The sequence below is a fragment of the Lontra canadensis genome, unplaced genomic scaffold (assembly GCF_010015895.1).
Source record: "Lontra canadensis isolate GAN:19392208 unplaced genomic scaffold, GSC_riverotter_1.0 scaffold102, whole genome shotgun sequence".
Taxonomy (NCBI): Eukaryota; Metazoa; Chordata; class Mammalia; order Carnivora; family Mustelidae; genus Lontra; species Lontra canadensis.
The window spans coordinates 2,284,591-2,428,769 of record NW_022631096.1 but is presented as its reverse complement, the minus strand read 5'-3'; the positions used below and the strand labels follow the sequence as shown (position 1 = coordinate 2,428,769).

The 144,179-nt window shown below is 36.9% G+C and overlaps 2 protein-coding genes and 1 pseudogene across 2 annotated transcripts; all 3 read left to right on the top strand.

The window, feature by feature from the left end:
• The first annotated feature begins 34,255 nt into the window (after nt 1-34,255).
• Nucleotides 34,256-92,290, top strand: TEX15 (testis expressed 15, meiosis and synapsis associated). Its single transcript, XM_032838148.1, has 10 exons — nt 34,256-34,301; nt 35,011-35,161; nt 45,468-45,633; nt 60,897-61,134; nt 65,937-66,083; nt 67,587-67,749; nt 75,630-83,005; nt 84,982-85,040; nt 87,857-89,100; nt 91,790-92,290. The coding sequence occupies exons 1-10, from the start codon at nt 34,299-34,301 to the stop codon at nt 91,825-91,827; spliced, it is 9,585 nt and encodes a 3,194-aa protein (XP_032694039.1). The 5' UTR covers nt 34,256-34,298; the 3' UTR covers nt 91,828-92,290.
• A 15,787-nt stretch (nt 92,291-108,077) lies between these two features.
• On the top strand, nt 108,078-143,931 carry PPP2CB (protein phosphatase 2 catalytic subunit beta). The gene is made up of 7 exons (XM_032838115.1): nt 108,078-108,411; nt 131,813-132,022; nt 133,801-133,974; nt 136,521-136,610; nt 136,725-136,886; nt 138,671-138,789; nt 143,228-143,931. The coding sequence occupies exons 1-7, from the start codon at nt 108,310-108,312 to the stop codon at nt 143,298-143,300; spliced, it is 930 nt and encodes a 309-aa protein (XP_032694006.1). The 5' UTR covers nt 108,078-108,309; the 3' UTR covers nt 143,301-143,931.
• Nucleotides 120,569-120,723, top strand: LOC116855432 (annotated as a pseudogene).
• Nucleotides 143,932-144,179: the final 248 nt, after the last annotated feature.

Sequence of the window (144,179 nt, the reverse complement as noted above, 5' to 3'; positions counted from 1 at the left end):
CCAACATCAGGTATGTTACATTCTTGCTAAAACTAAATACCTTATTCTAATTACAGCAAACCCAAATTAGGACACACTGCACAACAACTGGCCACTATGCTCCTCAAAAATGTCAGTCGTGAAATACAAACGAAAGCTGAGAAAGCATTCTACATTTAGGGAAACTAAAGAGCCATGATAACTAAATGGAATGTGTGGTCTTAGATTGGCTCCTGTATTAGAAAAAAATTTAAGCATTACTGGAATGAATGATGAACTTTGAATACAGACTATATTGTCAGATAATAGTACTATAACAATGTTAAATGGGTTATGTAAGAAAATTTCCTTGCTTTGAGTTGATAGAAGCTAAAGAGTCATAACATATGTAACTTCTCTCATGTGTTTCAGCAGTTATACCTGGAAAGGGTTTGCACCTCATTTTAAAAAAGAAATAAAAAAGCAGGGGTGCTTGTCATTCTTAGTTGGTAGAGCATCGGACTCTGGATCTCGGGGTTGTGAGTTCAAGTCTCACATTGGGTGTATGTAGAGATTACTTAAAAAAATAAAATGAAATAAAATCTAAAGAAGGAATAAAATCTAATTACACATTGTTTATTAAAATGCAGGTAAACCAAGTGGCACAGAATAGTAAAAGGTTGGGCCAAGAAATAGGAAGCAAATTCAAACAGATTTTAAAATAAAATCATATTTAAAGTGAAGAACAGGGGTGCCTGGGCGGCTCAGTGGGTTAAAGCCTCTGCCTTCGGCTCAGGTCATGATCTCAGGGTCCTGGAATCGAGCCCCGCATCGGGCTCTCTGCTCGGCGGGGAACCTGCTTCCCCCTCTCTCTCTGCCTGCCTCTCTGCCTACTTGTGATCTCTATCTCTGTCAAATAAATAAATAAAATCTATTAAAAAAGAAAAGAAAAGAAAAGAAAAGAAAAGAAAAGAAAAGAAAAGAAAAGAAAAGAAAGAAGGAGTAGCAATAATAGTACCAGTTAAAGGAGAATTCGAAGGAGGGGAAAAAAAAAAACATTAAATCTGATAAAGAGGGTCAGGGGATGGGTGAAATAGGTGATGAGGATTAAGGAGTGCAGTTGTGATGAGCACCAGGTGCTGTATGGGTGCTGTATGGAGTGTTCAATCACTCCATACACTGTATGCTAATTAATGAATTAAAATAAAAACTTTAAAAAATGGGACACCTGGGTGGCTCAGTAGGTTTAGCATCTGCCTTTGGCTCAGGTCATGATCCCAGGGTCCTGGGATCCAGCCCCGGGACTCCCTGCTCAGTGGGGAGTCTGCTTCTCCCCCTGCCCCTCTGCTCATGCTTTCTCTCGCTCACTCTCTCTCTCAAGTAAATAAAATCTGAAAAAAAACCTTAAAAAATTATAGATTCATCCTACATTGATAAAAGGTCTAATATACATAAAAATATAATCTTTATAAAGCTTTCTGTACTAAATAATATAGCTCTACATATATAAGGAAAAAGCCGTAAATCTGAGGAGAAATTAATAGAAACACATTTCTCTGAGTGCACGTTTCTCTAATTTCTTGGAAAGGTCAGAAGGCAAAACATTAAAAGTAGGGAAAAAATAAAGATTTGAATAGTCTGAAGAATGTGAGGAGTAAGACAGATATAATGTGTGTATGTTCAATTTTATGCATCACAGAAAACAGCAATGGGAATTTTATAAATATCAACACATTTCAGGCTACATAAAAACCCCAATAAAGCAAAATTGCACAGATCACATTTTCTGATTATGTTGTAATTAAACTGGGAAATAAGAACAGAAAATACAACATCTAAATTCCTTGAAAATTAAAAGACTTTTTCCAAATAACTCTTGATAGAAAGAGGAAACTAAAAATGTAAATACAAATTCTTTAGAAAATAACAATAATGAAAACACTAAATATGAAAACTCACCCGATGATGCCAATGTATGACCTCAAAGGAAGACTCATAGTCTTACAAACGATTTCTTAATATGAAAAAGATGAAAATAAAGTAACCAAACCAAAAAGTTAATAAAAAATGAAGTATATCTAAGAAAATAATAAAGAATAAAACAAAAATTAATTTTTTAGATAATGGAAAATAAATGGTAGATTTTTTTTCAGAATTTCAAAAGGAAACAAAAATGAGAATAGAGGAAATAGATACTGTTGTCATAGGTTTGGTGTAATTATATAGTGCTGTTCACAAGATAATTCTTTTGCACAGTTTTTTTTTTAATATTTCATTTATTTATTTACCCACAGAAGAAAGAGCAAGAGAAAGCACAAGCAGGGGGAACAGTAGAGGGAGAGGAAGAAGCTGGTTCCCCACTGAGCAGGGAACCCTGGGATCATGACCTGAGTGGAAGAAAGACAATCAGCTGAGCCACCCAGGGACCGCTCTTTTGCTCAGTTTTATCATGACATTTTACCTTTGACTTTTCTATACAGAAGGCAAACTAGTGGTTGCCAGAGGGGAGGGGAGAGGGTGATAGGTGAAATAGTTGAAGTTGATTAAGACATATAAAATTCTGCTTATAAAATAAATCACAATGATGAGAAGTACAGCACAGAAAATATAATCAATAGTATTGTAGTAGGGGTGCCTGGGTGGCAGTAGGTTAAAGCCTCTGCCTTCAGCTCAGGTCATGATCCCAGGGCTCTGGGATGGAGCCCCACATCAGGCTCTCTGCTCAGCAGGGAGCCTGCTTCTTTCTCTCTCTCTGCCTGCTTCTCTGCCTACTTGTGATCTCCGTCTGTCAAATAAATAAATAAAATCTTAAAAAATAATAATAATAATATTGTAATAACTTTGTATGGGAACAGATGATGACTACTTTTACCATGGCAAGCATTTCACAATACATATAATTGTCAAATCAGTATGTTGTACATCTGAAACTAATATAGGTCAACATACATCAATTTTTAAAAAATCTATTTTTTCCTACTGATGACATATGTCCATTGTAAGAAATTTTAAAGTTACAGAAAAACACAAAGATGAAAATAAAAATCACCTATAAGCCTGCAACACACTGACTTTCTTGGAAATCACTTTTTGCTTTTCTGTACATTTTAACCATGCAGTATGCATCCCTAAATATGCACTTAGTTTTGCCTATTTTTGAACAGTATATAAATGGCAACTCAGGATATGTATTCTTTTCTGCCTGATCTCTTTCCCTCACCTTTGTGTATTTCTTCCATATCATTGCATGTAAGTAGTTTGTTGTTTTCATTGTTGTTAAAAATGGCAGCAGATGAATGTGCCACCATTTTTTTTTTACTTTGAGAAAAAAAAATTATATACAGAGAAAATAGTCCAGAAGAATATATGGTATAATTATGGGCTATGTTAATTTTCTTCCTTCTTTTTTAAAAAATTAATATATAATGAGCGCCTGGGTGTCTCAGTGGGTTGGAGCCTCTGCCTTTGGCTTGGGTTGTGATCCCAGGGTCCTGGGATGGAGCCCCGCATTGGGTTCCCCGCTCGGCAGGGAGCCTGCTTCCTCCTTTCTCTGTGTGCTTGCTTCTCTGCCTGCTTGTGATCTCCATCTGTCAAATAGATAAATAAAATCTTTAAAAAAATTAACATATAATGTATTATTTGCCCTAAGGGTACAGGTCAGTGATTCATCAGTCTTATACAATTCACAGCACTCCCCATAGCACATACCCTCCTCAGTGTCCATCACCCAGCTAGCTACTCCATCCCTCCTCCCCGCTCCACCAACCCTCAGTTTGTTTTCTGAGATTAAGAGTCTCTTATGATTTGTCTCCTTCTCTGGTTTCATCTTGTTTCATTTTTCCCTCCTGTCCCCTATGATTGTCTTCTTTCTCAAATTCCTCACATCAGTGAGATCATATGATAATTGTCTTTCTCTGATTGACTTATTTCATTTAGCACAGTACCCTCTAGTTCTACCCACGTCATTGCAAATGGCAAGATTTTGGGGGGTTTTGATGGCTGCATAGTATTCCACTGTGTGTGTGTGTGTGTGTGTGTGTGTATGTGTGTGTGTGTGAGACACCTTCTTTAACCATTCTTCTGTTGATGGACATCTAGGCTCTTTCCATAGTTTGACTATTTTAACATTGCTGCTACAAACTTTCGGGTGCACATGCCCCTTCAGATCATTACATTTGTTTCTTTGGGGTAAATACCCAATAGTGCAATTGCTGGGTCATAGGATAGCTCTATTTTCAACTTTTTGAGGAACTTCCTTATTGTTTTCCAGAGTGGCTGCCCCAGCTTGCATTCCCACCCACAGTGTAGGAGGGCTCCCCTTTCTCTGCATCCTCGCCAACATCTGTCATTTCCTGACATTAATTTTAGCCATTCTGACTGTTGTGAAGTGGTATCTCTTTGTGGTTTTGATTTGTATTTCTCTGATCCCAAGTGAGGTTGAACACTTTTTCATGTGTCTGTTGTATACCACCATTTTTGTTGATAGGTATTTGGGTTGCTTCCAGTATTTGGCTATTATGAATGGTGTTGGTATGAAATTCTTATACATGTTCCTTGGGTGCAAATTCCTAGGAGTATAATTGCTATGTACCCTAATTTTTTTTCTTTTCTTTTTATTTTTAAGTAGGCTCCATGCCCAGCACAGAGCCCAGTGCAGGGCTAGAACTCACAACCCTGAAATTAAGACCTGAGCTGAGCTCAAGAGTCCAACTGAGCCACCCAGGGGCTCCTGGCACCCTAATACTTAAGTGTAAAAGGAAGGATAAAAGGGGCACCTGGTTGGCTCAGTTGGTAGAGCTTGCCACTCTTGATCTCAGGGTCCTGAGTTCAAGTATCTTGCTGTGTGTAGAGATTACTTTAAAAAATTAAAAAGAAAGGAAAAGGAAGGATAAGGATCAATGGAGGAGAAAATGAGAAATAGATCAATTTTGAACTTTGCTTAATATCAAAATGAGTTTTTAAAAAAATATTGTATTTATTTTTTTCATTATTTATTTACTTGATAGAGTTCATGAGTTAGGGGGGAGTAGCAGAGCGGGAGGGAAAAGGATAGAGAATCTCTAGCAGACTTTGAGGGCAAGTGCAGGGAGGGGGCTGACCCTCCATTTCATGACCCTGAAATCATGACCTGAGCCAAAACCAAGAGTCTATTGTTTAACAAACTGAGCTACCCAGGTGCCCCTCAAAAGAAATGATGAAGAGTAACAATAATATTTTGTTAAATAATTTTTTTAAATACGTTTTATAGGGGCACCTAGGTGGCTCAGTCATTAAGTGTCTGCCTCAGACACTGACCTGTCAGGTCATGATCTGACCTGCTCAGGTCATGATCCTGGTGTCCTGGGATCAAGCCCTGCATCAGGCTCCCTGCTCAGCAGAGAGACTGCTTCTCCCTCTGCCTTTCCACTGCTTTGTGTTCCCTTTCTCGCTGTCTCTCTCTCTCTGTCAAATAAATAAATAAAATCTTTTAAAAAAATACATTTCATAGGCACATAATCAAAGAGCAGTTCTCACCACTTTGGGTAGAGTCACATATCTGAGAGTCTGATAAAAATTACAGAACCTTTTCCCACTAAATTGAATTTAAACATTTTCATATTGCTTTAGTGTATTCACAGATTCCTGAAGCTCCCTTTTCATCCAAATTAAAACGAAGGAACAAAAACTTTGCTGTGTACCGATTTTTAAAAAATATCTGTCTCATGATATGCTACAATCAGGTTTTAAAGTACATTTAAAATTTGCCTTATAATAAGCGACTATTGGAAAATGAGATGTTGTATCATTCGGATTCGTTGCCCCAACATCTTTACCCATAAATACTGCAGGATGCTTCAGGTGTTCAACTGTGGAATTAAATCCAAGTTACTGTACTGGAGTACCTGGGTTCTATGGTCTACGGAATACTTGAAAAGGGCTGTAAGACCCACGTTACAAAAGAATTTTCTGGATGAAAGGAGTCTTAAAAATCTCGCTATTTTAGATCCCCCAAACTTGTGATAAGTTTAGCTAGCTTTGATAAGTTTAGTAAGCCTTAGCTAAGACAGTTGGCTATGACCCGTGTAACATAAAAAGTCTTTCCAAATTTTTTAAAATTATAAAGTCAACTAAACATGTATCAGAATAGCCCCTTCATAAGAACTGAAGAGGACAGGAGGCTTCCTTAAGCAAGGCCCATTCTGTTCAATTTAGGGAAGAGAACCCAGGCTTCCATCTGAATCTAAAGAATGCCAGTAATAGGCATATTCCATTCACGTAGTCATTCAACAAATGTTTGTTGAGAGCCTACTATGTGCAGATTGAGTACGCACTGAACACACATTTCGCGGTAGGACACTGAACTGGTCTATGAAGTCCATCCCTACCCAGCAGCCCTCAGTCCCCAGCTCTTGAGAACTCCCCAGAAAAGACCTCGTGCTCCGCCCACTGCGCAGGCGCAGAAGCTACCTACTCCTCCCCTGCCCAGAAGCCTCTACACCTGCGCATGTGCGCACGTGCCTGCGGACTTTGTTCCTGAAGTTTCCTAGGCAGGAGGTGCGAGCAGTTTTGTTTCACGGTGAAGATTTAGGTTTTGAGTAACTGACTGGACGAACAAGGATGCCTAAGGTTTGTGGGAATGTGGTGGCGAGGCGGTTTAGAAGCTGGCAAGGTTCTTGGTGAATTAGGGAAAGTATGTTAATGATCACGAAGCTCAGGGATTTTTCTTCTAAATTTTTTTTTTTTTTTTAAGTAATATCTACACTCAGCGTAGTGGCGGGGAGGAACTCTATAGCTTGGACGTGGCCAGGATTCCGGTCCCCTTGATTCTCGGTCTCCAGAAGACCGAGGGGAGCAGTGCGAATCCTGCGTGCCTCAGCTCGGAGCCGGACGCGTCAAGTGTTCGCTTAGCCATCTTTCAGGGCTTTGGTACAGGCGCTCCCGGGGGCGCTTTCGCTGGGGGCGGGGCGGGGCTGCTCTCGGAGGCGGGCTTCGTCGGGGCCGCCGCCCACCCCGGCCGCAACTTCGGACGCGCGCTGGATCCAGTCACTCACTGGCGTGTCGGCGGGCGTAGCCGAACGCCGCCCGGTGACTGCTGCTCTCGCGGCGTCGCGAGGCGCTGAGCGACCCGGGCCACCCGGGCTCTCCGCGCGCCGCGCCGCGCCGCGCCGCGGCGGAGCAGAGCCCGCGCTCGGACGATGCCCGCCGGCGCCGGCCGCCCGCTGTCTCGCTGCAGGAGCCGGTGGACGTCGGGGCGCTCGGGTAGGCGAAGGCGGCTCGGGAGGCGGGCGTGCAGGGTGAGCCCGAGGTGAGCATCCCCCGACGGCCGACCGGGCTGGCGGGCGGGCGGACCTACGCGCCTGCCTCGTGTCCGTGGCGCTTTGGCCGTTGTAAGGGCTGAGTGGAAGTTTTGCGAGGCTGCTTCGCCTTGATAGTTCTTGACTTCTTGGTTCACCTCTTTGAACAGATTGAAACTTTTCGGGTCCCACAGTGGTGTGGGTGCAGAAAAAGTCCCCTGACCGTCAGGTAGTTGAGTATGAGCCACTACCTAAGCCCATACCTACTCAGATCTCTTAAGGCAGTTTCCATCATTTCCACTGATGACTGAATTTATTTGGAATGCTCAGCTTGAGGTAGGTACAGGGCCGCTCTGGTGGCCGGGAAAACTACTGCTTAGTAACGTTACAGAAAGCGGAAAGGTCGAAGGTTATATGTAACTCCAGGGCTTTAAAAGAGGGCGCAGTTCCCCTCAAGTTTTAAAAATTGTGGGGTCCAAGTGCAATGTAAAGCACCCCAACACCGTAAGTGCATTGTTTGCCTTTTGGGGTGACAGCTGGATGTGGGACTATTTCGAAGTAGAAAGTGGAAGTAACACAAAATTGTAATCCGCTTATTTACGTTTTTGAATTTGCTTTTTGACAATTATGTGTTAAGTGTGTAGAGGGAATAGAAATGGTACAAGCTTTAAGAAAAGGGTGAATTCACGTTTTAAAAGTAGTGAATTGTATTTATTAGATAGTCTAAAAAGGTTTTAGGCTTCATTCAAAATTCGTTGTTTATTGGAAAGGAGGTTACATTTTAACATTAGAGGCCAAGGGGACTGAAGGAGTGAAATCATTATTTATAGATATTTTCAATGTTCTGTCATTGCTCATTTTCTTAAAAGCTTCTAATTTAAGCAGACACCAAAACTGTCCTTAATCTTATTGTCCAGATATTTCAAAATCTGAACCTAATATAAAAGATGTCAAAATTTTGGGGACAATGCCTAAGCGTCTTTAATAGCCATGCGCATTTTCTTAAAATTTTATTGAAAAATTCGGGCTCCCTGACTGGCTCAGTCACATAAGCACCCAAGTACTGATCTCAGGATCATGCATTTGAACCCCACGTTGGATGCAGAGATTACTTAAAACTTTAAAAAATTAAAGAAATCATATGACAAGGGGAAAATTGGAATTCTCTGTAGAGGTTAGTTGTTAATCAGCAGGAAAAACTGCATGATAACTTTTATTTACATTTTCTGAAATTTTAATTCTGGTGGCTAGTGATAATTTTAATTTTAGTATGCATTTCAGTCATATTTTTATAGTTAAATACATTAAAAATGTTATGTCATTTTGAAGTATGTACATATGAAATCATTATGTTGTATACCTGAAACTAGTAAAATGTGAAATGTCATTTATCTTTGAATTTTGTAAATGTTTTATACAACCAGCAAAATATAATTATAGTATTTTTATTAATAAAATATATCATTATGGTTCTTTACTCAATTGCAAGTAACTTGAGGATCACTTTTTCTCTCAGTACATCACCTACTAGGGCACTTTTATAAAATTATTTTCTATTATTCTGAAGGATGATATACTGTACCTGGATTGCAAAATTTTTAAATTAGAGAAAAAAATCATTTTCACAATACCTGCAGATTAATTTTAGAAAATCGGCAATTATGTTTTTTGATAGATGTGTTACTTTGGTCTGCTTTTACTGTGTTCCTGTTTTTTCTCCCATTTATTTCTAAATATTTTTACTTTCACGAAGGATTTAGGGATTTGAAGCGCCTGCGTGTTATGCTGTTAGATGTGTTGGAATCTGATTAACTGCAAACAGTGAATGTGTTGCACAGTTGGGATTAGTTTTCCTTTAACTCTTACCTTTTTTAAAATTAACATTTGTTACTTGTTTTTATTATCAGAAAGGAACTATTTTTTGTTTAACAAATATTTTCAGAATACCAGTGTTTTATTCATTGATTTGTTGTTGTTGTTTATAAGTGATATTCTTAGGCTGATTTGTTTTTACTTTGTAATACTTTCAGTTTTATGAAATTAGTCCAGGTGTAGACTTAGATTGTCAGAAATTGACTTTTTAGGAATAGCTCTATTTTACAAGGTGAAGTGAAGTTGCATAGTAAGCTGAGCAAACTTCAAAAAATTTTAAACTCATATATAGAATAAATTTGATGTTTGCTTTAATGAGAACTTTTGCCTATTAAGATGGTCCCTGAAGTCTGGTAGCAACTCTATATCCTTGGAATGTATAATCCATCTAATGCAAAGCCTTTCTAATTACGCTCTTTGAAATTAATGATAGGTGCTTCTGAGAGTCTGTGTCTAATTACAGCAGCTGAGACTTTGGCAAAGCTGCAGCTACTGCTTTCATTAGTGTGGCGGTGGATATATGTGAACAATTAAATCCTTAACAGAACATAATTTTCATATTGGATGGTTCAGGTAGTGCTTATTAGACCCTAGATATATAAAAATATTAATTTTTTCTGACAAGTTTTTTAACCTACTATAACTCAAATTGAGGATTTGGAGGACATTATTGTGATAGAGAAAAATCACTGTTGTATCTAGCTTGTCAGGATACCAAAAAAAAAAAAAAAAAAAGCCAATTCTTTGCTGCTTTCATTAGTCCACAGTTACTACACCTTGTTGTGACCTCTTTTTTGATAGGCCAGTGTTCTGTACTGTGTGACTTACAAGTAAAAGCTTTTAGAGAGACATTTCAAGTTCATGTAAGCATTTTAATGACATGTGGGTTGTCATTTTAACGACAGGTTGTGAAACCTGCACCCACAACTCAAGGGGGGAAATACTTTTTTCCAGTGAAGGTAAAAGTTTCTTTTTCACTTTTATAAGCATAAGCTTGTTAGCACTGGTATGTTTATAGGTAGAGCAGCAAAACTGTGAAGGGTGTGTGTGTGAGAGAGAGAGAGAGAGAAAGGAGGGGAATGAGTAATTGGCATTTTTTATATTAAATCAGCAGGAACCATTGTAATCTTCTTGTCTAGCGGTTCTTAACTGAGGATACATGGACTTCAATGGTTACTTGAAGCCTCTGAGTGTTTGCAAAAAATTTGTGGATTGTGTTGTTTTGCTGAGGTAAACACATATGGCTTCATCAGATTCTGAAAGATGTGAGTCCCTCTCCCCCAAAACAGATATAGTAGTAATAAACTTGAGGTTGTTTTACAGGAACACATTACCAATTTTATAAACTGAAATAGCTAGATATTAGCAGAACTAGGACTCAAACTTACGTTTTTGACTGCCTATCCTTTGCTGCTTTCATTAGTCCACCTTGTTATATTATAATATATTATTATTAATATATTATAATATAATTATATATATTATATAATTATATATATTATATTATATTATGTTATGTTATATAATTTATATAATAATATATATTATGTAACATATTATATATATTACACCTTGTTAGAACCTCTTTTTTGATAGGCCAGTGTTCTGTACTTTGTGGCTTACAAGTAAAAGCTTTTAGAGACATTTCAAGTTCATGTAAGCATTTTAATGACAGGTCTTAACAGGAACTATGAGCAAAAAGTGAATTATCATACATAAAGATAGGAACAAATATTTCATAATATAAATAGATGAGAGCATTGCCGCAGTTCTGTGCCATTAATATAAAAGAACAAATCCAAAAGGGACAGAGGTTATATAAAATCAACAAATTCTTTGTTAAAATTACATTCTGTAATAGTGGTCAAGAAAGTCTGTAAGCCCTTTGACCTTGGATTAATACTTTTTTAAAGTTTCTATTCAAATTCCAGTTAACTAACACACAGTGCAACACCAGTTTCAGGTGTATAACATAGTATTAACAACTCCACACAACACCCAGTGCCCCCCACAGCAATCCCCACCACCCATTCCCCCCTCCACACCAAATTCTTCTACACACCCAAGAGTGTCTCTTGGTCTGCCACTCTCTCCCCTGACCCATTTGCTTGTCTGTTCTGTCTCCTAATTTTCACATGTGTATGAAACCACACAGCACTGGCCCTCTCCAGCTGACCCACCCTGCCCAGCAGAACTCCCTCCAGGTTTATATATCTTGTATATTCTGTGGGGTATATTGCATATGATGACATCTTAAGGCAAGGAATAGGAAGCAACTTCAACAAATAGCAAAAGGACAAATTTTAAAGATAAGTTCCACAAATCCATCTTCCTCTCTCAAAAACCTAACCTTTTATTTTTGCATGTCTTTCAAGCCCATTTCAATCAACTAAACTTAGTATTGTAGTTTTTCCAGATTTATTATGTGCCTGCTCATCTGAGGCATTTAGTACATACAAATACATGCACTTTATATATTTTTGTTCTCTCTTAAAGCTAAAGAGAGAATAGGGTTTCACAGGTCAATAAAATAACTATTTGAAAAAAAGAAGATGAATGTTAGATGATTAACATTAAACTATAAGAATTTAACCCACTGAGCCACCCAGTTGCCCCAAACTATAAGAATTTAAAAATTATCTCTCTCTATGTAATTAAACATACACGAATAATAGTGGCCAACACTTAGTAGCACTGTGTTCTGTAAGTTAGTGTTGTATGTATTGTACATATTAATTTAGTTCATCATACAGCAGGAGAGTTAATTAACTGAATTAACTTGAATAGATACTTGTTAATTTTCCAAAGTTTAATATACGAAGAAACCAAAGCATAGAGAGATTAGGTAACTAACTGGTCTAGAGTTGCCCATTAAAAAAGGGGGCAGAACAGGATTTGGAACTAGGTGATTTGGCTTTACCAAACTGCCATTAAAAATATTTATCTCTGGGGGCGCCTGGGTGGCTCAGTGGGTTAAGCCTCTGCCTTCGGCTCAGGTCATGATCCCAGGGTCCTGGGATCGAGCCCCGCATCGGGCTCCCTGCTCGGCGGGGAGCCTGCTTCCCCCTTCTCTCTCTGCCTGCCTCTTTGCCTACTTGTGATCTCTCTCTCTCTCTCCGTCAAATAAATAAATAAAATCTTTAAAAAAAATTATCTCTGATCTATGGCATGAACGAGTCAAATAATTTTCTTTTAAAAACAGTTTATTTGAACCACTTATGCTTAATAGTTTTTTGAAAATTAATAACTGAAAATTTTTTGAGTCTGAAAATAAAGCTAATGGCAAATTGTTCTGTTTTGTTCACCTTATATTTATGGACTACTGAAAAGTGGTACTAAAATTTTTAGTCTAACAGAAGACTAGCATAAGAAAAGCCAAGAAAAATGATCTAAGTTCATTTCTCTGCTTAGGGTGCTATAATCAATGATATTCTAGTTAGTTTTTGCTTCTAGAGACTCGATAATACTTGCCTACAAGTTTCTTTGAAGTCTCCAGTCTGTCTACTTGGTATAATCCCCACCAGGTTTATTTCAGTATCTTTTTTTAAGAGGGAGGCCGAATGAGAAAGAGAGGGGGTTGGGGGGGGGTGGTGTGCAGAGGGACCCAGTATCCTAAGCAGGCTCTGTGCCCAGTGTGTAGTGTAGGCAGAGCTCCTGAAGCAGGGCTCAATCTCAAGACCCTGAGATCATGACCTGAGCAGATTTCAAGAGTCAGATGCTTAACCCACTGAACCACCCAGGTGCCCATTAGACATTGCATTATTAAACTGCTTCTGTGGAATTTTTGAGAAGTCTGCTTGTCAGGTAGAATCTTAAAATGAATATGATGTTAGAAATAGACAAATTATATTAAAGTCCATTCTTGATATTATTGTTGTTATCTTCTCAAATTTAACGTAAATATGAAAAAAGTAATTTTTAAAGGAACACCCTCATTCTTTTATTAGAAGGATATACAATTAGATAAATTTATTTAGGATTATAACTGCATATTAGTGCTGGGTATGACTCCATTACAGATATAAATGATCCAATATTAAATAGTTACCTTTAAAAAATTATTTTACTTTAACTTTCTGGCCTCAGCCATGCCTTTTTTTAGGTTCAGCAGACCCGGAATAGGTGAGTAATGATTGGTGGCTACATTTTCTATACAAGTTGTGTAGAAAGGAAATTGCTGTTGAATTCTTTGGACCAACAAAGAGAGATAATTTAATATTTTAAAATGAACACCTTGAATAGCAAGAGTGATTCAGTGCGCCATTCATTGAAGTTAAAGGGCAATCTGAGGAATACTCTTGGTTTTTAATTAGAAAACAATCCAGTGCAAGAGGAAAAGTTGATTCAGTGTTGGTTAGTCCTAGTTAGAAATTTATCAATGTTTCCTGTATTACATGTATACATTAATAAGAATGAATATTGTGGGTTCTTAGATAAGACCAATTTTAGAGATTACTTTGTTGTTGGAGAAAATAAATGATAATCCTTTTTACAAGGATTAAATAAGGAGCTTTATTATTATTCTTTCTCCTTCAAGATTTCATGTGTTTAATTCCCTTGAAAATTGTATGTCATTATCTTTAATCCTCTGATTATTCCTTTGTATTTCCCTAACGTCTTTTTAGAAGTCTCATAGTGGTAATAGATTAGGTACTAATCTTATGCCTTTGCTTTTACAACAATTCCCTAACTCCTTTTATATGTAATTTTCTTCTACACAGAGAATATGCTCAGTTTGGAGTTCAGTTGATTGATTGATCTACTCTTCATCTTTTACAGCCTGGTAGCATAATTAATATCCATATTTTACACCCTTGTGGCAATACATCTCATTTCCAGGCAATTGTCTCTGTTTATATCTGCATAGGGAGGAAAGAAGTGGCTTTAGGCTGGCAAGGTGGTGACTTTCTTGATATCTCATTTGCTTTTCAGTAGTTTTCAGTACATTAACTTGGAGGAAGGCATTCTTTGTATTTAATAATTGGGCTCAATAAGTAGTAAGAATTAACCTTTCATTGTGTTCATCTATAAATTATAGAAGAGGTTGATACATAGGAGAAGGATAGGTAATCCAGGTTTTCTTCCATGTTGTATGATAGGATGCAAATGATCCTTTGATAGTTTACTTTATGGTAGAGTGATTCTGTTTTGCTTAAGCCAGTCAGAATTTGGGCACTTGAGAAGGTTGAAAGAAGAGCTAGGACTGGAGGATTGAGTTAGTAAGACTTAAGATTTTCCACCTTTCCGTGTGGCTAGGATGACCCTGGCCTCTTTGTGGAACCTGATCTATTTTTACCAAAGCTCTTAGACTCCAAAGGGAAAGAAACCAGGGGAGTCCTAACCCTTGGGGGCCCCTTAACTTTAATTATTCCCCTGATGGAAAACAGCTGGACTAGAAGTATTCTTTCCCATAGACTAGACTCTTGGGATAGTCTTTTAAAGCATATAAATTACTTTTAACTTTACTCTCATTTGACCATGTGTAATTAAATAGATAAGGATCCTCCTTGGCCTGAAGGGAGAATCTTCCCCAAATTTTTAGAGCAATCCATTCATATAGTATAGGACATTAAAACAAAATTCAGAAGTTCTTAGTTACAGCAAAATCATGGAAGGGTCTGAGTACTAGTTTTTGCTTCTAGTTTAGGAAACCCCTCCTTGTTAGAGGTTGGCTGAGGCAACAGACAAGTGAACATGGGTTGTGATAAAATAGTTAAACCACGTAGTTTAAAAGATATCTCATCTGTTCCCTATTCTTTTTGCTTTCAAAACAGACAGAATCTCAGCAACAAATGTACATGAAAAGAGCTTGAGAAATGAACTGGTAATTCTTAGATCTTTCTTTCCTGGAGTTCCCAGCCCCAAATTTTATGATGCCTGATTATCTGGATTGGTGGTTATCAGAGTATGGTCCCTTGATCATCAGCATCACCTGGGAATTTATTAGGAAAAAAATTCTTTGGCCTCAGTTCAGACATACTGAATTAGAAATTCTGGAGGTGGGACCCAGTAATCTGTGTTTTAATAAGCTCTCCAGGTGATTCTGATACATGTCAAAGTTTGAGAACCACTAATCCTAGATCAAGAATGGGACCATATTTTTTTGCTTTGCTAGTCCATTGCTTCAGTGTACATACAATTACTACTTATGGCTTATGTGGTATTATTGTTTATATGCACACCAGGAATAGGCAGTTATGTTGTTAATTACATTGGGTTAATTATGTTGAGTGGTACCCAAATTAAAATTATTGGAGTTCTTTTTACTTCCTTATCTTTCCTTTTTGGTGAGTACCTGGAACAGCATAGCTGCTTGATGAAAACTTATTAAATGAATTGGTTGCCTGCCTTCTTTCCGACCCTAAAGGAAAACCACGTTCTTTTTTTCATTTCTCTTGACTTCTTCCTTTGCAGGAGCATTAAGACTGAAAATGGCTACCAGTTAAGAACACTTCTTTCTCCTAATAGTGGCACTGTTTGAAAGAGATTGGTAATACTAAAAATGAAAAAGAAGAGAAAAAAAGAAACAGTTCTTATGTAGCTGATTGCATACTTTCCTCTTATCTACCAGTAGATCTCAAACCTAGCTTGCTTCAGAATTTATCAGATCACAGATTACTGGGCCTAATTCCTACAGTTTCTTTTTCTTTTTTTTTTTTTTTTTTTAGATTTTATTTGAGAGAGAGAGAGAGAATGAGAATGAGCAGGGGAGGGGCATAGGGAGAGGGTCGAGCAGACTCCGCCCTGGGCCGGGAGCCCAATCCCGGGCTCCATCCCAGGACCTTGAGATCATGACCTGAGCTGAAGGCAGACACTTAACCAACTAAGCCACCCAGGTACCCATAGAGTTTCTGATTCGCCAGATTTGCATAGTCAACAAGTTCCCAAGTGATATGGATGCTGCTGTCTAGGGACCACAATTTGAGAAACACTGCCTTTGGTTCACTGAGACAGAAATATAGGTAATTTCCTGAATGTGAATGTTAGTTCCTGGTGCTTGTGCAGACAGTGATCTATAATTGGAAAGTATAATATATAACTGGGTAACAAACTTACTGAATAATATTTTTTAGAGGTATCTGTTAAAATCTTTTTCAACACAAAACTTTTTTCAGACTTCTTTAAAAACTGATTCAAAACTCAGCCACCTAAATAATAGAATTTGAGAGGAATAGATTCTTTACCCAAAGTTTGCTACACTGATCATTTCTCTGCTTCTCTGCTTCTTTTCATCTCAAGCTTTGTTGATTTTAACTAAGCTACTCCATGGTATTGCTGTCTCAGCAATCATTTTGTTTGGCCAGGCAGCTTTTGGTGGCCTTAAACTGACACTGGCCCCCTCATGCAAATGCATGCCGTAGATACTAGCCCTCAGAGTCACAAGCATATGGAAGTTTCTGAAATGACTTCCCCAGCAGCCCTTCTGATCAGTAGCATCTCTCCGGTCTCCCATTGCTTTTCCCTTAAGCACGCTTAATAAGCCTCCAGTGTAGTTTAGCAAAACTCTTTGTTTTTTTGGTTTGAGTTGATGAATCCAGCTTGGGCCAGAAACCACGAAACATTCCACCCACAGACCCTAATAAGGCATGTGCTCAAGTCTTGCCTTTCTGTTTGCACTCTGCCTTGATCTTCCCCTGAGGTCCCTTCAGGCATGTCTGGTGCTGTCTCCAGGTCCTGTCCTCTTGTGGTCTGTTGAACCTTGGCTCACTATTCCAACATCCCATGCTGCTCTTAGTAAGTGTTAATTTGACAAACTCATAGCAAGCATACTTAATTTCCAGTATAATTTTATACCCAAACACTTGTTGCTTGTTTATCCTCTGAAGCTGATCTGTTTCTGTATTTTCTGTACTTTAATACAAGTTCAGAAAGAATGGGGAAAATGATATTTCTTGTGGGTTTTTTCTCACAACTCAACAGCTTTGTAGATTTGACTCCTTGTCACTTTGATTCTTACACATATACCCATTCTTAGCATCTCCTGAAACAGATTAAAATGAAGTGAAACTGAGACTTTCCCCCCAACTCTTTTATAAGTTTTTTTTTCCTGGCTAAATGGGTAGTTCTAAAGAAGAAAATCTGAAAAATTTATCAGTGGATATAAAATTTTCATATTTATTTATTTATTTATTTATTGACAGAGAGGTCACAAGTAGGCAGACAGAGACAGAGCGGGAAGCAGGCTCCCCGCTGAGCAGAGAGCCCCATGCGGGGCTCGATCCCAGGACCCTGAGATCATGACCCGAGCTGAAGGCAGAGGCTTAACCCACTGAGCCACCCAGGTGCACCTAGAATTTTCATATTTAATAGAAACTTTACTTGCATATTTTCAACCATACCCATACAAACACGTACATCCCTCTGCAGATTAAATTCAGAATTACTGTACTCAATAGGTTCTTGTAGAGAAAGGTATAAAAGACAGCTTTTTTTTCTTTTAATGGAATGTCTCACATGAATTTATGGAAAGGCTTACCAAATCCGTACCTTCTTTGTTAAAACTGTAGTTGGTGTTGCTCTATAATTTCAGTGTTCCCATAGCCAGTATTTCCCCCTATATTCAGGGGTTTGCCACTGTTTGTCATTTCAGAAAGTCTGGAACAGCTCTGTGCAAGTGTTTTGTGTTATTATTTTTTCTTGAGCAACTTTAGTGATCGAATTAAGAGTATTTATAACTGTTACTTCCTTATACATATCTTTTATACACTCTGGTTGTGTTAATTTGCAAGTTTGCTTCAGATTATTATTAATATACTGACTTTAAAAATATCTTTTAATTTACTACAATTACAGTAGACATGGATATGCCACTAATCATCAATTTCCAAATGTACATATTATCCATGTAATTATTACTGAATATTTCATGCTATTATTGATATTTTATCTGGATAGACCATCACTATTAATTTCTCAGAATTTTTAGTTTCTAAAGTGCCTGGGTAGCTCAAGGGAATAAGCATCTTCCTTTGGCTTAGGTCGATTCCAGGATCCTGGGATCGAGCCCCAAGTCACATGCTCTGCTCTGGACGCCTGCTTCTCCCTCTCCCTCTGCCTACTGCTCCCCTTGTTTGTGTTCATGCTTTCTGTCAAATAAATAAATAAAATCTTTTTTAAAAAAGAATTTTTAGTTTCCAAATTATTTGGCATTTTATTTTCATGTATCAGTCTCTTTTCTTTATTACTTTGATTATACTTACTCCTGATTGTTTCTTTATATTCTCTGCTTTTATTTCTTTGGGTCTCTTAGGCGTTGACACTTCTTTAAAGCACTTGACTAAAACATAGGCAGAACAGTAAAGGGTAACATGTTCTTTTGTTTTTGCAGAGTTTTAAAATGGGTAGTAGTAACATTTTCTTTTCAAAAGTAAGTCTACTATGTCTATTTTAAATACCTTTTTCAGGGCACCTAGGTGGTTCAATTGGTTAAGTGTCTGCCTTCGGCTCAGGTCATCATCTCAGAGTTGTGGAATCGAGCCCTGCATCGGGCTCCCTACTAAATGGGGAGTCTGCTTCTCCCTCTGCCCTCCCACTTGTGCATTTGCGCTCTCTGTCTCTCTCTTTCTTAAGTAAATAAATAAAATATTTAAAAGATAATATATTTTTTATCTTCTTGAATGCTTAACTTGGAGAAAAGAAAAGCTCTAGAATTTGGAGTCAGTCCAAAGTTTTGTCGGATGTTTCACTAATTAAAAAATACTTTTTCTTAAAGAATGTGTAGCATTTTAAATTATGTTTAAAGATTTTATTTATTTGAGATAGAGAATGAGCAGTGGAGAAAAGAAGAGAGAGGAGAAGGAGAAAAAGTGCAATGGTGTGATAGAGAAGGCACTGAGACTTGTGGCAAACAGACTCCTTCCTCCCCTCAAATGAAACAGGACTAAAAGGAAAGCAGAAATCGGGAGAAAAAAAATGAAGGGGACAATAAAGTGCTTATTCTGGAGGGAGCTTCTGACCATAATTCTCTTCATGTCTTCCTTTTTCTTTTTTTGTAGGTATTCCTTTGTCATTTTTCATGTATAGACTGAATCCTGATCATAACTGTATGATGGTAGATACCATCGAGGAGTGGTAAGTATCAAATAATGATTTTGCTACTGCTGTTACTTACAATACTGTTTTGACTTTTTTTCAACCCACTATCGATAATTTACTTTGTAACTGACTTATAAATAATTGGGCAATAAAAAAGATATGTAAAAAATATGTATTTTTTTTTCACGCATTGGAGGAATACTTTTAAAGTATCTTTTGCAGTATATATTTACTGGGTACTTATTTTATGAGGATCTCTGATTGGTGCTGGAGATCAAAAGATGGGTAAATTATAGTCCAGTGGAGAATATTGACCCATACAAAATTGACCTTAATTTAGCATAAGTATTCAATTTTTGAATAACTAAATTGGAAAGTCAAGCCAATATATAGATATTGCTTAGAACATTTGTGTTATTTGAGGTTTGGAATTACCTTTGAACTAGTACTTAAACAATAAGAAACTTAGTTATTTTAAAGCCAGATTTTTTGCATTGCTCTATTTTTAATCAAAAGTGGTATTGTGTGCATGTCATATTTGTGTTAATAAAACCATAAAACTACCAAAAAAGTGGATTTGTTACATTTGGTCACCCACCTGTTAATCAGATGGGTTTTAAATTATATTTGCTTGATTCTAAAAAAAAAAACATCTCAGAGGATGGAAATTAGATTAACTGTTGACATTTAAAAAATAAAAGTGTCATTATCATAGGCAGAAGTACTCTAAGGAAATAAGTTTTCTAGTAAGGCTCTTTGACTTGTGAAGCTGTCAAACTTTTATGACATCAACTTGCATACAGGGTACTATTTCTTGCTTAGGCCTCTATGTGGAACCACAGAAAGAATGTAAACAAATAGAACCTGAAAGTGGTAGAAAGAGGGATAGATATAGGAGGAAGCAAAACATTTTATAGTTTACAATACAGCTTTAGGTCTTACTGAAACACAGATGAGAAGAGTAACATTAGGAGCACACATTTAGTGAGTGACAGAACCAGGACAAGAAACCGTGTCTGCTGATTTCTTATATAGAGTGCTTTCTTTATTAGATCATAAATACTTCAAAAACATTCTTTTTCAAGCTGATTTCATAAAGACAGTTTGATAGGAAAGTGAGAAGTTTGATTGTTAAGTCGCAGGAGTTTTAACTGTAGCCAGGTGAGCCTCAGCTACTTGTAACTGGGCCTGAGAATTTAAGGTGTTTTTCTGTGAATGTTTTAACTAATTGCTGTGATCAGTTCCCGACTTTTTTGCATTTGGGGAAAAAAGTGCTTGTTCAATCCAGGCACAGTCTTCAAAAGAAATCTGAGAGCTTTTCTTAGTTTTTTTTTTTTTTTCTTTTTTTTAATAAACATATAACGTATTATTAGCCCCAGGGGTACAGGTCTGTGAATCGCCAGGTTTACACACTTCACAGCACTCACCATAGCACATACTCTCCCCAATGTACATAATAACCCCACCACTCTCTCCCTACCCTCCTCCCCCAGTCACCCTCAGTTTGTTTTGTGACAGTAAGAGTCTCTTATGGTTTGTCTCCCTCCCGATCCTATCTTGTTTGATTTATTCTTTTCCTACCCCCCAAACCCCCCACGTTGCATCTCCACTTCCTCATATCAGGGAGATCATATGATAGTTGTCTTTCTCTGATTGATTTATTTCGCTAAGCATAATACCCTCTAGTTCCATCCATGTCGTCGCAAATGGCAAGATTTCATTTCTTTTGATGGCTGCATAGTGTTCCATTGTGTATATATAACACATCTTCTTTATCCATTCATTTGTTGATGGACATCTAGGTTCTTCCCATAGTTTGGCTATTGTGGATATTGCTGCTATAAACATTCAGGTGCACTTGCCCCTTCGGATCACTACGTTTGTATCTATAGGGTAAATACCTAGCAATTGCTAGGTCATAAGGTAGCTCTTATTTTAAACTTTTTGAGGAACCTCCATGCTGTTTTCCAGAGTGTTTGCACCAGCTTGCATTCCCACCAACAGTGTAGGAGGGTTCCCCTTTCTCTGGATCCTCACCAGCATCTGTCATTTCCTGACTTGTTAATTTTAGCCATTCTGACTGGTGTGAGGTGGAATCTCATTGTGGTTTTGATTTGTATTTTCCTGATGCCGAGTGATGTGGAGCACTTTTTCATGTGTCTTGGCTATCTGGATGTCTTCTTTGCAGAAATGTCTGTTTATGTCCTCTGCCTATTTCTTGATTGGATTATTTGTTCTTTGGGTGTTGAGTTTGCTAAGCTCTTTATAGATTTTGGATACTAGCCCTTTATCTGATACGTTGTTTGCAAATGTCTTCTCCCATTCTGTCAATTGTCTTTTGGTTTTGTTGACTGTTTCCTTTGCTATACAAAAACTTTTGATCTTGATGAAGTCCCAGTAGTTCCTTTTTGCTCTTGCTTCCCTTGCCTTTGGTGATGTTCCTAGGAAGAAGTTGCTGCAGCTGAGGTCAAAGAGGTTGCTGCCTGTGTTCTCCTCAAGGATTTTGATGGATTCCTTTCTCGCATTGAGGTCCTTCATCCATTTTGAGTTTATTCTTGTGTGTGGTGTGAGGAAATGGTCTAGAGCTTTTCTTAATTTTATTTTATAAGTCTCAGATTTTTTTTTGTCAACATTTCATAATACATTTATTACATTCACCCCCAGGTAGTAAGATTTTATTCTTCCCTAGTAGTCCAAATTGGTATAATTTTACTATAAATCTCTGGAAGTTTAGCTAAATAGTTCATTCTAATGTATGACATTTTTCTTTTGATACAGCATATCTTTCCAGAGAAGTGTTTGATATGGGCACTGGTTTTCAGAAGCACACGGGTTCTACTTGTCTAAATCTTCTACATCTTAGTAAAACAAGTATCAACAGAGTAGAGCTATTCTCTTGGGAATTATGTTGGCTTTTTTCTTTTCTTTCTTTTTTTAAATCTTCCTCATTATTTGCTGTAGTGAGTCCAGGTAGCTTCTGGAATTACTGTGTAGTTACTATAAACCCTTGTGTCTGATTCATAGTAATGGCCCCGAGGGAAGGTAGGACTCAACAGATGACTCAACTTTTCCAAAAGGATTTGCTGATATTCACATGGTACTCTTTCTGAAAGATTCTGAAATTTGGCTGTGGCAGAATAAACAAGATGACCAGAAAAGAAATAAGATAGTCTTGATGTCCATCTTAAATAAAATTTAAAGTATAATAAAACTACTCCAGCTTCCTTTAAGTTTTCCATTAATCTTGTATGAAGAAGATGGAGATGCTCTAGAAACATCTTTTATTTAATAAATTCTACCTTTTGTGTGTAAGGCTAAGGGGCAGGGGGTCTTTTTTGTTTCTTTGTTTGTTTTACATAAGCAATCTCTACACCCAACACTGGGCTCAAACTCACTACCCTGAGATCAAGAGCTGTGTGTTCTACCCACTAAGGTGCTCCTGAGGGGCAGATTTTTAAAAAAAAGCAACTTGTGATCATCATTTTTCTGTGTTTAGGCATTCCCAACATCCTTCTCTCCTGCTAAGCCAAACCTCAAGAACTTGAAAAACAGTTAAAGATAGAATTTCCTGAGTCACTACAGTGATGAAATTGAACTTTCTTTAAATGTATGTGTTCATGAAGTGTAGGAGCACCTGGGTGGCTCATTCAGTGGGGTATCCAACTCTTGGTTTAGGCTCAGGTCATCATCTTGGAGTTGTGGGATCAAGCCCTACATAAGGCTCCACGATGATTGTGGAGCCTGCTTGGGATTCTCTCTCTCCCTGTCTCCCAACCCCCAACTCCTGCCTGCTCTTTCTCTCAAAACATAAAATAAAATAATAAAAAATAAATTATGTGTTCACGAAGTGTTGACATATAAACTTTTGGATACTTATAAATTTATCTAATGGTATATGTGTTGCAAATAAGGCTGCATAGATGTTGAATCTGAAATCAGAAGAAATCTGATGCTCAGCCAGATGCTGCTACCCAAATTGATAGACAAAGTTAACAACATTCTGTAAGTGAAACAAAAGAATTACTTAATAGATTTTACTGACAGCAATTTGGGGGCATTCTCTGTTCCCTCAAGGGGTTATAAGCTTCTAGTCCATGAAAAACAATGTATTGTTTAACTTTACCTCTTCAGTACCCCCCCACACATTTAACAGACATTTATTGAACTCTGTGTGTAGTTAGGGGTTCATTATGCTGTATGTTTTTTTTTTTTTTGGTATGAGCTTTTTTCTTCCCATGACACAGATCACTATATCTTTGATTATGACCTTGCTCTTTATGTTACTTCAGCCTCATCTATTGGAGAGCTTTGAAAATTCTCCAGTATTCATATTTTCCCTCTGAGTGTTCTATTTGTTTATTATGGCATCAGAAGGAATAACCCCTTCCAGTTTTCTGTCACCACCCCATTCCTTTGCATGGGTCTGGACCTTTCTGCTCTTGGTCTCCTCAGTGTAATGCTTCATTTCCACTTGAAAACTCTTCATTACCAGAAAGCAATGCTGGCCACTGTGTTAGTGTTATGGACACACCCTTTAACCCCCCCTCTTCTTTTTTTTTTTCCCTAAATGCCCAGTGTGGAGCCCAGCGCTGGGCTTAAATTTACAACCCCGAGATCAAGAACTGTGCTGAGATCAGGAGTCAGATGCTCAATTGACTGAGCCACCCAGCTTCCCCTTTTTACCTTTTTGACTGCAGTCTCTTGTTATGCTTCCATTCCATCTTTGCTATTGTGTTTTTTAGCTTCGTTATAATCTGTTTCTCTCTCTTTTTTTTTTAATTTAATTTAATTTTGTGTGTATGTGTTCCAAAATTCATTGTTTATGCACCACACCCAGTGCTCCATGCAATATGTGTCTACTTGCTTTTAGGTGTACATATGCAAGAGCTTCCCTGGGGTAATGGTTCTCAGAGATGTGGGTTTTTAAATTTGCTGTTTCTACCCTAACTGCTGTGTATGCAATCCAGTTCAAACACTAACCACTAGAGCCTGGGTAGCTTAGTTAGTTAAGCATCTGAGTCTTGATTTTGGCTTAGGTCATGATCTCAGGGTAGTGAGATTGTGCCCCATGTCGGGCTCTGCCCAGGGCCTGGAGCCTGCTTGGGATTCTCTCTCTCTCTCCCCCTCTGCTCCTACCTCCCTTCTTTCTCTCATTGTCTCTCTCATTCACTGTCTCTAACTCCTTCTCTAAACACACATATACTCACAAAACCCTAATCACCTGGGCTTAGTGGCAAATGGCACAAATTAAGAGCTTAGTGTTCCACAAAACTGCCCTTACTTCAGATGCCAGTCAGAAGTGGGTTCCCCAAGCCTTTCACACCTGTGACCAAGTTAAAAATTCAAGAGTTCCCCAAACCCTTCAGTTTCAATAATTCACTAGAACAACACACAAAACTTAGGAAAGCACTGTACTTAAAATTACAGTTTAATTACAGGGACATACATAGAATGGGGTCTGGGAGGTTCCTGAACACAGAGCTTCCATGTCCTCTTTCCATGGAGTCTGGAAGCATCACCCTTCCAGCACATCAGTGTGTTCACCAATCAATAAGCATCCTTGAGCTTTAGTGCATAGTGTTTATTGGGGTTCCATTAAGAGGCACAATTAATTAAATCATTGGACATATAACTGAACTCATTCTGCTGCCCTTTTCCCAGGTGGAGCGACTGAAAGTCCCAACCCTCTAATCACATACATGGTCTTTCTGGTGATCAGCCCCCATTCTGAAGCTATGTAGGGGCCCACCATGAGTCCCTTTTTATCATAACAAAATCAGTTCTGTCTTTCAGGAAATTCCAAGGGTTTTTGAAGCTCTTTGCACAGGACAAAACCAAATGTATTCTTTATACAAGGTCCCTTTCATCACCCTTCAAATTTAAGCCCTGAAGAACTTTTGTTAATGAGGATTACGTCTATTAATGTTTACTGTACCACGTTAAAATCAAGACATTTTTCACATATTAATTTTTCATTTAGAAATAACACATTCATCACGTGTTGATATAAATAATATTTCAATGAAGAATAACTATTTCCTGAAGTAGAGTGCTGTTGGTTTCCATTATTACAAATCAGGCTTCATAGAAGTCAGGTGAATTCTCATACCTGCTTCTGCGTTTAGTCTTCTGGAGTTTTTGTTGTTTTGGTTGGCGAATATGAAGAAATATGACCTCACAGTATAGATAGTTGTAAAGAGGACCTTGCTGACACCTTGAAATATTCTTGGGGATCCTCAGAAGTTTTTGGATCAGACTTTGTGAATTGATGCTTGATATTTAGAGAATGGAGTTGCTAGGTCAGAAGGTAATGCACATCTTCAAGCTTACAAGATAATGCCTAAGTGTATTCTAAAGTGACTGTACCAGCTTACACAATCACCAGAAATATATGAGAATTCTAGTTGCTCTGTACCTTTTGCAGCATTTGATATTGTCAGACTTTAATATTTTCTGATCTGCAAGGTATGGAAAAAATATACTTCATTGTAGTTTTAACTTTTGTGTTTTTGTTTTCCATGTGGCTAGGTACTCTTTAAATATAGATTCCCCACTGATTTGAAATACCAATATTAGCATCTTCAAAATCCTGGGGAGTTTTTGGTGTTTTTTCTGCCTGTGATGTTCCATTGTTGTCTTTTTTTTGTCTCAATAACCATAGTTTTAAGTTGCCTATTACTTACTATCCTCTTTCTTAGTAATAAAACCTAAATTTAATTGAGTGATTGTATACCCAGCTAATTAAAATTGCTGAAATTATCAAATAAATTATAATATTTAATAGTGCCAGTTTCCATCCTCTAGTTACTGTCTCAAATTTCCTTGATTGTTTCTTTTTCCATATATCCTTTAGTATTATTTTTGTCAACTTAAGGATTGAATCAACTTTAGGGACTTAACATAGAAAGATTTTGCATATTCACAATAATAAGAACTCCTTCTCAAGAATAAATTATGCGTGTTCCATCCTTAAGCAAATCCTTTATGTCCCTCAGTATTTTAGAAGTCTTCCTATCAGCCAGGCCATTTAAGTTTATTTTTAGATATTTTATACTTTCTGTTACAATAGTGAGCAGATTATTTTCATTTTTAAGAGTATATAAATTTGCAAAGATAAAAATTAAGGTAATAAAGATATAAACTGAAAAATCTCTCTCTTCCCCATTCCTAAATCCCCTAGGGTTCCTTTCTCCATAGACCGCTAATATTATCTTTTAAAGATAATTTATTCACATTTATCAAAACACTCTTATTCTTCTATTTTATTATGGAAAATTCTAACATATATGAAAATAGAATACTATAATGAAGCCCATTTTAAAGGTTCAGCAGTTATAAACTGGGTAATTTTAAAGCAGACAAGTCAGATATTATATCACTCTTTTTTTAATGTGCGTGTAAATATGTGTTAAATCAACTAGTGATTTTAAATCAACTTTATTGAGAATGCAACCTAGGAAAAAGCGATAAAATATATGAATAAGGGGTTAGGAAACATGAATAAAGGTAGAAGTTTGAACGTAGATAACTAGAAGTTCTAAGGAAATAGAACAATGCCACAACAATATTCAAAGATAAATTTGCAGAGAATTTCACATAAATGTTACAGTTACCAAACCTTAAATACAAGAAGTCCCTGATATACTTATACTAGAATGTTATAATGAAAATGAAGAACACCAGGGACAAAGATTTTTAAAAGTTGTCAGAGAAAAAAGCTTCACTTATGAATGACAATTAGATTGGAGGTGATTTCTTAATAGGAGCAGTGGATGGTAGTAAGTAGTGGGATAATATCTTAAGAATGCTGAGAAAAAAGGCAGTCAGTCTAGAATTCTATACCCAGGAAAATTTAACCTGATACAGCAGGTCTTTCAAAACAAAAAATATAGAATTTGTCATTAAGTTGTAAAGATTTAAAACATTCCCTCTAAGTCCAGGGAAAAGACCAAGGCACCTGACATTATCATTTATATTTGACATATGTTAGAACTCGCAGCCTGCCCAGCATGGCAGGCATAAGAAATAAATGGTGTAGTAATTGGAAGAAAAAGAAATAAACAGAAAATCGTTATTATATGCCCTTCATCAATCAGAGAGGTTGTAGTTGTTTATGAAGACAAATTATTAGAATTAATAGGAGCTTAACAAGGTTACTATGTAGTCAATGCATAGAAACAAGTTTCACTGAAGGTCATTTTGCCTAGTAGTTAAGGGCATTCACTCTGATGCCAGACTGCCTTGCTTTGAATTTCAGATTCAACAAACACTTGCTAGGTATGTGTCTTTGAGCACATTATTTAACTTAAACCTTTTCCCATAATTTATAATAAAGGTATCTTATAGGGATATGATGATTAAATGGATCAATATATATCTAAAGCACTTAGATAAGGGTCTGATTCCTAATAAGTGTTACCAGATTGTTAGTCATTACTATCATCCTGAATGCCATTTTAAACATTAGCAGTGAATAAATAAAACTTTTAAAAAAGATAACGTGTAGTAATTCTAAAATTATGAAGAACTTAGAATAAACTCTTTAAAACATGTTAGACCCTCATGGAAAAAATAAGGCTTTACTGAAACATATTAAAGACATGAATAAGTGGGGAGATAGCCTATGTTTAAGACAGGAAGACTAGTAAAATGATGTCCTTGTTCAGTGGTAGATTCAGTGAATTTTCAATTAAAGCCTAAGCAAGATTTCTTATTAGACAAACATTTTAAAATATGTATGTAAAAGCAAAGATGATTCAGAAGAACAAGATTTGTTTTTCCTTTTCTTTTGGTTTTGTCCAAACATATAACAATTACTCTGTGGTATGGTGTTGGTGCAGGAATACAGAAAAACATCAACCAGTAAAACAAATCGGAGAGCCTAGAATTCACGCATATATTGAAAGTTGATTTATGTTAAAGATATCATAGATAAACAGGGAAAAAATTTTCAAGTAAATGCTAGCATGATTTGATACTGATAGGGAAAAATTGAGCCCTTCTTACTTACCTCAGACCAAAATGAATTTCAGGTGGTATAAAGACTTAAAAGTAAAAGGCAAAACTATACAACTTTTCAAAGAGAATAGAGGAGATTATCTAAACCTTGGGGAAAATAATTTCTTAAATTTGATCAAAACCAAAAATAAATCTAAAGGAAAAGTTCATAATTTCAACTACATTAGATATTTTTGTTGAAAAAAGTAAAAAAATAAGTTCAAAAATTGAGGGAAAATTATTTGCGACAAGTATGATTGGTGAAGAGCTAGGATCTGAAAAAAAAAATTTGCAAATCTATAGAATAAATAACCTCATAGAAAAGTGGGTAAAATCTTGAACAGGCATATCACAAGTTTGAGAAAACAAATGACCAATAAATATACTCAGTCTCATCAAAAATCAAACAAATGCAAACTAACCATAGTGAGATAGCATTGACAGATACCAGATTGGCAGAAATTTGTCTGCTAATATCACATGAGGTGAGGATATGGTACAACTAGAACTTTTCACACACTGCTGGTAATAGGATAAAAATCCAGAATAATAATAGAATGGGAAATTAAACTACACAAAAACTAAAATTTTGCTATGGGAAACAAATGCCATAAACGAAATTAAGACAAAAATATTGCAACACTTATTATGACAAAAACTAATTTCTCTGTATACAGAGTCCTTACAAATCATTTAAAAACCTGTAAAAAGAAAAAATGGAGAAAAAGATAGAAACGAGTAATAGGAAAAAAATAACCTCGCTAGTAATGAAAGAAATGCAAATTAAAACCACAAGATTGTGTTTTTGTTGTTGACTAAAATTAGCTTGATAAAATACTAAAAAAAATTTGAAGAGAATATTCTCTTATTTCCCTTATATAAGTAAAAATTAATTAAAACAATAATAAAAGCCAAATAAAGTTGAATTATTAAAAGACTGAGAAAGCACCACCTGAAGTCAGGATTATGAAGTCATAAAAGTCAGGGGAAGAGTATTATTTCAGGAACAGATTAGTCAACAGTATTGAAGGTAGAAAGGCCAAGTAAGTTATGAGCCAGAAGTGTACTTAAATGAGTGAGATACTGATGTGAAAAATCACTGGTGACTGAAGATCACTATTGAGGTGGAGTTGGAAATCGAAATAGATTGAGGAGGGAGTGGGAGTTGATGTAAATAAGGACAAAACGACCTAGCAGATTCTCCTTTGTTTTTATTTTATTTTTATTTTTAAAGATTTTATTTATTTAAGAGAGAGAGAGAGCACAAGTGGGGTGAGAGGCAGAGGGAGAGGGAGAAGCAGACTCCCCACTGAGCAAGGAGCCCAGTGGGGGCTTTATCCCCGGACCCTGGGATCATGACATAGCTGAAGATGGACACTTAAACGACTCAGCCACCCAGATCCCTCTTCTCCTTTATTTTAAAAATGATCAGGTTTGAGCTTGTTTAAATGCTTTTGGGCAGAGAAGCAAATTGAGTCGGGATGAAATTCAGAATTCATTGGAGAGATAATAGGAGAAAAAGCCTTGAAACAGAAATCAGGAAACTTAGTTTTTATTGTCCCAAATCTTTGATATTTAGTTGATATTTTATATTTATTTCATCTCTAATGGGTTGGCATACTTTTCTATAAAGGGTTAGATAGTAAACATTTTAGTCTTTGTAGGCCATAGGGTCTCTTGTCACATTTACTCAGCTGTGCTTTTTAATAGTAAAGCAGCTGTAGACGATAGATAGATTGAGGCCGTGTCCCAGTAAAACTTAGTGTGGGACCCTTACATTTGAATTTCATGTAATTTTTAAGTGACATGAAACACTATTCTTGATTTTTTGTCATTTAGCTTGTAGTGCCTATGAAAACTAAGAGTAGGCTATAATTTGCCAATCCCTGATCTGTAAAGTGAAAAATAGGGCAAAAATATATTTCATCTCTGCACTGTGTAGTTTTAACTGAGGGATTCTTGGCTTAATTCCACTAAGTATATATGTAGTTTATCATATGTATGATCTGATTTAACCTTTTGTTTATCAGAAATAAGTCTGAACCCTTTAGCACTCTACAGAAGAACTCAGAATTTACTTTTGTGACTAAAGTTCTGAGAATGTTGCTTATTCATCATTTATTTATTCATCAGGACCTCTGTCCTGAGATTACTAGAAGAGGAATGAACGATCTTTTCTGATCATCATTACATATCATCATTACAGTAATTACTGTAATATTCTAAAATAGACTTTTTTCAAGTATATTTTGGGATGGAAAATGAATAGAAAATCAATATTTGGCACAAATAAAAGGTAATTGTAAAAATAAGTTAAAATAGGGCAGTATTATTTGCCAGAAAATTCTGAAACTAAGGCGTCTTTTGTTGTTAAAGAGAGATCAACAAACTTTCAGAGATTTTAAAGTTAATAACAAGCTGACTCATATAAAAGTTTGAAGGAGAACTGAGAAAAACTTTCTCAATGCTTTGTGTATCTGGAGTTATTCTCAGTTCATTTATGTTAGGAAAACTTTTCATAAGTGATAGCAGTTGAAACTTACTAAAGAAACTCTAGGGCTCAAAGTTTTTCAGTTGAAATACCTAATTCTCTTATTAAGACTCTGATAGTAATCAGATAAAAGATTTTGGGGTTTATTTAGTAATTTCTAATCTTCCAAGCATTTCAAGTCCTCAGCGTTTGGTGATGGTCTTAGGAAACCCAGTACAAATATTACAGAGAGCACAAGCAGGGGAGCAACAGGCAGAGAGAGAGGAAAAAGCAGGCTCCTCACTGAGCAGGGAACCCGATGCAGAGCTAGATCCCAAGGTCCTGGGATCAAACCCTGAGCTGAAGGCAGACACTTAACTGACTGAGCCACCCAGGCTTCCCCAAATATTCTTTTAAAATAGACCTCTGTGTGAGGTATTGATACTATTGTTAGTCTCAAAGAAGTTAGGCATTTTGCCTGTCATAATATTATTAGTTAGTGGTAGAACCAAAATTAGAAACATGATTTTTGCCTTTCTTGCCATCTGCCCCTGTGAAATAAAAGGTATAAAGGCAAGCTAAAGAGGAAAGGAAAAAGATTTGGGAATTTCTTGGAGTGAAAGAATGTGAGTCTCAGCTTGAAGGAGAAAACTTGGATGACGTTTTAGACAGATGAAGAATGAATTTTACTTAGACAAAAAATCATAACAGCCTACTGTTGAAAGAAAGCAGAAATAAGGGAAACAAAGCCATTCTTGTTTTATTCTTGATTTAAAAGGTAGTGCTTCTGATATTTAGCAATTTGCTATAAATTTTTGGTACATATTCACCAAATTATAAATGTTTCTGTCAATTCCTCTTTACTAAACTTTAAAAAAAAAAAGTGAATTTTGAATTTGATTAGTTGCTTTTCCGCATCTATTGAGATAATCACTTGGTTTTTCTTTTTTAGAAGGTTTATGTAGTAAGTGAAATGTACATATTTCTATTGCTAAATCTCCCTTGTGTTTCTAGGATGTACTCTTATTTATGATACATTAATATCATTTTTATTTTTATAATCCATTTGTAACTACTAATTTAATTTCTTCTTAATAGTATTAGGATGATGAATTCTTTTAATTCCTTCTTGAATCACTTTTAGTAAGTTTTTCTTAGAATTATTTTGTATAATACTTTTTTTTAAAGTTTTTTTATTCATTTAGAAAGAGAGTGAGCACAAGCAGGGGCGAGGACAGAGGGAGAAGAGAATTTCAGGCAGACTTTGTGCTGAGCAATGGAGCTTAACTGAGGCCTGGATCTCACAATCCTGAGATTATGACCTCACAATCCTGAGATTATGACCAGAGCTGAAATCAAGAGTCAGATGCTTAACTGACTAAGCCATCCAGGCGCCCCTTGTATAATCCTTAAATGTATTAGCTTAAATCTGCTCATAATATACAAGTCCTATATGAAAGGTGTTCTAGTTGTTGGGAAAACTTTCCGCTTTTGGTTTGTTTGATCTTCTTTCATTCATTCGTTCAAGTATCTGTTAAGAACCTAATATGTGCTGTGCCCTGTGCATTAACTATTCCTGAATTTTTTAAAATTGATTTTTCTCTTTCTTTTTTTTATTATGCTATATTAGTCACCGTACAGTACATCATTAATTTTTGATGTGTTCCATGATTCATTATTTTCGTATAACACCCTATGCTCATTTCAGCACGTGCCCTCCTTAATACCCATCACCAGGCTAACCCATTCCCCCACTCTCCTCCCCTCTGAAATCCTCAGCTTGGTTCCTGGAATCCATAGTCTCTCATGGTTTGTATCCCCTTCTGATTTCCCCCCATTCAGTTTTCCCTTTCTTCTCCTAATGTCCTCCATGCTATTCCTTATGTTCCACATATGAGTGAAACCATATGATAATTGCCTTTCTCTGCTTGACTTATTTCATTTAGCATAATCCCCTCCAGTTCCACCCATGTTGATGCAAATAGTGGGTATTCATCCTTTCAGATGGCTGAGTAATATTCCATTTGTACATATGAACCACATCTTTATCTGTTCATCTGTTGAAGGGCATCTCTGCTCCTTCCACAGTTTAGCTATTGTGGACATTCCTGCTATGAACATTGGGGTGCATGTCCCCCTTCTTTTCACTATATCTGTATCCTTGGGGTAAATAACCCAGTAGTGCACTTGCTGGGTCATGAGGGTAGCACTATTTTTAACTTTCTGAGGAACCTACATACTGTTTTCCAAAGTGCTGTACCAACTTGCATTCCCACCAACAGTGTAAGAGAGTTCCCCTTTCTCCACATGCTCTCCAACATTTGTTGTTTCCTTGCCTTGTTAATTTTTGCCATTCTAACTGGTGTAAGGTGGTATCTCAGTGTGGTTTTGATTTTGATTTCCCTGATGGCTAATGATTCTTCTCTTTCTACTGCTCACCTAGAATAACCCAGGACCTAATAGGACAGCCTCAGCATGAACACTCAGAATTCAGACTTTCCTGATTTTATTTTTACATATATAAAAATAAGTGATATATGTAAATACATGGACAGTGGTTATAGGACTATTGTATATATTCTGCAGTATGTAATGGAAAAAATTTTTCATATGTATATAAAGATAGTATAAATATAATGGTTATGGAATTGTGATATATGAATGTAAAGATCTGTATGGATTTGTTACTACTTTAACACGGCTGATTTGTTTGGCTGAAGTTTAAAAGTATTATTCCTACTTGAAAATTGCTGGGTGCGACTTATTTAATAAAAAACGTTGAATACCATTGTGCCCTGAATATTCATCTTTCATCATAGTTTTTAACTTAACTACCTTGAGGGGCATCTGTCTAGCTCACTCAGTAGAGTATGTGACTGTTGATCTCAGGGTTATGAGATCAAGTCCCATGGTGGGAATAGGGCTTACTTAAAAAAAAAAAAAAAAACTTTCTAACTTAGCTACTTTGTGGCTAAGTTTTATCCTAAGCCCCCTAAGGAACAAAATCAGTGAATTTCAGAGATCTACTTTATTAATAAATTCTATTAGAGGAATATTTTATAAGAAACCATAGAGCTGAGATAGTATTCATCTTTACTGAAAACAGAATTTAACTGTAGCTAAAGGCAATACTGAGTATTGTTGCAGTACTTGGCTCTTATTCAACTGATGATAGTATACATTTGTGTGCAATAGGTTTAGATCATGATTAACTGAAGAGGTTTGTTTTTTTTTTTTTGTAATTTAAGTTATTAAATAAGCTATCCTTCCCTTCCAACACAGGGCTCAAACTCACAATCCAAAGATCAAGAGTCATGTGCTCTACCAACTGAGCCAGCCAGGTACCTTGGCTCAAGCTAGTGTATCTGAAGGGTATTCTTGTTAGGAGGCAACACTACTAGTGTCTATTATTGACACTGGATGAGAAAAAGTCTGATTTTCTTCTATTTCTAGAGGTCACTGTCCTCTTTTTCCATTTCCTATTCTGATCCATGTTTAATTAGGAGGTTGTAAGATTGTCTTTCATAAATGGTGAAGTGGAGATTGAGGGCAAGATCTTTTGTGAACTTTCTGTAGAATCTTCTCCTTTGTGATCCATCTATAGAATTTTGGCAGCTGTTAATGTAGATTATGATCTACGTTTGAACCAAGCAGTTGATAGCTATCAGGAGGCCTGTGAACCATATTATGAAATGGTATGAAAGATCCATGTCTACATATATTTCTCTGTGTGTAGGCTCCATAACTCTCCTTCTAGTATGAGTTCTACTTGAAAGGTTAAGAATTATTGTGTTGGGTGGTGGGGGAGGGAGGGCTGGAGAGAGAAAGAAGGAGGAAAGAAAAATCTGTTACTAGTATGATAATATATGAGGTCTTAATCCATTTAGAGTGATGCTGTGGAACAATAGCCAGTGGGGTGACGGGTGACTGCTTAGGCAATCGTGGGATAGTCATGCAGTAGTTAGTTTATAACTTTAGTAAGTTTCTTCCAGAGGCGGAGATTCTGATTTAGAGAATATCATTCTATTCACAGAAATGTGTCAGCAAAATACTTTAAAAAATAGACTGTTTGCCAAGAGTTTTACCAAATGTGAACAAAAATTGTTTGGAAGTTATTAAGCTTTTTAGGAACACAGACTTTTGGTTTACCCAATTATAGTTACATAAATTACATAGAAAAGAACTATTAGAAACTATAAAATAAATATTCAAAAAATTACAGAAAAGCTAAAGTTGTTAGTTCATTTTTTTATTTTAGGTAACTGGCAAATTGAGATTGGAATCGGTTGTGAATGTGACCAATAATATATATTTAATTCCATGTAAGGATTTTTAAACTTTTTACTGCCATTGCCTCTTGTGTATTTATTGACCTTTTGTTTAATAATTTGGGTTCGATTTTAGGCCACCAACAAAATGGAAATGAAAGAGATTGCTAAACACAAGACACTATGGAAAATGAACTCAACAAGTGAACCTTTAGTAGTTACTGGTGTAGAAGTCAGTCCTCTGAAAAAATTCACTATTCCCAAGATCAGAAGGACAGCTGGGAAAGGTAATATATACTGTCTCTATGGGAAATAGGTTTATTTCATAACTATTACTGCATTTCTCTGATTCTTAGTTTATGTTTGTCTTGTTTTGACTATATAAAATTTGGTTAAGTCATTCCTTTAATTCCTTAAACACACATGTATACACACAAATGTTCATGGAACAGACATAACTCATAAGTACACTTAAAAATTCTGGATATCATGCATAAAACAAATATTAGAAGACTTTGAAAAGTTTAGAGAAGAAAATGGACCAGCTAAGAACCCTGGAAATCAAGAATGTCATTGCAGTAAGTTCTCTAGATTTTATTTTTTTGTTTCCTCCATGTCTTAGATTCAATGCCAACAGTCCAGGAATGCCAGCTGGAACAGACATAGAAAGCCCCAAGAAAAGTCTCTTCTCCCTTGCCAAGAACTGGGAAAGGCACATCCTAGAGAAATAGAAACCTGGTTGACAATAAATACCTTACTTCTACAAAAAACTAGGGGGGTGGAATATAACGTGCACACCTTTGTTAGCACAGGCTTAAGTGGAGGACTTAGACTTCCACTTATGCCTTTCCCCTTCATGGCAGTGACAGGTTCCCCTCCCTGCCATCCCCTGCCCCTGCAGTGCCCATGGTTTTCCACCCCTCCTCTATGATAATAAGCCACCCCTTCTCACTTAGAGTAGAGCCAATAAAGACCAACTAAGGAGCCTGGACTTCTATCACACCTGCCAATTAGAAAGCACCCATCCGTCTCCCACTCTGTCCGTGGAGGCTGAGTCAGGAGCATTGACTTCTACGTAATAAAGCATCCCCCACAGTGTCATTGGAGATCCCTTGGAGAGCCAGGATGTCAGTCCCTCCTGGTACTAAAGAATCGATTACCCTCTGCTTTCCCCTACTGGCAGATTCCCCTGCTGGCTCAGTTTCAGTAGAAGTTTGCTAAAACCCAAGATTAAATATGATTCAGAGTATCTTACTCTTGACATCCAAAATGACCAAGATATAATTTTTTGAAGTCATTCATTTACCATCAACCAGGAAAATCTCAACTTAAATGAGACAAAATAATCCACAAATGCCAACAGGCAGATGAAACAGAAGTTGGAATTATGTGACAAGGCTTTTAAAGCAGCCACTATAATCTTTCAGTAAGCAATTATGAACACTCTTGAAACAAAAGAAGACTAGAAAATCTCAGCAAAGAAATGGAAAATGTAACGAAGAACCAAGTAGAAATTTTGGAACTGAAAAATACAATAATTGAAATAACTCAGTGGATGGGTTCCAGAGATGAATTGAGAAGACATTGGGAAGAGTCAGTGAATTTGAAGATAATAACAATAGACATTACTCAGTCTGAACAACATAGAAAAAAATTGGCAGAGCTTCAGGGACATGTGGAACAATAATAAAAGATTAAACATCTTTGTCCTCAGTGTCCCCAAAGTAAAAGAGAAAGAGTGTGGGAAAGTATTTGAGGAAATATTGGCTAAAAATCTCCCAAATTTGGAAAATGGCATAAAACCTATATAGTCAAAGGGCCGAATAAGCTTTAATAAATAAGATAAACCCAAAAAAGTCCATGCTATTGCACATCATAACCAAATTTCCGAAAACTAAAGAGAGAAAAATCTTGAAAGCAACTAGAGCAACCATATATCTATAGGGAAAAAGAACTTTTTTAAGACTTTTTTTTTTTTTAGAGAGCATGCAGAGGAAGGGGCAGAGGGAGAGGGAGAAAATCCTCAAGCAGACTTCTCTTTGAGTGCAGAACCTGACACAGGGGTCAATCCCAGGACCCTGAGATCATGACCTGAGCCAAAAACCAAGAGTCAGCCATCCAACCGAGACACCCAGGCTCCTTGGTGGCAAGAAAAACTTTTTAAAGTAAGACCTACTTCCAGCAGGGTCTTGAGTTCACGACCCCAAGATCAAGAGTCACACACACTATCGACTGAGCCAGCCAGGTGCCCCAATAGGGGAAGAATTTTTTGAATGACAGAAGAGTTCTCATTAGAAATCATGGAGTCCAAAGGAAGTGACACATATTCAAGTGTAGAAAGAAAAGAACTGTCAACCCAGAGTTCTGTCCCTAGCAGAAATACACTTCGGGAACAGAAGTGAAATAAACATTGTCAGATGAAGTAAACTAAAAATTTTACATCAGCAGATCTAACCTGAAAGAATGGTTAAACAAAGTTCCCTAAAGAGAAAAGGTCAAAATAAAAAAACCGGGAACATTAAGAATGAAGAACAAACAATAGGGAGAGTCAAAATATAGGGAAATTTAATGGGGCCATCCTTCTCTTGAGTTTTCTTTTCTTTTCTTTTCTTTTTTTTTAAGATTTCACTTATTTATTTGAGAGAGAAAGAGAGAACTCCCAAGCAGGAAGAAATGGAAAGGGAGAAGCAGACTCCCTACCAAGCAGGGAGCCCAATACAACAGTCAATCCAGGACCCCAAAATCATGACCTCAGCCAAAGCCTCGCCAACTGAGACACGTGGATTTTGAACCACCTCCACAGCCCAGGAATAAATCCACCCCCTCTTGAGTTTTCTAATTGTATCTGACAACTGGAGAAAAATTATAACATTCTGTGATGTGATTCTCTAGGTATTTGGAGGAAATAATTATAAAGTGAGATACCACCTGGAGGGACCTGGGTGAATGGGTACAGGCTCTCTCTATGTTATGTATTATAACTACATGTGAATCTACAGTTAACCTCAGAATTAAAAGTTTTTATGAATATAGATAAAAATGAATTTTTTAAATGTTCAAGCAGCCCATAGGTGGTCAGGAAAATGAAATAGAGAATTGAACAATGAAGGGAAAAATAAACAGAGATGGCAGGCTTAAGCCCCAATATATCTGTTATATTAAGTGTCAATGATCTAAATATACCAATTAAAAAACAGAAGTTGACACAATATATTAAAAACATGACTCAAATATATACTGTGGATAAATTCACTTCAGATATAATTATACACGTTTTTTGAAAATAAAGATAAGCAGAAAGGCCATGCAAACAATCAAAATAAAGTGAGAGTAGCTTTATTAATATTCAATAAAGTAGACTTCTGAGGAAAGAAAATTACTAGGAACAAAGATAGAGCATAATGATGGAAGGGTCAGTCTACCAAGAAGACATAGCAAACTTCAATGAGTATGCACCAAACAACAAAGCTTCAATATGGATGAAGCAAAATTGTTAAAACTGAAAGAAGAAATGTAGTTGGAGACTTTAGTGCACCTCTCTCAAAAATTGGTAGAACTAAAACCAGACAAAATCCCCAATAAAAAGAATTACAGACCAATATTCCTGACGAACATGGATGAAAAAATTCTCCACAAGATACTAGCTAATTGAATCCAACAGTACATTAAAAGGATTATTCACCATGATTAAGTGGGATTTATTCCTGGGCTGTGGAGGTGGTTCAAAATCCACAAATCAATCAACATGATACACCAAATTAATAAAATATAAGAACATGATCCTCTCAATAGATGCCAAAAGAGCATTTGACAAAATACAGTATCCTTTCTCTATATAAACTCTCAAGAAAGTTGGGATACAAGGACCATACCTCAACATCATAAAGGCCATATATGACAGACCCACAGCTAATATCCTCAGTGGAAAAAAAGTCTGAGAGCTTTTCCTCTAGAGTCAGGAACACAACAGGGATATTTGCTCTCACCACTGTTGTTCAATATAATACTGGAAGTCCTAGCCTTATCAGTCATCAAGATAAAAAGTGTCTGCAGAGTGAAGGAACCAATCAATAAAACTAAAAGATACCTTTGGAATGGGAGAAGATATTTGCAAACAACATATCTGATAAAGGGTTAGTATCCATAATCTATAGCGAACTTACCAAACTCAGCACCCCCCCAAAACCAAACAATCCAGTTAAGAAATGGGCAGAAAACATGAATAGACATTTTTCCAAAGAGGACATCCAGATGGCTAACAGACACATGAAAAGATGCTCAACATCACTCATCATAAGGGAAATACACATCAAAACGACAATGAGATACCACCTGTCAGAATGGCTAAAATGAACAACTCAGGAAACAACAGATGTTGGCAAGGATATAGAGAAAAGGGAAAACTCTTACACTGTTGGTGGAAATGTAAATTGGTATAGCCACTCTGGAAAACAGTATGGAGGTTCCTCAAAAAGTTAAAAATAGAACTTTACTATGACCCAGCACTTGCACTACTAGTTATATAACCAAAGGATACAAAAATGCTGATTTGAAGGGGCACATGCATTCCAATGTTTATAGCAACATTATCAACAATACCCAAATTATGGAAAGAGCCCAAATGTCTATTGACTGATGAATGGGTAAAGATGATGTGATGTGTGTACACACACACACACACACACACGCACACACACACACCAATGGAATATTACTCAGCAGTCAAAAAAATGAAATCTTGTCATTTGTAACAACATGAATGGAACTAGATGGAGTGTATTATGCTAAGCACAATAAATCAGAGAAAGTAAAATATTATATGATTTCACTTATATGTGAAATTTAAGAAATAAGACAAATGAACATAGGGGAAGGGAAGGAAAAATAAAATACAAACAGGGAGGTAGGCAAACCATAAGAGACTTAACTATAGAGAACAAACTAAGGGTTGAAGATGGGTGGGCTGGTGGGAGAATGGGCTAAATGGGTGATGGGCATTAAGGAGGGCACTTGTTGGGGTGAGCACTGGGTGTATTATAAGTAAGTGATGAATCACCAGATTCTACTCTTGAAACCAATACTACTGTATATGTTAAGTAACTTGAATTTAAATTAAAAAAAAATAAAACTATTGAGACAGAAAACCAGCAGTTGGGGCACTTGAGTGGCTCAGTTGATTCAGCATCCAACTCTTGATCTCAGCTCAGGTCTTTATGTCAGGGTTGTGAAGTTCAGGCCCCATGAGTTTAACCCCCACATCAAGGCAAAAAATCAGCAAAAATATGGAAAAACTTAATACTGTCAAGCACAGAATGTAATTGACATTTGTACATAACTTCACCCAACAATAGCAGAGTAGTCATTCTTTTCAAATGCTGATTTGACACCTACCTAGAGAGACATATGTTGGGCCACAAAACACATCTCAACATATTTAAAAGAATTGGAGTCCTGCAGAATGTGTTCTTGGACCATATGCAAAGTAGAAATTAACAGAAAGTAATATGTAAGTCTCGAAACAAATGAAAAATAACACATTTCCAAATACTGATGAGATTTCAAAGGAAATAAAAATATACATCAAATAAAAATGAAAATGTAACATATCAAACTTGAGGGACACAGCTAAAGGATTGCTAACAAATTTATAGCACTAAATACATTAGAAAATAGGAAGGATTTCATATTATCAAGTAATATCACTACTGGGTATTTACCCAAAGAATACAAAAACACTAATGCGAAAGATCTATGCACCTCTATGTTTACTGCAGTATTATTCACAGTAGCCAAATTATGGAAGAAGCCCAAGTGTCCACTATTAGATGAATGGATAAGAAGATGTGGTATATATGCACATGCACACACAATGGAATATTAATCAGACATAAAAAAAAATGAAATCTTGCCATTTACAACAGCATGGAAGGATCTAGAAAGTATAATGCTAAGCAAAATAAGTCAGAGAAGGACAAATACCATATGATTTAAGAAAATTATAATGTTGAATTTAAGAAAACAAGCAAAGATACAAACCAAAACCAGACTCTTACTATACAGAACAAGCTTATGATTAGCAGTGGGGGAGGGGGGTGGGAATGGGTAAAATAGGTGAAAGGGATTAAAAGTACACTTATAAACACTAAATAATGTATAGAATTGTTGGATCACTATATTGTACACCTGAAACTAATATAACACTGTATGTAATCTATACTGGAATTAAATTTACAAAATAGGAAGAATTTCATAAGAGTAATCTCAGCTTCACCTTAAGAAAATAGAAGAAAAATAGCAAATCCAAAACAAGCAGAAGAAGGAAAGTCAATGAAACAAAAAATCTGGTTGATTGGATTAAAAAATTGACAAACCTTTAGCAAGACTGACAGAAGACACAAATGCCACAAATTCCACTATCAGGAATAAAATGAAATAGCATTTCTGACCCATAGCATTTAGAGGTTAAAAAGGAAATATTATGAACAGATTTACTTACATAAACTTGACACCTTAGATGAAATGGACCAGTTTGTCAAAAGTACAAAGTAATAAAACTCACACTAAGTAGATTATTCAAACACCTTTATTTATAACTATTGCAGAAATTGAATTCATAATTGAAAACACTGTTGGAAAGAAATCTCTAGGCCCAGATGGTTTTACTGGAGAATTCTAAAAATTCAGAAAGAGTTGATACGAATTCTACAGAACCTCTTCGAGAACATAGAAAATAATTTTATGAAGCCACTATTACCTTGGTATTAAAACCAGACAAATGTAATACAAACAACAACAACAACAACAACAACAACAACACATACCAATATCCATTATGAACATTGGCACAGAAATCTTATACAAAATAAGAATTCAGCAGTACTATATATAAAATGATTTTACACTACCTCCAAAGGAGTTCTATTTCATGGATGCAAGCCTGGTTTTATATTTGAAAGTGAATCTGTATCTGAGGGATAAAGAATTACATGATCATATTAATTACTGCAAAAAAAAGCACTCAACTAAATTTAGCATTCAACTAGATTCAACACGCAGGATAGAGACCCAGCAAACTAACAACAGGGGAATTTCTTTAACTGGAGGAAAGATACATGTAGCTAACATCACTAAATGATGAACAACTGAAGCTTTCTCTGTAAGACAAGACTGCAAGAACCTTCTCTTTTGCCATTCTTAACAACATAGTACTGGAAATTGTAGCCAGTGCAAAAAGGAATAAATTTAACTTAAAAACAGAGATTGGAAAAGGAGAAATAAAATTGTTTCTGTTTGAAGGTCACATAATGCTCTACATACGAAATCCCAAAGAATCTACAAAAAAAAGAAAAAAAACTCTCTAATAAGTTCACCAAGCTTCCTGGGTGCAAGATCAAAATAGAAGAACTGTAGAACCAACCTGAGTGTTGATGGATGGATGGATGGATGAAGAAGGTGTGGTATGTGTATGTACACTCACACACACACAAAAATTACTCAGCTGTAAAAAAAGAATAAAATATTGAGTGTATATAATTGTTGAATCACTATGTTGTATATCTGAGCTAATGTAATACTGTGTATCAACTGTTTCAATTAAAAAAATTAATTGAATACATATTAGCTAAGAATACATGAAAATCAAAATATTAAACATAATGCCAATTATAATAGCCCAAAACTTGAAATACATTTTTATAAATCTAACAAAACATATATAGTGTTTTTGTGCTTTAAGTGCAAATATTAGAGCACCTAGGTGGCTCAGTTGGTTAAACATCAGACTCCCAAGGGACACCTGGGTGGCTCAGTTAGTTAAGCGACTGCCTTCAGCTCAGGTCATGATCCCAGGGTCCTGAGATGGAGCGCCGTATCTGGCTCCCTGCTCAGCAGGGAAATTGTTTCTCCTCCTCCCTCTGCCCCTCTCCCCTCCGCCACCCCACCCTGTGCATGGAGCCTGCTTAAGATTCTCTTTCTCTCCCTCTCCCTCTGCTCCTCCCCCACCCTTCTTGTATGGCAGTCTCTCAGATACACAAAAAAACAAACTGCAAATGCTGATGAAAGAAATCAAGGAGAATTTGTTATTAGGGACGTGTACTTATAGATTAGAAGACTCAATGTTATGGATTAGAAGACTCAACAAAGATACTGGTTTTCCATGAATTTAGATTTATTGCAGTTTTTCTCAAAATCCTGGCAAGTCTTTTTCTAAATAAACAAATTTATTTTCAAATTTACATGAGAAGGCAAAGAAACTAGAAATAGCTTAAACAATTTAGAAATAGAAAAAGAAAGTGTTTGTAATTACTCTGCTCAGTACTAAGGCTTACTATGTAGCTACAATAATCAAGATAGTGCAGCATTGGCAGAGGGATAGATAAATGGAACAGAACAGAGATTCCAGAAAAAGACCCACATTAACATGCTCATTTGATTTTCTTTCAATTAATTTTTACAAAGTTATATTCAATCAAGAAAAGTAGTCTTTTCATCAGATGTTGCTGGAGCAACTGGACAACATCCATAGGCAAGAAAAGGAACTTCTCCCTAACTCACACAAAAAATAATTCAAAATCAATCATGGGTGAGCCCTTGGCTGGCTCAGTTGGTAAAGCATGCAACTCTTGATCTTGGGGTTGTGAGTTCAAGCTCCATGTTAGGTATAAAGATCACTAAAATAAATAAACTTTAAAAAAGAAAAAAAAAGATAAATTGGCTTCATCTCTCTTAAAAAACTTACTTTCTGAAAGACAGGTAAGTGAAAAGAAAACTTAGAATGGAAGAAAATGGGGCTTTTGGGTTTGGGGGGTATAGTTTATACACAATGTTACATTATTTTCAGATGTACAACATAGTGATTCAGCAACTCTATACATTATGCTGTGCTCACCACTAGGATAGCTCCCATCTCTTACCCTATGACACTGCTACAGTACCATTGACTATGTTCCCTACTCTGTACATTTTCTCCTCCTGATTTATTCATTCCTTAACTAGAAGCCTGTATCTCCCATTTCCCTTTACCCATTTTGCCCATCCTCCCATCCCATTTCCCTCAGGCAACCATCAGTTTTACTATGTATAGGTCTGATTCTACTTTTTGTTTATTCATTTTTTGTTTTTAATTTTTCACATATAGGTGGAATCATATGGTATTTGTCTTTCTCTCTCTGACTTACTTAGCATAATACCCTCTAGGTCCATCCATGTTGTTGCAAATGGCATGACCTCATCTTTTTAATGGCTGAAAAATATTCCATTTTGTGTGTGGATATACGTGTGTGTGTGTGTGTGTGTGTGTCACATCTTCTTTACCCATTCATCTATTCTTGGACACCTGGGCTGCTTCCGTATCTTGGCTACTATAAATAATGCTATAGCAAACATAGGGGTGCTTGTACCTTTTCACATTTGTGTTTTCATTTTCTTTGGGTGAAAACCCAGTAATGAAGTTATTGAATCATATGGTATTTCTATTTTTAATTTTTTGAAGAACTTCATTTCCACCAATAGTGCACAGGGTTCTTTTTTCTTTACATCCTTGCCAACACTTGTAAATCACATATATGAAAAGAACTCATATCCAGAACATATAAAGTACTTCCAAAACTCATTAGTAAGCTAAAAAAGGTGGTAAAACAATCCAGTTAGTGAAGAAAAAGGCATGAACAGACAATTCACCAAAGAGGATGTACAGATGGCAAATGAGAACATAAAAAGATGTTCAACATCATAGCCATTAAGGAAATGGAAACCACAATGAGATATCACTATCCATTTGTTAAAACAGCTGAAATTAAAAGAATAACAATGCCAAATGTTAGCAAAGATATGGAGAAACAAAATAAGTCATCTAACCAGTAGAAACCAGATACCTCAGCCACTCTTTGAAAAACAGTTCAATAGTTTTCTTTAAAAACTAAACATGGAACTACCGAATGACCCAGTAATTACACTTTGGGGGAATTTATCCCAGAGAAATGAAAATGTACATCCACACAAAAAAACTATACACAAATGTTCATAGCAGCTTTATTTGTAATAGCGAAAAATAGACAACCACCTAGGTTTATAACCAGTGAATGGTTAAACTATGATACATCCATACCATAGAGTACTTACTCAGCAATAAAAAGAAAACATCTATTGAAGTAACAACTTAGTTGGTTCTCAAAGGGATTATCCTAAATGAAAAAAGCCAATGTCCACAGGTCACAACTAAAACATTCTACTTATAATCACATTCTTGAAATGACAAAATTTATAGAGATGGAGAATAGTAGTTTTCAAGATTTAGAGGCAGAGAAAGAGAATACAGTTATCAGTATGATTCTATTTCTAAAACACCTCAAGGAAGATCTTTGTGGGAGGAAACATTAGTGTATCTTGATTATGGTGGTTGCCATGAATCTACACAAAGGACAAAATTTCACAGAACTGTACACACACAGGTGCCTGTAAAACTGGTAAAATCTTAAGATATGTGGATTTTACCAACGTCATTTTTCTGGTTTTGATATTATGTATGTCAATATGTAGATGTACAAAGATGTAGTTTTAAAGTCAAATAACCACTTCCCTTTTCTTTATCTTTAGTTTACTTGTCATCTTGTTGCACCAATACTAGAGAGTATAGTTTCATACATGATACTCTTAACCAGTGCCAGCTTGATCTAGGCTGTGATCTACAATCATCATGGCGGTTTGGGGATACAAAACTGGTTCACAATGAGGAGTTGGAAAAAAACTTTACTTCTAAGAGGTAAGTTACTATGACCTAAAGAAGGTTGAGATTTTGGGTTTTTTATTTTTGCTATGAAGTCATAAGAATTAGTAATTTCTACCATTTGAGTAGAAATTTGGTAAGTATTACTAAGAAAATAAGTACAGAGATTATTTATTATTTTGTTGGCTTCTCGTAGCCTTGTGTAATAGTGAAGAGCTAAGTGTAAGATTTTTTTTTTAAATTTATTTAACACAGAGAAAGAGATCACAAGTAGGCAGAGAGAGGGGGGGAAGCAGGGTCCCTGCTGAGCAGTGAACCCGATGTGGGGCTCGATCCCAGGACCCTGAGATCATGACCTGCACTGAAGGCAGAGGCTTAACCCACTGAGCCACCCAGGTGCCCCTAAGTGTAAGATTTTGATTAATAAGTTTTATAGGTTAATGTAGACAGATTTCAGACACTTGTAATTTTTTTAATCTTGATAGTTTTTCAGAAGCTTACATCAACACATTTATTAAGCACCCATTTTGTAGATTTCCTGTGTAATATAAAATAGTTAAAGTATTCAGAAAATAACTTTTTTCCCTTGATTCAACTGTTCAGAGACTTAGCTGTTGTTTTAATTTGGCAGGATTGTATCTGGCTATTTTCAGCTCTTCCACTAGAGCCACTTTTTCTTCTAAAAATTTTTTTATTTGAGTATATAACAGAGTGTTAAATTAGTTTAATTTTAATTTTTTTAAAAGGTACTGCTTATACTTTTTGGGAAGGTATAATCCATTATTTTGTTTTTATAAGAAAGAATAAAAACACGTGCAGAGCTCTCATTGTAAACATTTTATATTTATTAATCTAGATCTTATGTGAACACAATTTTACCTTTTTCATTTTCTGATTTTTTTTCTCCTTCACTAATTGGCATTTAACTTAAAACCTAACTGTAGCTTCATCAAGGACCCACACTTAGAACTTGTTTTAGAATGGTTTTGGTTTCTTTTTTTTTGTTTTAGAATTAATTCCTCTTGACTTAAACATACTTACCCTCTGATATCACTTTGAATTGGTAGAAATGACAGATGTAGTTGACAGCATTTCTGTCATCTAAAAAACAATAATTTTGAGCAGAAGTGGAATGGACTGGATATATCCTGCCACTTCCAGATTGAATTAAGAGTTTAATAAAAAATTAATTCCTGGTATTCTTTGATTTCAGTTCTTTTAGGCATTTTAAAATTTTGTCCTTTTTCATAATGCTCCCCAGCCCAACACTTAATTTACAACTTGTTGATGTTAGAGAGATTAGAAAAATTACCCCAAAATACACGATATGCTAGAACATTGCAAATAAACAACCACCCAGCAAATACTGATTTCTTAGTTATTTGTCCAATTAGACAAACTCATTTTTTCCCATAGTACTTTATACTCATTTAATAGGTCTTTCTACCATATACTGGTTTTGTCTGATTTACCTGCTTCGTGAGTTTCTTCTTCCTTTTTTTCAAGATTTTATTTATTTTTTAGAGAGTGGTGGGAGGGTCAAAGGGAGAGGAAGAGAATCTCAAGCAGACTCCCCACTGAGCATAGAGCATGGCGCCGGGCTCTCTCTCACCACCCTGAGATCATGACCTGAGCCGAAACCAAGAGTTGGACGCTCAACTGAGTAAGCCGCGCAGATGCCCCATGGCTTTTCTTTCTGTCATTCTATTTAGAGGAGTTATTATATCTATGGGCTCAGCAAAACAAGTATCTCCAAAGGATATCAATTTCCATTTCTTATCTGCATTCCATCTACCACTTCTTAAGTCTGAAATCAGCAAAAGCATTAAAAATCTAAACATCTGTGTATTCCATCAGCTGTTAAAACATTTCAGTACCTGCTGTGTCAGACATCGTATTTGATGACCCTTGAAGAACAATGAATGTTTTTTTCTGTCTTAAAGAGTTCACATTCTAGTTTAAAAGACATACAAGCAAATATAAAATAAAATGTTATAATAGAGATATAGGTCGGGGCACCTGGGTGGCTCAGTGGGTTAAAGCCTCTGCCTTTGGCTCAGGTCATGATCCCAGGGTCCTGGGATCGAGCCCCACATTGGGCTCTCTGCTCAGCGGGGAGCCTGCTTCCTCCTCTCTCTCTGCCTGCCTCTCTGACTACTTGTGCTCTCTGTTTATCAAATAAATAAATAAAATCTTTAAAAAAATAATAGAGATATAAGTGCACAGATGAGGGACTGATTATTCTTTTTTTTTTTTTTAAGATTTTATTTATTTATTTGAGAGAAAGAGAATGAGAGAGCATGAGAAGAGGGAGGGACAGAGGGAGAAGGAGACTGCCCGCTGAGCAGGGATCCCGATGCAGGACTCGATCCTGGGACTCCAGGATCATGACCTGAGCCGAAGGAAATATTTACTTTTTTTTTTCTTTAAAGATTTTATTTACTTGAGAGAGAGTGTGTGTGCATGTACAAGTAAGGGGAACAGCAGGCAGAGGGAGAGGGATAAGCAGGCTTCCTGCTGAGCAAGGAGCGGGATACAAGACTCTATTCCAGGATCATGACCTAAACCAAAGGCAGACACTTAACAACCGAGCCACCCAGGTTCCCCTGGGACTGAGTATTCTTAAGAGTTTTGAGAGATGCTTTGAAGAGTTAAGAAAATTGAGCTAGTCTTAATGGGTAAAAGAGAAACTGAATTATTAAGTCCATTGCCTTATTTTATCAGTTTGACCCTTTTTGTTTTAAAAAATTTTCAAATTTACATGAAAGGATATCATTTTAAAGATTTTCAGTACCTGGCTTAATGTTGTGACTGAATTAGTACTTGATATCTGTTTATGTCTCACTCCAGATGTAGTCTGAGCCATCTGTGGTTAATTTCATTTACTTTATCAATGATTGGTTCCAAGGGTGAGCAGAAATAAATCAGTTTGGGTCAATAACACACTCAAGATGGATTGGCTTGAAGCACAGTGGTGGCAGGGCCTAGCTGCTACAAAGAAGACATGTTTTAGACAATACTCATGTGTATGGGCAAAAAAAACTCGAGGACTGTATTTGTGACTAATTGTATAACAGGTTATTTTAGTTTCTGTTCTGTGGAAAGTGTAAAGCATTCCAACAAAGGGTTTTAATGTAGATTTTTTTTTTTTTGCACCCATGCTGTTGATTGCTAAATGTAATAGTCTGATCATGACGCTGAATAAATGTGTCTTTTTAAAAAAAAAAAAAAAAAAAAAAGATGGATTGGCTTGGGAGGTCTCTAGGAAAGAGAAGCCATTTGTGAACCAAGGAAGCGTGTTTAAGTTACTGATAACACCCTTGTGAGGTAATAAAAAGACTAGTGTTAGGATGACCTTAAGGCTGAGGACAGCAGGACAAAGAGATGGAAAAAACCTGGATCCTTGCTGATATCTGGAGCCATGAAATCTATCAACCCTGATAAAGGCTGCCTGATTTCTGAATTTCTTGTAATAATAATAATAAGAAGAAGAAGAAGTAGTCAACTTATATTTAGCCAAATTGAACAAGTTTTTGTGCTTGAAATCAACAGCATTTTAGCTGATAATGAATTGCATACTGGGAAAGGGGTACTGGCAAATTAGAGATTCTACACTATGGATTTAACTTGAAGACTGGGCAGTAAGGGTGCCAACTTGAGAAGTTGGTGATAATCCTTTATACCTTGTGCACAAATATTTGCTTCATGAGACTTTGGTTTTGGGCGATATACAGAAATTCACGATGTTAAGGTGTGTTGGCCCTGTCCTGCTTGGACGCAAAAGGCCTTTAAAATTCAGATTTGATAAGAAAGAGCCTTTCTTCTTATGATCTGGTATCACAGATCAGCTTCATAAGATTAGCTTGGAGTAAAGAATTCATCTTTTCCAAAGTTAGTTTGAATTTGGGTTTAAAAAGATTTAACAGGAAATAAGTGCTGCAAAGCACAATTCTGTTGCCTTCAACTTTCCCATACCTCCTTTTAAGTATTTTCTACCAGGTAAATGGGAAGTACTCAGGTTTATACAATAAAGATATATTTTAAATGCAGTTGTGGGGAAGAAATGGATAGTTGCAAATTGGAGTGCAGTAAAGGCCATTTCAAATTCAGAGCCTTGGAGGGTGCAAAGGTTTCAGAGGTTTGCTGCCACGAGACTGAAAGTTCTAACTGCAACCATTGTCTAAACATGATCTTGCTATGGTTACTAGTCTTTGGAATTTTGAGGGTAGAGAATCCTAGCTTCTTTTCAAAGAGATGTCCTGTTGCTAAGGGCCATTTAACACCATTAATGTGTCATTCTTCACTTTTCTGAATTTAATTGTAGTTATCCTATTATTTTCCCTTCACCAATGTATTTTTGGGTGTAGATAACTTAATCTTGTAGCTATACATTGCCAGAATGGATGATAACTATATAGATCTATATCCAGACCTGTTAGAAATGAAGGCATATTACTCCCAACATAGATCTGAAGTTAGATGCAGTGACTGGATGACACTTCGGGTGGTTCCCTTTCTCCAAGGTGGATTGAAGTTGTTTTGTGTGGCCATGAATACTTTTTAAAGTATATATGTTGGAAGAAGGACGTGTATAAAAGGTAACCAAGTTAGTAGACTGCAGTATCTCTAACAATTCTAAATCATCTTATATAATTTAAACTGTTCTTTGTCTTATTCTTTTTATTGGTTTACTGATGTACAAACCTAGTCTGTATAGCTCATTAGAACCCAGCATGAGACTTGCCTGGACATCCTGAGATGAAGTCAGTGTCTCTATTAAGGACTGCACGCAAGGAAGCTTATAGATCTAGCTGCTGCTTGACAGCCTTTTAAAGACTTAAAGGAGCTAGACAAAGATAAAAACTGTGGACAGCAGTGTGGGGAATCAAGGCAGAGAAACTTAAATTCTTAATATTGTTGGGGAACTGAGTAAGTTCAGAATCTGCCTTCTGTAGGTAGAATAGTGTACCCCCAAAGATGCCCACATCCTGATTCTTAAAATCTGTAAATATGTTACTTTACATAACAAAAAGGATTCCGCAGATCTGGTTGACATCACAAACCGGCAGATGGTGATGATCTTGGGTTACCTGAGTGGGCCCAATATGAATGAGTGGGCTCATGATATGAGCTCTTAGAAATATAAGAGGACAACAGAAGAATGGGTCAGAGAGGAGACAGAAGAAAAATTTCAGAGGGATTCAGTCTGCTTTTTCTGGCTTTAATGATGGAAAAGAGAGGTGTTATGATTCAAGGAAGGCAGGTAACTTCTAGAACTTGGGAGCAGCCTAGAAAGGAAATGGATGTTAGTCCTCCATCTGCAAATGATTAAATTTTGTGAACAAGAGATCCTCCCCCAGACCCTGAGACAGGAATACAATACAGATGACACCTTTATTTTAACCCATTGAGACTTATTGGACTTATGTTCCACTTAACTGAAAGATTAATAAACTTGATTTGTTGGTACATCTGGGTGGCTCAGTTGGTTAAGTGGCCAACTTCTTGGTTTCGGCTCAGGTCATAATCTCAGAGTCATGGGATCAAGCCCCTTGTCAGGCTCCCCTCAGCCACAAGTGTGCTCCAGGATTCTCCCTCTTTCTCTTCCCCTCTCCTAGTTTGCCCTCTTTAAAATAAATAAATGGATCTTTTAAAAAAAGATTTTCTTCAATCCACTAAGTCTGTAAGAATTTGTTACAGCAGCAGTAGAAAAGTACTACACTGCCTTATCCAGACTTCTTGTGTGAATTAGAAAATGTTTTCCTTACAGCTTTATTGAAATATGATACACATATATATTATGAAATGTTTACTATGATAATGTTCGTTAATTCATCTTTTATTTCACATAATTAGCCATTTTGTTTTGTTGTTATGGTGAGAACATTAAAGCTCTATTCTATTTATTTTAAGCTAACTTTTTTTTTTTTTTTAAGATTTTATTGAGAGCACAAGCACAAGTAGGGGGAGCAGCAGGCAGAGGGAGAAGCAGGCTCCCCGCCAAGCAAGAAACCAGCTGCGGGACCTGACCCTGAGATCATGACCTGAGCTGAAGGCAGAGAGAGGCTTAACCAAATGAGCCACCCAGGCATCCCAAAGCTCTATTCTTAGAACAACTTTCAAGTAAATGATAGAGTATTATTAACTGCAGTTAGCATGCTGTCCCATAGATCCTCTGAACTTACTCATCTTAGAATTGGTATAAAGTTCGTACCCTTGACCAGCATCTTACCATTTCCCCCCATCTCTAGGCCTGGTAACCATCTTCTGCTGTTTTTATGAATTTGATGTTCTTAGATTCCACACGTAAGTGAGATTATATGGTATTAGTCTCTCTCTGACTTAACGCAATGCCCTCAAGGTCCACTCTTTTTGTCACAGACTGAAGGATTTCCTTCGTTTTTATTGCTGAATAATATTCCATGGTGTTTGTGTGTATGTGTGTATTTTCTTTTTTTTTTAAGATTTTATTTATTTATTTAATAGGGAGAGAAAGAGTACAAGCAGAGGGAGCAGCAGGCAGAGGGAAAAGCAGGCTCCCCATTGAGCAGGGAGCCCGATGTGGGACTGAATCCCAGGACCCTAGGATCATGACCTGAGCCGAAGGCAGCTGCTTAATCAACTGAGCCACTCAGCATCCCTGTACCACATTTTCTTTATTGATTCACGTGTTGATGGATACTTAGGTTGTTTCTATGTCTTAGCTATTACAAGTAATGCTGGCAATGAACATGGTTGATACAGATATCTCTTTGAGATAGCAGTTTCATCTACTTCAGATACATACCCAGAAGTGGGAGTACTTGATCATAGAGTAGTTCTATTTTTAGTGTTTTCAGAAATTTCCATACTGTTTTCCATAGTGGCATACCAATTTATATTTCTTTTAACAGTGCACCAGTGTTCCCTTTTCCCTACATCCTTACTAGCACTCTTTACCTTGTCTTTTTGAGAATAGCCATTTTGGCGAGTATGAGATGATATCTTATCATGTTTTTTGATCTGCATTTCCCTGATAATTAGTGATGTTGAGCACCTTGTTATGTACTTGGTGGCCATTTGTGCATTTTCTTTGGAAAATGTCAATTAAAGTTCTCTGCCATTTTTAAATGAGATTGTTGGTGTTTTGCTTTTGAATTGTATGTTCCTTAGGTATTCTGGATATTAACCCCTTATCAGATACACAAATTATAAATATTTTTTCCCACTCCATAAGTCAGCTTTTCCTTTTGTTGATTCTTTTTTGCTGTGCAGAAGTATTTCAGTTTGATACAGTCCTACGTGCTTATTTTAGCTTTTGTTGCCTTTGCTTTTAGGGTCAGATCCAAAAAAATCATTGCCAAGACCAATGTACGGGAGCTTACTGCCTGTTTACTTCCAGGAGATCATTGTTTCAGGTCTTACATTTAAGTCTTTTATCCATTTTGAGTTAATTTTTATGCCTGGTGTAAGAAAGTGGTATAGTTTCACTCTTTTGAATGTGACTGTCCAGTTTTCCCAACATCATTTATTGAAGAGACTGTCCTTTTCCCACTGTATATTCTTGGCTTCTTTGTCATAAATTAACTGATTGCATATGCCTGGGTTTATTTCTGGGCTCTTTGTTCTGTTCCATTGATCTGTGTCTGTTTTTATGCTAGTACCATGCTGTTTTGATTTTTACAGATTTATTTTTTTTAGGATTTTATTTATTTATTTGTCAGAGAAAAAGAGACAGGCCATAAGCAGGGGGAGAGGCAGGCAGAGGTAGAAGCAGGCTCCCCACTTGAGCAAGGAGCCGGATGAGGGACTCAATCTCAGGACCCTAGGATTGTGACCTGAGTTGAAGGCAGATGCTTAACTCACTGAGTCACTCAGGCGTCCCAGTTTTTATAGCTTTAAACTGTAATTTGAAATCAGGGAGCATTGTGCTTCCAGCTTTGTTCTCTCTCAAGATTGCTTTGGCTATTCGTGATCTTTGTGGTTCCATACAAGTTTAGGATTATTTATTCCATTTCTATGGAAAATGCCAGTGGAACTTCAGTAGAGATTGCATTGAATTGTAGATTGCCTTGGGTTGTGTGGCCTTTTTAAAAATGTTAATTTTTCCAGCTCATGAGCACAGACATTCTTTATATCTGTGTCTTCTTCAGCAAATGTCAGTTTTCAGTGTACATGTCTTTCCCCTCCTTGGTTAAATTTATTCCTAGGTATTTTATTCTTTTCAATGTAGTTGTAAGTGGGATGGTTTTCTGAATTTCTCTTTCTGATAGTTCTCTTTAGTGTATAAACATGTAAAATTTTTCTGTATGTTGATTTTGTTTGTACAGCTTTTCTAAATTCATTTGTTCTAAGAGTTTTTTGGTGGAGTCTTTAGATTTTTCTGTACGTAATATCGGGGTCATCTGCAAACAGAGATTGCATTTGCTTCTCCCTTTTATCTCTTTTTCTTACAAATTTGTCTAGGATTTCAATACTATGTTGAATGTTTAGAGTAATTTGAATTCTTAGCAGTATAAATCCTATATCTCCATTTCCTTGTGCAAGTTACCGGAAATTCACTCTATGCCTTTGGTGGAGTCATACTTCACTGATTCTTCATAATCTTTAAAGCTTTGCATAGGTGTCTATAAATTTGAAGAAGTGGTCATGTCTTCCAGAATTTATATGTTGAACTTCGGTAAGTATAGACCTTCACCTGCAAGTGAGGACATGGTAGAGTGTGCTCTGGTGCAGGGTGCCAAGTGTAGGACATGTAGTTGCTTCACGTCTAGGGGGTGGATGACAAATCTTGGATCAGTCCTTGGCCTGTGCATTATCAGAAGTTGTGTGGTCTTTGGTGAGTGCTCCTAGGCATTCACATATGCTGCAAGGGCTGTTGGGGTTCTCAGCATCTCCTCCTGGTCCATCAGCTGGGGACCAGAGTAAGCAGTGGTAGTGGCCAGAGTCTGCCATATGGACACACTCATTTGCAGGTGCCTGTGTTGTGGCAGGGTCCAGTTGCTAACATGTGTAGTGGTGAGTGCCAGGGTAGGCAGCAAGGGCCAGCCAAGAACATGTGCACTGGCAGCTGTGGGGATCCTGGCTGTTGTTCATTACTGTGTTGGCAGTATCTTGCCCTGGACACATAGCAGTGTGGAGGTGAATGATGGGGATTGGGCCAGAGGGTATTCAGGTGCATAGCTGGAGTGGCTAGGTAGGTACAGGTGAACCTAGTGATACAGGACAGTGACATATGATAGAGCTTGCTCTGGCCCACATACCGCTATAGGAGTCTCGGGTACGGAAGTGGTCTAATGTGGCTGCAGGATCTTGCCATGGTGTGTACACAGCAGTTTAGGCTGGTGACAGATGTTTAGTCAACAGCATATAAGTACACAGCTGGAGGAGCTAGGCCTGAGCACTTGCATGCTAGTGAGTGTCAGCTACAAGAATCTAAGTTGGTGTGTTGCACTCTTGGAGTCAGAGTCTTTGGCGGGCTTCTGGTGGAAGGCGGGTGGGAAGACATAAGTTGACTGGTGTCAACAAGTATAAACACCTGTGGGTCTGAGGCTAGTGATATCTGCAGGGGTATGCTATAGCCACAGTGGCTGTTGGTTTCTTCAGTAATGAAAGCTAATGATGTTTGCTCAGCAGTCGGTGGGAAGGTGGTTGCTCCTGCTGTATAGCTCCTGTTGGTAGCCTCTGCTTTTTTTCGTTGTTCCTAGCCATCTCTTTATGTCTCAGCTTTGCCATTCCCTGTTTGGAGTAAAACAAAAGCAGATCCTTGATTCTCCATGCAGTGCCCCAAAGGGCTGGGGAAACTGGCTACTTACCTCACTCTCACTTTCCTGGTGAGGAGAACTCTCTATCTAGGGAATTCCTCTTGACAATGAGCAGTGCCTGCTCAGTATGTGGAATGGTACAGGCAAATTAAAGCTGTTCATCCTTCCCTTTTTGCACAGTTATTCTCTATGCCACCATGTGCTGAAGTTTCTTAAGTGACCTTCAAAGCTCTCCCAAAGCTGTTTTTGTTTATAGGTAGCTATCTAATGGTTGATCTTTGTTGTGGGGGCCGGAGTGTGGGGTCTGCTATGCTACCATCTTTGTGACGTCACTACCCTTGAATCAAAAATGTACATTCTGGGGTGCCCTGGTGCCTCACTTGGTTAAACATCCATCTTGATTTCAACTTGGAGTTGTGGGGTCAAGCCCCATGTTGGCCTCTGTTCTGGGCTTGGGATTCTCTCTCTCCCTCTCCCTCTGTCCCTCCCCATACCCATTTTCCCTCTCCCCCACTCCTAAAAAATATTTACGGTACCAGGGTGGCTCAGTTGGTTAAGCATCTGCCTTCAGCTCAGGGCATTATCCCAGGGTTCTGGGATCAAGCTCAAAATCCAGCTCTCTACACAGCAGGGAGTCTGCTTCTCTCTCTCCCTCTGTCTGCCACTCTACCTGCTTGTGCTCTGTCTCTCTGTCAAATAAAGAAATAAAATCTTTTAAAAAGAAAAAAAAAGAAATTTCCTTCTTCTGTGAACTTAGTTAAATCAATTTTTCTTACCTTGTTTATGCTTCTTTTCACACATTGTACTTCCTGCCAGGTAGAGATGGATCACTTACCAGCCATCTTATGGATTTGAAAACAATTAAATTCTTTTTCCAGCTCTCCAAAGCCAATTACTTCATTTTCTTTAACTATTTCCTAAAAGACATACTTAGCTGAATACTTGTATTCTCTCCTCCACACACCCAAGTACCTAAATAGAGTTCTTTTGTTTCCCGTTAAACTTTGAGATATGATACTGAAAGTGTTTCATTCACTCAACAAGAAATTATTTACTACCTATTATATACAAATCTTAGAAATCTATTCTATATAATGTAATTATCATCTGGGCATTCCATCTGAGGCACTTAAACCTTATACTTTATTGTAGTTGGTTTCAGTAGGTAAACTTCACAGTAGCACACAGTCAATTCTTTTTTTTTTTTTCTTAAGGTTTTATTTATTTATCTGAGAGAGCATGAGAGGGGAGAAGGTCAGAGGGAGAAGCAGACTCCCCACAGAGCTGGGAGCCCGATGCGGGACTCCATCCCAGGACTCTGACATCATGACCTGAGCCGAAGGCAGTGGCTTAACCAACTGAGCCACCTAGGCGCTCTGCACACCCAGTCAATTCTAAGGTCATGGTCTTCCAAAATATATCCAGAATTCTATCCACTCATTTGTTGTGTTGTGTTAACTTATACATAACTTCTCTGTCCATATGAATTTTCTTATCTAAGTTTTTTATGTTTATTAACATTTAATAAAATAGTGGTTAAAAAAATGACCAACCCACAACCAAGAGTATATCTACAGGTTAACTCTTGAGTGCTGGGTTGATTTAGAACTTTCCACTCCAGAGCTTAAAGTATGTATAAACATACAGGGCCTGACAGATTGTGACACTTACTCCTTATTAGTATTAGTGCATAAAAACATGAGTAAATATTTCTGGAAAATTATTCTTAACTATTATTTGTTTTTTATATTTAAGATAATATAAATATCCTGTTAGCACAGAATTTGATTGGCATTAATGTTTCTTGGTAATAATGCAGGCAGGCTGGGTCCTCGGACCCAGAGAGGGTTCCCATAAGACCATCCAGCAGGGTCCTTGACTTCACACGGGAGAGAAAATAAATGCAAGCCAGGAAGTGAAAACAGAGTTTATTAAATAGCAAAAGTGGCAGGCAGAGTAGCAGACAGAATATGTGGGAGTTCAGAGAGTAAAGGAGAATGAGTCTCATCACATGGGGTTAGGCAATTATATTGGAAAGAGGTTAAGGGTATGTTTTCTCTCAGGAATCCAGGGTAAGGTCCAGTCAGAGGCAAGTAACAAGTGAATAATAGGTGTATTTTATAAATCACCGAAGGTAGGGGTTATTGATGCCAGCATTGGCCGAGGTTTGTTTGCAGCTAATAGCCTGGAATGTGTTTGGGGTCCAACTCTTAGATGTTACCTCATGTTTGGGGGCCTAGGACAAGAATGATTAACTTTCTTGTTTCCCACTTAGGATGGGAACATAGCTTCTTTGGTTTATTCAGATGTAGAATATCAAACAAAAGTAAATGGGGCCTAGCAGAACAGCAGCAGAGATGGAACCTTTCTAAAAATGGAGTCTCTTCAGCTTCCTCTCTCACTAATAGGTCACTTTGTATGTATTAGGTCTTTATATTCTTATTTGTTTACATGTCACTACAAAAAAGGCTATTCAAATTCATATTACCTGTGATATCTGAAATGGAAGTCTTGAGATTCTGAGCTTCAGTCATTTTAATAAGTTAACATAGATCCTAGTGTCTGGTAACTCTGAAGAGCCAACCTTTTAATAAAGCTTCTAAAGACACCAAAAAATAATCCAATTTAAAAATGGGCAGAAGACATGAATAGACATTTCTCCAAAGACAACAGATGCCCAACAGACAGATGAAAGGATGTTCGGTATCATTCATCATCAGGGAAATGTAAATCAAAACTGCATTGAGATATCACCTCACACCAGTCAGAAGGGCTGAAATCATCAACACAAGAAACAACAGATATTGGTTGAGGATGTGGAAAGAGGGGAACCCTCTTGCACTGTTGGCGGGAATGCAAACTGATGTAGCCACTCTGGAAAGCAGTATGTAGGTTCCTCAGAAAGTTAAAAATAGAACTACCCTATGATCTAGCCATTGCACTATTAGGTATCTACCCAGAGAATACAAAAACACTAATTCAAATGAATCTAAGTACCCCATTTATTGCAGCATTATTTACAACAGCCAAATAATCGAAGCAGCCCAGGTATCCACTGACAGATAAATAGAAAAGAAGATATGGTATATACACAGTAGAATATTATTCAGCCACAAAAAAAGAATGAAATCTTATGATTTGCAATAACATGGATGGATCTAGGTTAAGTGAAATAAGCCAGTCAGAAAAAGATCCAACCTACATGGATCTAGGCTAAGTGAACTAAGCCAGTCAGAGAAAGACCATAGGATTTCACTCATATGTGAAATTTAAGAGACAAAACAAAAGTACAAAGGAGAAAAAAAGACAAAAAACAGACTCTGAACTATAGAGAACAAAGATGGTTACTATAGAGGAGGCGGGGAGGGGTGGGTGAAATAGGCAAAGAGGAATAAGGGTACAGTTACTTGACGAGCACTGAGTAATATATGGAATTTTGCATCATTATATTATATACCAGAAACTAAAATAACACTGTATATTAACTACAGTGGAATTAAAGTTTTTTTTAAACTTCTGAAGAGTAATTTTTTATTGCTCGTTTTTGTCTAAATCATATTTAGTCCTAAATGTTTTTCAGATGTTACTCTGAAAACATAGATTGAAAACAAAATATTCAGTATTACTACTAATTTGAAACTCAAGGAATACTTTCTACTTTAATTTGTAAAGCTTTTTAGAGCTCTGGGTCAAATCTTTATTAAGTTATATTTTTACATTTTACATTTTAGTTAGTCCTTTAAGAGAATATAATGTTAAGCCAGTAAGATATCTAGGTAACACAAAGAATTACTTAGCTCACATGTCAATGATATGTGCCACTGTTGAGAAACCCTGCTCTAGGGTTTACACAGTGTACCTTCACATAATGTTATATTCATGTGTAGTGTAAGAACCTTACAACAGTGAACATTTCCTTCCTTCCTCCCATCCTTTGTGCTATTATTGTTAGTACTCCCACATGGGAATTCCTTCTAGGCACGCTCAGAAAATTAATGCTTTTCCAGAGTCTAGGAAAAAACGAGTTGAGAAATTGGGGAAACAGAAAAAAGTACTCTAATTCTTCTGTGATATTTAAACCCTATCAACATGGAGATCTTGGTGGTTCATAGAATCTACTGATGTCAAGTTGCAAGCAGGAGCAGAAGATGATGATATGTGGAGTTGATAGTTAAGTTTGACATTTCCAGGAACTGGGACAAAGTTGTCATGATCTAATCAGTTATTCTTGCTTGTAACTTTTGCCATGTGGTTTGTGGCCTTGTGTACTGTAAACAGGAAGTTATTCATGCAAATAAAATAAATACTAATATGCTAATGTCCTTAGTATACTTAATACAAACTCTGAGTGGTATTCCAGGAAATAAAAAGTATTGGTAGCAATGTGGCATTCAAGAACAATTTTCCTTTTGTAGTATACACCTTATTTTACTCTAAGTTATGAGGTTCTCCACTGCTGATAATGATTTGGAAGCATACCTCTGTCCTAGCAATTGGACCTCTCTACTGTATCACCTAGTGTGGCAGTTCTTGCTGCTACTACACCTGAGCAAGCCTTCTAGTTTGCTTGTCTGTACTGTTAAGTGGTTCTTTTAAAAAAAAAAAAAGATTAATTTATTTGAGAGCAAGAGAGAACATGAGCTGGGGAAGGAGCAGATGGAAAGGGAGAGGCATATTCCTCACTGAGCAAGGAACCTGATCCAGGGGTTTGATCCCAGGACCCTGGAATGATGACCTGAGCCAAAGGCAGATGCTCAACCAACTGAGCCACTCCAGCGCCCCCAGTTAAATGGTTCTTGTGGCGTATAGTCAAAATTTCAAGAGTGTATGTACTTCAGATTATAATCTTTTTTGAGGATGATTCTTAATTTTCTGACTTCTGTGATAGGAGTGCTCTGTAATCAAATTCTAGTTTGTTTCTTCCAGCTGCAGTCTGGATCCCTGAACAATGGAGAATGTCCCTAATAATTTATCATATTTGTGTCTATATATTTATTTAAGAAATGCACGTTCTTTCATCCATAGACAAGTAAGTGGAACTTGAGCTCTGGAACTTAGCAAACAAAACTTCACATATATAATTCCAACTCTTGTCGCCTTGCTATTTTGGCAAGTTATACTCTCTGAACTTCATATTCCTCATTTTAAAAATGAGTATAACAGAGGCAAGGAGGATGAGGAAAAAAAATGATTATAAAAACAATAATAAAATAATGATAGCAATCAATTCTTGGAAAATTAAGAAAAATTTTACAAAAATGCTTGGAAAGGGTAAGTCTTAGCATGCTGGGTATTTTAGTAGCATTTGAGAAATATTAGCCCTTATTACCACTGCCCTATACAGAAAGTAGTCCATAATTCTGGACGAGTAGTTATCTACGTCTTGAATTCTTTCCTTAGATGATTTTCAGCCTAATTTGTTATAGAATGGTGATGTTTCTGAATGTTACCAGTAATTGTCTTGCTTTCTAACTGTAGCAAACTGAAATATTTATCTTCACCTTGAAAATTCTGTCAGTATTCTCATTTAACTACACACAGTTTGTTTTGCTTTAGGTCAGAGATGCGTGAGAGTGGAAGACATGGCAGAGAACTTGAAGAACATTTCTGCTTTTTAGCACTTCCTCAGAATGATGTGGCTGAAATATATCAAAATGGGATAAGTACCAGAACATCTACATTGAAGATATTAGGAAATCCTCTTCTTGGAATTTATGTATTTAGACATGTTGATGTTGCTTTGAATTATGCTCATAGTAGAAGCATTACTGTAGAAAGTATTATAATTTTTAAGGTAGGTAGCAGAAAACAATTACTAAATATTATACTCAGTTACTTTAAATTGACCTGAACATATTCTCCTTTCAGTATGAATTATTATGTTTTTAAGTTGTATTATATAAAATAAATAGTATATATATATTACTTTCATCATCATCATCATTTGAAATTTTCCCCTATTTCTGTCTTTAGTTGGGTATGTGGCATAAAACAAAACTCCAAGTAAGCAAACACAGCCTGTATCATCTTTGTCTTTCCAATTTACATCTTTTTCTGTCTTAAATAACCCTTCTTTCTCTGTTTTGTTCAGACCATAATTAATAACCAGAGTGTTTTAAGTGTTTTTCTCCAAAACATTGATTATAGTAATTCTGGCTTAAGCAAAAGTTACTAAACTCTTAATCTTTATTTTTGTTAATAGTATTATACAAAGTTAATTTCTTTTTGTTTTAATTTTTTATTGAAGTATAATTGACTTACATTATATATCACATTAGTTTCAGGTTAAAACATAACAGTGTTTCTTAGTTCTCATAATTTTGCCATGCTTATATAAGATGTTAACTTTAGGGAAAACTGGATACAAGTATCTAGGACCTCTGAACTAGTTTCCCAACTTTTCTGAAAGTTTAAAATTACTCAAAATTGAAAAGAAGTAAGTCTTACCAAATCTTAAAGCATCAACTAACTGGTTAAGGTACACTTTTATGGTTAATTGTAGCTTTGCCAGGACTACTGAAATTACATTACGTAGGCAGGATCCTCAGGTTTGTAACATAGGATGGGTACATATAAAACCAGTGTTTCCTTTGGAATAATTCCTTATGTGTTTAGGCTTCAAATATTATCAAATTTGTAAGGCACAATTTTTATATTAAAAAGTAATACAGGGGCGCCTGGGTGGCTCAGTGGGTTAAAGCCTCTGCCTTCAGCTCAGGTCATGATCTCAGAGTCCTGGGATCGTGCCCCACATCAGGCTCTCTGCTCAGCAGGGAGCCTGCTTCCTCCTCTCTCTCTGCCTGCCTCTCTGCCTACTTGTAATCTCTGTCTGTCAAATAAATAAATAAAATCTTAAAAAATAAATAAATAAATAATAAGTAATACAAACTGATTTTAGAAAATGTGGTGCATACCAAGAAGTTCCAAAAAGCTCATTAATAACAACAGTTCGTTTTTTTATATATCTATAGTCTTGCTTGTGTATGCAGATATGCATGTATAATGGTAATTAAAATATATTCTTTGTGTACTATATAACTTTTTTTCATTGATTATAAGACAGATTTTTCATTGCATTAAATAATTATTCTTCACTAGTAGCTTTTTTAAAAAAGATTTATTTATTCATTTATTTGACAGAAAGAGATCACAAGTAGGCACAGAGGCAGGCAAAGAGAGGGGGAAGCAGGCTCCCCGCTGAGCAGAGAGCCTGATGCGAGGCTCAATCCCAGGACCCTGGGATCATGACCCGAGCCGAAGGCAGAGGCTTTAACCCACTGAGCCACCCAGGCACCCCTCTAATAGCTTTGTTTTTAAGGTTTTCTTTTTTTTTAGGTATAATCTTTACACCCGACATGGGGCTCGAACTTACAACACCAAGATCAAGAGTCACATACTTTACCAGCTGAGCCAGCCAGACACCCCTCTAATAGCCTTTTGAATAACTGACTACATAGTATTCTACTATATAGCTCTCATAAATTTGCATAACAAATTTTTTAACTTGGGGATATAAATTATTTGGTTTTTTGTTTTATACTTTTAATATTACTTTGATCATCCTTATAGGTGTATTTTTACACACCTATTTGCTAAGAACTAATTGCTTAATTCCTACCAGGAAATCAGATTAGGAGCCAAAGCTATGTATACTTTCACAGCTTTCAATATGTAACGTCCAGTTGTCCTGAGAAAGGTTAAGTTAATTAACATTTTTTTAAATGTTTTTTAATCTTTTTTAAAAAGATTTTATTTAGTTATTTGAGAGTCAGAGATAGGGACAGAGATAGCGAGAGAGCACAAGCAGGGTGGAGATGGAGAAGCAGTCTTCCCCCAAGCATGGAGGAGCCCAATGCAGATCTTGAAGTGGGGCTCGATGCAGGGTGCTGGGATCATGACTTGAGCAGACGCTTAAGGCAGACACTTAACCAACTGGAGTATCCAGGCGCCCCTTAATTGACATTTCTATCCAGTGTGTAAGAATGTTATCTCACAACCCTCACTTTATATATTATACTTTTAAATCTTTGCCGATCTTGTTCTGTAATAGTTTGTAATCATTGGTTCAGTTTTTTCTTTCATAGTTACTGCTGAGTTTAAACATTCTGCATATATTTATTAACGATATTTAGTGAGGGGTGTTTGGCTGGCTCGGCAGGTGGAGTGTGCGATTCTTGATCTTAGGCTTTTGAGTTCCAAGCCTACATTGGACATGGAGCTTACTTTAAAATAAAAAATCTTTTAAAAATTAAAAAAAAACAATAGTTACTGATTTATATCCTTTTTTCCGAATATACTTTCAATTATATTTTATCACTTAATATTCCTTTTTTTTTAAATAAACTTTTTGTATTGGAATAAATTTAAATTTACAGAAAAGTTAGAAAGATAGTACAGAAAGTTCCTGTATACGTTTCACTTACCGTCCCCCTAATATTAGCATTTCACATTGCTATAATACTTTCATCAAAATTAAGAAAATAGCATTGTATATGTCAGTTCTATTTCAGTAAGAAAACAAAAATAATAAAATGAAAAGGCTAACATTTATTCAGTACCGTTAACTAAGCTACAGACTTTATTTGGATTTTGCCTGTTTTTCTACTATTTTTTTCTCTTCCAGGACCCAAATGCAGGATACCACATTACTTTTAGTATTGTATTTTAGTATTTTAATTTTGAACGAATGTATTATTATATTGAAAAAGCAGTAATAGAATTACTGTGTGTACTTGTCCTATTGTATTTTCTTCCACCTTACTTTTATCAGTTAATTACGTTCATGGTTTTATTTCAAGATTTTATTTATTTATTTATTTATTTGAGAGAGAAAGTGCACAAACGGGGTGATAGGGACAGAAGGAGAAGAACAAGCAGACTCTGTGTTGAGCACAGAGCCAACATGAGGCTGGATTCCAAGACCCTGGGATCATGACCTGAGCCAAAGGGAGATGCTTAACCAACTGAGCCACCCAGGCTCCTCTTGTTTTGTTTTCCATACATAGCTACCTAAGTGTTCCTCAGTATATCCTACTCAGTGCAGTATCTTCACCCTGATCCAAATTAGTATGTTAATATTGTATGTATATGATACGTCTTAGTCTTATTTTATTTCATTTTCAAAATTTTTTATTTTAATTATAGTATAGTTAACATACAGTGTTATTTTAGTTTCAGGTACAATACAGTGATTCATAAGGTCCATATATTACTCAGTGCTCATCAAGATAAGTGTACTCAGGGGCACCTGGGTGGCTCAGTTGGTTAAGCATCTGATTCTTAATTTCAGCTTAGGTCTTGATCATGAGTTGGTCATGAGTTCCAGCCCTGCATTTGGACACCACACCTCTCCCCCTCCGAAAAAAAGATGGGTGCTCTTAATTCCCTTCACCTATTTCACCCACTCCCCTCGATTCCCCTCCAACCTCCAAGGTTGTCTTTTAGTATACTCATTTGTTTTTGATGTACAAATAAATGTTTTGGAATATTTTATAGTTTTATGGTTTTGGCTTATGGGTTCTTGGCATATATGCTTAGAAAAGAATTCTCACTTTGAGGTTAGATAGTGACATTTCTTTCTACAGTGTTTGCATTACCTAAATATTTAACTTGTTTGGCATTTATTTTGGTCTACATATGAGAAGGGAATTTAATTTTTTCTGTTGTCTCATACCATTTATTGCTTTTGCTTCACTTGTTTCAAATGGTAGTTTTAACATTACACTATATTTTTATAGATTATTGTACTTATCTGGGCCTTTTTATTTTGTTCATTTTCTCCCTCTGCCTTTTTTGTGACAGTACCATCCTTTTAAAAAACACTTAGGGGGTCCGGAGTGGCTCAGTTGGCTGAGTGTCCATCTCTTGATTCTGGCTCAGTTAATGATCTTGGTATTCTGAGATATGGAGTCCTTCCTCAGGCTCTGTGCTGGACGTAGAGCCTGCTTGGGATTCTCTCGTCTCTCTCTGCCCCTTCCCTGATAACACTTTCTCTCTCTCCTCTCTAAAGATTAAAAAACAAAAGCATTTAATACCTTGGAAGTTCAAGTCACATCCCCTCTTCTATCATTCTTTTATCTCTGACCCAACATTTTTTTTCTAAAAAAAATTTTTTCGGGTGCCTGGGTTGCTCAGTTGGTTAAGCAACTGCCTTCGGCTCAGATCATGATCCTGGAGTCCTAGGATTGGATCCCACATCAGGCTCCCAGCTCCATGGGGAGCTCCTCTCTCATGCCCTCTCACTCTCTATCTCTCTCTCTCAAAATTTTCAAAAAAAATTTTTTTTTCAAAATTTTCTGGGCTATTCTTATTTGTTCAGTTGTCCAAATAAGTTTTTAGACTAAAATTCATTTCTACAGATAGATTTTCTAAAATTTTAGTTACAATTATTATAATCTTAGAGTTTAATTTAGAAAGGGAATTGGCATGATTAATAATAAGTCATCCTATTCATTTGGGACATGGATTATCTCTCCATTTTTATTTGTGTCTTTAAAAAAAGATTTATTTAGCCTTACTTTATGTTCTAGCATGGGAGTTTAAAATGTTCTGGTGTATTCGTATTTTTATGGACCTTTTTGCTTTTTTTCTTTTTAGGTTCTCTTTGGGAAAGTGAAGAAAATTCAGCCTTTGGTAGATAAAAACAAAGTTTCTTTGGATCCTTCTCCTAACTTTGATTGCCATATGTCCAGAAGCATACCTTCTCTGAAAGATACCATTGAGTTACAAGCCTACAATTCAGCGGTATATTAACTTTTTGGATCATTTGACTATTTGGAAGTGACAGGCTTCACACTGTATGATACCTGACTAAAAACAGCTTCTCAAAATATTAAATGAAAATCTCTTAATTTATTCAAATAATAAGACCTTAAATAAAATAAATAGGGGCTCCTGGGTAGCTCAGTTGGTTAAGCGGGTACCTTAGGCTCAGGTCATGATCCCGGGGTCCTGGCATCAAGCTCTGCATCAGTCTCCCTGCTCAAGGGAGCCTGCTTCTCCCTCTCCCTTTGCCTGCTGTCCCCCTGCTTGTGTTCTCTCTCTGTCAAATAAGTAAATAAAATCTTTATTTTTAAAAAGATCTTAAGTAAATAGTGAAAGCTGCTTTAATATTTGTGATCTAGGAATGTTCATAGTTCCCAAATTTACATTTAACTAGTTAGTGTTCAGAATACAGTGGATGGTTTCTTTTATTTAGTTGTTCCGTAGATTGATTCCTAGCTTGCAAAACATGCCGACTTTTTTATAACAAGCTATTTTGAAATAATGTTGTTGATCTTCTCTACTTTGCAACAGGAGAAAGACTTAACGTGTTCATCATTACATGTGAAACGCTAATTTTCTGTCATAAATTGCTAAGACAGTAGACCATTCATCTTCTTTAGAAGATTAAATTATATGTAATAGACACTGAATATCAGCATATATATGATTAAATGAAGATAAATTTTCTAGAAGTGTATATATGCTCCCAAATGTAAAATGTATTGAGCTATTTTTTTTAAAGACCTTATTTATTTGACAGAGAGAGAGATCACAAGTAGGCAGAGAGGCAGACAGAGAGAGAGGAGGAAGCAGACTCCCCACCAAGCAGAGAGCCCGATGTGGGGCTTGATCCCAGATCCGGAGATCATGACCTGAGCTGAAGGCAGAGGTTTAACCCACTGAGCCACCCAGGCACCCTGAGCTATTATTATTTTTGCAATTAACTTTTTCTTCCAACTAAAACACTATAGGTGTTCATAACATATGCAAAACATTGAACTTTTAGTGGAAAAATACTTGGTTGTTTAAAACAGACGGTTTCTGCTGCTCCCCACATTGATACCCTACCAAGTAAAATGTATGTGGTTGCGGGAAAAATTTATACTTAAAAAAATCTAGAGGGGTACGTGGGTGGCTCAGTTGTTAAGCATCTGCCTTCAGCTCAGGTCATGGTCCCGGGACCCTGGGATTGAGCCTTGCGTCGTCGTCGAGCTCTCTTCTCCACAGGAAACCTCCTTCTCCCTCTCCCTCTCCTCCTGCTTCTTTTGTTCCCTCTCTCACTGTCTCTTTGTCAAATAAATAATCTTTTAAAAAATAATAAATTTCAAAAACTAAGGTTGAAGATGGGGAGAAGAGGTTTGTATATGGAAGCCAGTGAATAAAAAACATCATGCAGTTACATAGCTTTTTAAATGTGAGCTTATTTAATTCTGCTAACACTAATTAGCTCAAAGTGTTTTTATCCCCTTCTTTATCTTCCAGGTATACTTCTATGAATACAATGTTCTTTCAAAGCCAGTAGATAAACCTAGGCAGTGTCTTCCATATGCAATATTAACAGTAAAATTTATTGGCCAAAAAGTAGATAATGGACACCTTATGACATCTTTGAGATTCCTCTCAACTGGATTTCCTAAGAGGGCTGGTAAGATACATATATTACTCTGCTTCAGTAGCATTTGTCCTGGTCTTGGAACTTCCGAGTATTATTTTCTAATACATTATGAATCTGTAAGAATAATAGTTGTGCTTTCACCTATTTTTTATTTTATGTATCTAGAATTATAATGCAAATATTTTTGTGACTCCTTTTGGTCAGTATTAATGTTTGTGTGATTCTTCTATGCTGATAAGTATACCTGTAGTTTTTTTCATTCTTATATATGTATTTACATGTTATTCCATTTGTTGATTACACAGTATTCCTCTGGGGATATTTGGATAGCTGCCACTTTTCTTCTTATTACAAATATTGCTATTTTAAACTTTTATTTGTCTCAATGCATATGTGCAAGAGTTTTTGTATAGAATATTATATATCCACATCAGAAGTGTGCAACTTAATCCAAAGAGGATGTCAATTAGTTTTCAAAAGCAGTTGCATCAGGTTACATAATTACTCTATGTCCTTCCCAGCACATAAATTTTTTTTAAATGTCTGTTTGTGCCAGCTTACTGAGTGTTATTATTATCATCTCAAAAAGAAACCCTTGAAAAGGTATCATATCCCTTTTCTCTCAGGCCCTTGCCCCTAAGCAGTCACTAATCTAGTTCTGTCTCTATATAGCTGAGCCTTGAATATGGAAGTAAAGGTGCCAACCCCCTTGCAGTTAAAAAATCCATGTGTAACTTTTGACTCCCTGGAAACCTAACTGCTGATAGCCTTGTATTGAGTGGAAGCCTTACCCAGAACATAGACCATAGACTAACATCTACTTTGTATCTTATATATATTTGACACATTGTATTCTTAAAATAATACCTAACTTTTTCTTAATCTTTATTGGCATCTCTAGGCTACATGGGTCATCTGTGAGTTTTTTAAAATTGTGGCAAATCTCCAAATAATTTTCCAGTACATTAATTTAAAAAGAATCCATGTGGACTCATACATTTCAAACCCCTATTGTTCAAGGATCAACTGTATTTGCTTATTCTGGGCATTTCATGTAAGGGAAATCATAAATATGTGCAGTGATATGGCCTTTCATGACTCATGACTTCCACCTAACAGTATTTTCAAGGTTCTCTCATGTTGTAACATATTAATCATTCTTTTTCATGGAATAATATTACATTGATTAGATCTACTATATTTATTCATCAGTTGAAGGATGTTTGTGTTGTTTTCACCTTTTGGCAATTATGAATAATTCTGGTATGATTCTTGAACAAATTTTGGTGTACACCTGTGTTCTCATTTCTCTTGGGTAGATAGCTAGGAGTGGAATTGCTGGGTTATATGATGATTCTGTGTTAACTCTTTGAGGAAATGCCAAACTGTTTTCCAGAATGGCTGCACCATTTACATTCACACCAGTAGTATATGATTGTTGGGATTTTCTACTTCCTATATTACTATCTGACTTTTTGTTTATAGCCAACCCAGTGGATATGAAGTAAAGGTTTTCAGGTTAAGTTTTATGCTTTTTTTTTTATAATCATTTTTTTTTAATTTATTTTCAGCATAACAGTATTCATTGTTTTTGTACCACACCCAGTGCTCCATGCAATCCGTGCCCTCTCTAATACCCACCACCTGGTTCCCCCAACCTCCCAACCCCCCCACCTCTTCAAACCCTTCAGATTGTTTTTCAGAGTCCATAGTCTCTCATTGTTCACCCTCCCTTCCAATTTCCCCCAACTCCCTTCTCCTAACTCCCCATGTCCTCCATACTATTTGTTATGCTCCACAAATAAGTGACACCATATGATAATTGACTCTCTCTGCTTGACTTATTTCACTCAGCATAATCTCTTCCAGTCCCATCCATGTTGCTACAAAAGTTGGGTATTCATCCTTTCTGATGGAGGCATAATACTCCATAGTGTATATGGACCACATCTTCCTTATCCATTCGTCCGTTGAGGGGCATCTTGGTTCTTTCCACAGTTTGGCAACCGTGGCCATTGCAGCTATAAACATTGGGGTACAGATGGCCCTTCTTTTCACTACATCTGTATCTTTGGGGTAAATACCCCGTAGTGCAATTGCAGGGTCCTAGGGAAGTTCTATTTTTAATTTCTTGAGGAATCTCCACACTGTTCTCCAAAGAGGCTGCACCAACTTGCATTCCCACCAACAGTGTAAGAGGGTTCCCCTTTCTCCACATCCCCTCCAACACATGTTGTTTCCTGTCTTGCTAATTTTGGCCATTCTAACTGGTGTAAGGTGATATCTCAATGTGGTTTTAATTTGAATCTCCCTGATGGCTAGTGATGATGAACATTTTTTCATGTGTCTGATAGCCATTTGTATGTCTTCATATCAAAAAATGGGCAGAAGATATGAACAGACACTTCTCCAATGAAGACATACAAATGGCTATCAGACACATGCAAAAATGTTCATCATCACTAGTTTTATGCTTTTTTTTAAAAATTTACTCCCAAGTATTATGTTTTTGGATACTTCTTCAAGTAAGTTTTCTCAATCGCATTTCTTTGTTCTTCATTTAAGTATATAGAAATATTGTTGATTTTTGTGTATTGATCTTATATCCTGTTAACCTTACTAATCTCATTATTAGTTCTAGTTGTTTTTTAGTGATTTCCTTAGGATTTCTATATACAAGATCAGGTCACCTACAAATAGAGTTAGTTTTACTTCTTCCTTCCCAAATTGGATGCTTTTTCTTTCTTTTTTCTTGTCTAATTGCCACGGCCAGGACCTCCGGTTGAATGTTTAATAGAAGTGGTAAGAGTGGATAGACATCCTGTCTTGTTCCTGAACTTAGGGGCAAGCATTCATCCTTCACTAGTAAGTATGATGTTAGCTATGCAGTTTTTCGATGTTCTTTGTCATGCTGAAGCAGTTCCCTTCTGTTCCTAGTTTGTTGAGTGTTTTTATCATGACAAGATATTGGATTTTGTCGGATCCTTTTGCTGCATCTATCGGGATGATTGTGTGATTTTTAGTCCTCACTCTGTTTACTGTGCTGTACTACACTAACTGATTTTCAGATGTTAAGTAAGCTGCATTGCTGAGATAAATCCCATTTAGTCATGGTATGTAATTTCTATTACATGTTAGTGGAATTGGTTTATTACTAATTTTTTGGTCTATATTTGTAAGTTACATTGATCTGTAGCTTTCTTGTGATGTCTTTAGTTTTGGTATCAGAGCAATACTGGTCTTATAGAATAAGTTTGAAAAGGTTTCCTCCTTTCTCCTTTTTTTTAGAAAGAGTTTGTGAACAATTAATATTAATACTTTAAACATTTGGGAGACCTCACTGTTAAAGCCATTCAGAAGCACCTGGGTGGCTCAGTCAGTTAAGTGTCTGACTTCAGCTCAGGTGATGATCTTGGGGAACTGGGATTGAGCCCCATGTCAGGCTGCCCACTTAGCAGGGAGCCTGCTTCACCCTCTTCCTCTGTCCATCCCACCGCTCATACTCTAACTCAAATAAAATCTTTTTTAAAAATTTTTAAAAAGTCATTCAGGTTTTTTTGTGTGTGTGAGTAGTTTTTTTTTGTTTTGTTTTGTTTTGTTTTTAACTAATTCGATTTCTTCACTTACTATAGCTCTGTTCAGGTTTTCTGTTTCTTCTTGAATCAGCTTTAGTGGTTTGTGTGTTTGTAGGAATTTGTCCATTTCATCTAACTTATCTAATTTAGTGGTGTAATGTTGTTCATAGTATTTCTTTGTAGTCCATTTTCCTTTCGTAAAGCCAGTAGTAATATCTTCTTTCAGTTGTCATTCTATTTATTTCAGTCTTCCGTCTATTTTCTTGGTCAGACCGGCTGAAGTTTTGTCAGTTTTGTTGATCTTTTCAAGGAGCCAACTTTTGATTTCATTAATTTTTTTAAATTTTTCTGTTCTCTATTTTATTAATTTTTTCTCTGATCTTTATTTACCTCCTTTTTGTTTCAGGCTTAGTTTGCTCTTCTTTTTCTGGTGTCTTAAGGTGGAAGGCTAGGGTATCGATTTGAGATCTTGCTTTTTTACAGCTATAAATTTCCCTGAAAGTACTGTTTGAGCTGTATCCTGTAAGTTTTGGTATGTTTGTCTTCATTTTCATTCATCTCAAAGTATTTTCCAATTTCCCTTTTGAATTCTTATTTGGCACATTGTTTTTTTAGAAATGTGTTACTTAACTTCTTTGTGTATGTGAATTTCCCAATTTTTTTTTCTGTTACTGATTTCAAATTTTATTCCATTGTAGTTGGAGAATATAATTTGTACTATCTTTATCGACCCTATTGTGTGTTCTGTCTTGAAGAATTTTCTGTGTGCACTTGAGAAGAATGGAAATTTTGTTTTTGTTGGGTGGAGTGTTTTATAAATGTCTACTAGGTCTAGTTGATGTATAGTTGGCTCAATTTTCTGTTTTCTTGATGATCTTCTCCCTAGTCATTCTCTCCACATTATCCCTCACCCAGAAGGCTTAAAATGGAAACCATAAAGTAAGGATTTTCCTTATTTCTACTCCTACATATCCACAAACATATAGCTAATTACTTTAATCAAAGAATGATGGATAATAAATAGACTTATTGTGGTGATCAGTTTGCAGTGTATTCAGTGTCGAATCACTATGTTGCACACCTGGAACTAATATAATATTGTATGTCAGTTATACCTCATTTTAAAAAAAGCAATAAACATTGATGCCTTTTGGGGTAATAAATTTTCAGGAATACTTGTGTTATGCCCAAAGTCAAGGCCACATGTGATGGCTATCAGCATATTCATCTCCCTCTAGAGTACTGCAGACCTGTGCTATCCAGTACAGTAGCCATTAGTCACATATGGCTATTTGTACTTAAATTAATTAAAATTAAATTAAAATTTTAATTTCTCATTCACATCATCCCTCATCAAATCAGTAACTACATGTGGCTATTGGGTATTGTATTGGATAGCATAGATAAAAAATATTGCCATCACCACAAGTGGTAGTTTGCTTTAATTGTAATTTCATTTTCTTACAGTTTCTTACATTATTGAGGATGTTGGATTTGTTCTCCATTTTTCATTTGTTATTTGGTGAGACTGCCAAAAATGGGAATAAACTTAAATTGTCCTTATTAAGGTTAAGCAAATAATTTAACCTATTGATTAAGTTTCTACTGTTTATAAACTGTGATCCTGGGCAAATTACTCTTCACATCCTCACCAATAAACTGGGAATGTTGTGAAGATTAAATGAATTAGTGTGCATAAGGCACTCAGAAAAACCATACCTGTCATCCATATTAAGTACTTTATTAGTAAACATTATGTATATATTAATATGCATTTACCATACATTTATGGAATTCAGATCATTAAACAAGTTAGGTTTCTTTTCCCATGTTGCTTTGTATTAATTTATGTTAATATTTGTAATAGCTGCATAACATTGTTCCTAGGACATTTGTTATAGCACATAAATACAGTACTTTTATAATTATTGATATGACAAATTTATTTAACCAGTTTCATTTATTAAATTGTTCTATTTGAGTATAGTTGACATATGTGTTACATTTGCTTCAAGTGTACGACATAGTGATCCAACTTCTCTATAGTATACTATGCTCTTCACAGATATAGCTACCATCTGTCACTATACAGCACTATTACAGTATCATTGCGCTTCATTTGCTATGCCTTTTATTCCCATGACTTACTCATTTCATAACTGGAATCATTTGTCTCTTTATGCAAGTACCATATATTTTAATTACCATATCATTGTAGTATATCTTGAAACCTTATTGTCTCAAATTGATAGTTAGGTTTCTAGCTTTCAGCTGCCCTGGATTATTATTCTAAAAATTCTTGTACATATATTGAGTATTTATGCAAGTAAATTAGAATAATAAATGCATAAAAGTGAACTTACTGGGTATAGATGATTATACATTACATTTTGCTGAAAACTTTAGGGTTACTTTCTAGGAAATTAGTACCAGTTTATACTCCCATGAATAGTATAAGAGTGCTTTACATCTGCAAGATATTAATTATCCTTTCAGGTCTTTCCAATCTAAGCAGTTTTTTAATATGACTCTTGTTACTTATTTTTTTTTCAGATTTTATTTATTTGACAGTAAGAGAGGTAGCACAAGCAAGGGGAGTGGGAGAGGGAGAAGCAGGCTCCTCAGTGAGCAAGGACCCTGATGTGGGCTCGATCCCAGGATTCTGGGATCATGACCTGAGCCAAAGGCAGACACTTAATGACTGAGCCACCCAGGTGCCCCATAACTCTTGTTATTTATTTAGTGGCATTGGACATCTTTTTGTGTTCATAATTTTTGTGATTTTCTTGTTCATATATTTGCCCACTTTTCTATTGTATTGTCTTTATATGTCTATATACTCTTTATGTACTCTATGTGTAATTATGTACTAAGCTTGCTAATTCAGAAAATACTTTTCACCAGTTTGTCCAAGTTTTATTTATCATGAGTTTTGACCTGTTAAAGTATTTAATTTACATGTAATTGTCATCTTTTTTTAATTTCTAGTTTTCTGATATCCAGATATTTATCTTAAAAACTACTTAGTTTCGGGGTGCCTGGGTGGCTCAGTGGGTTAGACCTCTGCCTTTTGCTCGGGTTGTGATCTTGGTGTCCTGGGATCGAGCCCTGCATCAGGCTCTCTGCTCGGCATGGAGCCTCCTTCCCCCTCTCTCTCTGCCTGCCTCTCTGCGTACTTGTGATCTCTCTCTCTGTGTTAAATAAATAAAATCTTTTTTTTTTTTTAAAAAGTACTTAGTTTCTATCTCAGGATGATAAAACTATCTCTCCATCTTTTCTTCTAATACTTTTACGGGTTTTTTTTTTCAATGAATTGTATTTTATTTTGGTATAAGTTGTATAGGGATCCACCAATTTTTGTCTGTTCACTGCATCTTCTACTCTCAAGAACTATATCTCTATTACGGTCGTATTTCCATTATAGCTTACTATAATTAAAAAATATAATTATACTTGGTTGCAAAATTTAGAAGTCTTCAACAAAGCTATCTTTCAGTATGTTGTGATAAAGAATCTCATGGTACATCCCAATAATATGATTATAGTTTCATATATTCATAAATCTCACCATCAATTTCTCATCATTAATATCTGTTTTAATAAAGATAATTTTGGGCATTACCTATGAATGTTTTGTGAACATTTTATTTGGTAACTATGCATTTTTATAGGTTCCTTTGTTGTTATATTTAGTTCTTTATGAAATTGTAGGAATAAATTCCAATAATTATAAAAGAAAATTTGTTTTCATTTTCCAGATTTTTATTTATATACATTATTTGCAGGAATACTTACTTCACTATAGAGCAAGAGTAGTGCTTTGCTTTTGCTCCTGAGGAGGATTTTATGGAATATTTTTGCTCTTTTCTCCTGTTTCCCCCTTCATTTCCCTTTTCTTTCTGTTTCTGTTGTCTCCTGACAGAGAGAGAAGGTGGTTAACAGTAGATAAAAGGGAGACACTTTTGCCTATTAATATGTAGATTCTGTTATTAAGTATCTGAATATAGGAAATTAATATAAGAAATATTTAGTCTTTGAGCAACATATTTCTATTTTTTTTAATTTTCTCTTTATTTGTATTTGTCAGAATTCAAATTTCTGTGGTAAATACTTTTTTTGGTAAGGGTAGTCTAGGACAGAGTTCTTTGTTGTATCATTTCTATTTTATTGGCTTATCACTCTTCTCTCCTTGCTTTTTCTGATGAGACCAACTTTAATCATAATCATAGTGAACTTTCAGTTAAAACAAGTGACATAGCTTACCTATGTTAAGAGTTCAATGTAGAAACCCTTTTCCTTCCTATTTTTTCTTATTTTTTAAAATTATTTCCACAGAAAGAACGTGCTCTCTGAATAACTGTACAGTGGCCAAAAGAATTGGAAAAGGAAAAGATGCTACTGTCATCTTTGAGCATTTCAGGAAACCTGTAGATCCATTTGTTCAGGAAAACTGTTCTTGCAGTGCCGCAAATTCAGAGATAAATCCTTCCAACGCAAATATTTCTAATTCCTACGGAAATGTACAAAATGGAAACATTCCTATACGTGAAACATACAGTGGACAGATGGAGCACAATTTAGCAGAATGTAGAGACACTTCTCAAGTACATATATATGATTCAGGTCTTTCATTTTTTCCCAGTGATACCAGAGAAAGTGTTAATGGGGACTTCATGTTAAATTTGACACAGCTTAAAAATGTTTTAAGTGATCTTTCTGCTGCTTTTCCCCTTCATAACAATATTGGCTCAAGCACAGTTATTACTTCAAAACTCATTAAAGATCCAAGACTGATGAAAAGAGAAGAAAGCATAGGAAAACATAATAATATTACAGGTTTAAATAAGATTTTGCCACTTGAGAAGAGTTTAAATTTTAATTCAGAAGTACACCTATCATCTACACGAAATAATTCTGCCTTCTCATCTGAAGTTGTGCCTGGTGATCGTTCTATTCTTACTAATTGTTTGGACACCCCTTGCTTCAAAGTTTCTTTTGATGATTCACAGTCACAGGCTCACAACTTGGGCTCTAAGAACTATGATTATACAACTCCCAATAAAATTACCATGGCAAGACAGTGTAAGGGCCAAGACAATTTTTCCTTCCCAATGTGTTTGCCAAATGCAGTTTCAGAAGTTGAGAACCAAAAACACGATGAGGAAAAAGTCCTGAGATCCTGGCAGAGAGGCAGCATCCCACTTTTAATTGAAGAAGAAGGTGAACCACATAACTCTCATGAATCAGTGAATACTTGTACAGAAGGGTATAGTAGTCACATCTCTCAGGAATCATGGTCTTCTAATTTAGAAACTGTATATCAGACTGGTCAACAAATGTCTACAGTTTTTCCTCTCCAAAAGAAGGAAAGCATACATGGGTACCTTCAAAATATTGGAAAAATGAGAGACTTCACTAGTCCAGAGGATAATTGTGAACATGGAGAAAAGCAAATTTTGTGGAAAGAAAATGATTTTACTAATGAAGCGAAAATTAGTCCAGTAGATAATTACATTTCTTTGCACCAAGAATACAAAGAGAATGAGAGTCTTTGTTCTTTTGGAAAAAATTGTGATCAAATACCAATTGCTCAAGAATTAGAAATACCAAAATCTTCTGCATTTACCACAAAGGATAAATATGACCTAGATCATCTAGCATTGGAATTAGAAAATAATCTTACTCCAAGAGTGGAGAGCCTTTCACAAAAACATTCTCAACCCTCCTTGGAGTATGAAGATAACATTCATACAAGTTTTGCAATTTCTCAAAAACTAATGGAACTAAAATTGGAAAAACCAAATCAAAACGGTGTTAACATTATGACTAATGCTTTTCAAGAAGCAAAAGACATTCCTCGGGACAAAGAATTGCCAACTGATAGAATTACTTCATCTCACGACATTAAAACAACTCATGACAATTCAGATTGCAGCATAGCTGGTGAACATACATGTGTCCATGAAAATGATCCAGTGTCACTGGAGAACATGCAGAAAGACTGCAGAGAAACTTTTCAAAATGCTGATAAAGGTCAAGGTCATACTCTGTGCTGTAATGCAGAGTTGTACTGTGATATACACCTGAATACTGATTTTAAAGAACAAGGAGACAATGATAAAGAAAATGAAATGGAGGCTAAAGATGAAGACACTGCTTTGTCTACAGAAAACAACAGACTAGATATATATGAAGATGAGAAGCAGGGTTTTCGTACAGACAAAAATTATGCCAATATAGATGAAAGAAGGGAGAATGAAAATTATAATAATGTAGAAATTCTGAGTTCTGAAGAATTTTGTACATTTAATTTGACTTGGGGGAAAAGACATGTATCAACAGAAACTGCATTTTTAGAAAGTGAAGATACTATCACTGCCATAAAACAGAAAGATTCTCAAAATACAGGCAGAAGTGTAGAGCATTTGGCTTCCACAACACTTCCCAAAATTGCAGCATCTTCAGTGCATGTAGCCTCAAATGCTGCAGTACAGATAACTGGTGATATGGTACCTACATTAGGCACGAATCATGAAGATCCCCAAAGATACCAGATTAAAGAAACTTGTTCTTCTGAGAGTCTAGATGTTGGTCTTTTAGTCAAACATAAGGTTTCTGATTGTGAAATGGATATGGATAACAATACATTTCATGACTCATTTAATCAGTCCGTCAGTGACAGCCCCGTTCTTCAGAGTTGTGAATTGGAAAATAAGATTGAATTGGGATCAGAACTGTGTGATGATGTTTTTCTAATTCAACAAGATACTCCTAACCATAGAAATGCTCTGTATGAAGAATTTGGGGCCTCATATGAGGCTCTAAAGTCTCGTATTGATTGGGATGGTCTGTTGGGAAGCAATAATGGGGAGAGGGAAGTTTTGAAAAGCTCCAGAGGAAGGGAGAATAATGATCAACATTACTCTGAGGAAAGTAATTCTTCCTATTCCTCTACACAAAAAGACAAAGAGCTCTTCAATCCAGTTTTACTTCCAGATTTACAAGTGAAAATCACTAATATATTTATGCCAGGATTCACTCCCACTTTTGAATCCCCTGCATTGGAAGATAATTTTTGCAAAAACATAACTAAAACCAAAGAACCAGAAATGGATGAGGAGGAGAAATTGCCAGGATTTGAAATCTATTCCCAGTGTTCTGGTGAAAATTCACATCATCCACGTGAAAATGAATCTGGTAATACAAGCCAAGAATCAGGACTAGTGAGTAAATCTGAAATCTCACTTTCTCTTGATGCAAATCATAATACACAAGGGAATCATGCTTCTGAAAAACAAAACAGTGGACCTTTGCTTACAGAACCCTCTAATGTCACAGCATTAAATAATGAAAGAAGTTGTTCCTTGACAAAGTCAAAAACTGATTGTAATGATACTAGAAGTAAAAAGGACACAGGATCAAGAATTAGTAAAAGAAAGCCAAATACACCTTTCAGGAATGAGAACACAGCACATAAGGATTTAAGACATCATGAAATTTATGGAAAGAAGAGGAAGCTAACCGATCAAGACTCATCTGAATGTTTTTCTTCATTATCCCAAGGGCGAATTAAAACATTTTCAAAGTCAGAAAAACACATTAGGAGTGTCCTAGATATTCTAAATAGTGAAGCATCTTTATGCAAAAGCAAACGTCTTTCCAGAAAACTTGACAGAGCTGTTCTTCACTTAAAAAAAGCTCATAGGAGAGTTCACACATCTTTGCAACTTATAGCTAAAGTAGGAGAAAAAAGAAAAGGCCCATTACCAAAATCATATGCAATAATATGCAATAATTTCTGGGAAAGTTGTGACCTTCAAGGTTATAGCTCTGTGTCTGAAAGAAGATATTATTCTACTAAACATTTTTTGTCAAAAAGAAAATATGACAAGCCAGGAGAGAAAAGAGCTTTGGGATTTGAAGTGGGTAAATCATTAACTCATGTATCAAAGCACAAGTCTTTCAAAACAAGTAGAGAGAGAATCACAGAGTGCATTTCTAAGAAAAATGTAGCTGGCAGTGTCTCCAGAAGTCACACCACTATTCATGTGAGAGAATTTTGTGATCAGGGGTATCCTGAATCACAGTTAGCCCTGTGCTCTACACCCCAAAGTACACGTTATTCAGCTTATAATAAGAGCAGTATGAGAAGTCTGAGATCATCAGAACTTCAGCCATTTTCTGGAAAAACTGGGTTTTTGTATTCCCCATCCTGCCCAGATAAACTAACTAAAAAAGAAAATAAAATTGACACAACATTTTCATCTAACATCAGTAAATATGGAAAGCCTGAGAACCATTCTGCAAATAATAAAATTAAGGATCTAATGAAAGAAAGTAATTCTGAGACTAATAAATTAATAAATAAGAGTAATTCAGTATCTTTAAATTGCATAAAAGAAAATAATGTAAGTTTTAGCAGAGACAAAAATTATGATGCAACTTGTATAACGCACACAAAGGTAAAAACTGACATAGTTATTTCAGTTTTAGAATCAAATGTGAAGCACTTTTTAAATGTTGATATCTATAAACCAGATAACGTTATTTTATCTGGTTATAAAAGAAACTTGGAAGTAACCTTTCCTATCGAAGAGTGGAGCTCAAAACCAGGAGCTCAGAGCTCCAAACCAGGCATAATTGCAGGAGACATGCTTATGGACTCATTAAATCCAACTCTGATAACCCACAAGAAGTATAACAGTGTTCCTCAATTGTTAACAACCACTCCAGTGACAGCTAGTGAAGGAGAATCTTCAGAATCTTATTTGGATAGACAGAGAACTTTTTCTGTAGATTCTTTTGCAACATCCACTAATGTACCACACTGTCAGCCAGGATGTGGTGGAGAGGAGTGTCTAAAAACAGAACAGTGGTCTTCAAGTAATTGCTTCCCTATAGATGAGAATGAATCAGGTGTTCTTGAGAATTCTGAGTTCGGTCTCAAATTAGTAACCGAAGAAAGTAAAAGTTGTAGGAAAAATACAATGAAGAAACTATTTTCCAATGATAGTTCTTCGCTCTTAAAAGGTAATATGAAGTGTTCCTCTTCAAAAAAATGTATGGCAAAGACAGACATTCAGGACAGAAAAATGTGGAAAGTTAAACATGCAGAAAAAGCAAAAGATTCACTTCACATAAAAACCATGACTGAAGGATTCACTGCTACTAAGTACAAAAACCAAAAGAATGAGATCTTAGAAGATTCCTCCTACTTACATAAGAAAAGAATTAAAAATAATGTTATTGATTCTCATCCAATCTTTGAAGATATTACTGAGGTAGTCTCTTTGAATAACACAGTTTCTAATCATCTTAGCAAAAGAGAGAAAGAAGGGGGAGTTAAAGTTAGTAATAACTCTCAGTCTGACTCTGCGTTGCATTCAGAAATAGCTTGTAATTCCAAACCACACATTACAGGAATGAATCATAGGCCTGTTTTACATATGCACTCTCAAACCTCTGAATCCTCTCCTGAGAAGAGGTCTACATCAAACATGAATGGATTAAAAGAAAAACATTGCTCAGCCGATCATTCAGCTCTTATACCTAGGCTAGCTCAAATTTTGAGAAGGGCAGATGAAACATCATCTTTTCAGATTCTACAGGAAGAAACTAAGGCTTGTCAAAGTATTCTCCCATTATTTGTTGAAGCTTTTGAAAGAAAACAAGAATGTTCTCATGAACAAATCTTGATTTCAAGAGAACTGTTGGTAGAACAAAACCTGTGGAATAACTGCAAACACAAATTAAAACCATGCGCTGTTGACTCCTTGGTGGAACTTCAAATGATGCTGGAAACTATTCAATTCATTGAAAACAAAAAAAGGCTCTTAGGAGGTGAACCAACTTTCCGAAGCTTGCTTTGGTATGATGAAACACTGTACGGTGAGCTGCTTGCTAGACCACGTGGATTTCAACAACAATCCAATTTCTATCCTGCTTTTCAAGGAAGGTTAAAATATAATGCATTCTGTGAGTTGCAAAACTATCACGATCAGTTAATGGAATTGTTTGAAGAAACCAAAAGGGAAAACAATTCATACTATGCATTCTTAAAATACAAACGGCAGATTAATGAATGTGAAGCAATAATGAAGCGTTGTTCTGATTGCTTTGACTTTTCTCTTTCTGTTCCATTTACCTGTGGAGTTAACTTTGGAGATAGTTTAGGAGACCTAGAAACTTTAAGAAAAAGTACTTTAAAGCTGATTGGTATGTATGGGGACTCTCCTAAAGTTGATTCCTATCCGGGAAAACAAGATCATTTGTGGATTATCATAGAAATGATCTCCTCAAAAGTTAATTTTATTAAGAACAATGAGGCAGTAAGTATTAAGATATCTCTTTATGGTTTGGAACATATCTTTTTTGATGCTGCAAAAAGTCTTGTTTGGAAAGAAAGGAGACAGTCTTTCAGCAAAAAATACTCAGGAAAGAAGGATAAAGAAATGCTACTCAAAATGAATCAGTATGCTTTTTCTAAGTTGAAAAATATATATGATATGTTGTCTAAAGATTTAAGCAGTGAACAAATATCCAACATTGGGCTTGAGAATACTGAGATTGCTTCCAGAAAGTCAGATGACCTAATGAACAAAGCTACAGTTAACATAATAGGCTGTAGGTTTAAGAGTACTTTGCTTTCACATCCAGATATCTGTTGTGTTAGTGAAATATTGGATCAGGCTGAATTTGCAGACTCTGAGAAATTGGAGGAACTCACTTTGAGATGTATTGGACACCTAGAAATTTTAAAAAAATACTTTCAGATGCTGCAAGAAGAGAACATAGATCATATTTTTATAACAGAAGAAAATGTTTTGGACATGGTGAAAAACCACAACCATGGAGCCATAATTTTAAAACCTGCAGCCATTGAAATCTATATTGAAATTGTCATGCTTTCAGAAACTGTTCACTTTCTTAAAAACACAATGGCAAAGAAACTAGACAAAGAGAGGTTTCGCAGTATGCTTTGGTTTGATTTGTCACTTCTTCCTGAGTTGGTTTGCTGCCAAGAAAAAATGGCTTCTTTTTCGTTTCTTAAAGAAAGCTCAACAGATTGCCTTTGGAATGTCATAGAGACTGCTATTTCTGAACTTAAAAAAGATCTGGATATTATTTACAAATATAGTGAAGGGATTAATTGTTCATATGCTCTTCATTTGCTCTCAAGAGAACTTACAGAACTTTCAGAAATAAAAAAACTTCTAAAGATGTCTAAGTATTCTGTTTCTACATATATTGACTTTGTGCCATATATAGCATCCATAAATTACGGAAGCACTATGACAGAGTTAGAATACAATTACAATCAGTTTTCTACACTGCTCAAAAATATAATGGCTGCCCCTCAGAAAGATTTAGGGAAAATGGCTCATATTATGAAAGTCATGAAAACTATTGAACATATGAAGATAATATGTGCTAAAAATGCCGAATTAACCATTTCCTTTATTCTGTGCCAAATGCTACATAACAGAAAGAAGACTTTTCAACTGAAGAGAAAAGAAAAAATGAATATGCATGTAAAACCTAGGAAGAGTATCAGTGAATCTAGTACTTTTATGAAAGTGCCCTCAATTTCAGAGTGCATAATGAAAAATGTCTCAAATTCCTTTAAAAAACGATCTATCACTGTAGACAAATGTGAAGACTCTCAGGAACAAGACAAAAACAGTACTGTTTCCAGCTGTAAAAAACAAAAGGTAACGAATGTTTCAAAACATAAAGTATGTAAGTATTACTTTTGAGAACAAGTCTACTCTTGAAACAGGTAGTTTGCAGATTGGTAAAAACTGAGAATGCTTTGTATATTGCCTTGCAATGTGAATTTACTAAGTAAAGAATTGTATTAGGGATATCTGGCTGGCTAAGTCAGTGAAGCATGCAACTCTTGATTTTGGAGGCATTAGTTTAAGCCTCATGATGGGTGTAGAGCTTACTTAAAAAAAAATTGGATGAAATAATTCCTATTAGCTACAAAATGATGATTCTGTATATGAGAAACACCTTGCAAAATGTCTACTTTTAAACTAAAAATTATTTAGAAGATATTTCTTGGAGGAATATATATAACTTCTTAAGGGATAGTCCAATGTGAATGTAAGTTATTAATTTATTAAGTAGCTTCTATATAACAAGGCTATACTTAATGTAGTAAATATTAAAAGCTGGCTAATGGAGCCTGTGTTCTTGCCCATTATCCACATGGAAAGAATAGGACAGATTTTTTAAATAGGTGATTAGGAAGGAGTTACAAGAAGTCCTACATAAACACATCTTATTTAACAAATTATAGAAAACATTTATTTTGTACCTGGCACTATTCTAATAATTGCACAAATATTAACTTCTTTATCTTTCACAAAATATTTATGATGTACTATTATTATACATAGTATTATGTACATACTATTACATAGTATTATGTAGATACTATTATAGTACATAGTATTATAAGGTACTATTATTGTCTTATTTAAAGGTATAAGACAGAGTACAGAAAGGTTAAATAACTTTCCCAGGGTCACAGAGTTAGTAAATGGACAAGCCCAGATGTAAAACCAGGCAGTCTAGCTCCAGAGCCCATACTAACCTAACAACCTACACTCAGAGGCTACTCTTAAAATTTTTTGAGAATTTCTCAGTTCAGCAGTAAAGAGAATCCTATATGCAAAAGGAAAAGTAAGAATTTTGTCTTAGGTTACTGAAATTGTATTTGTTAATTAAATTTGTTCTGGAGGCCAGGAAACCAATCATTTATTTCACTGTGTTGATAGGAAAATGTTTACTAAACAACCAGTTTGTAAGCATACTTCCAATAAGAGTACAATTTGTGTATGCCACCTCAACAGTAAAATGAGAATAATAAGAAGGTGTTATAAATATTTAGAAGAAAAGTTTTTAAAAAGTTTTTTTTTTTATTTCAATGAAGAGCACAGACCAAAGCTTTGTCTTAAATTGGGAAAATGTGTTATCTAATGAAAGTTAAATTAAGAGGGGTATCTAAGTTATGGAAAATATTATGAGCAAAGGCACAATGTTTATTGACATTATTTGAGAAATAAGTTTAAAACTAAGTCTAGAAAAGAATTTAATTTAGTGGACAATACCAGTAAGCCAAGGATATTTTGGAAAGAATATTGTTTCAGATTATAAGATGTCTTAAATATAGGTCCAAGGAGTTTAACTTTATTCTGTATGTATTGAAGGTAATGTCCTGTGAAATGTGTTTTTTCAATGATTTAAAGAGTAGAGATTCTGAGTACAGTTAGAAGTAACATGTCATCCAGGGCTTAGTTGAGGGTGCTATTTTACAGAATAAAAAATGAAAGTCCCTATTTGACAATTACTTAAAAATGGGACTTAATGACTGGTTTACCAGAAAGAGCATATACAAAAAGAGCAGTTATAAATGGACTCCAAGATTTGTTATAAGATATGGGGATAGAAATAAGTCTGCAAAATGTCTTTTTAGAAAAGTCTCTCTAAACATATGTGACATATGGGAAGTCTAGCAGAGTCCCTGGTTTTTGAAAGGAGGAAGATTAATGAATGTGGTTTTCGACCGAGCATTTTAGATGATGACACAACAAGCAATTGTATCTGATGTGAAAATAATATTTATATTGTATTTTATGCCATTACCAATGTAGGTTTTCTTTGTAACTTTTAAACATAGGTTGACATGAAAGATGTAACAAAAATCAACAGAGAAGAGGCCACATTCAAGCATCCAAGGTAACAGGTGACATCAGCCCTATCTGAAGAAAAAACAAAATTAAGCACATATTAAGGAACAGTGCTAACACATTTATTTATATACCTCTATTGGATATACATGTAACTTAGAGGACAAGAGTAAGGTTAGGAGGGAGAATAAGGTTTCAGATTAGGCAGTACTTTAAGGTTTAAGGAATTTAAAGTTCATTCTGTAAGTATTGAAGGTATACCCCGTGAAATGTTTTTTTCAGTAATTTAAAAGGTTAGGGAGATTCTGAGTAGAGGTAGAAGTAGTAGTAAGAGAAGAGTGGTGTTTTATAGAATAAAAAAGTAAAATTCCATTTGACATTGTTTAAAGAATTTATGGGCATTACTAACTGGTTTGCTAAAAAGGAGATAATGTGACAAGTGATAAATTGAGTTTTTTAAACTTGTGGATACTACAAACCAGTCAGATTTCAAAATTGGTTAAAAAAATAGAAATTGCTAATTTATATTACTAAGGGGGAACTTAGTCATCAACATACATGTATTATACTACTGTCTCATTAAAAGATGTTTAACACCATGATATAGGAGGAACATGATTTCAAAATAAAGGCTAGTTCTTTAAACTGAATTGTTTTTATGAAAAACTCCCTACATGACTTACATTTTTTCAATCTGACATGAAGTGGTGCCGCTGGACATATTGACCATCTCTTATTTCATTCAGCTCTCTCAGAGCTGTCAATTTGTGACAAGCTTCATTTTTTCTATTTTATGAGAGAATGGGTAATACAGAACAAAAAAGATGAGAATTCTAATTTCTGTCTTACTTGGTTCCCCTTCTTTATACATTTTATTTATATTTCTAGAATCCTTTTCCAGACTCTTTAAATAGTTGTGTAGTGGCACAAAGATGAATAGGTTTTTAAAGGGATAACATAAACCAGTTTTACAATCATCTTAGTTATGGTAATTAAACATAGGTAGTATTTGATACTCAAAAATCAGACTTTCCTGCTCACATAGGGGAATTAATCCAAGTATAAGGTTAATAAGGGGTGATATTTTCATGGAAGAATACTCTCTAAGAGAATGGGTAGAAGAGTGACCATACAAGAAGCTGTCAATGTATAGGGTTGAGATATCACTGAAACATCATTAGAAATGTGATAAAGCAAAAATTGTACCTTCTGCAAAATGTCAAAATATCGTACAGAATTGGATGAAGATGTTGGTTGTCAATAAAGTGCCTTTTAGAGGGGCACCTGGGTAGTTCAGTCAGTTAAGCGTCTGTATTTGGCTCAGGTCATGATCCCAGCATCCTGGGATCGAGTCCTACATCAGGGTCCCTGCCTAGTGGGGAAACTGCTTCTCCTTCTGTGCGCTCTCTCATCTCTCTCTCTCTCTCATTATCCCTCTCAAATAAATAAATAAAATCTTTAATTTAAAAAAAAAAGCTTAAAATGCCTTTTAGAGAGGCTGGATTAAGTAAAATATGGGGCATTTAGTTTGAAACTAAATATATACAGATTCCAGGCCAAAGATTAATTTCTTTTGCCTGGGGAGGAAAGATTACTTTTTTCTTTTCAACATGTTCTTTTCCACTTGTAATTCAGAGAATTTGATGAGACACCAAAAAATATAATCATCCTGGAGACCTATATTAACAGTCTGGCTCTAGACATTTCCATAGTGGATGCTTCCTTCAGCCTGGTTGAGACTCTCTAAATTTAGGTAGGAATGTCAAGGATATTAAATTGGCATGATATTTTGGAGGTCTGTGTTTCCTCTTCTTAACCTTGAATGGAAAAACTATCTTGGTAGTTCCAATAACAGAAGATGATCTTTTGGCAGGGGCAGGGCACAGATTTTGTCAGTTATATATAGCCATTAAAAGTAAAGAAGATCACCAACAAGTTGGAAGTGTATGAATGCAAAACTACAGTAAAAAATTGGATGTAGGGGGCGCCTGGGTGGCTCAGTGGGTTAAAGCCTCTGCCTTCGGCTCAGGTCATGATCCCGGGGTCCTGGGATCGAGCCCCGCATCGGGCTCTCTGCTCCGCGGGGAGCCTGCTTCCTCCTCTCTCTCTGCCTGCCTCTCTGCCTACTTGTGATCTCTGTCTGTCAAATAAATAAATAAAATCTTTAAAAAAAAAAAAAAAAAAAAATTGGATGTAGTTTCCTACTTCTAAAAGCCTCTGTTAGGAAATATCCGGTGTATAAAATAATTACAATATTGACCACACTGCATATATTTCTAAATGTATTGGAAATGCATTTGAAATGCGGAGTGTGTAATATTTTGCAGGAAAAGTATCTCAATTCAAAGCAAGGAAGTAGGGGTGCCTGGGTGGCTTAGTTGTTAAGCGTCTGCCTTCACCTAGGGTCATGCAGGAAGCCTGCTTCTCCCTCTCCCCCTGCTTGTGTTCCCTCTCTCTCTCTGTCTCTTTCTCTGTCAAATAAATAAATAAAGTTAAAAAAAAAAAGGGGGGGGGAGGGGCGCCTGAGTGGCTTAGTGGGTTAAGCCTCTACCTTTGGCTTAGGTCATGATCTCAGGGTCCTGGGATTGAGCTTCACATTGGACTCTCTGCTCAGCCTGTTTCCCCCTCTCTCTCTGTCTGCCTCTCTGCCTACTTGTGATCTTTCCCTCTCTGTCAAATAAATAAAATCTGAAAAAAAAAAAGCAAGGAATGAAACTGGGAGAATAAGTTACACATATACTGCTGATAGAGAAAATGTAAATCTTAAGAATTCTCCTGAATAAAAACTTCAAATACATGTTTATATTAAGTTTGGGGGACTCTGTATATTTAAAGTTGTTTTTGTGTATATGTTATACTTAATAGGACCACGAGATATCATCCGGAAAGTCCAGGCGAAACAGGAGCAACTTCATCTGGCAATCTGAAAAGAAACCATGTATCTCCAAAGAAGATTGAGGTGGAAAGATCACTACCTGACTCACTCTTACCTTCAAAGAACTTAAAAGACACTTGCACATCAAAGCCAGAGGGCAGAATAGATTTAACTAATATTTCATCTAATACTTCGAAAGACCTCACTGGACGACAGGGAAACTTAAGTAGCATGAAGAAAAGCAGTGCGAATTTTAGTGCTACTGAAACAATAACTGATAAGAAAGATTGTTCTTCTTTCGCAGCTTGTGAACAAAGAAGTGTAGATGGCATATTTCCAAAAGACTACAAGATGCCTTCACAGAGATTTCTTAATCCTGCAGAGAAATCTTGTCCCTCAGACATAAAACCAGGAACTGAGCCTGATGGATCAGTGCTCTCAAAGTCTATTTTCCGTTTTGTTAGGGACATCCCTGCCAATTTAGAAACGAATGACACTGTCTTTGAACTTCAAGATAATGAAATATTAAATTCTTCTATTAAAAATTCTGCATGCACCAATTCTTCAGAATCCAAATTTAACCAGGACAAATCTCCTATTCTGCAAGTAAATAAAACACAGCCTGAAAAACCTGAGTTAAAAGAAAAATACGTGAAGGATACCTTGAGTCCCAGTTCTATACCTCTAAGAGCATCTGAGGACATAACCCTTAATGTAAATCAAACAGCAGAATACTCTTTTTCTGAACAACAAAGTAATGAAAATCCAAAAGTCCTAACTCAAAATGCTGCAGCATATTGGAATGAACTTCCACAGTCTGCGTGTGCTCCAATATGTAATTCTTCGGTGCATGCATTTGGAACTTCATATCCTTACTACGCTTGGTGTGTTTACCAATACAGCAGCAGTGGCGGCAGTTCCCTTACCCAGACATATCGTGGGATAACATACGAAGTACAGCCACCTCCTCCTGGGATGTTGACTGCAATTGCAAGTACAGTTCAAAGTTCACATTCTAATCTTTTATGCTCTCAATATTTTGGTTACTTCGCTGGGGAGCGACAAGCAAGTGACTTTCTGCCAGTGAATGGGTATTTTCAATCTCAAATGCCTGTTCCCTACAATTTTCAGCAGCCAATTTTTTCACAGTATGCTCCCCATCAACCATTCCCACAACCTGTATACCCTTACCCTCCTGATTCAGGTGTGCTTCCAGAAGTTCCATGGACTTATGGTAAGTTTTATAAGTTTTAGTGCTCACTTTATTGAGTTTTTACTTTTCTCTCTTTGTACATTTATGTAAATGAAATTTACAGCAGGTCATCCATAGTAGTCATTTTTTGTGCAGGCTCATAGAATTGTTCAAATCTGTGAATTATGTTGTCACATGGGAATCTGGTTGTCAGAGATTGAAACAAAAAGAATTGATAATATCAGTAATACGTCCTTCAGCAAAAACCAACTTTGGGAGCTAGTTAAGTAAATTATAGTTAATTCATACCGCAAAATACAATGCAACAATTACACGGTTTAAATTAGTTTGTGGGGTTTGTTGTTTTTTTTTTTTTTGAAGATTTTATTTATTTGACAGAGACCACAAATAGGCAGAGAGGCAGGCAGAGAGAGAGGAGGAAGCAGGCTCCCTGAGAGCCTGATGTGGGGTTCGATCCCAGGACCCTGGCATCATGACCTGAGCCAAAGGCAGAGGCTTAACCCACTGAGCCACCCAGGCACCCGTTTGTGGGTTTTTTAAAAGAGTTTTTAAATTTACTTATTTTACAGGGAGAGAGCGCAAGCAGGGGGAACAGCAGGGAGAGGGAGAAGCAGGCTCCCTGCTGAGCAGGGAGCCCAATGTAGGACTTGATCCCAGGACCCTGGGATCATGACCTGAGCCAAAGGCAGAGCCACCCAGGTGCCACTTAATGATAATTTTTAAAACTATATCATATAAATTTACCTGTGTAAGTAAAGGAATGCCTAGAAATACTGAAATGAAATACAGCAACATTTTAACTCGTCTGCCTCCGGGTAATAAAATTGGGAGATTGTAGAGGGAGTTCTTAATATTTTCTAGATTTCCTACTATGAAAATAACATTATTTTGATAAATGGAGAAAAAGAGTAAAAAACCAAGTTGGAAAAAGAAACTTCAATCAGCTAAAGCAGACTTTTTCTTGGTATTCTAATATACTATCTGAGCATAAGTGAGTAGAACAGCTTGGTAATTTGCCACTAAAAGTTGAAATTTTTTCTCTTAAATGCAACTTTATTTGTAAAATATGTTTAGAACATAGATTTTTAAAATTAAATTGAAATGTATATTTACCAATATAAAGCAAAATTTAAAAACAACTATAAATCTGACAAAAACTACGGTTATCCATTAACACTCCAGTATTCTACCATCATAGGTAATATGTACTGTAAGTAAGTTTAACCATCTTTTAAGGTCTTAGAGAAATGCAAAGGAATTTCTTTCAAATTAAAAAGTTGTTTCTGGAACATGAGGTTGGCTCATTTAGAAGAGCATGTGACTCTTGATCTCAGGGTTGTAAGTTCAAGCCCCACATTGGGTGTTGAGATTAATAAAAGTAAATAAACTTTTAAAAATAATAAAATAAAAAGTTTTTTTCCCAACTCTAGATTCTCATAAATTAGTAAGTAGAAAAAAATTAAGTTCATTTATTCATTCTTTGGTCTGAATTGGATAAGAAGCAGCTTGTTGGCATAACTCTGTCTCTATATTGGAGTTGCCACTTGACACTTTATGACCTATAGGATAAGATTCAAATACTTTAGCTTGAAACGCAGGGTCCTTCACAGTTTATGTAGCCTCATCTCCCACCACTTCCACCTTTGTATTCAAGCCACATTGAACTTACTGTTCTCTCATACAATTCCTCTTGTACTTCCATAGAACTTTTTGTGTGCCTTTCTCACATGATAAGTTATATGAGTATTATATGGTATTGTAATTATCTCTGCATTTTTCCCTTCCCATCCTGACCCACCAAATGAGTTTAAACAGGACTGGAAATTGTTCACCTAAAACAGAAGAAAAACAGTAAAGGAAAGGAGAAAGAAATAGGAGTGGAAGTGGGGAAGTGATTTTCCTTTGTGATTTTCCTTTGTGATTAATTTGGCACACTGCTGTTGCTGTAATAATAAACACACCAAACATAGTAGATGTGGCAAGCCTATGAATTAAACTAGAAGTTTTCATTTCTGAAATAGGAAATCTTGAATGTAATTATTTCATAAAGGTTCTCAGAGTTTGAGCTTTTTCATATTCTTAATAATTAAGCTATTGGTGATGCTCAAAAAGATATCTCTGGAATCAAATCCGGCTTTGATTCTCAAGAATTTTAATTGTTAACCTACTTGGTTATATTAGTCAAATGAAAATAAAAGGAAAAGAAACACTTACTGTATTATTCAAAAGTAGCTCTAAAGGTATTATGAGGCAGTAAGCACTTCATTTAGTTTTTATGAGTACAAATAATCTATAGAGATCACCGCTCATGCTTTCAGGAACTACATCCTTCTAAACATATGAAAATCCCTGTGGCCCATTTTTGATGTTTTGCTCTTAATGCTTGTGTTCAGTGCCATAAATGGAACTGAGAGAGGGGCTAGGTGAGCCCTGTGTGTGAGGCACATTATTACCTCCTTTACTCCATTTAACTCTCCCAGAATACCTGAGAGGCATGTAGAGATTATTGTTCTCTTACAGATAAGGCAAGTACTCCTTGGACATCCTTAAATAACTTTTAAGATCCTATGGCTATTAAAGGGCAGATGTGCAGTTTGAATTCTAATATTTTTAGTACTAACTTAACTCAGGTCTTCCATTGTACTATTATGTATTATGCTTAGTCAGCATCACTAACTTACCTCAAATCTTTGTGGTTTTTTTCTTTCAGTTCCGTGGCAACAAGAACCTTTTCAGCCAGGACATTGAAAAAAGTCTTCTGTCTACTGAAATAAAGGGAATTTAACAAGTTTTTCCAAGTATTTTTTACTTACTTTTTATTTTTACATTTTTTAAATATATGTAAATATGGTAGGAAATATAAACCATATAGCTCTTTATAAAATGTTTAAATGCAACAGTGTATCATATAATGCAATTGGAAATCAATTTCTGACATCTGAAATACCAAAATTATTTCCATGCAATATTTTAGTGAATGGTAGTAGGCTATTTTCAATATCCATCAGAAATATTAACAATATTTTGAAATTTATATTTTGAAATGTTTCCATCACAAATGTTACAGTTATATAAAAATTCTTTTCAGATTATCCTAATGGAATAAGGAGAGTGAATGTACCATTTAATATGAGTAAACTTAAGCAATAGTAGTAAAATCTTTTAAGATTTTTCTCTGTGATATTTTTTGATATATTGTTTATAGTAGCATTGTGCCATTTGACTTAAAGGATATTTTTTTTACTTGGATTGTCAATCAGACCAATAATTTTATAATTCTTGATATTTTACATAATTCTTTGTCGAATGTGACAAATTCCTTTAATTTCAGTATTTTCTAATTTTTACTTGCAAAATACGTTTTAATAGGGAATTTGGTTTGTATATTTTCAGTGTTTGTCTTTGAGTAGAGATTTTTAAAATTTTTATGTTTGAAGTAGTTTAATATCATTGTATTGAAATTAAAGTACATTTAGTAGCTTTTCCTAGGACCCTCTTCCACAAGATTATTTCTTTTGTATTGTATTTCATAATTCAAACTTTTCTTAAAATTGATTTTGTAGCAAATAATAAGGAATAATTTCTTTAGCTTATGCCATTAGTTTAGTCATATTTTAGTAATTTAAATAATGCAGCACAAATAGAAATTTTTTAATGCTGTGGTGATCTTTTTTTTCCTTTTCCAACATTCCACAAAAGCAAAAAGTGTCTCAGAAATAATCATCATAGAACAATAGGAAGTTGCAGTGTATAACTCTGGTGTTTAGCACCCTCTCTGCCCACTAAGACCCAACCCTGTAAAATTACAGCTGGAAAGATCCCATACAACTGGATAGACCTTTCTCAAGTACTAGTGGGCCAAAAGACGTGACAAGAAATTTGCTTTGGCTCAAACCAAATAGCAGAGCCTTAGTGTTTTCTCAGACTTTCTAGTTAGCAGACTTTTTATGTTACCTGACATAGGCCTCCAAAAAGAGTATAATTCAGCCAAATTTATGTGGAAACTAATTTTTCAATGTAGAAAAACACTAAGAACCCCCACAGATCTTTAAAAGAGGAAAGTCAAGCAGAGAACTGCAAGAAAGAACTAAGGAATTTGAAGATTATAGAATTTAAGCAATATTAAAATAACATGGACAAGGGAGGAAGGTGGACTGAGGGCTTTGTCCTTATAGTTTTATTTGAAACTAGTCTGTAAAATCTGAACTCCTGAACAGATATTAAAACAGTAATACTTTACTCAAAAAATGACTATCTCAGTCATTTGGTCAATTTATTATTAAAAATGCCTCTATTAGATAAACCAGAAGTTAAATGTTAAAAAAATGCTTTCTTTAAACAACATTCAGGTTCTGTTAATACTATCTTGTGATACTTTTATTTCATGAGTTTTGATTTCTTTAAAAAAAAAGAAAAAAACACCTTATCTAAATATTCAATTATATTTTAAAATCTGTGCTACGAAGCAGCACATGAAAAACTAGGGCATTTTCTTCCTGCCCCCCCCCAAATATGTGTTTTGGTTCCAAAAGTAAAAATAGAAAAAATTAAAATTTGAGCAAACATTATTATTTTTTAAAAACCTGGTTATTTGTAAATATTATTGTTTTGGAATTAAAGAGTTACCTGAATAAACTGAATTCCGTCGAGTTTCGGTGTTTTTTTTCCCTTTTGTGTTTCTTGACTAATGAACAAATATATGATTGATCCTTGGTTTACACATACCCACTACATGAAAAACAAACCACAAAGAACTGATTTAATTAGACAACTAAATAAACTGTTGGAGCCCTCCTTCCACTGCAACTTGGTTTTGCCTTCACCTTCCTTTCTTCCTTCCTTTCCCCCCACTCTACAAACTTCCCTACTTCCTGGAGTTCCACAGGACAAGCCAGAGTCCCTACATTCATGCAGTTCTCATGCCATTCAAGAGGATAATATACATGTAAGTGATTCCTTTCACATCATGCAAGTAATACGGAAAACAAAATAAAGTAGTAGAACAGAGAATGACAGGATGATACAGAAGCTGAGATGATCAGGGAGGTAATCAAATTAACTTCTATATTCTTATGTTTTAATTATATCACTCTGCCTTCCATTTATATATATATATTTAAGAAGTACCTGTGAAACTTAAGTTCTGGATCTAGCCACATACAAGGCTATACCCCTCATTTTCACAATGAGGAGATTCCCAAAACCATTTTTTAATGAACTTAAATATATAAACTTTTGGAGATACATCTGTATGTGATATAAAAATATTTAAAATTGTTTTTTATTAACATATAATGTATTATTTGCTTCAGGGGTACAGGTCTGTGAATCATCAGTGTTACACAATTCACAGCACTCACCATAGCACATACCCTCCCCGGTGTCCATAACCCAGCCACCCTATCCCTACCCCCCCAGCCCCCCAGCAACCCTCAGTTTGTTTCCTGAGATTAAGAGTCTCTTACTGTTTGTCTCTCTCCCGATCCCATCTTGTTTCATTTTTCTCTCTCCCTACTCCCTACAACCCCCCTGCCCTGCCTCTCAAATTCCTCCTATCAGAGAGATCATATGATAATTGTCTTTCTCTGATTGACTTATAAAATTGTTTTTTTAATGGGATGTCTGGGTGGCTCAGTTGGTTAAGTATCAGACTCTTGGTTTTGGCTCAGGTCATGAGCTCTGGGTCATGAGATGGAGCCCCACATTGGGCCCTGCTCTCAGCGTAGGGTCTGGTTGGGATTCTCTCTCCCCCCTCCCTCTGTCCTTCTCCCTACTGCCCACTGCTCGCATGCTCTCTGTAAATAAATTTTTTTAAAGATTTTATTTATTTTTGACAGCACGAAAGAAAGAGCATGAGCAGGGAGAGAGGCAGAGGCAGAGGAACAAGCAGACTCCCCACTGAGCAGGGAGCCTGGCATATCCATCTCAGGACCCTGGGATCATGACCTGAGCCAAAGGTAGATGCTTAACCGACTGAGCCACCCAGGAGCCCTAAATTTAAAAAAAAAAAAAAAAAACTTCAAAAAAAATTTTTAACTCATTTTGTAGAATGATTGATTTATTGATGTATCCTGTCATGCATCTTTGATATCAATATCTGTCATCAGTAGAGGCTTTTTGAATTCTATGACAAAATTTTTCAAGGCATATCATCCTTACTTATAAGTCGTTTGAGGTGTATGCTTTTTTAAATCTCTGTATATATCCAAAATTTCTTTTCACTGAGGTCATTTCAGGCTAATTTCTTTCCCCAAAACATTTTTTTGTGTAATGATTTGAGGTTTTAATAGAGTAAGTTTCCATACTTTTTTTGATGGATGTAATTTTATGAGGAAAAGTCCAGGCATATGTGGTATTTTAAAACTATTAAAAGGTTTCTTTACAGGCATAGTTTGATTTCAGTTTGTACAATTTTGATAGTGCTTGAGTGCCATGATAAACTTCCAGTTGTCCATACAGTTTGAAAAATAGATTGTGGAGGAAGAAAATTAAATTATTATTTTTTTAAAGATTTTATTTATTTAACAGAGGGAGAGATCACAAGCAGTCAGAGAAGCAGGCAGAGAGAGAGGAGGAAGCAGGCTCCCCGCTGAACAGAGAGCCCGATGCGGGGCTCGATCCCAGGACCCTGAGATCATGACCCGAGCCGAAGGCAGAGGCTTAACCCACTGAACCACCCAGGCGCCCCTAAATTATTTTTATAAGACATTTTTCAAATTCTGATGAGTACAGTTGTAAGAGCAGTGACTACAGATTCCTAGTTAATGAAAAGAAACTGAGAAAGTAATAGGTTGCTTAGTAATGCAATATAAAAGTAAGATTAAAAGAACTCCGAGAATAAGACAGGAAAATTTTCTAAGACCAAAATCCTCATATCTTGACCAGTAAGCTCTGCTGACTGCTTTATTAATACCTTCTTATTTCTGAATCTTGTAACCATTTAAGAATCCCTCTGGTGTTTATAGGAAACCACCTTTGAAATAGTCTACGGAACCCTTAATCTCATAATACACTGCATTCTAATTTGTCACGGGAAACTGCATATATCCTGAGATTTATAACTACTTTCATTTTTAAAGTCTATTTTCCTTTATTAGGTAAGAATAACTTAGATCGGGTGCCTGGGTGGCTCAGTGGGTTAAAGCCTCTGCTTTCGGCTCAGGTCATGATCCCAGAGTCCTGGGATCAAGTCCCGCATCGGACTCTCGGCTCAGCAGGGAGCCTGCTTCCCTTCCTCTCTCTCTGCCTGCCTCTCTGCCTACTGTCAAATAAATAAAATCTTAAAAAAAAAAAAATAATAACTCAGATCTATGACGGATACAATTTTTTTTTAATCGAATATCTTTGTTTTAAGAAAGCTAGTCCAGTCAATTGAGCTTATTTGGTTGAAGATTACACTTACATTCAGGCAGCAATCACTGAACATCTGGCGTGTGCTAAAAGTATGCTATTCTCTGCATGTGCATAAACTAATCTTTATATCAGCCCCATAAAAGGAAGCATTCTTTGCTTATTTTATAATGCATTCATTCAGAAGGCCATATAAGATTTCTATTCCTCAACTCATCTTTGTGAACATTAGTTAATGGTTTCCAGTATTGTTAGTTTGAAAAGAATATAAGATCTGTCATAAGTTTCTCTTTGACATGCCACTTGCTTCTTAAATTCCAGACATCAATTTATGGTACCTAATATATAATCTTTTAAAATTTGAATTATAGAATATGCAAAAAACACAATAATTTAATATTTTTGCATGTTTGATTAAAAGATAGTTGCTCTGTACATACCAATAATTCCAGTCCTTTGGCTAGGATTATTTTAGTTGTATTGAGAAGTAAATGTATTTTTCATGTTGGGAGTTCTACTAAATCAGGTAGTTAATGACTCCTAATCCACAGATTCCCAACCAAGTGTTTTGACACCATGTCTGAATATTAATGAAGTATTAAACTACTGAACTGTAAACTTGAAAAATAGGGTGGTAAATTTTGTTATGTATATTAAAAAGAAGAATCCTACCAGGAATCCTTCAACCAGGAATATGTTCTATGGGATATGCTGGTACTTCCTTTCACTCCTGTGTTAAACCAAGTGTTCGGCCAAGGGATAATGCCAAATTACTATGCTACATTGAGGCCTTGCCTAGGATATAAAATCTATTGTTTCTCTTCATCAACTTTAATTATTCCATGGGAGATGGGGTGTGATGTGTATTCCTTTTACTTCTCCATAATGCATACACCCACACACATAATGTCAGTGGAATGCTTTAGGTTGTGATCATATGTGTCTCCTCTAGCTAAAGACCTCTCAACTTTTCAACACGTATAACTCAAAGACTGTTCATGACTCAACTTAGAGTTGCCTTACTCTTACAAGTATTCCTAGATGCCAGTGGGGTGAAATATAGTCTTCTTTTAAAACCTATTAACACCAAGTGGGAGCATCTTTCACATTATTTATCTCACTTTGTGAGATATCTTGCTTGCTCTTAACAAAGATTGTAAGCTGCTTTCAAGCCAGAAATACCTCACTGACACTTGAATTCCAAATGTCCACTGCTGGGCTGAGCAATAGAAGATGCGTAATATACATTTGCTGTTTGTAACTTGGAGTATATTTTTACTGAGTGGAATGGATTTTCATTTTGTCTTTTCGAAAATAAACTATTATCATTCCCACTCTCAAATCTTTTTTGGATTTTTTTTTTTAACTCTGACGTCTAAAAGGGGCAGGATAAAATATTCGCTAACAAATTGTTCTTACTTTGCCATTTGATGGGTGCTTACAAGACGTTATAGGAGAAACTTTTTTCATTATTGTAGGTTTCTAGATCAAGAGCCCAAAAAGCAGGGAGAAAAAATTCATTTTTGTCTGTCTCAATATTTTGCCCTGAAAAATTAGTGGAAGATAACAAAAGTAACACAGCTGGTTCAGCAGGCTGTATGTGAATTTTCAATAGATGACATATTTGAAACATTACTTTCATTTTATATAGTTGATCTGTGAGAAAGTTAAGAAGGTGGGTATAGGCCCAGGAAATTACCACAGAAATAAATGGTCTTGAGATAAGAGAGGGAAGGAAGTTAGAGAGCCTGCCTCTTCATAAAGAATATGGAGCAGAATAAGCTTCAGCATAGCATTTGAAGAGAAAAAGTGGGGACAGAATCGATTTTGAAGAAAGTGCCACCCATCTCCAGAACTTCTACATTCTGCAAAGCTCAAACTCCAAACCCATTAAACAACTCCCCTTTCCCTCTCTCCAGCCCCTGGCAACCACCATTCTACTTTGTCTCTGATTTTGACTCCTCTGGATATCTCATAAATAGATTCCTATAATAGTTGTCTTTTTTGATTGACTTAGTTCATTTAGCATAATGGCCTCACGGTCCATTCATGTTGTAGCATGTGTCACAATTTCCTATTTAAGGCTGCATAGTATTCCACTATATGTATATACCTCATTTGTTTATTCATTCATCCCATGAACATTTGTGTTGCTTCCACTTTTTGGCTATTATGAATAATACTGCCATAGATATTGATCCACAAATAACTCTTCAAGACTGCTTTTCATTATTTTGGATGTATACCCAGAAGTGTTACTGCTGAATCACATTGTGATTTTTTTTTCTGAAATTTTTTTATAAACATATAATGTATTAGCCCCAGGGGTACAGGTCTGTGAATTGCCAGGTTTACACACTTCAGAGCACTCACCATAACACATACCTTCCCCAATGTCCATAACCCCACCACCCTCTCCCGACACCCCTCCCCCCAGCAACCCTCAGTTTGTTTTGTGAGGTTAAGAGTCTCTTATGGGGGCACCTGGGTGTCTCAGTGGGTTAAGCCTCTGCCTTCGGCTCGGGTCGTCATCTCAGGGTTCTGGGATCGAGCCCTGCATCGGGCTCTCTGCTCAGCGGGGAGCCTGCTTCCTCCTCTCTCTCTGCCTGCCTCTCTGCCTACTTGTGATCTCTGTCAAATAAATAAATAAAATCTTAAAAAAAAAAAAAGAGTCTCTTATGGTTTGTCTCCCTCCCGATCCCATCTTGTTTCATTTATTCTTTTCCTACCCCCCAAACCCCCCACGTTGCATCTCCACTTCCTCATATCAGGGAGATCATATGATAGTTGTCTTTCTCCGATTGACTTATTTCGCTAAGCATGATATCCTCTAGTTCCATCCACGTCGTTGCAAATGGCAAGATTTCATTTCTTTTGATGGCTGCATAGTATTCCTATATATATATATATATATATATATATATATATATATATATATATACCACATTTTCTTTATCCATTCATCTGTTGATGGACATCTATGTTCTTTCCATAGTTTGGCTATTGTGGACATTGCTGCTATAAACATTTGGGCGCATGTGCCCTTTTGGATCATTATGTTTGTATTTTTAGGGTAAATACCCAGTAGTGCAATTGCTGGGTCATAGGGTAGCTCTATTTTCAACTTTTTGGGGAACCTCCATGCTCACATTGTGATTTTTAATTTTTCAAGGAACTACCATAATGTTTTCCACAGTGGCTCCACTATTTTACATTCCCACCAACAGTGCAAGAGGATTTCAATTTTTCCACATCTTCACCAAGACTTGCTATTGCTATATTTTTTTAAAGATTTTTTTCCTCAGACAGAGGATGAGCGTGGTGGGTGGGGGGGCAGAGGGAGAGAATCCCAAGCAGACTCCCCGCTGAGCCCAGAGCCCAATGGCATGCCGTCTCACAGCCCTGAGATCATGACCTGAGCCAAAATCAAGTCTGATGCTTAACCAACTGAGTCACCCACGTGCCCCACTGTTTTTGTTTTTGTTTTTATTTTTTTTTTAAGATTTTATTTATTTATGAGAGAGAGAGAGAGCAAGCACAGGCAGACAGAATGGCAGGCAGAGGCAGAGGGAGAAGCAGGCTCCCTGCAGAGCAAGGAGCCCGATGTGGGACTCGATCCCAGGACGCCGGGATCATGACCTGAGCCGAAGGCAGCTGCTTAACCAACTGAGCCACCCAGGCGTCCCTGTTTTTATTTTTGTAGTAGTCATCCTATTGAACATGAGATGATATATCTTTGAATTTTTTTTTAAGTTTTTTTTTATTTATTTATTTGAAACAGAGAGAGAGATCACAAGTATGCAGAGATGCAGGCATAGAGAGAGAGAGGAGAAAGCAGGCCCCCGCTGAGCAGAGAGCCCGATGCGGGCCTCAATCCCAGGACCCTGAGATCATGACCTGAGCCGAAGGCAGAGGCTTTAACCCACTAAGCCACCCAGGCGCCCTATCTTTGAATTTTAATTGTAATTTCTGCAATGCTGTTATTTGGCTTTTAACACCCAAGATTCCCATTTTATAAATCTATGTTTTTTTCAGCCAGATTAATATTGGAAAAAATATGTCCCTCCACAAACTCGATGTAATGTTTAACAACATGATGTATAGAAAAGCCTTGTGACATTCCAAATGCATAGACCATTTAGACACATTTTTAGAAGTGACCCAGGTATCAAAAATAGGATAAGTATTTCGATAGCACAGCTAATTCTCAGTGTGAAACTTTCTCAATGATTGCATGTTTATCCTAAAGCCTTTTTTCCACATTTATCTTTCACATGTAGCCCTTGGTTTTCCTGGTGCATGTTACCATCCCAGATGAGAGCACATTGAAGAAAATTGCAGATAGACAAGAAGATAACTAATATACAAAGCTACTGTTTATAAAAACCACATTGTTTGGTGGTCAAATCTATGTTTTAAGCATTTTACATTCAAACATGATAGCCTGTTATTGTTACATGGATAATTTATCATGTTTTTGTTAATTTTAGGAAACTGGAAATTTGGGGTTAGCATGTGTGTCATCATTTTCCCCATTTAAAAAATTGGAAAATGGGCTCCAACTGATGGAGAATGACCTTGTTTTCAGATAAGGGATACTGGTTTTACCTCTACCTGATTCTGATGAAAAACAAAAGTTTTTTAAACAGCCACAAACTTACAGAAAAGTTGGAAAAACGTTTACTCTTGAACTAAGAGTCAGTAAATTGATACCTCACCACTCCTGAATACTTCAGTGTGTGTTTCCTACAAAGAAGGAAATTCTCCTACGTAATAGTATAATCATCAAAATTAGGAAATTAACACCAATACCTACTACCAGCTAATCCTTAGACCCCCATGTACTCTTCACCATTTGTCCCAGGAGTGGGCCTTATAGCAAAATGATCCAGGTTAAAACCACATGTTGTATTTCATGGCTAGTTCTCTTTAGAATGTCTCATCAGTCTTTCCTTGATTTTTATACCTCGACACATTTGAAACTTATAAAATAACTTGTACAATGTCCCTCAGTTTGAGTTTGGTATTTCCTTATTATTACCTCTTCATCTGGACCCCTGTTTTTCATAGTGAACAAACCTATACGAAGAGTTAATAAACTAAAATGTAGACCAAAGAGTAGGAAATGATTTAAGACCCAAAATCACAAAAAGGAAAATAAAATAGATTTGACAATAAAATGGATTTCTCAACAGACTGAGAAAAGTTACTTGACACAGAACTAGAGATCAACATATAGAACATACTCCTGGAAATCAAACAAAACAAGAATATTGAGCCTCCTGTTATTTGAATAGGCAAATCACAGAAGAGGATGCCCAAATGCCAACAAATGTACAATGAGATGTTCAAACTAACTAATAGAAGGGAAATGCAAAATAATAATGAAATACCACTTCATACTCCTCAGAATTTCAAAAGAAAAGTCAGGTAGGTAATGTCATTAGGCAAATAGATAAACTACTGTGAATTCATACAATGGAATACTACTATACATTAAAGTTAGAAGCTAAGGACACTTGGGTGGCTCAGTCAGTTAAGCATCTGCCTTTGGCTCAGGTCAGAATCCCAGGGTCCTGGGATCAAGTCCCGCATCATGTTCCTTGCTCAGCAGGAAGCCTTCTTCTCCCTCCAGTTGCTGGCCCCCCTGCATGTGCTCTCTCTCCCTGACAAATAAATAAGTAAAATCTTAAAAAAAAAAAAAAAAGTTAGAAGCTAAATACTTAATACCATAATGGCCACCACTTAGTGAAGTTGGAAATAAATGCATAGCACAATACAAATATATTTATATGCATTTTAGACATAATACTGTATCTATTACACGGATAATTTAAGGATATATGTGAAATACATTAAAGGATACTCCTCAAGGGAGAGAAATGAGGCTCTGTATCCAGGATGAAAGAGGGAACCAAGGATTTTGCACAGACTTCTTGACAATACACCATAAAATAAGAGGATTAAGTATACCTGTGCATCTGAGAACCAAAAGAAAGTGAGGAGTTAATTTCCATAACAAACTATCAAAAGATATAAATTATATCCATGAACTTAAAAAATTATGTGACTATGGCAACTTTAACTTTTTTAAAGTGTTAAGATGACAATAAGCTAAATATAGTTGTAACCAAGACTGTAAATGTCATAAGTTCACCTGTCAAGAGATATATTAAGATAAAAACTTCATGTGTTGCACTGTTCTGTCATTAATTCCATGACACTAAATAGGTGTGTTGCAATTTACTTCAATTCTGACACCACATGGTGTTAGCACAGACCCCTCAAGTGAAGTGCAGAGTCCTTCACAAGACTGTCTCCACTTGAGGCCTTGTTTGGTTATTTGTACCCAATACTCCGGGTTTTTGATTATTTGAGGCCCCTCCAGCCTCCAATTTCCAATTTTTCATAGCTTTCAGATCTTGACTCAGAGTTTACCTCAACATTTTAATTTTTTTAAAGATTTTATTAATTTATTTGACAGTATGAGAGAACACAAGCAAGGGGAGCCGCAGGCAGAGGGAGATGGAGAAGCAAGCTCTCCACGGAGCAGGGATCCCGATGTGGCACTCGATCCCAGGACCCTGAGATCATGACCTGAGCCAAAGGAAGACACTTAACTGACTGAGCCACCCAAGCCCCCCTCAACACTAATTTTTAAATGATTTTATTATTTTTAAAACAAATAATAACTCATCCAATTCTCTCTCTCTCTCTCTCTTTTTTAAAGATTTTATTTACTTATTTATTTGAGAAAGAGGGACAGATAGCAAGAGAGAGCATGTACAGAGAGGAGAGGACGTGGGGCTCCATCCCAGGATCCTGGGATCATGATGGGAGCCGAAGGCAGACATTTGACCGACTGAGCCAACCCAGCACCCTTAACCCATCCAATTCTTGACATTTATTCCCTACGTTTTCTGTCAGCATCCACGCTAATAAATGTACTAGCATGTTTCTTAATTACTCACTAGATTTTTGCATCTTAGTCTCCTTGAAGGCTCATGTGAGAAAACATGCATAAGTGAACTTTGCATAAGGGAACAGACGGTTCTTTGCCTACTCAACAGTCATCCCTAGTTAGAAATGTATTTCTTTGCTGTTAACCAAACCCTGATTTTGTTCAGATACTGTGTGGAGAGCCCTTGAAACAGCGGAAGATACATCCCTGCTCCAGACCTAGGGAATTATTCATAATTATGCCAGTCATAGTAACCTAGTTTGGAAGAAAAATGAAACAAGGACAAATGCAAATTAAAAATACATCAAGGTACCATTTCTCACCTATCATACAGGCACAATTTTAAAAGATTGACCATGTACTCTGTTGGAGAAGCTGTGGGGAAACAGGCACTTTGCTACACGGTTTGTGGGAGTGTTAAGTTGCACAATGTCTACAGAGCAGAAGTTGTCAATATTTATGAAAACTACATATGCCTTTAATCTCTGACTCCTGGGATTGAGTCCTATGCCAGGCTCCCTTTCTCTCTCAAATAAATAAATAAATCTTTAAAAAAAATAATAAAACACAGTATCTTAGAATCAATGGAAATTAGAGCTAGATGAAGAATCCAGATAACTCAAAAGTATTAGAATAAGCACCAAATGTTCCTAAACTGTCAGGGGAAGGGCTTTCCTGAAGCTTATGACAAGTAATACATAAAGGTATATGTAGGGGCACCTCGGTGTCTCAGTCTGTTAAGCGGAAGACTCTTGGTGTCAGCTCAGGTCCTGATCTCAGGGTCATGAGATAGAGCCTCCTGGCAGACTCCGCGTTCAGGGGACGTCTGCTTCCCCTCTCTCTCTCTCCCTCTGCCCCTCCTCCATGTGCACACACACTCTTCCTGAAATAAATAACTAAACATTTTTTTTAAAAGGTATAGGTATATTAGGGGGAATGAGATTATTGTTTAATTGTTACAGAGTTTCTGCCTGGGGTGGTGAAAAAGTTCTGAAGATGATAGTGGGAAGAGTTGCTTAACATTGTGAATGTACTTAGTGCCATGGAACGGTATGCTTAAAAATGGTTATAATGAGGCCACCTGGATGGCTCAGTCATTGGAGCATGTGACTCTAGGTCTCAGGGTTGTGAGGTCAAAGCCCATGTTGGGTGGAGAGATTACTTTATATTTTTTTAAATTAAAATAAATAAATAAAAGGGGCACCTGGTGGTGCAGTCAGTTTAATATCTGACTCTTGATTTCCACTCAGGTCATGATCTCAGTGTTGTGGGATTGAGCCCCAAGACTCTCTCCCCCTCCCCGATGTGCTCCCTCTCTCTCCTCTGTGTCTCTGTCTCTCTCTCTCTCTCTCAACTAAATAAATAAATGTTTAAAATAAAATAAAATAAAGTCTTAAAAATAAAACATTTCTTTCTTAAAAATAAAATTAAACACTTTGTATCCAAGTAACACACTGTGTTAAATATTTGAAACGGGTATCTCAGGAAGCCTATAAATCGGTACTGAGGAAGTGAAAAACCCAAGAAATAATGAGCACTCAATTCACATACATGATATAAATGTCAAAAATATGAAAAATTGCTCAACCTCACTAATTGTAAAAAAAAAAAAAAAATCAGTCTATTTTCCACCTATCCTTTAGTGAAAGCAAACAATGAATAGTATCTGAATGTATCAGTCAGGTTTGTGCGTAGATGTAACAAAACCCCCAAACGAAGCTCAAACAAAGAGGGGCTTTTCCTCTCATAATAAGCCTGGAGGTAGGCGGTCCAGAGCTGCTATTCTGGTTTTGCATTGCTATAAGAAACCGAAGTTCTTTTCATCTTTCTTCTTAGCTATCCTTAACATGTGGTCTTTAGCCTCTTGCATTTTTCTAGTGGCTTCAAAACAGCTGTTCCATCTTCTGCAATGAGTTCTAGGCAAGAGGATTTTAAGTTTACTCCCTTTAACAACCTTTCTGGTTCAGCCCCTTAGCTACTTCTATTTACATCTCTTTTGCCAGAATTACACCACCTGACCACTCTTATGTAATTTTTTAAGCAGGGCATTTTTGTTTTTTACTCCAAACAGAATTGTATAGTGAATATTAGCTAGATTACAAGCAGTCTCTACTGAACCAATGTTGCTTGGAATGAAAACTATGGTGTCAAAATCATAATGAAAAGAACTGTGATTTGTTTTTAATATTTTATTTATTTATTTGACAGACAGAGATCACAAGTAGGCAGAGAGGCAGGCAGAGAGAGAGGAGGAAGCAGGCTCCCTTCTGAGCAGAGAGCCCGATGCGGGGCTCGATCCCAGAACCCTGGGATCATGACCTGAGCCGAAGGCAGCAGCTTTAACCCACTGAGCCACCCAGGCGCCCCAGAACTATGATTTTTTTAATTAATAGCTTATTTGTAGTGATTTGTAGATTTAAATTCAAATAAAGCATTTCCAATTTGACTTTCTTCCTCTCTCTCACTCTCTCTTCTTTCGTTCTCTTTCTCTCCTTCTTTCTTTCTTAGCTCCATACCCAGTGTGGAGCCCAACACAGGGCTGGAACTCACAGCCCTGGGATCAAGACTTAAGCTGAGATCAAGAGCCTGGTGCTTAACGAACTGAACCACCCAGGTGCCCCTGACTCTGTCATTTTAATTTCATCATTACTAATGGAGATTCTGACACAGAATTCCCTTTGTCAAATTCAATAGTACTAACTTTACCTTCCAATTATCAGAAAGTTTTTAAACTAGAAGTAAAGGTGTTTATTTATTTTTTTGAGAAGTATGGTGGTATAGAAGAATCATTTTTAGAACAATACAATGTATAATTTTAAATGTAGCATATAACTTTCTGAATACATTACAAAATTTAAATGATTCCTATTTCATATTATTAAATGACACAAAGCCATTTACATCAAGAAAAATTATCAACATTTATATATTTTAAAAGAACCTAGTCAGTTGTGTAAGAACAAAATCTAACATGTAATTTTAAGGCATGTAGGATCTGCTGAAGTCAGTGGTTTTAAAATTCTTTGACCAAAGGCACCTGGGTGATTCAGATAGTTAAGCGTTTGCCTTTGGCTCAGGTCATGATCCCAGAGTCCTGGGATCCAGCCCCAAAACCTGGGATTGAGCCCCACAACCTGGGAGCAAGCCCCGCATCCTGGGATCCAGCCCCCCACATCAGGCTCTCTGCTCAGCGGGCAGCCTGCTTCTCCCTCTTCCTCTACTGTTGCCCTGTTTTGTCCTTCACTTGGTTTACAAGTCAGTTGATATCAATATGTCTTCCAACCTCATTTCCCACCACATGACCCACTTCTCTTGATAGAAGTAGCTTTCCAGACCATTTCACACGTGTTCTCTACCAAAACACACAAACAAACAAAAACAGCACCAAAAAAAACCTCCTTGCAACTTTTCTTCTTTTTCAGTCAACTTCAAGACTTTCCCTGGGAAGAAGTTTCAAAAGTCAGTTCAAATCCCACCTTCAAAAACTTTCTGAAACTATTGCCCAAAGGCATAAAGCGTGCTGTCTTATTGGATAGGCACTTGTAAAATATTTCTTCATAACCTGAAAAGGTAAGCCTTACTAAGCCCTTTTAATAGATGAGGAATCTGAGTCTGGGGGAGACTTGCTGATTGCCCAAGGACACAGCTACGAAGTTGGCAAAGCCAAGATCAGACGGCTTGCCTACTGCCTTCTCACTGCGTTGAGCTGCAGTAGTGTGTGCCCTCTATAGAATCAGTACGGCTGTTTAGCACCTGATCTACAAGGGACGCGGCAGTTTATTAGCAGTTGCTCAATAAACATTTGTTGACTGTGCAAATCATTAGAATTCAGTAAGCTCTGCAGAAAATGCAGCAAAGAACACTGGAGCTGGAGGGGACACAGATTGTTATCATACAGAAATATCATGAAAGAGGGGGACCTGGGAGGGCTCAGTCGGCCATGGGACTTCGGCTGGAGTCATGATCTCAGGGTTCTGGCATCCAACCAGCTTCAGGCTTCCCACCGCCCCCCTCCCGAGGCAGGGTTGAGGGGAGATGGTCTGCTTCTCCCTCTGCCACTACCTGCACTCTCAGGCTATCTCTCTCTCCAATAAATAAAACCTTAAAAAAAAAAAAAAAAGAAAGAAAGAAAGGGAGGCTTCGAGATGTTAGGGTTCACTGCTAGTTAGTGGCAGAGATAAGGCTAGAAAGAATTCATTTATACACCAAAGAATATTATTGAAGGCTTGCTACTGCAGAGCGCTAGACTCTGGGGAGACAATGTTGCCAATTCCTCTCCAGAGCTCTGAAATAATACTGCAGGAGACTAAGGTGGGTCTAAGTTCCCAGAGAAAATGCTGTGAAGAACGACCAGGAGATGTTAGTCCGGACCCCAAGCAGGGAGGGAAGATAGAGAAGGGAGGAGGGGGAAAAATAGAGCCATCCTCCGCGCCCTCCCCCGGGGCCGTTTATCCGCCGAGCCACACGGGGGCGCTGCACCCTTCCTCGCGTCCCGAACCCTGGCGGCGCCTCCTGCTCGCCTGTTCCCGGCGGAAATGCCCGGGCGATGACGGAAACCCAGAGGGAGGGGAGAGAAAGAGCGAGAGAAGGGGCGAGAGAGCCGGGAGAGGCCGGCAGGCGGGAGGTGGCGGCGGCGAGTGGTTAGCGTCCGGCAGGTGCTGCGTCGAAGTCCCGCGCCCTTCACCCACTCCCGGAGCGCGCAGCCGGGCGGGCGAGGGTCTCCTCGAAGCCGCGCTCCGGGAGCTGCCTGCTAGCCTTGGGCGGGGCGAGGGGCCCGCAGCCGCGCTCTCCCGCTCCCTCCTCTCCCGCTGGGAGCTGGCGGCCGCGGCGGCCGCGGGAGAGGGGAGCGGCGCCCGGGGCGGGGGTGGGAAGGGGCGGGGAGGGGGGAGGGAGGCGGCGGGCAAGGGGATCGGGCCGCCATGGACGACAAGGCGTTCACCAAGGAGCTGGACCAGTGGGTCGAGCAGCTGAACGAGTGTAAACAGCTTAACGAGAATCAAGTGCGGACGCTGTGCGAAAAGGTAAGAGAAAAGAGGAGAAATGCGAGAGCGCCAGGCCGGGTGGGGGCGGCCCCGGCGACCCCTCCCCTCCCGGGCCTGTCCGCGCTGTGCCCGGTGTTGCCGGTCCCGGGCCCCGCGGGGCTGTGTCTCAGTGCTGGGACGCCCACCTGGGCGGCGGGACGGGCCATTCCAGGACCGGGCTTGAGCTGGCCGCCCCGGGCCTCTCTGCCTCCCCTCGGGACCCACCCTGCGGCCCCCTCCGGAAGCTCACTTCATTGGCCTAAGGGACCGGTGTAGATGGGAGGGGAGACGTGGCGCCGGGAATCCACGCCCTAGATTTTATTGGGGTCACAGACGCTCTCCTGGGGCTTACTGACCCTAACATTTCACTCGAGGACTGGCGATCTCGGCGCTTTAGAATGCCGGCAAATTAATGCAGTCTCTTGTTTGAAAATATACCGAAAGTTAACCTGGTGTTAGTGTCAAAACTTGTTAATAGATGTTTTCTCAGGTGGATCGGGCCCTGGAAAAGCCACTAACTTGGAATGTGTCAAGCGTTTGTTTTTAGAGAGGTGGGTGTAATGGCAGACTGGTTTTTAAATAGAGGTTGACTTTGGTTTAAATAGACGGTAACTAGTCTTCGTACTGACTCTTGGAAGCATATGCTGATTGTCAAAAACGAGACGGTATGCCTTAAGTTTGATAACAGTGATTACTTAAAATGATAACTGGGGTACGTGATTTTGGTGCAGGATGGCCCGTTTCAGAAAGTTTTTTCTATTTCTATTATATGGGAAGCGTTTTGGGGTTTTGGTGGTTGTGTTGTTCTTTTCTATACGAAAGAGTAATACAATATGCAGGTGGTTAACTGCTTACAGACGTTCTCGATTGGGTGATCTTGGACTACTTTCTGAATTCTGTATCCATTGTTTTCTTAACCGCTGGAATTATTTCACTCTTCCCCTTTCAAGTCCAGAATTTTTCTCGTCCAGTTTTTATAGTCTGGACTAAATAATTTTCACAAATTTTTCTGTAGAAAGGTGCTGTATGAAAGAGTAACAAAGTTATTTATTCTTAAGGTTGGGTTTGTTTGTATTTTTAAGACTTTTTTTGTAGTTTGTGTTTGGAAGTCAGAATGCCTCAGAAATGCATTGGAGGAGGAAATAATAGGGCACTTTTAAGATTATGCAATTTAGTGATGGAGGAATAATAGCTAATATTAAGATAGGATAGTGTTTTTAACAAGTGTAATGTTACCTAAGATCTTTATATATTAAATAACTCTTTGTTAACACAGGAAAATTTCTTAAATAGAACTGCTAAGCCAATAGTGTTTTTTTTCCTTTCTGAAACGAACGTTACTTGTAGCTTCAAGTTGACGGTTTTCTTGTTTGATAACCTGTAATTTCGTGAGTCTTAAAATTTACATTTTAGGGGCGCCTGGGTGGCTCAGTGGGTTAAAGCCTCTGCCTTCGGCTCAGGTCATGATCTCAGGGTCCTGGGATCGAGCCCCGCATCAGGCTCTCTGCTCAGTGGGGAGCCTGCTTCCTCCTCTCTCTCTGTCTGCCTCTCTGCCTACCTGTGATCTCTGTCAAAAAAAAAAAAAAAAAAAAAAAATTTACATTTTAAATTGCTTTCTCAAGGTCTAGTGTGAACATTAAGTTTTAAAGTACCTTGTTTTGAAATTAGTTGAACTTGTTAACCCTGCTATGAAAGTTAGATGTAGACTTGAAGTTTTGGACAAAGTTGGTGTTGAATCAGTTTTTCCCTTTGACTCTCTAATAATTTTAAGATACATTCCTAGAGAAGAACATTGTACTGCTACTCAGTCGTACTGTCTTTTTTTGTTTGTTTTTATGGATTTTTTTTTAAGTTTTATTAATTTAATCTCTACATCTAACGTGGGGTTCAAACTCATAACCCTGTGATCAAGAGTGAGATGGCGGCTCTGACTGAGCCAGCCGGGTGCCCCTCAGTCACACTTAAATCTTGAGGAAGCTTTCTGTTATTGTCAGGAGAGATTACTTGTACTTCAGCTCTTACATAAATTGGACTACCAATCACTAGGACCTTATAGGTCTGTATTTAAGCTTGTTATGTTCCTCACTTAAAAAAAATTGTACTTATCTACTAAACATGGAATTTTATTATTATTTTTTTTAAAGATTTATTTATTTGAGAGAGCACGGGATTGGAGTGGGGGAGACTCAGCGCAGAACCCCATGCAGGGCTCCATCCCATCACCCCGAGATCACGACCTAAGCCATACCAAGTCGGATATTTAATCAAGTGACCACCCAGGCGCTCCTAAACATGAATTTTTAAGTGAAAAATCCCCAGTCATTTATGTTGGCCTCCACCCCTTGTTGCCAGTGGAATGGAGAAGTGTAGTATTCCTTTCTTGCTACCCTTTTGAGCAGAGCTTAGTTTTACAACTGTCTTCTAGCTGCTGTGGCATTTCTTGGTGGCATATGTAGTCTATCTTCCTACTTTAGTCTTTGGTTCCATTTTATATCCCTATCCCTAACATTATTTTTCCTGACAAGTGTAATGTTTACTTATTGTAAACTCCGGTTGTCTGCTATCTGAATTCAAACCCTGGCTTCACCCAGTTTCTTTGCACCTGATTTCTTTTTTGTAAGACAAGTGTAATTATTTGCCTATCTTAGCCTAGGATGCTTGTGAATATTAAAATAATACCTGTGTAAAGTACCCCTAAGCAATAAGCTATTTTAGGAAAAGCCAAATAAAAATAGCCATTTTATCTTGTTTTGAATCTGTCATCTCATTTTCTTTTGGGAAAAGATGCAAAATAAGTAGGTGTGTTGACATGACTTCTCTATGGAGAATGTACTTCAAAAGAGGTTTTATGTATAGAGGTTGTAGAACCCTGAAAAATACAGTTGCGGTATTTCATGTGGTCCCTGTTACCTGAAGCACAAAGTACTAGGATTAGTAGCAATTTTGTGAAGTAACTTTAAACTCTTTGCCATCTCTCCTTAATACTTCCTCTTTCTTTCCAGAGAATGAGGAATGGCAGGCATATAGAAAGAATGTAAAAGAAAAATAAAATGTTAAACCTAGTTACACAAATCCTCTTTTTAATTCTTTGTGACTGGATTGGTTGGTTTTTTGTTTTTAATAACATGATTTTTTGGAGTCTCTTGAAAATATTACTCTATAGGAAGTTCCATTATATGGTGGTGATTTTTCCCCTCAAAATGAAATTCCTGTTCTAAATCGGGTTGCTTAAAAACTGAGGGAGTCAGCTGAAATTGAGACCAAAGTGGTACTGATAAAAGCCCTATTTTAAGGTAGTGGCAAAACTAAGATCCATCCTAATGCCAAATGGCGAAGAACTACAAAAAATACGGGTATGGATGGTCTGTCCTTTGAGGTTAATTTCTGTGCAGAAAAAAATTGTTAACATAAAATAGTAAGACACATCTTCTGAGAGAACTAGCTCTTAAATTAAGGCAGTCCTGCTTTTGAAGCTAATTGCAAATTTGACTTATGTGTATGGAGAAACTGTTTCTGTGATTCATTTCTAGAACAGCAGTGTGTACAGTAATTTTAAAAGATAGTGTGCCTGGAGAGCCAGTCTGGCGCTGTTCAGGACATTGTGTGACTAGAACTATATTTAACTCTTGGTAGCATTGCAGGAAGAGAAACTTTTTAGGTTCTTTTACCTGATAAACTTTATTTTATACTGAAGAACCTGGGTAATGATACTGTAAGTAGATAGGAAATTTAGCCTGTTTGTGTGCACGCACATCTTTAGTCTGATGATTATAAAGTACCTACTTAGAAAAATTCTGAGGCTTTTGTAGGAATATAAGTACATAAATAATATGTAAGACTAATGGATAGTTTTATGGATTGTGGCTTCAGCCTTGAGATAGAAATATCATTAGGATATTAGTTACCCCATTAATGTGAAATAGCATGCTTAAATTCCTGAATGCCTGAAACCATCTTAATGAAGATTATTAGATTCTAGTAAAAATGATTTTGTGTATAGGAAAAATCTCTTGGATTACTGTTTTCTTTGATAGGTTGTAGCTAAAAATTAGGGTCTTAACAGGCAGAAAGCCTAACTAGTACTTCATTTTAATTTCCCTTGAGCTTTGGTGGTCCATCTGACAGAGTCTAAAATGTAATGATTTAGAAAGTAGTTGCTTCCTTTCTTACTGTAACACAAAATGACCTGATTACAATGGAATAGGAGGTTAAAACCCAATTCTGCTGACTGAACCAATTGTTTTCCACGCATATCTAAGCCAGCCTCTTAGCAGACAGGTAAAGAAACTGAAGCAAACTAGACTAGCATGAACTGTTAATGACAAGAGCGGACTTTTAAAAATCAGTTCATTTCTCAACTTTATATATGAAGTGTGAAACAGTATCTGTAGATAGATAAAAAGAAGAGTCTACATTATATACTGTTTTTTTTTCCCCCACATGGAGTAGTTTTTTGGTAGCATATGTCTTCTAATTTGAAGACCTGCGGAAATTTTTTCTTCACCATCTTTTCTTCAGAATATATACTGTGAGAGACCTGAATGAAATCCTTCTTTGGTAAAAGGAAACCAAATACCAGACTTTGAAGATAAAATTAGTGCCAAAACAATCACTGTGTTTTAGACTATATACACTATATCTGTTTACGGAACTTAGTCTAAGAAGTATGGCATTAAAATCATAGACATATAAAATCATAGTCAATGGATTATCTATTGTGTATGAGAATTTGAGTTTACTTTAGATTAAATAGGAAATTTGAGTTATTTTGAACTGATTTCCTTATAATAATTCTTCATGTAAATGTAAGTTAAATGTAAACCTGATCTTGGTTCTTTAAAGTAACTTGCATAAAGAAATATTTTCTTTCGCAGTATTCCTTTACTAATGATTAAATCTTGTCCCTACTTTCTATAACATTACTTTTCAAATCTCAATTTCTTTAATAATCATATTAAGCTAGGAAATGGAGAAGCTGAAGCTTAGAATTGGTTTGCTGTCTCTTGTAGTCTGGGACAGTTACTGTGCCTTGCGAACTGCCATTTGATTGAAATAACTTTTGCACAAAAAAATTAAATGGTAATCTTGAGGTGCAAGCTGAGATAACTAACTTGTACTACGATAGCACTATGATATAGTACAATGGAAGTGTGCAAAATTCCATTGAAGATCTGCTAAATAATGTTTTATACAAGGACAGTCATCTTATTTTGAGAATGGGATGGGAAGGTGAGACTGTCTTGACCAATTCAGTCTTTTTTTTTATTTCTTTATATTTAGAAATAAAGAAAGCATGGGGACAGGGGGCAGAGGGAGAAAGAGAATCTCAAACTTCTTGCTGGTTGTGGACCCCCATGTAGGACTTGATCTCACCATCCTAAGATCATGACTAGAGCAGAAACCAAGAGTTGGACGCTCAACCAAGCCACCCACGCGCCCCTCACTCATGCAGTGTTCTGTGAAACTTTGTTTGAAGTGACTTTTTAGCATGTGATTTCTTTTTTAAGATTTTATTTATTTATTTGACAGACAGAGATCACAGGTAGGCAGAGAGGCAGGCAGAGAGAGAGGGGGAAGCAGGCTCCCTGCGGAGCAGAGAGCCTGATGTGGGGCTCAGTGCCAGGACTCTGGGATCATGACCTGAGCCGAAGGCAGAGGATTTAACCCACTGAGCCACCCAGGCGCCCCAGCATGTGATTTTTTTTTTTAATGTGCCAAGATAGTTGTGTAAGCTATCCTTTAATTTTGCTCTTTCCATTTCATAGAGAGGAAAGTAGTTACAAAGTTTGTTCTACCTTTGATAGATTTCCCATGTGATATTTATTCCTGAATAAGGAGAATTGGCTCAGTGCGGTCTTGCCTTTGCTTTGGTAGCAAGAGAGGCACTTGTTCTGTGGGAAATGAGGGGAAAAAAAAGAAAAGAGTGACCGAATAAATGCTGTCATTGTGTTTTTGCACCATAAATTCAGCGAATTTTAGTTGTACTCCTGTGTGCCAGATGCTGTTCAAAGTGCCAGAAATTCAGCTGTGAACAGAAGAGGAGACAGGTGATAAACAGACTTAATAGAGTGCCAGACAGTGATTCTTGGTAGGAAGAAAAAGCAGAGGATAGGGGAGAGTTATGGGCATGAGCTTAGGAGGCTCTTTTAATAGAGTGGCCAGGGAAAGTGTTGCAGATTTCTCGTAAAGGTGGTTTACTTTCGTGATCTGAAACAGGATTGCAGGAATTAGAAGGCACAGTTCCCAGGACTGCTCTCAGTTGTCACACCAATTGCATGTTCAGTGGGTTTCCAAACTGCTCTCCCAAGTTCAGTAATTCACAGGAAGCCCACACAGAACTCACTGAAAGCTGTTACACTCGTGATTGTAGGGAAAGAATAACAGATTAAATTCAGCCAAGGGGAGAGACACGTAGGGCAGAGTTCAGGAGGGCCTGATACCTTCAATCTCTAGTTCCTTCAGAGGCAGAACAGACACTGGACCACCCAAAGCTCTCATCATAAATCACCTTTTTAGACTATCCAGTGGTCAAAGCTCTCAGGCAAAGATACTCACATGAAGCAGGACTTTCTGGGGCCTGGCAGTCACCACCTCCCAGTAGGCAAGAGCAGATGCCAGACCACTCTGTGGGTAAGGTTCTTAACTGCACAAATTTTTACTCCATAACAAATTTTAGGTGACAAGACAGTTAATAAATAAGTGAAAAATAATGCCAAAATAAATGAAGAAAACATTGGGTAGATTTATCAGAATCATAGTGTGTAGGATATGAGAATATTTTTCTGCTAATTGTGTATTCTTTGTTGTAATTTCATGACATTTTCTTGATTCTGTAGACTCTTTGAAAATGCAGAAAGTTAGCCATTTATGTTTAAAATACTCCTTCCCTTTTAAAAATTTTTCTACTGGATATTTTAGCATTTTTGTGTAGTCAAAATGTTCCAACTTTTCCTTGAGCTTTGTGTATGCATAAACATCACTTGGAAAGGAAATAAAAAGTTCAGGTTCCTGGGGCACCTGGGTGGCTCAGTGGGTTAAAGCCTCTGCCTTCGGCTCAGGTCATGGTCTCAGGGTCCTGGGATCGAGCCCCGCGTTGGGCTCGCTCAGCGGGGAACCTGCTTCCTCCCTCTCTCTGCCTGCCTCTCTGCCTACTTGTGAGCTCTCTCTGTCAGATAAATAAATAAAAATCTTTAAAAAAGAAAAAGAAAAGAAAAAGTTCAGGTTCTTTAATTCCATCCCAGAGACTGATTAAGGCTTGGCATGTTCAAAAATCTACATTTTTAAAGATATCACAAGTCTTGTTATCTAGAAATTCCAGACTGCATTTTGAGAAATGCTACTTTGAGGAATATGCTAAGATTCTGATTTACCTTTTTTCTTAAGTTTGGAGATCAGCTTCCAACATCAGATTTCTCCTTTGTGCTTTCAGTGTTGCAGATGTCTCTAAGACCTTCTTTACTGAGATTTTTGCCAGTGTCACTTCTGGGATATGTTCATTCTTTTCCCTACAACCACTTTCCTTGTAAATGTCAATAAGTTTCCAGATTTATTTATGTCACTTAGTCTGTTTATTTCCTGGCTGCATATCTAGAGTCTCTCCAAGGGCAGCAGTATCCACATTCCACAGTCAGCCATTTCTTCTGTATATTTGTTATTTGAATTTCATTTCCAGTTTTACCACTTTTCCATTTCTTTGCTGCAGTTTCATCATTGTTGACCAAATCCCTCTTTTGAGTATCCATTTTTGTAAAAACATCACATGAGTTTATTGCTAAAAGGTAAGGGGGCAACACAGCTATAACACTTCACTGTCTGGGTATAAACTAATAACAAATGTGCTATGACCCATCCCTAAAAGATTTTGAAGGAAATTATTTCAGGGGTGCCTGAGTTGTTAAGCGTCTGCCTTCGGCTCAGGGCACAATCCCAGGGTCCTGGGATGGAGCCCCACATCAGGCTCCCTGCTTGGCGGGAAGCCTGCTTCTCCCTCTTCCACTCCCCCTGCTTGTGTTCTCTTCTTGCTGTGTCTCTGACAAATAAATAAATAAAATCTTAAAAAAAAAAAATTGATTGGCTTTTGATCGTGATGCTGCATCTTTTGTTTATGCAGTGATTTGTATGTCAGCAAAATTTTTAATTACAGTAAGTATACTGTGGTGACTTAAATTTGAACCATGTTGTTGGGGGCCCAATTTAACTAAACCTTGGTGACTAAAATTCGTGCATATGGAAACTAAGACAAAGTGAGAACTGCCTATGTTAAAGAGAAATGATTGGGTAAGATTCAAATCCACTAAATAATTTTGTTCTAACTCCATTGGGCTACAAGAGTATTTCATACATTTTCATCACCGTGGGAAAGAAACTCTGCCTATTAGCAGTCACTCTCCATTCTCCCCTCCTTCATGCCTTGGCAACCACTAATCTGCTTTCTTTATAGATTTGGCTATTCTAGACATTTTATATAAATGAAATCACGCAATATATAGTCTTTCTTCTCTGGCTTCTTTCACTTGGCATAAAATGTTAAGATTCTTCTATGTTGAAGCATATATCAGTACTTCATTCCTTTTTATGGCTGAATAAAATTCCATTATAATGGATATAGCTCTGTGATTGTTTTTATAATTAAGTTACTGCCATCTGGATTTTTTTTGAAGTTTAAAATTATTTTTTCAGATTTAAAAAGTAATATACTTTTAGGGGCCCCTGGGTGGCTCAGTGCGTTAAAGCCTCTGCCTTCGGCTCAGGTCATGATCTCAGGGTCCTGGGATCGAGCCCCACATCGGGCTCTCTGCTCAGCAGGGAAACTGCTTCCTCCTCTCTCTCTGCCTGCCTCTCTGCCTACTTGTGATCTCTCTCTGTCAAATAAATAGATAAAATCTTTAAAAAACATTTTTAAAAAAGTAATATACTTTTAAAAATTTGAACATTTATAAATGTAGGGGAAAGAACACAAATGCTCTTCAGTGTTGCACACACCTTCCCCATCCACGGCCCTCCTACCACAGAGATAAACATAGTTTTTTCACTCCTTGTTCCTGATGTGCAAAAAATATGTGTTGGGGAACGGGGTATTTTTGGTATATTCTTTTTATTGAAATGGGATCATTGGTATAACATTCTAAAACTTTTCCCTGAGTAATAGATTTTGACTTACGTGCATGCATGTACCTCGTTCTTTTTTTTCTTTCAACAGAGTATGATTTATTCTTATGTATGTTTCCAGGCTTGAAATTGCTTTGTACACAGACACTTGACTGTTGCTGAACTGAAAGGAAAGGTTTGCTTCCTTGCATTAAAAAAAAAAAAAAGGCAGCTGTCCATTTATTATTTATGGAAGAACCTTGTAACTATATGGCTAAAGTCAAAAACATAAGAAATAGCAAGTGCTGGCAAGTATGTAGAGAATAAGGAACCTTTGTGCACCATTGGTGAGAATGTAAATTGATGCAACCCGTGTGGAAAACTGTGGTGAGTTTTGAGTTTCCTCAAAAATTAAGAATAGAATTATCATGTGATCCAGTAATTCTACTACTGAGTATTTACCAAAAAAAAAAAAAAAAAAAAAAAAAAACCAAACACAACTTAAACAAGATCTGTGCACCCTTATATTTATTGTAGCATTATTAAAATGGAAGCAGCTGCAGTGGCCAGTGATAGATGAATGGATAAAGAAGATATGGTACATACATAGTGGGATATTACTCAGCCATAAAAAAGAAAGAAATCTTGCCATTTGCAATAACATGAATGGCCCTAGAAGGTATAATGCTGAGTGAAATAGAGAAAACAAATACTATATGATTTCACTTATAAGTGGAATTTCAAAAACAAGACAAATGAACAAAGAAAAAAATGAGACGAAAAACCAGACTCTTAAATACAGAGAACAAATTGGTGGTTACCAATTTGTAAGGGCTGGGGGGGGCACGGGGGCAGGATGAAATAGATAAAGGGGATTACGAATACCTTAAACACAGATGTATAGAATTGTTGAGTCATTCTCTTGTACATGTGAAACTAATATAGTGCTATGTTAACTGTACTTGAATTTTAAAAATTTAAAAAAAGATCGAATGTCATTTATGGAAGCACCTTTAACTACAGGAAGAAAGGCACCCTACTTGTATTAACTTAGGTCTGTAGGATTTTTAACTTCATTTAATCTTACTTGTTTCACAGATCAGTCTGTTCTGTGGCTTTCCTCAGATGAATTTTTTAAAAAATATTTTACCTATAAAATATTTTAGATACTTTATATTTAGAGCTGATTATTTATGTATAAATAGAGGGGAAAGAAAATTTGCATACTGACTCTGCCAAAACCAGATTCAGTTGCTTTTCATTATTATGGCTCTGGCGATGGGCACCAGCACAAAAATAGAACGTCACCTGTTAAAAGAAATCTTAATACATTTACATATTCTGCGTTCCTAAAACATGGGTAGAAGGGAATATAGTTCGTTTATCCTATTTTATGTGAATGTCATTCCCAAATTGTTGTTTTCTCAGTTCTCTTCCTAAGGTAGCTTTGGTTCATGGCAGCAAGAAAGAATATGTCTTAAATGGATGAGGAAGGCAACAAATTTGAATGGATACATATACAGCATTGCGTGCAACAGTAACAGCGTCCCGCGTTTACCATCCCCACAGTCATTCACTGTACAGGTTTAAACTTGGTCTTATATCCTAGAGATAATTAAAGTTTTGGTGCTAAGTAACATTAAAAATCACTCGTGGCCATTACATATAGGATCAAGAGGTGTACAGAAAAGAGTTGACATAGCAGTCCTGAGACCACTATCTGTAGAAAGGTCTCATTTCAAGGTCGCTCTTGGACAGTGTCTGGGAAACATGAATTTGGGGAAGGTTCCCACCATCCCCTCTTAAGAAGGACTCAGTGTGCCTAAACTGTTACACAAACGGTATGATTTCTGCTGAGCACATGCTTTCCTCTGGTAAATACTAGGCAGAGAGTACCTATGTTACCGGCTCCCAATTACAATTCCTGAGCACTGAGTCTCTAATGAGTAGACATTTCCATGGTAGACAGCATTTCACACTCTGGTCAGAACTCATTGCTGAAGGCATTCAGTGTACTCTGAGGCGCCCCCCCACCCCAACCCAGGGGAAAGGACTCTTGGAAGCTTGCCCCTGATATACTCAGGACTTTGCTTCCCTTTGTCTTTTCCTTTTGCTGATATTACTTTGTATCCTTATGTTGTAAAAATTAATAACCATAAGTATGATTCTATATTGAGTTCTGTTGGTCTTTGCAAATCACCACCAAACCTGGGGATGTTTTAGGGGGCCCCTGACACACAAAGGGTTTCACATTAAGAATTTTAAATATTAGATGGACTGTATACTTCTGCCATCCTAACATAATTTTCCTGAAGGCAAGCCAAAGTGATCTTAAAATAATATCACTTGGTGAGCTAGGAATATTAAGAAAGGGTGTATGTTAAAAAACAAATGTTTCAAAACAACCGGGGATCTGTACAGTAGAGATAGAAATTTGGGGGGTGGGGTGGATATCGCAATGCCTGAGAAGTACTTTCTTCACTACTATGTAGTTAGAAGCCCAAAGAGTATTACTATGAAACATATACATGTTCTATATCCTGTTGTTGTTTTTTTTTTTTAAGATTTTATTTATTTATTTGACAGAGGCACAGTGAGAGAGGGAACACAAGCAGTGAGACTGGGAGAGGGAGAAGCAAGCTTCCCGCTGAGCAGAAAGCCCCATGCGGGGCTCGATCCCAGGACCCTGGGATCATGACCTGACCCAAAGGCAGATGCTTAACCGACTGAGCCACCCAGGCGCCCCTCTATATCCTGTTTTAACCCATCCATGTGGTTTTGTAAAATCTGTGCTGGTTTAAGATAATCATATATCCTTAAAAGACAAATTGAATTGGAGAATATATGTATTTTGGTGCTTTTCATTTTTATATTTAAAGTAAATGATAAGGATTTTATATGAAGCAGAATTTCTTTTTAGAGTTGGAACCGTCAGCTGAGTGTTGATTTAAAAAATAGTAATAAATAGACGACATTCGCTCCAATTGAACCTTCTACTGATTTGTGCTATTCAGTAGATGTTTTTTTTCCTGACCAAACTGGGAAGCTATCTTAGGGATTAAACTTGGTCAGCTTTGCGCAGTGGCAGTATCAAAGCCAATGAGGTTTATCCGAGGCGCGATTATTGCTAATTGAAAAGTTGTTTCATTTGTGATTTTAAACATTTTTGAGCTATTTCTCAGACTCTGTATTAGATAAGTAATAATTTAAAATTTCCTTCAGGTATAGTGGGAATTCCACCTTGCAGTGACTCTACCCTCATTCTAGTCACATGCCAGTGATGCATTAGGGCAACAGGGAGCAAGTCTCAGCTGGCTAGTGAAATCTAACAGGAGTGGCTGAGTGAGACTTCTGGGAAAGTTTTAGAAGATGGATAGACTAGGCTAGCATGTACTTTTTGGTCTTTTGTCCTTTCTGTCTTCTTGCTGAAATAGGGTACCAGAAACAGTGACTAGAGATGCACCACCCTCTTGTGACCATGAGTTGGCAATTAAGTTTACCGAGAGTCAAAAGAAGGTAGTGGAAAGATGGAAGGAGTGCTGCCCTGATGGTCCTTGAGAAGATGCACCCAGGGATGCCTACCTCTAGGCTTCTCAGAGCCTGCAGTTTGTCTGCTCTGCCTTCCCCACCGCAAAGGATAGTTTTAGTAATATAATGTTAAGTAAAATAGCATATTTGCCACACAGCTAAATATCAACCCTTAAAGACTTTCAGTTTGGAAAAAAATAGCTATTTCCAGATTATATTGTGGAAGTAAGACTGCATATTTTTTTAAGTTTTTTATTTGAGTAATCTCTACACCCACTATTGGGCTCAGACTCACAACCCCAAAGATCAAGAGTCACATGCTCCTCCAACTGAGCCAGCCAGGCACCCCAGTACTGCCTGTTCTAGAATTACAGACCAATAGATACCTTGTCTACATGAAGAAAGTAAAAAGTATGTAAGTCTTAAGGTTACACAGTTAGATTTGAACCGGGGGAAAGTCCCTATTTCCTGGAAGATTTCTATACATGTAATCTCATTCTAATGAAACCATAGGCAAAGAGAAGTAAAAACATGGGCTACATTGTTCATAACTCTTGGAAAGATCTACCAGGCTCATTTAAGCAGAAACAGAAGAATATTTGGTACCCTAGAATCAGAAGGGAAGCTGGAGAACCTAGGTTGGAAATTACACGGAAATTAAAGCACATGGAGTCAAAATCACAACTTAGAAAGGTTTTAGAATGCTGTAGAGAACAGCTCTTTTGGAGTAGAACTTGCCATTGTCCCTACTGCGTAGAGTCACTTCAAATTAAAAGTCTGGGTTAGGTGCATCCAACTGACATAGATGAATCTGGAGATAAAGACTTCGGGATTTCTACAACGTGTATGCGAACCTTCGTTGTGATTTGTTTTACATATTCTAACATCAGTACCTTGGATTACTGTAATAGGACACTAATAGTCACTGAAAACAAGTTGATGTGAATAGGATACATGGCTTTGTAGGAGTGTGAACCTGCTTACCCTTTACATGATCTCTTATCTTACATGTAGGTCAACAGAAGAAAGGCATTAACATAGAAATTCTTAAGCTTCTTAGTCTCCTGACCCCTTTATACTCTTAAAATTTAAGGACTGAGAAGAGCTTTTCTTTATGTAGGATGTATTATTGATACTTATTATATTGGCAATTAAAATTTCAAAAGAATAAAGTTTCTTCAGTCTCAATATTACAAGTCTTGGAACTATTTAAAACCATCAGTATTCTAAATATCTCCTTACCCAGACTTAAAAATAACTTTTTGATGTTACACTACAGGAAAATATGACTTTTTTAAAGGATTTATTTGAGAGAGAGAAAGCACAGAGGGAGAATGAGAGGGAGAAGCAGACTCCCCGCTGAGCAGAGAGCCCTATGTGGAGCTCCAACCTAGGACCCTGAGGTCGTGACCTGAGCAGAATGCAGACGCTTAATTGACTGAGCCACCCAGGTGCCCGGAAAATAAAACTTTAAATTATATTTTAAGTCAGTTAGTATAAAAATAATTACAGGCCGTCTTCATTTAACAATTAAAACAAAGATGGCTAGTTTAGAGCTTTATATTCCCAAATATTCACATAGTTTCTTAGGGTTTCTCAAAAATGTGTCTTCACTATTAACATTGACTGCCAGTTAATGATTTTTTTTAGACATACTATATTCTACAGATATCTTTAGATAATAGATGTCAGTGTGTTTCTGTTATCTTGTGTGCTCTAAATACTTTCCCAGGATTCTCCTTTGTCTCTTTTTGTATAGAGAATTTTTTTAAAGATTTTATTTATTTATTTGTCAGAGAAAGAGAGCACAAGCAGGCAGAGTGGCAGGCAGAGGTAGAGAACCAGGCTACCTGCTAAGCAAGGAGCCCAATGCTGGATTCGATCCCAGGGACTCTGGCTGGGATCATGATCTGAGCCGAAGGCAAGCTGCTTAACCGACTGAGCCACCCAGGCATCCCAGAATTTTTGTTTTCTTTAAAGATTTTATTATTTATTTGAGAGACAGCATGAGCAGGGAGGAGAGGGAGAAGCAGGATCCAGGGAGCCTGACTCGGGGCTAGATCTTAGGATCCTAGGATCATGACCTGAGCCGAACGCAGGCACTTAACCAACAGAGCCACTCAGGCGCTCCCAGAAAATTTTATTTTTTTGGTTGAGCCTGTCTAAGCTAGCCTGTTGATGCTGGAGAGTTTAGCTGTTCTCCTTTTTACCTCTGGTGCCCGGCCTACAACAGACACTTGGCAAATGTTTGTTGCATGTACACATAAACATAACATTCAGGAATATTTTGATGTGTCAGGTGATTGCTGTGTATGTATGGTGTGTATCAAAGCGAATGGTTTATCAGCCTGATGAATGCTGTCCCATTCAGCGTACTGTATGTTAAATAATTTTTACTTTGTTTTTGGTAACATTTCCTTTAATGGATTTTTACATATGATTAGCTTATTAAATTCTTAATGTTCTGACTTAAGGATTCTCTTTAAACTCTTTCTGCAAAATTTTGGTTACTCACTCTTGTTTAACTTGGAAAACAAATTATTTGTTGCTTGCTAAGTAATTGACAGTGATTTTCTCATTTTAAGCTTGTTGCCATTGACTTTTTTTCCAGCTGATAGTTCCATTGCAGGAGGTTATGTTGCTTTTGAGAGATTTCTGCTGATTATTTTCTCGATCTTCAGTTATTTTACTAGAATCCTGTTGACTTTGGGATTTGGTTTTCATAAACTCCTTAAGGACTTTCTTCTTTACCCCTGATGCATTAGTGGTTTCACTGGACTTGGATGACTTTGCTATAAGTATTTTGCCTCTATGACTTAAACCAGCTATTTGGAGAACATAACCTACTTAAAAATTAGAGCACCTTCTTAGAGTGGAGCTCCTAGACAGTTTCCTTTATCTAACAGGTGATCATGTAGTAGTTTTATGACTTGGTTTTTCATTTATATATCAAATGCTCTTTATATCAGATATCTGCATTAGGTTTCATACATATAAAAGAAAACCTAAAGTAAGGGCTTAACCAAAGTAGCAGTTTTTATATTTTTCTTACTGTATAGGCAGAGCCTATACAGCCTATACACCCTATACAAGGGTGATATGGTAGCTCTACAAAGTTGCTAGGAAGTCAGACACTTGGTGTGTGATTTTTCTGTGGTTGCTGCAACAAATTACTACAAACTGGCTGCCTTAAAATAGCAGAAGTCTATTTTTCTCACAGCTGTGGAGGCCAGAAGTCCAAGATCAAGGTGTCATTGGACCACACACCCTCTGGAAACTTGGAGACAATCTGTCCCTTGGCTCTTAAGCTTCTTGTGGCTGCTGGCATTCCATGGCCACATCACTTCATTCTATCTCTGTCTTCCTGTGGGTATGTGTGTGTGTGTGTGTGTGTGTGTGTCTCTCTCTCAAAACTCCCTCTGCCTCATTTAGGCCTGTCAGGATAATGTAGGATGAGCTGCTCATGTCAAAATCCTTAATCACATCTTTTTCATGTAAGGTCATATTCACAGGTTTTGGTGATTAGGATATGAATATATCTTTGTGGGTGTTTTTTCAGTCTGCCACATCGTCCAGCACTCTGTTCTGCTGTTGCTAGGGAGCAGTTCTTGTTCTTACGGTCTCACGTGGCTTCTGGAGTTGCAGCCGTCGTCACATAAACATTCCAGGAAACAGAATGGAGAGTGTTGAAGGGCATGTCCCCTCCTTAAGGAAACTTTCCAGTTGCTACATAACACTCCTTAAGTCTCACCAACCAGAGCTTAAGTCTCGTGGCCATTTGTAGCTGCATGAGAGGCTGGTGCTAGGGGCTATTTGTATCCTCCCAGAATTTATATATAAACCTAATTACCAAAATGATATCTGAAGGTCGGGCCTTTGAGAGGTAGTTTGGTAAAGCTCGCATGAGTGGGATTGGTGCCCTTATCAGAAGAGACACTAAAGAGATGATGTCTCTCACACACTACTGTGTGAGGTGCAGAAAGCATGCTTCTGCAAAACAGGGTAAGGGTCCTCACCAGGAATCAAGTCAGCTGGCACTTTGATTTTGGACTTCACAACCTTCAGAACTGTGAGGGAGCAGTTTCTGTTTTTCTGTTGTTGAAAGCCACCTAGTCTATGATACTTGTTATAGCAGCCTGAACTAAGGCAGCTGGAAAGTGTAGTCTTTGAGCTGGGAGCATGTCTGCCTTGGCTACAATTAGATTAATTATGGAGAAGAAAGAGGAGAGTAGATACTGAGGTTAGGCAGTCTTTGCCTCAGATCACTTTACTTTTTGTTAGCTACTGTCAGCTGCTTTCCAAAGAAGATGTATAAATGTGCATCCTCACAGAGGATTTGAGAATAGCCTTGCTTTAAAAAAAAAAAAAAAAGGTAACAATGGGTAAATGTCATTTTTGCCAATCTCATGAATGGAAAGGAAGCATATTTTTGTAGTCCTCGTCCTTTATTCACCACCTAATGCATCAGGTTACTCCAGATGTGGCCTGGCCAACAGCAAGGAAAATGGATAATTACCTGTTGTTTTTTCTGACTACTAATAATGATATGAATAACAAACAGAAAAAAGTTAAAGGACAGGAAATAATCTAACTGAAAAGAGGCACAGCAGGGCTGTGAACACTGAGTGACACAGTGAGGTACTATTCCTCACTACACCCTGCCATTCCAAGCCATGTGGGTGAGCCAGCAAAACCCAGAGGATTTTCTTTGATATCCCAGTATCTCTGAATGGAGACAGTTAAAGTGGGACCTTGAACTCGTTTCTCTTTTGTCTGAGAAGTGGTGGAAATGACTATTGGAAAGGAATAGGGAATGATAGGGACAAAATTGAATGCATCAAGGCTGCCCAAACTAAGACAACATGTTGATTGGGGAACATGTCCAGGGTCTCAGAGTATTCCCCTCTGGGAATGGAGTGAACCATAAAAATCCTCAGAAATGAATAGGCATTCTAGACCCCACACTCCCCCTTATGGGCCCTCTCACTCCCTCCCTTGTCTACAAAGAGAATTGAAATTAACTATCTTGACTTTAAACCTGTGGTTTATTGGCAGAAAACAAACGAGTCTCACATGTGGTAGAGTGGGAGTTAATAAATGCTGCATACAATGGAAACAGCCAACAAAACCAAAAGAACTGACAGAATGGGAAAAGATATTTGCAAGTGACATATCAGATAAAGGGCTAGTATCCAAAATCTATAATGAACTTATCAAAATCAACACCCAAAAGAACAAATAATCCAATCAAGAACTGGGCAGCAGATAAGAATAGACATTTCTGCAAAGAAGACATCCAAATGGCCAACAGATACAAAAAAGTGTTCAACATCACTCAGCATCAGGGAAATACAAATCAAAACCACAGTAAGATACCACCTCACACCAGTCAGAATGGCTAAAATTAACAAGTTGGGAAACAACAGGTGTTGGCGAGGATGCCGAGAAAGGGGAACCCTCCTTCACTGTTGGTGGGAATGCAAGCTGGTGCAGCCACTGTGGAAAACAGCATGGAGGTTCCTCAAAAAGTGGAAAATAGAGCTGCCCTACAACCCAGCAATTGCACTACTGGGTATTTACCCTAAAGATACAAATGTAGTGATCTAGAGAGGCATGTACACCTGAATGTTTATAGTAGCAATGTCCACAATAGCCAAACTATGGAAAGAACCAGATGCCCATCAACGGATGAATGGACAAAGAATACAGTGGAATACTATGCAGCCATCAAAAAACCAAAATATTGCCATTTGCAACGACGTGGATTGAACTAGAGGATATTATGCTAGGTGAAATAAGTCAATCAGAGAAAGAGTTATATGATCTCTCTGATATGAGCAATTTGAGAGGCAGGGCAGGGGTCATGGGGGATAGGGAGGGAAAAAATGAAACAAGATGGGACCGGGGAGGAAGACAAACCATAAGAGACTCTTAATCTCACGAAACAAACTGAGGATTGCTGAGGGGAAGATGGGAGGGATAGGGTGGCTGGGTGATGGACATTGGGGAGGGTATGTGCTATGGTGAGTGCTGTGAATTGTGTAAGTCTGATGATTCACAGACCTATACCCCTGAAGCAAATAATACATTATATGTTAATAATAAAAATAAATTAAAAATAAATGCACAGTGTGTTGGAGTAAGTAGAAGGCTTGGACTGATAGCTCAGCAACAAAGTGAGACCAGCATGGCAAGCAAGTAACAGCAAGTGAGCAGGAACATAGCTTGGGAAATAGACAACCCAAAATTAAAACAAGTCTTACCCTGAGGAACAGAAAGAAATTACCCAGATGTGCCCACATTATAAAACAACTCACTATGATGTAAATTAAATAAAAGATTAAAAACAAAAGCATAGCACAAGCTGAATATTTAGGAAACAAGTTGAGGGCAAAACTAGTAGTAATAACAAGAAAAGCAGAATAGATGTAACAACGAAAAAAATCTAACTGCCTCCAGAAAGTTAACACTTAGTCACAGAGAATGCAGGTGACGACAAAAAAGAAAGAGTGCCTGGTTGGCTCTGCCAGTTAAGCATCTGATTTTGGCTCAGGTCATGAGCTCAGGATTGTAAGATTGAGCCCCACATAGGGCTTCATGCTGGGTGTGGAGCCTACTTAAGATTGTATCTCCCCTCCTCCCCCTGCCCCACCTTCCTCCCTCTCTAAACATATTTTTTTAATTTTTTTTTTAATTTTAAGTTCTAGATTAACATACTCTGTTATATTAGTTTCAGGTGTACAATATAGTGCTTCAGTCCTCCATACATGACCTGGTACTCCTCACAAATGTGCTGCTTAATCCCCATCACCTTAAAATATCCCCCACCTTAAGAAATTACGAGACTTGTAGATCAGAGGAGTTTGATCTTACTCAGTTTCAAGAAATTTTGATCTTAGACTTCCAGAACTGTGAGAAATAAATCTCTGTTGTTCCTAAGCTGCCCAATCTATGGCATTTTTGTTATAGCAGACCAGACTATGACATTAGTAACTATAAGATTTATAAAGGGAAAAAACAAAAGTGTCATTCTGTAGTACATATGAAAAATCCAAGAGACTCTATAAACTAGTTTTAAGTATTCCACGTTATAAGAGTATTAAGTAAAAATTTGGCATAAGAGGTATTTTTAAAATCCCAGCATAGTATCAAATATAAATTACTTTGGATTATATCTGACAGCAGCAACAGCAAGTAGATATTATTAGACAATTATGAAACTGAATAATAAGGGAAATCTAAATAATGGGCAGTACCGTTTTCATCAGTGGAAAAAAACAGTATTCTAAAGATGACTACAAATATGTGTAAATTCAATGCAATTTGAGTCAAAAATCTAATGGGTGGCTCAGTGGGTTAATAAGCCTCTGCCTTCAGCTCCGGTCATGGTCTCAAGATCCTGAGATCGAGCCCCGCATTGGGCTGTCTGCTCATCCCCTTTCTCTCTGCCTGCTTGTGATCTTTCTGTCAAATTAATAAATAAAATCTTTTTTTAAAAAATCTAAACAAAGTTTTAATAGGCCTTGACAAAATAGTTTTAAAATTCATATGGCAGGCTTAATGAAGGGATCAAAAATAGATAATTTTGAATAAAAGAAATAAGGAAAGGTGGGAGCTTCAGTTCTCTGTTACCATGATTTCTCATTATAATTAAATCAGACTTTTATTGATGCATGGGCAGTAGACCAGTGAGAAGGGAATCTGAGGCAAGGATTAAGATGCTGACACTTTATTCAGAGACTGTGCAAGCCCTAATAGATAAGGGGAAGGGAGAAAAAAATCAGGCAAGAAAGCTGTGAAGCAGGGTGACACATGATGTGTTACCTTGGGAAGTGGGGCTTCTGCCAAAGCAGACAAATACCTCAGAGAAGTTCATGAAAGGAAAAAACAGGTTGGCAGTTTATTTCCCTGTTGCCTTCGTTTTCTCTCTCCTTCCGGTCAAGGTGCACTCCACGAGATGACTCCCACCTGTCTCCAGATTGTGCATCCCTCCTTCAGCCCCAGCTCAAGAAGCCAGACCCCCCATCCCACCATGTGGCATTCCATCCACATCTGGAAGGAGAGGAGCAGCGGAACGTAGTTAGGGCTCGGAGTGAGGCCCAGGCAGCTCCACCACCGCAGGTTAGACTCTAGCCAGGCAGGGCGCCATCAGCGGTGACCACAGTGCAGTTCAGAGGACAGGCAGCGTCTTCAGGAAAAGAATTATAAGGGAATCTAAGAGGGTGTACAGGGTTGTTCCAGTGCAGGTAAGAAATCAGGAAACAACGTGGGTCTTTACAAAAGGATGGCACTGTATAAATAATAATGCTGAGCCTGCTGACTAGCCATTAGGAAAAATCAAGTAAAAAATTAATCACAGGATGCCTGCCAGCTCAGTCAGAAGAGTGTGGGACTCTTGGTCTTGGAGTTGTAGATTTTGAGCCCCACACTAGTTGTAGATTACTTAAAATCTTAAAAAAATAAACCCTACATTATGTCATATAACAAATTCCAGCTGAATTAAAGACCTGTGTAAGTGTGAAAAACAAAACTGGGATAAAAATGCAAGAATGCCCTTTTTTACCTCTGTGTGGAGAACAAATTTTTTAAAGATTTTATTTCTTTGAGACAGAAACAGGCTGTACACAAGGGCAGGGGGGAAGGACAGAAGGAGTGGGAGAAGCAGACTCTCCACTAAGCAGGGAGCGTGACGCAGGGCTCGATCCCAGAACCCTGAGATCATACCCTGAGCCAGAAACAAACACTTAACCAACTGAGCCACCCAGGCACCCCAGGTGAAAAATTTCTAAAGCAAGACCCAGCCAAGCAGCACAGACCATAAAGAGGGAAAACTGATAAAACTATATAGGGAAAATATAAATAACCAAATAGAAAGCCTGATTTTGTGAGTTAGGCATTTCTCTCTCTCTCTCTCTTTCTCTTTCACACACACACACACACACACACAAAGCTGCTTTAAAAAAAGTATACTATTAGAGGTGGAAATTAAAAGATACTGTTTCACACCCATTGGCAAGAATCTCTGTTGACAGAGATACAGAGCAATAGGAACCTATGTATAGAAACTCAAAATTCATGTTTTTAAATGCTCCTAGATGATGACATCTGGCAGGGCAGAGAAATGTCCCTAAAATTCTACTCTCCTACCAGTTTCAGCTCTCCTCTACTGGGTCCTACTTTAAGTTTCATCCTTAGTGTTTGACTTTTGTTGCTAAATCATTTTCTATACCATCACCCTGTTTCAGGTTGTTTCTTATTCTTGGTCCCAGTTCCTACCACTTGTCTTTTGGGGTTTTCTGTTCCTAATCAGCCATAGACCTGGATCTCTTACTAGATCTCTTACTAGAATTTTACAAAAAAAAAAAAAAAAGAATTTTGCACATAACAAAAGGGCCAGAAGAAGGCCTAAGAGACTCTTCTGGCAGATTGGTGGGGAGGTACATATACTTTTATCATCATCTGTTTTAGTACTTCAGAGGCCTTTTTTAATTTTCTCTGATTCTGGGCTCTTTCTGTTAGGCAAAGTTGCTGGGTAGATGAGGTGTAATGAACTTGAACTTAGTTCATATATTTAATTTGCCATTGTATATATATAAATTGTGTCCTTCAGGGCCTCCTAGTTCTACTGATACATAAAATGGTTGGAATAAGGAAGTTGAACGTTAGCCTATGAATTGGTATAAGGTGTTTGTTTGCCAAAATTTTGAATAAGCAATTTGTTACTTTTATTAACCTTTTTAAAAATGCAAATAAGATTATTTATTGGTGTGGTACATAAACAATGAATCTTGGAACACTGAAAAAATTAAGATATTTTTTAAGAAGATTATTTCTTGCGGGGGGAAGGAAGGTTTGTTTTGTTTTTAAGTAGGTTGCATACCCAACGTGGAGCCCAGCACAGGGTTTGAACTCCTAATCCTGAAATCAGAACCTGAGCTGAGATCAAGAATTGGATGTTTAACCGACTGAACTACCCAAGTGCCCCCCAGAAACAGCTTTTTTGAGATAGAATTCCCCTTGATGTACTCCTACTGAATATAATGCATTTCATTTAGAGTGTACAGCTCATTGGCTTTTAGTATAGTCAGATATGGACATCCATCACCACAGTATTTTCATTTCCCACTAAAGGAACCCCTGTACCTCTTAGCTTTTATCCCCCAATCCTCTCAGCCCTAGGCAGTTTTCTGTCTCTGTATATTTGCCTCTTCTGAACAGTTCACATAAATGGAGTCATAATATATATGGCCATTTGTGACTGCCTTCTTGCACTTAGCAATGTTTCCAGAGTTGTGGCATGTATCAGTACTTTTTATTGCTGAATAATACTCCGTTGAACAAGGAACACCACATTTTATTTATCCCCTCATCACTTATTTGACATTTAGGTAGTTTCCACTTTTTAGCTATTATGAATAAAGCTGCCATGATCTTGTGTAAACTTAAGTTTTCATTTCTCTTAAGCCTATATCTAGGAACAGAATTGCTGGATCACGTGGTAATTCTGTTTAACGTCTTGAGGAACTGCCAGACTCTTTTCCACGGCAGCTGTACCACTTTGCATTTCCACCAACAGTGCATGAGAGTTCCAATTTCTCCACATCCTCAGAAACATTTGTTACCTTTTAAATTTAGCTGTCCTAATAATCAATATCTCATTGTGGTTTTAGTTTTATGATTTTCTAAGGCTCATTTCAGATGTCTTTTTTCCCAGGATTTTCTTGTACTGTGCAAGAAATGTTGCTTTTAATGTTTTTTTTCTTTTCTTTTTTTTTTTTTTTAACAGGCTAAGGAAATTTTAACGAAAGAGTCAAATGTGCAAGAGGTGCGTTGTCCTGTTACAGTGTGTGGAGATGTGCATGGTCAATTCCATGACCTTATGGAACTCTTTAGAATTGGTGGAAAATCACCAGATACAAACTATCTATTCATGGGCGACTATGTAGACAGAGGCTATTACTCAGTGGAGACTGTGACTCTTCTTGTGGCATTAAAGGTATGGTGAATGAAATTCAATTTTACTTTTTTTTTCAAGCTTTAAACTTCCAAAAGGCAAGGATGGCAGTATTGCATATCATCTGTTATATTTTATGATCTATTCAGTTTATAGCCCCTTGAAATATAATAGTTGGTTTTACATCTTGGAAAAGAGAAAGAAATGAAAATTATACATTCAATGTGACCTGCGTACTTCTGGTAAATCATTCCCTTAGATAATCCACAGCTGAAGTCTTGGAACCATCTTTTACTTAGGTATCCTTCATATACAGTCAATTTAATTATTGCCTTGAGAAGTCTGTTATTCCTGTGTCTGTTTTTCTCTATCACACAATTCTGTCTGCAATCACTTCACAGCTTCAGTTACTGTAAAAAGTATGGGAGCTAATGTTGCTGATCCCTCCAAATCTGCCTTACGTATGCTTCAAGATTAAATCTCTGTTATTTAACACTTTCTTCTTAGTACTCTTCTGTCCCGAAACTCTTCAGAGATTCCATGTTGCTGGTAGCTCAGACTGCTTGGCTAGCCCTTTGTAGTGTAGCCTGAATTTGCCTGCCAGTATTTGGTAGCATAAACTCTGTATCTCTGATCAGAGTTTCAGTGCTCTGCCTGTCTTCATTATTTCCTTATCTGATTTCCCCATAAGGTTACTCTGACTTCTTTTTTTTTTTTTTTAAAGATTTTTATTTATTTATTTGACAGAGATCACAAGTAGGCAGAGAGGCAGGCAGAGAGAGAGGAAGGGAAGCAGGCTCCCTACTGAGCAGAGAGCCCGATATGGGGCTCAATCCCAGGACCCCGGGATCATGACCTGAGCCGAAGGCAGAGGCTTAACCCACTGAGCCACCCAGGTGCCCCAGGTTACTCTGACTTCTTACCTCTTCTGCCAAGACTCACTTAAACCCTACATCTTTCTTGAAGCCTTCAACCACTTTAGCATTATTCCTTCTACTCTGAATTACTGAGAAACTTAATTTCCTACCCCTTACATGTATCACATAGTGGCTTATTACCATGTATTATTTATGTCTCATATCTCCTTGATGAGATGAATCCCTAAACAGAAGTCATGTATTACATTTATGTAGACCTGGTACCTAGCTTTAAATGTGAGCTTAATGTTGGGCACATAATGGATAGTTAATACATATAAACTGAAGTATGCATTTGCAACTTTTAGGTTAATTTGGTTTATAGAATTCTTACCAGACATATTCCTGACCAAACAGTATGCTGTAAGGTATGTCTCTCTGTTCTGTTATGAAAAGAAGACTCTAAATACATTTGAAATCTTGCTCAAATTTGGCAAAGGCCTGTTTTTGTTAGCAAATACAGTCTTTCTGTGGAAAATAAGAAAAGAGGAGAGAGAAATTAGTATATAAGGGAATTTGTCTTAGGTCCAAATCTTTGGCCATCAGTATCCATTCAGCAGTAAGACATAGTGTTTTGAAAAGACGTAGAAGACTGGTGAACCTTTGAGGATCAAGAGGATATTAATGACCAAGAATCAGATACAGTTTTGTTATAATAACACAGATATCAGTTAGTAAGCATTCCAGTGAGGATGGTATAAATAGTAATGAAAATGATGGACTATAAATATTTCAAAGGTGAGTCAATAATGAATGAGAAAATGTTTAACTCTGAGTAAGAATTAGCATTTAATGTTACAGCACACAAAAGAACCATTTTTTAAAAAATGGGTCAGAAGTTAATGTGCTTAACACCAGTAAAAATATGCTTTGTACCATGAATTTCTTTTGCTTTTCCTACAGGTGCGTTATCCAGAACGCATTACAATATTGAGAGGAAACCATGAAAGCCGACAAATTACCCAAGTATATGGCTTTTATGATGAATGCCTACGAAAGTATGGAAATGCCAATGTTTGGAAATACTTTACAGATCTATTTGATTATCTTCCACTTACAGCTTTAGTAGATGGACAGGTGGGTATGTGCTTATATGGTGGGTGGGGCAGAAATAAAAGAAAAGATTTTCTATTAGTAATTTAGGGTTTAGATTTACATGACATGATTTCTGCATCCCCTTGGCCTTCTCTGCCTCCTTTCCTTATAATTAAAATTTCAGAATAGAGAATTAGGGTTTTATGTACATTGTGACCAGCAGATTTCCCTGTTGTTCTCAAATGTGTTTGTAAATATTTTTGCTAAGGAATTTGCCAATATGCTTTTCCTATTATAAATATCATAAATAAATGCTTAAGACCCTGAAGTACAATACTAGTGTAAAGCAAAGCTGTTTTTTAAAACTAGCTCCATCCATAAACACATTGTTTGCTGGTTACCATTAATAACTTTTTATTCCTATTTTCATGGTAATTGCAAGCAGTAATAATGTGTATTACATAAGAAGTGCATGCTTTGTTTCCACCTGTAACGAGTACTATAGACATACTGTAAAACATTCAAAAGTATAAGAAAATTGTGCAAGTTTCTATATTCGAGTTTCTAAGAGATAATCACTGTGAACATGAACTGATTTAACTTTAAATATGAAGCATACTGTACCAGTAAATAACATGTGGTGCAAGTCTACAATCCCTAAACTGTATAAAAGCCTAGAATAGTCATGGGCATAATAGATCACTCATAATTTGGTTGTAGCCTTTTCTGTGTGGTCCTGACAGTCCACATTTTCCCAGCCATGATATTGGACCCTGCAATAATTAATTTTAAAGAACAATATTTTGCCTAGACTTGGCTAACATGAAAGAAAACAATGTGGACTTTAAGAGTTCACAAATTATTTCTAAATGACAGTGGAAGTACAGTGTAGACCAAAAGTTTTGGATGTAAACAGGGGTGAAATGCAAGGAAATACATAATCTCACATTTCATTTTGTAAAAAAAAAATTAAAGGAAATGTGAAATATTTAACTCAATGAATGGCCATAGTAAATAAACTTAATAGTATTAAGTTTATAATAAATAGTTTATTTATAAATAAATTTATAAATTATAAAGTTTATAACAAATAAACTTAAGTAAATAGCCATAGTAAAAAAAACTTAAAGGATTAAAGATAAAAGCAGACGTGGAGGGGTGCCTGGGTGGCTCAGTTGTTTAAACATCCATCTCTTGATTTCAGCTCAGGTCATGATCTCAGGATCCTGGGATCAAATCCCCAAGTCAGTCTCCCAGCTCAGCAAGGAATCTGCTTCAGGATTTTGTCTCTCTGCCTCCCCTCTCCCCCCCACAAGTAAATAAATCTTTAAAAAAGCACAAATGGATACCAAAAAATCACTAGGAATGAGAAATAAGGCATTACTATCAATATGGATCTGCTTACATATCACAGTAACAGGGCACAGCTTTATTGCAGTTGAAAAGATGAAATTTACTATAGCAAAATAGTTTTTGAAGAAATTAGGCCAATGTAAATAGACTACCAAACTTAGAAGAAATTGGAAAAGTAATCAGGTCTGGATAGTTTTCTGAGCAAATTCTACCAAACCTTTAAGGAAGGTAATTTATGTTCTAGAGCTTAGGAATGGAGAGCTTCAAAAGTATCATTTCACTAACCCAGACGTGGCAAGCACCAAAAAAATAAAACTAAATAATTAAGTAGTAAAATAAGATAACATTAATTGAATAAGGAAACTTATACTGACTGTACTTAATCAGCAAAACATCAGAAACCTCATCAAAATCAGGAAAAAAATGCCCTCTAAAACTTTTGTATTACTATTCTCTCTGATCAGAACCCTAGAGGATGGGTCTGGGAATAGATATTTTATCCAAAACAAACAGAAAAATTGTATTTTTCAGTTTTGTTTTAGAAATCCTAGCCAGTGCACTGAGCATTAAAAAGAATTAAAAGGTTTAAACATTAAGAAGTTAATAAATATTTTTCCTAACAACATGATTTATGTACTCAGAGAACTCTTTAAGAAAGCTGAAAAACTGTTTGAGCCAGTAATAGGATTGGTAGTGTCCTTGCTGTTAGAGAAACAAAAAAATTCTATATGTTAGCAAAAAGTGTAATGCTGAGTCACAAGAATAGAGATCCCATTCACTAGAGAAGGGGGAAAACACTACACAAAATACTAGGATTATAAAGACAAAAGTATTTTAAAGTATTGGTAGCTTTCTCTAATAATGTGATTTTTGTTTCCTTTTTCATTGTATTTTATAAATTTTCCACAGTGAATTTTTTTTTTAAGAATTTATTTATTTATTTGACACAGAGAGAGAGATCACAAGTAGGCAGAGAGAGTTGGAAGCAGGCTCCCCGCTGAGCGGAGAGCCTGATGCAGGGCTCAATCCCAGGACCCTGAGATCATGACCTGAGCCGAAGGCAGAGGTTTATTAACCCATTGAGCCACCCAGACGCCCCTCAACAGTGAATATTATTAAACTTTATTTTGTAAAGCAAATCTATTAGGATTTACATTTTGTAACTATTAGTTATTTACTCTCCATTAACTTTCAGCATTTAATAAAGCCTTTTTTTTTTTTTTATTCACAAACAGATATTCTGCCTCCACGGTGGCCTCTCTCCATCCATAGATACACTGGATCATATAAGAGCTTTGGATCGTTTACAAGAAGTTCCACATGAGGTAAACTTAGTTTTAATTTTAAAAAGAAAGAAATATAATCACATTGTGGTAAAGCTAAATTAGTTAAACTTGACTGTTAGTAATTTATAACATGTACTTAATTTTCTTGGCCAGGGCCCAATGTGTGATCTGTTGTGGTCAGATCCAGATGATCGTGGCGGATGGGGTATCTCACCACGTGGTGCTGGCTACACATTTGGACAGGACATTTCTGAAACATTTAACCATGCCAATGGTCTCACACTGGTTTCTCGAGCTCACCAACTTGTAATGGAGGTATGTCTTTTTCCTAGGGGATGATGATCTTTATTTCAAATAAGTATATATCTCTGTAATAAGGCTTTGTGGAACATTCCTCCCTATTACCTAAATGAAATGAGAAAAAATTGAGTTGGTTTTAGCAAATAGGGGAAAGTACTAGTTGGCCAGAGCAAAATTATAACTCACTTTGGAAATTAATTTAGACATAGACAAAAGTTTCAAAAATATTATCAAAAAATCCCCTTGTATTCTACATTGATTGCTCAAATATATTTTCATATTTTACTATTCTGTCTCTGTCTTCCAGCTTCCCCTCCTCCACACGTTTCTTTTTCTAAGATTTTTTATTTATTGGGGCACCTGGGTGGCTCAGCTGTTAAGCATCTGCCTTTGGCTCAGGTCATGTCCTGGGATCAAACCCCATGTCAGGCTCCCTGCTCAACAGGAAGCCTGCTTCTTTCCCTCTCCCCCTGCCACGTTCCTTCTCTCACTGTCTGTCTGTCTTTCTCTCTCTCTCTCTCTCTCTCTCTCGTCACATAAATAAATAAATAAATAAATATTTTTTTAGAAGATTTTGTTTATTTGACAGAGAGACCGTGAGAGAAGAAACACAAGCAGGGGGAGTGAGAGAGGGAGAAGCAGACTTCCCGCAGAGCAGGGAGCCTGATGGCAGAGCTCAGTTCCAGGACCCTGGGATCATGACCTGAGCTGAAGTCAGACGCTTAAGGACTGAGCCACCCAGGCGCTCCTGAATTTTATTCTTTTAAATCAGGGAGTGACTTCAAGATGTTAGAGAAAACTTCACCCAGTTGAGGCAGGAAGAGTGAGAACATGGTTATTAATAAGGAATATAAATTCATATGGTAAAGATAAACCTAATTATATCAGTAATCATAAGAAATGTGAATGGTTAAAATTTTTTACTTCCCTAAAATACTGAGACTCTGAATTAGATAATCAGAATTCAGCTGCTACTTGGGATGAATCTAAAACAAAAATAAAACATAATGGCACTATAGAAGTAGAGGGAAAATGGTATATTGGTATAATCAGTTAGATAATTATCTAAAATACAGCTAATAATGTGCATCAGAATAGCTTCTGAGATAAAAAATTCATATAGAAATAAGAGCTCTTGGGACGCCTGGGTGGCTCAGTTGGTTAAGCAGCTGCCTTCAGCTCAGGTCATGATCCCAGCATCCTGGGATCGAGTCCCGCATCGGGCTCCTTGCTTGGCGGGGGGCCTGCTTCTCCCTCTGCCTCTGCCTGCCACTCTGTCTGCCTGTGCTCACTCTCGCTCCTCTCTCTCTCTGACAAATAAATAAATAAATAAATAATCTAAAAAAAAAAAAAAAAGAAAAAAAAAAAAGAAATAAGAGCTCTTTACTGATGGAAGCTGGCCCAGTTGGCTAGGGAAGAAACAATTCCGAGTTTGTGTTTACCTAGTAATAGATTCCAAATATGTAAAGCAATAATTCATAAGGAAAAGTAAGTAATCTTCCATCTTTGTGGAAGAAATTTTAATACGTACCTGAGCCAAGAGCCGAAGCATAGATATCAGTAGAAGAGCGCCGTTCCTGAGCTCCCGCCACAGTACCCGGGCCCAGCAGTGCAGTGCAGTATTCCATGCAGGGGCACAGTGTTAAGGATGGATCCATATAAGGGAGCAGAGAAGACTACATTTCCACCAACAATATTTGGAATTTTTGAATTTAGTTTTCTAAACTGACCCATATCAAGATTACAATTTCATAGTGAAATGTTGTTTTGTGTTTTGTTTTTTTTTTTAAACATTGCAGGGATACAATTGGTGTCATGATCGGAATGTGGTTACCATTTTCAGTGCACCCAATTACTGTTACCGTTGTGGGAACCAGGCTGCTATCATGGAATTAGATGACACTTTAAAATACTCCTTGTAAGTAACTGAAAATTTTTTAAGTTGTATGTAATAGCTTTTAGAAAGAAAATTTTAAATGCAATTACTAAAATTGGAGGATTTCTGCTTCTGGAATAGTGGAATGAGGAACGTGGCAAACCCTTTCCCCAACAGAAATAGTTATTTACCTGGAAGGTTATTTTAAATAATTATTGTAGGTTTTTTAATATTGTCTGAAATGCATACAGCCCATGGAGAAACACAGACTAGAAAATACACTAAATCTCAGTAATAGCCAGAATCTGTGGATCGGGCTCAATATAACCTGTTCCCTCCCTGTCTTTCCAGATCCCATGTACAGAAACGGCTCCACAGTCATTCTACTCTGGGCCCTGCTCAGACTTTTTCCTGGGTTTAACCTTTAAACCTTTGTTAACTAAACAACAGAGTTATTTAGAGGTTCCCTCTGGGTGGGCATAAGCCACTTTTACTGGTCAGAGGTTGTGCTCCAGCCCCCTTGGTCGTTGAAATTTTAGGGCTCACCCTAATCCAGTGAACTCACTGGGAACAGACGTGGCTAGAAGTTGCTATCAGAGTAGAAAGAATACGTATTTTGGTTCACAATTCAATGAAGCATAATAGTACCTTGGATTTTCCTTGTTTGATTAGTCCTTAGAGGGTGCAGCCTTAAGGATGCACATAATGTCATTTTCCAGACCATCAGAGATGTATGTGGCTGGGATTTTAAGCCTGGCTTCCTAGGAGTTGCTCCTGGGTCAGAGTAACTTGATCAGTATTTGGTTGGAGGTTGTGTTTAAACTCCTGGTATCATTGAGGGTTATATACCCTTTTGTTGATTAATCTATGTTTCATTTTCGTAGGGCTGCTCTAACAAAGTACCACAAAGTGGGTGCCTTAACGGAAATTACTCTCACTTGTGGAGGCTAGAAGTTTGAAATCAAGGTTTTGGCAGAGTGATGTTTCTTGTAAAGGCTCTAGAGGAGAATCTTTTCTTGCCTCCCTCTAGCTTCTGGTGGCTCCTGCAGTCATCACCCCAGTCTGTCTTCACATGGCACTCTCCCCTGTGTGTCTGTTTCTTCTTTAATAAAGATACCATCAGATTGATGGGGTGCCTGTGTGGGTCAGTTGGTTGAGCATCTGACTTGATTTTGACTAAGGTCATGGTCTTGGTCATGAGATGGAGCCCCACGTTGGGCTACATGTTGAGCATGGATCCTGCTTGAGATTCTCTCTCCACTTCTCCCTCTGCCCCTCCCTGCTCATCCTCTCTCTCGCTCTCAGAAGAAAAAGAAAAGGATACCACCAGAGTAATTTAGGACTCAACCTAATCCAGTAAGACCTCACCTTAACTAATAACATCTGTAAAGACTTTATTTCCAAATAGTGTCACATTCTGAGATTCTGAACCGACACGAATTTTGGGGTAAACTCTTTGACCCAGCATAGCCTGTGTGTGGCTTAGGAATGTTTTCAAGAATGCCCCAGATGCTCCTCTAATTGTTCCTGTGTGGGTATAGCTAATATATGTGCACAGTCATCTTGTCTCCCAGTGGGGACTGTGATCCCAGGAAAGCTTTTCTTTGCTCTTCTTTTTTCTGTTACATTTCTTAAAAATTCAGCTATACTACAAATACATCCATATTGTTTTTGCACCTATATGTAGCTGGTTTTTAAATCCGTTAAAAAGATGCAGTTATACTGTCATTTGCAGTTATACTGTCATTTACAGTTACTGTCGTGTACGTGTGTTTAATAACTTGAATCCAAAGGAAGAATATGAAGAAGATAAAAATGAGAAGTTAATGTAACAAAATCTGTACATACTTGCTCTTTCTCAGCTTCTTTAAGGGCATGAGATTGTATGAAAAAGTAACTATAACAATGCATTTTGGGGATTTTAACATCAGTAGCAAAAAAATTAAGAAATGGAAAGCAACTTACTATGTAGAAGTAAATTTCTCTAAATTGACTGGAATTTATAAACCTGCAGTAGAATTAAGTTGTGTATTGTAAGTTCTCAAGCAACCAATAATAATGTAGAAGATAACTGAACTTATTAAGGGAGTTTAAATGGCACACTAGGAAATACGCTTTTAATAAAAAAGCAGTTGAAGTGGGAACCAAGAAACAAGACAAAAAAAGAAAAAATGGCAGGTATAAATCCAGTCATGTCAATATTAAATGTGAGTGCTTTAAGTAATATAATCAAAAAGGCAAAAATACTAGATTGTTTTTTTTTAAGATCCAGCTTTATATATCTACAGAAAACAGAATTTAGATTAAAAATAAATGGGTTGAAAGTAAATTAGGTGAAAAATATACCATGCTAACAGCAACCACATGACTTGAACTAGTTAAACTAATAATTAGACAAAACAGATTTCAAAATAAAAATTGTAAATTAGACATAAAGACACTTCACAATGATGAAAGAGTCAAAGCATTAGTATATACCAGTTACAAACAACACACTTAACTGTGGAGCAAAAATGAACAGAATTGAAGGGAGAAATAGACAATTTGACAAGAGTTGGACTTTCTTATGCCACTTCCAATAACAGAACTAGTCAGAAGATCACCAGTGACATAGAAGACTTGAGAAGTACTGTAACTTAACATTTATGGGACATTACACCCAACAGTAGCAGAATACAGTTTTGTCAAATGCACATGGAACATTCTCTAGGATTGACTTTATGCTGGGCTATAAACCAAGCCTCAGTAAACTTAAGACTATTGAGGGCTGTCTGGGTGGCTCAGTCAGTTAAGTATCCAGCTCTTGATTTTAACTCAAGTCATAATCTCAGGGTCATGAGATCAAGCGCCATGTTAGGCTCCACACTGGGCATGGAGCCTGCTTAAGATTCTCTCGTTCCCTTAAAAAAAAAATATTGAAGTCCTACAAAATATGTTCTCCAGACACAATGGAATGAAAATAGAAATCAGAAGTAGAAGGGAAACTGGAAAATGTATAAGTGTGTGGAAATTAACATACTCCTAAATGACCTGAATCAAAGAATAAATCATAAGGGAAATTGAAAACACAAAGTGCCAAAACGTAGGGGAGACAATGAAAGCAGTGTTTGCAGGGAAGTATATAACTGTAAGTGCCTATATTAAAAATCAGATTTTAGAAAGATCAAGTCAGTAACCTAACTTACATTTTAAAGACCCTAGGAACAGAACAACAACCTAAACCCAGTGCAAACGAAATAAAGAGGGAATAAATGGAAAAAATACCAAAACCAGAAGTTGGTTCTTCTCAACTAGACTAGCCAAACAAAAATCAGTGAAGATTCACATTACCAGAGTCACTGCAGACCTTACTGAAATAAAAAATTATAAAGGAATACAATGTATAACTGTTTGGCAACCAGCTAGGTGACTTGGATAAAATGGACAAATTCCTAGAAAGACAAACTGCCAAAATTGAGTCAGAAAATCTGAATAGACCTGTAACAGGTGAAAAAGTTGAATTAGTATTTTAAAACTTCCTCAAAGAAAAGCCCCCAAGCCCCGTTGACTTCACTGATGGAATGACTAAAAATTTAAAAAGGAATTAACACGAGTGTTTCACAGAGACTAAGAATAGAATAGGAGGGATCATTTCTCAATGTATTCTTTGAGGTCTGTATTTCCCTAATACCAAAATCAAAGATAATTTAAGAAAATTACAAACCAATACTCTTTATGCTTATAGTTGCAAAAATCTGCAACAGAGTATTAAAAACTGAATCCAGTAATATGCAAACAGATTATACACAGTGATTTATCCCAAAAAGGCAGAGTTGGTTCAAGATACAAAAAAAGCAATAAACTGTTGGACAGAAAAACACATGATCATCTCAGTTAAGCCAGGAAAAACATTTGTCAAAATCCAGCACACTTTCCTAATAAAAATACTCATCTTGATAAAGGTCATCTACAGAAACCTCACAGCTAACACCATTTTTTTTAAAGGTTTTATTTATTAGACCATAAGCAGGAAGGGCAGATTTGAAAAAGGAATAAGAAGATTCCATGCCAAGTGGGGAGCCCGACACAGGCTCCCCTGGGATCATGACCTGAGCCTAAGGCAGACACTTTACCAACCAAGCCACCATGCGTCCCTAATAACATCATTCTTAATCATGAAAGACTAAATGCTTTCCTCTAAAATCTAGAACTAAAAAAAAAAAAGTCCATTCTCACAGCTTTCATTCATCTGATAATTATACTGCAAATCTTTTCTCCCAGGCACTGAATCAGACATTTTGTCTGCTTCAGTTTTCATCGTAGCTCTGTGAGATAGTTTTACGGAAGAACACACCTGCAGTGACTTGCCCAGGGTTATTCCAGTCCTAAACATAGCAAAAGTGGGGAAATCAGTACCACTCTTTCTACTACAGGGTCTTACTCTTCTTGGATTTGCTTTTAAATTCAAATCCTTTAACTACTGCTTCTTTGCCATTTATAGCCTTCAGTTTGACCCAGCACCTCGTCGTGGAGAGCCTCATGTTACCCGGCGCACCCCCGACTACTTCCTGTAAATTCCTCCTGGGAAAAACCTGCCTTTGTATGTGGAAGTATACCTGGCTTTTTAAAATATATATATTTAAAAACAAAACAAAAAAAAGCAACAGTAATGTATGTGTTTCTGTAACAAATTGGGATCTCTTTTGGCATTAAACCATATCATGGACCAAAATGTGCCATACTAATGATGAGCATTTAGCACAATTTGAGACTGAAATTTAGTACAACACTATGTTCTAGATCGGTCAGTCTTAACAGTTTGCCTGCTGTATTTGTAGTAACCATTTTCCTCTGGACCGTTCAAGCAAAAAAGGTAACTAACTCCTTCATCTCCTTTTGCACTTACTTGGAAATTTTAGTTATAGTGTTTAACTGGCATGGATTGGTAGAGTTGGAGTTTTATTTTTAAGAAAAATTCACAAGCTAACTTCCACTTAATCCATTACCCTTTATTTTATTGAAAATGTATAGTTAAATTAACTGAAGAAAAGATTCTTGGGAGTATGTTGTCATAACATTTAAAAAGGTTTCCCTTCATTTAAATTACTGTTTTCTGTTTATCTGCATATTCTGTGTACTTGTCATGACAGTGCTTGCATCCTATTTGGTGTACTGAGCAAATAAACTTTCCATTTTAAACAAAAATTGGTTTACTGTGGTATGCTTTAAATGAAAAGTTCTATTTTGACACTTGATATAAAGCCTCTTAAAAAATAAATCTTGACCTGTGATAAACAGTTGTGTTGAGATAATTTATTTGCAGTGTTTTTGTGTCGGGCTTATATTCAGAAGAAAACCTCAGATAGTAGGCTGGAAAAGTTCAGAGCATAAAAACCATTTTTATTTCTAAATATTTTACTAGGTAGTTTGTATTAATGTATTCAAGTATGTAG

Bases quoted from the DNA above. Each gene is read 5' to 3' on its own strand.
- TEX15 (XM_032838148.1), top strand. The intron at 35,162-45,467 runs GTAATATATACT...CTTTATCTTTAG, and splicing joins CAGAAGGACAGCTGGGAAAG to TTTACTTGTCATCTTGTTGC. The intron at 85,041-87,856 runs GTAACAGGTGAC...TATACTTAATAG, and splicing joins GCCACATTCAAGCATCCAAG to GACCACGAGATATCATCCGG.
- PPP2CB (XM_032838115.1), top strand. From the start codon at position 108,310: ATGGACGACAAGGCGTTCACCAAGGAGCTGGACCAGTGGGTCGAGCAG. The intron at 136,887-138,670 runs GTATGTCTTTTT...TAAACATTGCAG, and splicing joins CTCACCAACTTGTAATGGAG to GGATACAATTGGTGTCATGA. The intron at 138,790-143,227 runs GTAAGTAACTGA...TGCCATTTATAG, and splicing joins GACACTTTAAAATACTCCTT to CCTTCAGTTTGACCCAGCAC.